Consider the following 144,179-nt stretch of genomic DNA (forward strand, 5'->3'; position numbering starts at 1 on the left):
AGGAGCTATTCATAATCCACCTTGTCACATTCAAGGCATTTAAGATTTTAAATGCCCAATATGTCACTACACAATTTAATAAACATACTACCCTGGCACACACATTTTGTGCAGATTGCTTTGATCCATTTGCCAATTATAATCTGAAAAGATAAAGTAGAAGACTTCAAAGGCACAACAAAACAATCTGAAGCACAGCATGAATTTTTTATAAATAAAGCTCCAAAATGTTTACCACTCCTTTACTAAGAAGTGTTTAGTGTGAGCTATAGAAACTACAATGCATTATTAATACAAATATTTCCAAAACATAAATTTTGATTTAAACATTTCTTGATTCATTCTTCACAAACTACTATGTCTTTGTTTTACAGAATTACAAAATAATTCATAATTTGTACTGCTTGATCACTTTACAGAGATACAAAACACAATCTCTGACCAAACCATGATTGAGAGATTGTTTTGTTTTTATTTTTACCATGAGCAATAATGAGTACCTYATTTCCAGTTTAGCATATGAATCTCTTAAAGCTTTTCAAAGGTAGTTTATGTTTTCTAAACTCATATAAATCTTTTCAGTTCTCAAGACAATTAACTGTGAATTGTTCCTTTTTGTAGATGATGGTTTCAGTCTAATTTTTGATACAGACAACACATTAAAGCCTAATTATCATAGCTATCTGAAACTGACTCTTGATCAGAGAGGGTTTATCAGTGTCCTATTTATTTTTAATAGCCAAAAAGGAAATTAAAGTGCACACCTCCAGAAACTAGTTACAGCAATTTATGGCACAATTACCATGTGTTCTGTGGCATTGCAAGATCTAATTACTTAATAGAATACAAAATCTGAAAAGCATTTAATTTATGGGAATGCAAGGCTCTTATCTGTATTTTGTGTCAGCAGATATGATATTCTGATCTGTAGCATATGCTGTAGTGCATGCAGTACTCAGGTACCATGATGTAGTCTCTTAGCAATACAAAACTACCAACAATTCAGTGCTTTTTGAACAACAATGCCAAAGCTGTGGAGACTTCAAGTAACCTCTCCGTCTCCTTGCTTAGTACCTGTCTCTCCCAAGCCCTCAGTAACGATGCCACAGGCTCGGTAATGCTGAGCACCCTAGCAGGCCTGTCTGCATGCACCTAGTTTGGCACAAGAGTAGATAAGAGCCTGCCATAAACTTCATCAGTGCAACCTTGGGTCTCTCCTCCCTGTTAGTGTTAACAGCTGAGGGGCCTGTGCCCTCCGTGTCCCACAAAACAGTACAGCGCCAAAAGGCCAGCAAACTGCTTAAACATCCAATCAGGTTTCTTTCTTGAAAATAAGGCCATTTTACCATATAGGAAATTCAAGATAGCAAATACAGAGTATACTGTAAACCATACTGGGATAAGATTACTTCAATATTTTTTCATACATTTCAAGACAGCGAGCACATAGTTAGATCTTTTAAGGGATCATTACACTGCTCTGTAGGATGCTGGCAGCAGAATACAAGTTAATACCCTGAGAAAAGCTTCTCAGGCTCTTTGTCTGCTCTGCATCCTAGCAGGAATCCAAGTTAGACCTTGTTCGTCTGCTCTAAGCTCAAGAAATTCTTGCTAGTTTTTTTTCTGTTGAATAACCACCCAAGGTCAGCCTAGAAGGAGCCCCTGAAAGGAGATGCCTCAAACTCTGGCTGGCTAGAAAATGGTTATCTTAACAGAAACTTTAGTAATGATAGAAGGAACAGCAATTCACCACATAATCCTCAATTCTGTCAAATACCTTCAGATCTGAGTCTACGGTTGTCACCTTTGCTCAGCATCTTCCAAAATCACATTCTAAAACTGAGGTTGCCTGCTAACTAAGAGAACTACTTTGTTTTAGAAAAACAAAACTTCACTAGGAAGTCAATAATGAAAGCTTCTGATTGCATTTGCAGGAAGGCAAGAGAAGGCCATATTTGGCAAAAATGAAATCTACTCATATACAGTGTTCTTTTGCTAATAGCTAGAGAAGCACTTATACATACATTGGTTTTAAAAAATAGTGGTTGATTAAAGCAGAAGATCTATTCATAATTATGATAGAAAAATACAGTTACTCAGGTAGAAAAATACAAAAACACACAACCCATTCACATTATCTACATTGATAATATACGGACATGTTTTATGCCTAAAGCAGTTAACATTACAACTGCATAACTGATTTTCCAAGTTGATTGTGTGCATATGTTTATAAATATCATACACATTGATAAAATAGATAAAAACCTGGTATTTCCAGGATGTAGGACTGCAAATCTTGTGCCTGAACATGGCCAGGCCTGTGACTGACCAATTGTTTTTGTACGCATCACATAGGCATGGCAAAAACACCTGCACATTCCACAGCTTGAAAATCCAGACCTACTGCTCTTAGGCTGACAAGATTTGCATTTTGGAACTTGCAGCCAGCAAAACAATACTATCATATCAGTGCTGAATCAGTATGAAACAAAATAACTTTTTTTTTTTTTTTTTTTTTTTTAAGTCCTTTGTCACTGTAGAATGTCTTTTTCATATCTTCTAATCCTTAAAATACTAGTATTTTCCATAGGCTGGACAAGTTAATCCTGCATGATTCTATCTGCATACTCCAAAGAGTTAAAGCTCCTCTGTTCTTCACATCAGAAGTAGCCCCTTAAATAGCAGGAAGGGTGCGTCTCTGTTGTGCTGTTAACTCAGGGTGCCACACATCAACAATGAATATCAGGCGATAATTTTCAGCATCCTGCCATACTTCATGTTCAAAAGAGTCATCAAAGATAAGGACTTTCCCTTCTTCCCAGGTTCTGCAACAGAAAAGAACATCCTTTAGAGTAATATTTGAAGTGCCATGGAGTGGGCACTTGTCTGGCTATGCATCAGCTCTGAAGATGTTCTTTTATATATGAGGATGATTTAATCAGTGTGTGTTGCACAGTCAGGATTTTAGTATCTAATAAGAACAAGAAATAAACTACAGAAAGATCAGTTTAATGGACCTTTATAYTACTGATGGATTATTTTCTCTCAGTCTGCATTATTATGCCCACATGTGCCCATATACATATTCAGACATTTGCAATATCTGTTATTTATATACTCTAAGGATTGGAGTCTAACAAGCAGAGAACATTCGTCAGGCTCATTGGAATAATACTGGTAGTAACCAACTCTTTTCCTTCTCTAATCAAATACRTATATAATGAGCAATGGAAACCGGGGGAATGAGACCAGCAATATGGTCTGAAAATTAATAATATTAAACCAATTTGCTTTTTCCAAAAATAAGAACAACAGAATTAGGCCCTGATCAYGCTTTACAATTTTAGGGAATGTGAACAGTCTTATCGCATAAATCTGGTCAAAGTACAGAGCCTAAAGATTTTTCTTCAGAGGAAGGTTGCAATGGCATACTGTACGCTGGGACAATTATACTGTTAAAGTTGAACTGAAAGAGTAAGTCCACATAACAACCCCCCTCTGCTTGTCAAGCACTGCTTAGGCAGAGTGGGCCACTGAACTGACGCAASTACTCTGCGTGAATGTTTGCGGCTTAAAGCATTGCTACACGGAAAGCCAAGTTTTGATGGTGGAACTTTTTCAAGATCTTTACTAAATACCTTTGTTGGGCACAAAAAGGGATATGCACAACTTATTCAAACTGGCTTGCTTCTGAGCAGCTCTGTTGTTTGGCAAATTGACAAAATGACCAGATTTAAAGGCAATGGCAAGACGCAATGTATAAGACAGGTATTAATTGTTGGAAGAATCTGTGTTCCTTTCAGTTATATGAAGTGTAGAATCACAGAGTAATTTAGGCTGGAAGAAACCTCAGGAGGTCATCTGGTCCAAACCTCTGCTCAAAGCAGGGCTTCGCAGTTGTGAAATTAGATCTGACTTCGAGGTTAGATCAGGTATTTCAGCTTCTTGTCAAGTTCTGAATATCTGCAAGGATGGAGATTCCACTATTTCTCCAGGAAACCTGTTCCAGTGTTTGACCAACCTCACTGTGAATTATTTTTCCTTATATGTAGATGGAATTTCCTTTGCTGCCACTTTTGTCCATTGCCTCTCAGCCTATGACTGCACATCTCCAAGAAAAGCCTGGCTCTGTCTTCTGCATAATTACCCATTATTAGTTGAAGACAACAATTAGACCCTGCCTCCTTTGTCCTTCTTTTCTTCAGAAACTCCTAACCAGCTTTCTCAGCCTTTCCTCATACATCACGTGCTCCAGGCCCCTAATCATCATTTTATTTTCAGTCCTCCACTAAAGACACTCCAGTTTATCAATCCCTTTCTCATACCAGAGAGCCCAAAACTGGACACAGAACTCCAGATGCAATGTTTTGAGTGCTGAAGAGACGGAAAAAATTGCTTCCCTCAGACTTCTTCCTGTGCGCTTGCTAATGCAGTCCAGTTTGTGTTTAGCCACAACAGCACACTACTAATTCGTGTTCAGCTATTTGTCCACCAGGACCCCTAGTCCTTTTCTGTAAAGCTGCTTTCTAGGCAGTCATCACCCAGCCGCTCCTGTGGCAAGGGCTTATTCATTCTGTTACAGGTGTAGAGCTTTGCATTTGCCTGTGCTGAACTTCATGAGGTTTCAGTCGGCCCATTTCTCCAGCCTGTTGAGATCTTGATTCATAATTTTGAAAGGAGTTTTAATGCCCGGTTAACTGCAGTCTTGATACTGCAAAAATCAATATATAATCAGTGACCATTAGTGATCAGGTCAGAACATTGTAAGAAGCCACTGCTTTAGCGATTGTTGCTGCCTTTGAGATGCTCAATCTCACCTACTGCAATTAGACACTGACACTGCAATTAGACACTGATTATGTGTTACATGGTTTGTCTATGGTAAAGTCAGGCAATGGAATGAGCAAAGCAAATTCCTTTTGCATTGCAGCAGGCTAGGAGTATGCATCTGATATTCATCCTGTCTCATCTGAAGGGGTAATAACTAACAGTCAACGAGATGTTATTTCCTAAAGCCACTCTACAATGATCACATAATAAAGTTTTTTAGCAGGATCCCTGAGGAAGCAAGGCAGTCCACGAGGATGGATCCCTTTAAAGGGAATTAGGAATTGCAAACAGTAGTGATGATAAAAAAAACAAAGATCTTACCATCATACAGGGACATATATTCCATTGAGCTCATCCMCATGAAAAGAAATTTTCTTATTTCAAAAAGAGGGTGAAAATGAGATTTGGACTTCTAAGTATTTTTGAATATTTAACTTTACAAAAGAAAAATATTAACCATCAAAATTTATGGAGTTGTGCTGTAGTGTTCTGAAGAGAAATGGAAACACAACCTTCAAAACATATTTTAGGCAAGAATAGACAAACCAACAAGCATAATGTAGTGAAAAAGTCACAGTGGCTGGCAGGTGGATGTCAGCCTTAAACACACACATGATAAGCCGTTAGCAGGTTTTACATATGATCATGTATTTTTTCTGCTACCATCTCAGCTATGTGATAAACAAAGAAAAGTTTTAAGTTATACAGACTTAAGTTCCTACCACTGCACTAAAGTTACATTGTTATTATTCAAGTCGAAAGGAGTCAACCATTTACAATGGTATAATGTGGTAAAGAATTGAGCTAACTTTGTTTTTTATTAAATCAAGTCTGAAAAGCCCTGCACTAAACATCCTGAAAGTGTAGCTCAGTTAAGGACAATAAATCCTCAAATCATCCAGATGAAGTAGCTTTGGAGGTTAAAATAGGGATCTATCATTTGCATCATAATGGGATGGGCTATTTTGCACAATAAAGAAAAAGTCATAAAGTTGACAGAACTATTAGCTCCTTTTGGATCGATTACAAAACCCACCATTAGAATGCAAATAAATATTTTCCAGACACCTTCATTGTTTGAAAAATACTTCACAGTGGGACCACAGGGATAATATTATTCTGGTACGGTGCTCAGCCACTTTGAGAAAGAGCTCTGTATCATCTGCGTGGCTTTCATGTAACCTGTTACAGGTGAGATTTTAGACCAACTTCCATGTATAACTCTATGCTTGCATTTCAAAACAGGATTATCATGTCTGACAGAGATGTTCGATTTTGATAACCAGATATTATTTACCTATCATTTTTGTGCATTGTACACTACAGTTTACAGAACTGGGAGTTCATAATGGCCCAAACACCTAATCATACTGTAGCTGTGCTGAATAACAGTGTGGGGTACAAACTCATACCAGCTGCAAAAAGACTCTTCTGCAAGTAAACAAGTAAAATACAGTACTAAACAGGCAAGCTGCCTGCCTATCAGAGGATGAGCTGCATAGTAAAATTGCCCCTCTAAACACCCACACTGAGTGCACAGAGGCAACTTAGCACAATATTCTCATTGCTTCCATTCTTTATCTTGCACATGCAGCAGCAGGAGGACAGGAAGCCACAAAAGGATGGAGTCAAAGCTCTGACCACCAATACATTCTCCTTAAAATCTGAGCCAGCTCTCATATTTAAAACCACTAACGTACTAACGGTCTGAACCATCAGGAGAGAAACTGAAAATGTTCAAGATATGATTTCTTCCTAGCATCATTGCTTTCCACAGTAACTCACCCGCCTTCTCTTTCATGGGGGAGGGGATATAAAAAATCCTTTCATTTTCATTCATAGACATACTTTGAATGCTCTCAAGGAAAGTCCTGTCTTTGATTCTGAATGTATAGCTCTTGCCAAAGTCAACTGAAATTAACACATGCCAGCACAGGCCAAAGTMARMYYYWSAWTSWRRRKYTKACATTTCAAACGAGTGAGTTTGATGCATACAGAATGAGCCAGATTCAGCAGCCTAGGGACTGAAGTGCTCTGTCTGCATACCAGCAGCAACAGACATTACTCCACTCTGCCCTGCCACATCCCTGCTGTTAAGGGACTGTTGGTACCAAGGGAGGGATAGTTCATTTTCCACACCACCATCCCTTCTGTTCAGACTAAAACAAATAAGGGTGTCAACCATAATAATGGATGGTGAGTTGTGAGCACCTGCTCCCTTGGAAGGGGAGCAAAACCACCACTTTGTTCACACAGGTCACCAAACAGCCATCTGATGGTAATGCTTTTCAGCCTCTGCTGACCTGAATTCACAATAATGACCCAAAGGGGAAAGACACCGCATCTCACTATTAGTCCTCTAAGCCCTTTAGCTACTCCTCCTTCCACTCAAATGTCCATCTTTAACTTATTTTGGATATTGGGTTGGAATGCTGTAAGCAAACATGTTCATCACTACTTAGACAGTAATGCAGACTAAGTAAGACTGCRACAGATCATTAAATGAGCTGTATGTTGGCAGGAGTCCTAACACCTCTGTAGTGACAACATCTTGGTTATTAATAGTTGCATACTTCTCTCCTCAAAAATTCTAAAAATTTCCAGTTGCAGTTGTTTTCAAATGTTCTGAAAAAAATCTTTTCTATCTATTGCAGTCATGACTGCCATTTTGTTTCYCAATATCAAATATATCTGTACAATAGTACCATGAAAAGAATCCAAATTTAAATTTTGTTGTGCTCAGATGCATACAGGCAGGACACAGGATCTCCCAAAAAAGTACATATAGATATTAAACAGCATTATAACTCCACATAAGTTTCAGAAAATGAAGTCTGTAAGCAAGTAATACAGATAATACTATATTTTTCTGGCTGTATTAAATAATACCATGTAAACACCTATCATATTCTAAAGTTTGGGATTTTCTTATATTTCCCAAGAGARCATATTCCCTGACTGTAAATGTCTAGGTTATTGCATTTTGTTTTGCTTTTTGCACTGAGCAAACAGAGACAAAATAGGTTTTCAAATCAGCATAATTTTTCCCTAAGGGGTAAGAATTCTCACTCAAAATGTGCTTTAAGGAAACTGGCTACCAGTGTAACTCATTGGGCTGAAACCATCATAGCTGTAAATCAGCTTCAACTAGAATATATTTAACTGAATTATACCAAATAACATCATCTAGGAACCAAGCCTCTGTGGAAAGGTGATATTCTGCTGTCACAGTGGTGCAAATATAGGCATAGCTTAGTGTCAACTTCTGCCGGATAAGCAAAAAATTTYAAGCCAAAAAATAAAAACAGATAAAGGAAGTTAGTGAGTATATTAGACYGACATTGTAAAAGTAAACACAGAAACTTCATGGACAAAAAACAATGTTATTTCCAAGCCATAGCAAAGAAGAGCAGTTTTGTCTCCAAAGATCACTTTGACTTTGTTTGAAACTAACATTTATATATTTGTTCCAAGAGTTAGGGTGCAAATTGCTTGTTTAATGAAACATGTTATATTGGTATATGCATTCCAACCTATTGTCAGGCTTGGAAAAGATGGTGGCCGTGGGGAAACAAACAAAAAAACCACCTACCTGTTCTCTTGGGCACACCGAATTCTGCAACCTTCTTTAGGTATCACCAAGCCCAAATGCATCCTTAGTCTACAATTGGTGGGTCCTGTGTGAGGCCAGACATGAGTCCCTGGATGCATGACAGAATACTTGATCTGCAAAAAGAAACAGAGGCCTTCAATAAGGTTACTTTCACCAGCCTTCTGCTAAGAACCCAGAACTTCACCTCTCATCCATGATGAGACCAAGAGACTCAACATCACTTTGTGTTAGGGTCTCAGCAACAACTGAGATTTCTCATATTCCAAAGGCATTCAACACTACAAAAAATGTGTTGTTTGTTGTGTGCGCGTGTGTGTGTGTGTGTGTGTGTGTGTGTGAGAGAGAGAGCAAGGGAGGGAGGGAGAGAGAGGGAGGGAGGGAGAGAGAGAAAATACACTTTTCATTTTATTTAAAACCATCAGGACTAATTTCAATCTGCAAACAATTAGCTCCTAACTACAAGCAGAAAAATATGTTCTTTCATGTCAAAAGATGCTCTTGTTCTTTAAAGAGATGGACCATGGCTAAATTCAGCCCAAGTCCTATGTTAGCCAAAATGACTGTCAGGCAGCCTCTCTCAGAAGACAATGGGGATGTGAAGGTTGCAGGCAGCCTTGGCTGCAGCAATCATGATATGGTGAAGTTCCTTCACAGCCCCGGACTTCAGAAGAACAGACTTGGCCTACTCAGGGATCTGTCTGGAAAAATCCAACTGAACGGTGCTGAAGAAAGGAGGGGTCTCGGAGAGCTGGTTGATTTTTAAGTATCAGCTCCTCTGAGCTCAAGGATGGTCCATCCCAACAAGCAGGAAATCAAGCAAAGGTGGCAGGAGGCCTGCATGGATGAACAAAGAGCTCTGGACTACATTCAGACATAGAAAGGAAGCATAAAAGAGATAGAAGCAGGGATGGATGACCCAGGAGGAATATAGAGACTCTGTCTAAGCATGCAGAAGATGGGGCTAGGAAAGCTAAAGTCCATCTGGAGYTGAATCTGGTGTGGGATTGAATGCCAACAAGAAGGGCTTCTAGAGGTATACCAGCAGAAAAGGGAAGGCTAGGGAAAACATGGGCCTGCTGCTAAATGAGACAGGGAAGCTGGTGACAAAAGACATGGAGAAGGCTGAAGTACTCGATGCTTTTTTCACTTCAATCTTTACTGGCAAGGCTGACCCTCAGCAATCCCAGGCCTCTGAGACTAGAGGGAAAATCTGGAGCAAGGAAAATTTACTATCAGTAAAGGAGGATCAGGTTAGGGAACATTTAAACAAACTGGACATAAAYAAGTCCATGGGACCWGATGGGGCACATCCRCTGATCGAGCTGGCCAATGCCATTGAGATGCCGCTCTCAATAATCATTGAAAGGTCATGGCAACTGRGGAAGGTTCCTGAGGACTAAAAGCAATAAGGCACATGTCATTCCTATCTTCAAGGAGAAGGATACAGGTAATCAGAGGCCAGTCAGCCTCACCTTGATCCCTGCAAAGGTGATGGAGCAAACCATCCTGGAAACCATTTCCAAACACACGAAGGACAAGAAGGTCATTGAGAATAGTCAGCACAGATTTATGAAGGTGAAATCATGCTTAACCAGCCTTCTGCAATGAGATGACTGGCTTGGTGGGTGAGGGTAGAACAGTGGATTTGTCTGTCTTGCCTTTAGTAGGGCTTTCAACACTGTCTTCCATAACATCCTTGCTGACAAACAGATGAAGTACGGACTAAAGTCCTCAGTGAGGTGGACTGAAAACTGGCTGAACTGCCAGGCTCCAAGGATTGTGATCAGTAGGACAAAGTCCAGTTGGAGGCCAGTCACTAGTGGTGCACCCCAGGGCTTTATACTGAGGCCAATACTGTTTAACCTCTTCATTAATGACCTGGATGATGGGACTGACTGCACCTTCAGCAAGTTTTCAGGTGGTAGAAAACTGGGAGGAGTGACTGATTTACCAGATGATTGTGCTGCCATTCAGAGGCACCTCAAGAGGTTTGAGAAATTGGCAGAGAGGAACCTCATGACATTCAGCAAAAGGAAATGTTAGATCCTGCAGCCAGGGAGGAACAACCCCATGCACCAGTACAAGCTGGAGGCTGACCAGCTACAAAGCAGCTTGCCTGAAAAAGACCTGGTGTGCTCTTGCAGCAAAGAGGGCCAACAGCATCCTGGGCTGGTTTTAGGAAGAGTRTCAAAACCAAATTTAGGAAGGTCATCCTCCCCTGCTACTCAGCCCTGGTGAGACCACATCTGGAATGTGTCCAGTTCTGGGCTCCTCAGTACAAGAGAGACATGGACATACTGGAGTGAGTCCACCTAAGGGCCACAAAGACGATTCATGTCCTGGAGCATCTGTCATACAAAGAGAGGCTGAGAGGGCTGGGACTGTTCAGCCTTGAGAAGAAAAGGCTTGGGGGGATTTTATAAACATGTATAAATGCCTGATAGGGGTGAGTAAAGAAGACAGCCAGATTCTTCCAAGTGGTAACCAGTGAAAGGACAAGAGGTAATAGGCACAAGCTGAATTACAAGAAATTCCACTTAAATGTAAGAAAAAAATGTTTTTACTGTGAGGGTGGTCAAACACTGCAACAGGTGCCTGGAAAGGTTATGGAGTGTCCATCCTTGGAGACGGTCAAAACCTGTCTGGACACGGTGCTGGGCAACCTGCTTTAATTGAGCCTGCTCTGAGCAGGGGGTTGGACTAAGTGATGTACAGAGGTCCTTCCTAACCCCAACTATTCTGTGATTCAATGACAACCCAATGAACAGAAAGTGTGAGTATCATAYTGCAGTAGTGAGAAGCATCCACAACCTCCTATCAACTGAGAAATCTGCACAGCCAGTTGGGACAACTTCAATAAATCTTGTGGTATAAGGTGTTACTTGTTCTCCAACTACAGCAAAGTCAGCAGAAGAGAATATCTGTCTAATGCCTTAGTCATTTCCACCATCTGAGGTTTTAGTTTATCAGCAATTTCTTAGGACAGCAAGTGATCAGCTACAGTGGCCAAGGTGAACACAAATGTTCCATTCCRCTGTCTGTGCTACAGTGAGATGTGTTAGCTTGACTCCCCTGCCAGACCCTAACACAACTCAAATAACTGCTAGTGCTGGCTATGCCAGAAAGTTACTAATATCCCAGATAAATAATTTATAATGGCAACATATCAGTATTCTGGAATGATTGATGTCATCTATGTTATTTGTCTGCATAGATCAGTCTAGACATATCTGTGAATTCTATGTATGTTCTGTACTCAAGAACTATATATAATATATAAATATTTCTGAASTATAGCCAAGTCATGTTATGGCTGTAAAGTGAAACGCTGAAGAGTTAAGAAATGCCCAGAATTAAAACCAACTGTGCTATGTTCAGTTTGTTACTGTTTTTAAGAAGTATGATACCATCTGTAATAATATGATCACTTGCTATTGTTCTGTACAGTCTCTCAGCTGCACTGAGTAGGTAGTTAATTAATCAATATTTCTTTCCATCTTTGTCAATATGCAAGGTGCCAAAAGTTACTTAATATAAATCATCCAAACAGTGCCTCTACCACAGAACTCTTAATTTCCTTTTTTTYCCCCCCATTTTCCTTTCCTGTTTTTCTTCTGTTGCCTCCAAGTGCTTCAGTAAATGAATGATTTTTTTTCCTTTGCAACATTTTCTGGAGGTTAGGTGATATTTTAATTTATTTTATCTCTAAGAATCTGAGGCATGGCTAGTATAAAGCCAAAATTGTCCTAGACATCCCCTAATGCTAGATGTAAAACTTAAGACTTCTAGGCTATCACTTTTCAAACTATTTAATATTTTATAGTTCAAAATACATCTCTCCTGGACTACAGTTGTAGCTGTGAATACACAGTACTTYTGCAAACTGTGTCCCAGTGATAACATACGAGGTGACAAAAAATGATGACCAAAACAGTAGCTGACAAATCAAATTGACTTTCTGRGATAGATCCATTTTTGCCCATGGATGCCATACACAGCAGTACTCTTGGGGTCAGCTACATTGACTGTGATACCCTCTCTCATCAGTTACTATTTACTATAAACAGTTTTTACAACAATCAATGAAATAATAGTTCATACATTCCCAGAACACTAGCCATCAGCTTCTGCACATCAAAAGACAAAAGTCTGATGGAAAAGATGAACACTTACACACAAGGCTCTGAATTAGGATTATACTAGCATTAAGTTGTGTTTTCCAACTTTTGCATTCTTAATTTTGTAAACTGAAAGTTATTTTAACCTATTCATTAAGGATATAATATAATAATTTATTTGAAAAAAATAATGAACAATAAAAAATTCTGTYCTACAAATTCACATGATATCCACATTGGGCCATCCAGCAGGGTTTGTACATTTGATCCACAGCATATAACTCGACTGCATGATTGAACAAGGTTAATTTGTAGCAGAGCAGTTAGTATAGATCAGGCACTTAAATTTTATTGGCACCCAAGGTCACAGCTCATGGATTTGAAGTTTTCTTCCTTTACCTTGAGAAAGKAAGCATGAGACTGCTGTCTGGCTTCTACGAGGTATTTCTGTCTCATGCAGCCCATCTGGAGTAAATGTGTGAAGTTCATCTGGGTGAGAATTTGGCTCACTGAATTAATTTTGTCAAAGTTAGGGTCAGATACAAGGAATCATAGAAATATTCAGGTTCGAAAAGATCTAGTCTGACCCTCTGCTCAAAGGAGGGTCAGTTATGAGGTCAGCCCAGGTTGCTTATGGCTGTAGTTTAGTAAGTTATTTCTTGTCAGTTCACCCATGGCAGCTAACCATTTACATGCTCTGGGCTCATAGCGAATGCAAGATAAAATGGCTCAACTAAAAATTCCATAGAAAGGCTTCAGCTAGCATGTTTTACCACATATTTGCTGAGGGCTAAAACTGGGCATATTTTTATTGCGTGTCTGAGGCATCCTTAAATATACCAGGGTAATGCATCCCTCTTCACACATTCCTCAACGTTACCTGCTCCCAGCATTAGGAAATTGCAAAAAAATGAAGAAGTTTGCTAAATACCTGCCCTCTTCTGCAACCAGTAGCTTCCGGGAATCTTTCCAGTAAAGCACATGTTTTTGGAGCACCTTTACAAGCATTCTCATTTTTTCTTCCTAGTGAAAATAATTGCTAGAGCATTGGTAAGTGCAATAAATGAACATTCCTATGTTTTCTACATTTTAGAATAGTAACAAAGCTGTCAAAGAGCTAATACAAAAAGACAGGTAAATATTATTATTCCCATTTTACAGATCATGAAACAGAATTACTGATACTTTGTAATATCAGAGCATCCTGCAATATCTTTGCTTTTAAATTATTTGTGGAGAAGAGCACACTTCCTATCATTTTCAAATATGATTCTCAAAGAATGATCATTAATCAGGCTGTATAGGAAAAAGATCAAAAATGCCACCAATAGCTTATGATTTCAACATCAGATTATACTTTGCTTATATTTTAGCTTTCAGTACTCTTTAATATGCAAAGTCCTATAACAAGTTATGGACATTCCAGTAATTGGGACTCCCACTTTACAGCTCAGGGACAGAGCAGCAGGCTTATTAAAGCTCTCATTCTTTTGTTCATATAATTTCTGAATGATAGTGACTCACCTAGCTGGCAACCCAATATTAAGGACACRTCTTCTCCCACTCTCCTGTCTTCCCTCAGGCTGATCTGTGCTATGCATTACCATGTACAATTTTGGCAAGCTTGCCAAGAGATGAATATGGTCTCAAGGGATTCTTAGAAGTGTTTGGGGGCAACATGGTTTAGAATAAAGAATTCATGTTCACTGTTGCTGGGGTCCCAGACACTATTTTAATAGCTCCCTTCTTTCACAGACTTAAATGACAGATTCAGTGATTAAAAAAATGATTCTGGAAAAACTGTGTTGCTATTCCTTATTACATRATATTAATCTGAGAGAGTGAAGTAGGGGAAGAAGAAGAATTACAAAACGTCTTACCTTGCTGCCATAAGGTAAACTGACTCCAGTCTCCCTTTTCTCGTAGATTCTCATCTTCAGGCAAGAAGAGGCTTCTTTTTTTATCCATCACAGCAAGCCCCTCATCCCGAATGAGCTTCCAGTTTTTTTCTAAGGACTGTTATGAGAGCCATATTACTGCAGTGAGAACTCGCTGTGTTTGGGTTTAGTGCCTTTTTATTTTAACCTGCCATTTTTAACTTTCTAATTTAAAAGCACTAACAGAGAGTTCATCATCATTATCAAGTTTCCTTATATTCAATTTCCTTCTGACATTTGAAGGCTGTAAAAACCACCTTCGCATCATTCTTCAGATTCAATTACATTTGTATCATAAAATTTCAATAATTCCCAACCTCTCTGCAGACTAAGCCTCACTTTAATTTGCTTTTTGATTAGCCTAAGGGCTGATTAACAGATCATTTTATATTGCAAGCTAACAAGAGTATTGATCTTCTCAAACATAACACACTATTACCTGGAAGCACTCCTGAGAAAAGAAATCCACTAGCATAACCTGAAACTCAAAGTGTTGACCGAATGTCACAGTTGAAAGAGGACAAATGTAAACACACCACTATAGTTGACAGTTATGATTTAAACCTTCAAAAAGGTTTGCAAAGATTCACCTGCACATTCTAATCCTATTGAAAAACATCAATTATGACTTGAAGTTCCAGGTGAAGATTTATGGGTACATCGATTAAAAACGTGTAAGCCACTTTGCGCTTCATGCATACCAAAATMACAAGACTGTAGATGTAAAAATTCTGCTCTTCTCTGCTGCCTTAGAACAGGAAAAAATTTGTAAGTTTTGTAAAGAATTTGGTATATTAGAAAACCTTATATTCTAGCAATAATAAGTCATTTTAATGGTACAGTAATAATAAATGAAACAACCCACAGAGTAACAATGGGACTCAGTAATAATGAAGTGACTTCCCTTTCCCAGCTGCTTACTTTATTCACTAAACTTTATTTTGGATGAATAGTTTGCATTTTCCTTTGTGCTCATGAAGAAAGCACTTCTGTAAGGCATTCTCAATCCATTTCATATAGAAAATAGGCTAAGGTGTGTGTCCACACTGCCTCTTTGCATGATGTGTAAAGCTGAATGAAACTCAAAAGCCGATGTTATACTGTCAGATTAGAAGATATAATTGCCCCTTTTTAGCCTTAAAAATCCATATGGTTATTAGCCTTCCCCATTTCAATTAAACAGCTGCATTGTCTACTTGATTTTTTTCAATTAAAAGACAACAGGAAGTAGATCCTACAAAAAAGGTTTTACCTTGATATACCATAAAAGGCTTAGAAAGCAAAGTTACTAATACAACATGCTTTCTATAATAAAATGGCTAACTCCCACCAGAACATTTTTAGGCAGGCTGTGGTTTATGAAAATTAGAATTAAACTTCCAGTATTACAGTACTTTTTTCTTCTTCCTAGTGGGTAACATTATCTCTCATCAATCAGYATAAGGGAAAGAACACTTATAATTATCATTTTTCCTGACGTGTTCATTCCATTCTCTCCCTCTGTTGGGTTTCCATGACACTCCTTTAACAGTGAACATTAGGTAGAAAAGTTTTCAACAATATCTGTGGAAAACTGACTTTTCTAAATCGCAGGAAAAAAAAACAGACTGAAAATTCCTGTGTAATCATAGATAAATATTTCACCTGTGCTGATACTGGTTTAGTGCTACCATATCAACAAATGAAAATACCAGCTTGAGTACCTGATTTTGCACTGGCTGGGGAAGAGAAAGAAATGAATAACTTACATTTATGCAGACCTCAATTTAAAGTGATACAGATCAAAAAACCATAAAACTGTGAAAGATATAAGAAGTACCTCATCATTATTTCCTCAAACTCCTCCCTCTCACTTGCCTGAAAAAGGTAAGAAGGAGCATTTGCCCACACAGACTGTGAGTGCTCTGACAAGCACATACATGAAGAGCACAGAGTTGCAGGTAACAGCTTCTTTGTCACCTTTAATACTTCAGAAGTGACACAGGCTGAAAGTCGACCTGTGAAGTTGCATGTTTCTCCTTTCCTTTTAAGGAAAGGCTCTTTCAAGGCTCTTTCCCCACCACGTTGGAGTCAAAGCGATTTGAATATCATTGATTTTGACCTAACTCCTCAACGGTTTTAGATATAATTGCCAGTGAAATCAATAGTGCCTCCGTACTCTCGAGAATTCGAACCCTGTCCTTAAAATAAACAGTAATGCTTTACTGCAAGTAATATGCAACTCTCCCTAAGTACAAAGGAAGTGGAGAGTTACAGGAGTTCAAACACAGCACAGCCTTGATCTCCCTGATTTTACAGACTCTTATGTATATATTGGATATTAAGAATGCATAACACCATTAAAATATAATGGGCTTACGGCTCTTGGTGGGCTTAAGGCTCTTGAGCCAAAAACTACAGAAAAAAGTTAAATATGATCATGCTCCATAATATGTGGAGATTCAAGCCTCAGGTTAAGAACAGTGAATTCATATTATATTTGGTGTAATATTCTGATTTCAAGTGAAGAATCTGGTGGYGAATGAATGGCATTTGGAGCACATGTATTTATTTCCTACCAGCTGATTCCCATAACCTGCCATATGGCTTTTTAATACAGTTTCTAATGATAATGGAAGTTTACAGTTCCTTTACATCTGGCAATACTATAGATTTTATTGGCAAAGATATTACTATATTTAAATAGGGATTTTTTAATATTGATTTAGTTTTATGTGTGACTGTATTGTATTAAAAATCCTTAGTCTATGATGTCAAACCCTTTTCAGGGAAAGGTGATAAATAGTGCAGGCATATATTAATAGGCTACTGCACCTCATGTGAGGCATGACTGCTGACCACACATGCATTTTAATCAATTGGATTATAAAGTAAATCATGGTGAAGGCTTGACCCCACTTCACTGCCACTGAAACAGAGTAGGAAAGCCTTCATGCTCTGTTACAATGTCTCAGCTGGGGAACAGTAACCTCCAGGTGAGAGGCAGTATTTTAAACTGTTCAAAATAGATTCCTCGCCTTCATTCAGTCAATCACAGTGTTTATACATCTGCAAGATGACAACAATGCATGCTTAATATCTTTGCTCTTTTCAACACAAGGCTCCCCCTAAAGCATTCACGTACACTTTAAGACATTTCAATTACACACACATTTCAATTTAATTTCTCCATTAAATTTGAATGTTTAGCATTTTTTAGCTAAACCATTGAGCCCTAGCTGTCACTCTACAGCAAACCTTATGGATGTGTGTGCTTGCCAGTACTTTCATTTTCTTTCTATGATTTTCTTGCTGTGCTTGAGACTTTTAATTAATGAAATCTAAGTCATCAGAGAAAACTGACAATGCAAGACCTACTTTAATCAAGCAACTATTCACTGTAGTACATTGTTGGCAAAGCATCATCTGGATCCTTTCCAAAAGTTGAAGATGCAACATGCAGAAAGGGCACAGTTACCTAGGTCACCATGTATGTATTCATTTCAGACTGGTGAAAATTTTCTAGGATCCAATAATATTGTACTTTTTTTTTTTTTTTACTGGGCACTAGAACAGAAAAATAATACTGTACTGAGGTTCTACAAAAGATAGCAGAGATGATGCAATGAATCAGTAAGATTGGCAGAGGAAAACTAATTGCACCAAGGGAAGAGGATAGGTGTTCAAAGATAAGAGTAGCTGAGCTCAAAGAAGAAAGATTTTCTATCTAGAAAAAGCAAGTCACTGTTCAAATTCACATCTCCATCTCCAAAACCATGAAAACACATGACCCTTTATAACAAAATTAAGTTAGGTCTGTGCTATAACATGTCACTGTTTAGAATATGGCTGACCACAGCTGTGTTAGGGAACACAGTGAACAAAAATGTAGTGGTCAGAGTATGTCAGGGAATCTGGATTTAGCATTGTTTTAGTTAGCCATGAATAAATCCTCAGTAAGCATTGTTAAGCTACCAAGATACTGAAAATAATTTGTTCATATTTAACAATAAGTGGTGAACACAGAGAGAGAGGGTCAAAGCCTCCACTTCTTCATTCTTCACACAGCCATTTCAATGTCAAATTCTATCATTTGGATTTGGTAGCATTTCCCACACATTCTGTACAGATGTTAGATGTATATAATGAGATAAAGCAGTAAAAAATAACTGCTGATTGATTTTTGCTCTGTGGAATGGAGAAATAACCTTTAACTAAAATATGTACAGAAGCCAGAATATTACAGAAATTAATAAAACAGATGTTTTSAATGGCTTTGTTGCCACTCTCTGGAGAATGCTACCTCAAATTTTGCTTGCAGCATACTACATTATTAGAATCAAGCTTTATTTTTTTCAAAGATTCAAATACTGTTTTGAATCATGGAGGAAACACAGCAATACAAATATTCTTCTTCTGATGCATTTAACTTATATTTTGGATTTATACTTTCAACTGTGAAGGTTAATCTGAAGATTGTAAAACTTAATGGCTCCAAATTATGACACATACATAAATAAATCAGCAGCCTCGATATGGCCCAGGCTCAGGGACATAGCCTATTACCAATAAAACAGCTAAAAACTAAAACACCACAACATCTCTCAGCACAGTGGAGGAAAGAAGCTTAGAAGTACTGTGCAGCAGTTTCAGTTTTATTTTCCAAGTCCTTATCTTGGTATATTCAATAACAAACATTAAAGAAATAGTTACTTTATATGGAAGAGTGATAAGACTATAAATGCATAGTAAAGACAGCTTGAACGTAAGGCAGAGGCAGGTACACATTCTGCCCAGAGAATGGGAGTAGGAAGCATCAACCAAGCATGAGGACAGCCTGGAAGAGGTATGATCGGATTCAAAGATGCAGTTGGACTCTGGAGCTCCGAGGGCAAATTTCTGTCCTTGAAGCTCTTCTGAAAGGCTCTTCTAGGAGCCATAAAGGATGTTGATCCAAACAAAGGCCTCCATACGTGGTCTGACCCAACTGAAAAAATTTCCTCAAGGTGGAGCCTTGGCCATTTTATAACAGGAAATCTAATTTTTTCAGCATTCAAACCTGGCTGTTCCCTGACAACAAGGATGAAGTTACCTTCTGTGACTAAGGGATTTGAATGGTTTACATGTAAGGGCTCTAAATGGGCTCACTACCCATAGCTCTGAAATGTCACTACCACGATACATATTCTCTCCTTTTTGTGGGCAAAAGTACAAAAAGAAGTTATTGGTCTCTCCTTTATGGCARGCAGTATCTACTCTTACACATACCTCAAGAATGCTTCCAATACATGTACATCTCAATTTTTCTCAAATGCTAGCCCATGAAGTTAATTGTTTTCTTCTATGACTCAGATTACAATGGAGAATCACCCTTTAATCTAAATTTCCTACCTTTATTCCTGCTGTCATCAAAACCATAAAAAGAACTAATCTTCCTTTTTAAAATTTAATTTCTTTTTTTTAAAAAAATCAATCTTTCATGGTAGGTTATAACATATGTAACCATGTACAGTAAAACAACCACTCTRAAGAAACATGTCTCTTGTCGGTGTTTTTAATTATTTGCACAGAAGAATTCTTCTAAACCACATATCAATAATCAAAATTTACACAAAAAAGGTACTTCTCTCACTTTTTATTAAGGAATTAGTAAAGATCTGCTTAGGGATTTCTGGCTTTTTAAAATAAAAAAAAGTTTTGCACAATTTTGGAACATAAATTATTACTATAAATAATAAGCAATTATATATCTTGCACTGGATAAAAAAAAAAAAAAAACTTTGAAGAACTACAATGTTGTTCTCTTTTGCTCAATTTGTCACTGAGAGTCTAAACCTAAATCTCTTATGCAATGAAAAGCTCCCAAAGAAGTCACTGAGTATTATACAAGGGATGAAGGAGACATCCTTTCCTGACTAACTAAAAATTCACAATGGGTGTCCCAGCCATCACAAGGGTTTTGCTGTCATTTTGTATTTGAGACACTACAGTTGTTTAACCATGTAAATTTTGTATTTACATGCCCCCATCCTCAATTTTTAAAACATCCTGAGTTCATCTTACTTATCTTACTTAAGTTACTTTACTTAAATGTTATGCTCAGTCTAGGTTCAGTGTCTTGTACTCTCTTACCATGATTCATACCTTAAAGAGATTTCTTAGCATTTTCTCTGCTTGAGATCTTAGATTATAGTTGTCATTAAAAAAACAAAACAAAACAAAACAAAAACAAAGTAAAATGAAACAAGCTCCTCACCTTCACCAGTTCTGTATAACCAGTTTCCCTTGCTGTCCACCAAGGTTGAGCTTTCAGTCCCTTGACGTTGTAGAGGGAACGCTGCCACACAGATGCGAAATGACCTCTCTGATATCCAAGTTCATACCATTTGTATGCCTAAAAGATTGCAGTTGTTACCAACCAAACTCATATCAGTCAAACTTCAGTAGAAAAAAAAGTAGCTTACACTCCTTTGGTAAATGAACAGGCCCTTTGGATGCAGAGATATTCTCCTAATACAGTGTAATAATAAACTCCTTAAGAAAAGAGRAAAAAACAACAAACAACCATAAAATAGATTAGACAAAGTCAGCCAAGACTTTCCAATCCCACATCAACAAAATAGGATAATTCCCTCAGAGTCATTCACATCAAAAACTGCTCCGTAATCTAGGCTCTATCCTAGGACCTGGGAGATTCAATTCTGTGCAATCTTGGTCAGACTTATTTTCTTTATGCTTCAATTCTATATGTATGAAAGAAAGATGACTGCCTTCTGCTGCCAAAAGAAATGCTGAGATGATGAAAACACAGTACTGACTTTGTGGTCTCAATTGTTGCATTATTACCTCAAATATTTTTTTTTCACATCAAAACTGAGYTGATGTTACCAAATTTTCTTGTCCCTCCCTTTTATTTAACGTGATGAGAGAAGCCTAATGAGATTGCAGGCACTGGTCAGACCTCTGCTTSTTTCTCTTCCCTTTCCACAACATGCTTGACCATTGTATGCCAGCAGCAAAAGGAGGTTCTGCGAAGGAAGAAAATGGGAAGCYTGGAAAGAAGAGGCTCAGCAGGGGTAACAGCCTAATGATCCATAAAAAGAGAGAGCTACATACAGCTGCCGCTTGCCTGTTCAGTGTTGCTGTTACAGCTGCAATATTTTAGACACCACCAAAAAAAAAAAAAAAAAGAGAGACTTTGAAATGGAAGCATTATAACATATGTTTCTCAAAATGTAAGTTGTAATAGCAGTGGGTTACCAGTAGATTGTTCATGCTCATTGCCTGGGTTCATTTGCAATACGTCGGGAGTTAGCCCAAATGATAAGGTGAATGAATTCTTTCAGCCACCATCTGATGAGTATGAATATTGCTGCTCTTTAGGATCCATCAGCAACAGTTACGAGGTATAATATTGTTAATCCTTATTTATTAAAAGAATTGTACCGAAGTTGTATGAGGTTGCCTTGGACAGCATGAGGTAGGGATACGTTTCCTGGCACATCCTTTCCAGCCCTGAATTTATATTAGAAACCTCTCCTTTCACAAGGAGATCTTGGCAATGGAAAGACTAAATAATGACCASTGTACTATCCAAGACAGCTACAACAATATATATTCTTTTCAAGAAATAAATTGTCTGATGGTTTATATATTCCATGTGAACAGCACTTTGTTTAATCTATAATGCCTTTCACTGTTTTTCTTTTTTTTCAGCAGTTTGGCATTTTATTGAATTATTGTTGGAAAGGGCATATTCAACACTATTTCCCTACAATGTACCAAGACCACATTTTTAATTCCTAATTTAGCTCTAATAGATGAATATCTACCTTCAATGAACAGTGATAGCAATTTCACATATTCCTTAAATATTGATCTGTCTCCTTGATTAAATCTTGAAGTTCAGCAAGTCAAGCAAGGTCAGTAAGAAAAATTTAGCTTAACAGTGGACTTTCTACAGATAAATTTAACAGTCTCTTCTATCCCAACAAGTTCACTTGTCATTGATTAAAGCTTTTTTTCTACGGAAGATTTGACCATTAACTCCATAAACATTAACACACAATTATCCTGGGGATTTGGGATGGTGTACGTTAATTATGTCTGTGTGGTATCTTTAGTCACACATTGTAATGGGATGCTSTAGGCTTAGTCATTCAACCCAGGGAAGTGTAAAGGGATTTTCTTTTCCATTTTCTGCTGCTAGACAGACTTAGACAGACAGAATGTGTGTGTGTTTGTCTGCACATGTGTGTGTATAAGTGTAAAATGAAGCCAACTAATTCTCACTTCTAAATAAATGCAAAAAAAAAAAAATTACAGTAGGGCTAATTTACACATTTAAGTTTGGATTTACTAAATTAACAGATTAGAAACTCTTATGGCTTCCAGGGGCATATGTTTGTGTTTGTTGGGTATGCAACAAGTCTGTTGTACAAACTTCTGCTTTTCTGATCTGTTTGCTAATTTAATGCATGAATAAGTACAGTAACCCAGGCCACACATTCAGTTTTCTCATGGTCTTCTTGTACAACATACTCATTGGTGCTGCAAAGTCACTTTGGGAAAGAAGTGAGGTTTACAAAACAGTGTTATACTAGAGCTATAAGAGAACTTTCATATAAAGTCATATTTATATCACTGTATGTTTGCTTTGGTGGGAAATATCTTTATAGAAGGTGGCAGGAGTGGGAAATAGGTTCTAAAAAAGACCTTCAAAGAATTTTTGAATTTTCTTGGTCTGTTAGTTCATACTGCCCGATGTAARCTTAATAAGTTTTGGTAGTTCCATGGTAGAACAAAGGGTGTTAAGAGACTGCATCATCATGCAAATGGCAGATTTTTTGCTGGTGGTGTCCCTTACTTTGAGCTGTATGCACATTTTCAACATTAACATTTCATCATTAACATTTCAACATTCAACATTTTCAACATTTTCAAATTTTAAGTCCATGCTTAAAAGTTTTGCTGGATTATGCAGTCCCTCAGAGGTTTAAACTTTAAAGGATGTGTTAAACATGTACCTCTTTGTCTCCTATCCTCTGCAAGGCATCACCCAGATGAAAATAAAAGCGTCCATCGTTTGTGCCAGGGTCACCAGACTCTAGTCCTTCCTAAAGAAAGGATAAGAGGAAATTTGGTATAACTTTTAAAAAGAGTTCATTTGATGCTGTAAATAAGCTGCCAATTCTATGTAAGAGACAAGCCATGAAACTGGCTATGAAATATAACTACCATGGTAACCTGGAACTTAGGTTGAATGGATATAATACTTCAGTCAAAAAGTCCTGGAGAAATGTTATCTTTTTTCAAATCACATGGCCTCTCACTGCCAAACAGGTATGTAGGCAGAGATGGACACCTCAAACCCACACCACCCCAAATTCTCCCGTATATGCAGGCATTTTAGAAAGCTGGATATTGTAAATTAAGGTTTCRTTTTACAGTATTTCTTCCCAAACACTCAGAAGTATACACGTGCCCTATTTGGATCTTTCAAGAAMTGTAAGTTTGCAGCATACTGCTAACCTCAAAACAATAAGAAACTCAAAGATGTCTACTTACGGTTATTCCATTAACCACTAATAAAAGAAATACTTGATGTTTAGGAGCTGAAGAATCTCAATGTACAAACTTGTTCCAGTTCACTGGCGGTGCTATAGCAATATAATTCCAATATAATTACACAGAATCACACAGAATCACAGAATGGCTGAGGTTGGAAGGGACCTCTGGAGACCATCTAGTMCAACCCCCCTGCTCAAGCAGGGTCACCTAGAGCACGTTGCACGGGATCGCGTCCAGGCGTGTTTTGAATATCTCCAGAGAAGAAGACTCCACAACCTCTCTGGGCAACCTGTTCCAGGGCTCTGTCACCCTAACAGTGAAGAAGTTTTTTCTCATGTTCAGATGGAACTGTCTGTGTTTCAGTTTGTGCCCGTTGCCTTGCATCCTGTCGCTGAGCACCACATTCCAGTATGTAGCTTAAATTGTGATTTGTAATTAGTATGCATCTAGCTTGAGACATGTTACCATAATTTTACACATTCTGATACTACTTTTCTACTAGTAAAATATATACTTTAAGTGAGAACAATACCTTTAGATAGGGAATGCTTTCTGCTATCTTGTTTTCAGCCTTCAAAATGAAGCCATAATGTACTTTGGCAAAGCCATCGTTGGGAGCCAGGCTTAGAACCTGTATGAGAGCAAACGAATTACATATTAATGATGGATCTACTTTCAAAAAGTGACTGTTCATGGAGAATTAACAAACCTGTGTACATCTTTATTATTTAGTGATTCAATGAAATTTTCTCGTATCACTAATTCTCAGATAAATACTTGGCTTGGCTGCACTTTCTTTTCCCCATTTGCTTTTGTCCCTCTCCAGAACCAACCATTACAGGCCAAACTTTAAAGTTTCAAAAATAAAATTAACTCAGCTGGAATCTGCCAGTTGCCTTACTTTCTTCTTGTCCCTCTTTTTCCACCTTCTCTCTTGTGTTACAGTATGCTCCACTGAGGAAGTGGAGCACTTATTAACACTTCAGTTACATATTCTAGGCTTGACTAATTTGAAAGAAAGAAATGGCTCTCTGAACAAGTCTACGGCATAGTCATGGGAATTGTAGTGTAGAAGCATACCTGCAATAGTTTTAAATTAGATAGGTTTATACTAGTGGAAGACTAGTCTTGGCAACAGAGAACAGACCATGCTGAGAAGCACTGTGACTACAGTTTAGAAACACGCTGGAAAAAAAACTTGCAGCATCACATGACAGGACTGCACAAAACCTGGGAACAGGATGGGCATATCTCATGGTTTTCAGCACAACAGTAAACTGGAGCACTCTCTAGAAGAACTTAGCTTTTTCTTGGCCAAGAAAGTGTATCAGATGGTAATGCAAGGACTAATGGGGTACCTCAAGCAATTTAGTGTGCTTTCACACTAGAAGGGGACGGATAAATTGTTTGTATATTTGTGTACTACACTTTTTGATAGGCCAAGACCTACTGTACTAAACTAAGCTAAAAAATGTTGTATTCTGAACAAGATTTAGAAGTAGTGCCTGAGTTATAACATAACATAGTTAATTTTTCAAGAAAGGAAAACCCATAGGCAAAAGAGAAGTCAAATCTTACTTAGGCACAGATGGATACTTCCAGGAGGCTCTGCTAGGCAATGATATGTGGACAGCTGTAGGAGCGGATCACTATATGGGGGAGCATTTCAGGTGAAGGTAGTGTGAAGCTAGTTGGCCTGAGTTCTGAAACATGTACCCCCAACATTACTGGGATAATTTAAGTGTATTTGGTCTGCTTCAATCAAGGGAAAAAATAGAGAGTGTCTTGATCTACTAGAAATCTGCAATTTCTATGATTCAATATCATTTATAGCACTATGCGATATCAATTACACAACCAAGCTAATCTGTTGTTACATGTCCTCTCTCTTTAAAATAAGGGGAGACAGATGATCAGGAGAGATCCTCAGCTTGTGAAGATCAGCACAGGTGCCTGGGAGTCACTGGAATTACAGAGACTGATACCGGCAGCAAATACAAGACAGTGAGCAATTTTTTTTTYCCAAATACATTTCTGACATTACTAAATCTATGCCATGCATAAAATGCCCAAATACATTATAGCATTTTGCCTCTACCTTCTCCAGTCACTTTCTAACCTAGTTCTTCAAAGTAATTATGAGCAAAACCATAACAAGTCCTCTGGGCCAATTTTTCTTCTGTCTCAAACCTTACATACAAATTACACACAAAATCAGTGCAATATGAGTGTAATGCTACAAGTTAAAAATAGCAGCATTTCACTTCTTTTCGCAGGTAGAAGCTCCTATGAAAGAACAATGAAGTTTAGAATCTATCTGAAGTCTATAAAATGCCACATCATTAGCAAAAAGTGAACTTGGCAATTCATAGTAACAATGTACTTGACCACTAATACAAGAAAATATGGCACCAACTTCTTTATACTTTTATATACTATTTGGCTAGAGCATTCGATGTATAATTGGCATTCTATATATAATAATTTTATTCAAAGATTCTGTACCTGCAGGGTCAAATAAAATGATTGACAGAAATATTTATTGGCCATATAATTTTGTTACAGTTCCTTTAACTATAGGACAAAGCTATCTGATTAATTAAGACAGAATAGAATTTCCCATATCACAGTTCATTTAAACTATGCCGACTTGCATTAAGGCATGATCTTACATTCAGAACCCCTAAAGAGAAGTGAAGAGATACAATCAGTAGAAATTACACTGGAAGTATTTAATGTAAATTGTATTACTCTGTTGCTGTTGCTGCATGCAATATTAATTATGTTTAGAAATAAGTTTTACTAAACTGCTCATAGCCCATTATATATTAATCATGAATATAGAAATTAACCTCTGGGGCTATCTATGGCTAATTAGCCAGGGCAGAGTACTATGTCAAGGCAGCTATTTTGCTTCTGGTACCTGAGATAGTTCAACCAGGGCTGGCTTATGTGTGTCTGTACAATGCTGCATTAAGCCATACAGAGAGAAAGGCAGGTAGAAAAGTGCTTTAAGATCACTTATTCTCCAAATGAAGATCTCTTCCACAGTATTTTATCATAACATGTAGATCTTTGAAAATAAAAATAGCTATAGTTCCACTAGGGCTACTTTTAACACTATGTTTCTCTGTTTCTAAGTAAAATATTCAAAAGAAAGAACTTTAATAGCAGGCAAAATTGAAATCCTCTCAAATAGACATGGTTCAGCAGAGAGTCTGGTAAATACATATTAGAAAATAAACTATATTTTGTATCAGATTAAACTAACCACTACAGCTGTAGATATGAAATTCTCTTGATCTGAAGTTCAGTGTTCAGACATCATTTCTGTAGCTAAAAGAAAGAACGTATCACATTAAAGACTTTTGAAATAAAAATTTCTTCATAACAGCTTATCAGTTGCTGAGAGAAAAAAAATTGCAGGAAAATCCTTTTAGAACAATTTTAGTTGGTTTCCAGTATTTAAATCTGGTTATACAAAAGATGAGACAAGAATTGAATGGAAAATAAGTATATCGACTATAAAGTGGAAAGCAAAAAGTCTCCATTCACTAGGACCCACATTTATATTATATTGTTTTATTTATTTATTTCTCTACCTTGTGGACAAATTAGACAATCATGGAGAAAAGAAGGGGATTGGGGGGGGGGGAAAACAAGAAGCTGACTCTTTAGTTGAACAAGGGTATGCTCTCTTGAGAATGAGTCCTGRGTTCTGCTCTCTCTTCCTATATGTTCATATTTTTTACACTAAAGAACACCTGAATAAAGTGTCTGACTATCCTTACAGTTTGAACCAGAACCCAGGACTCATAAATACTGAGTGGATGGAGGCAGGTACTGTTCAGCACTGAAGTTAGGCTCGTTTGTGCTGTCTCATGTTTCCTATCATATGACTGATTTATCCTGAACAACCAAGGAGTCCATCACACTACGTAAGCTTCTTCAGTTTTCCTGAAGTCATGGGAAGAGGAAGGGGTCTCCTGGAGTCCCCAGAAGCACTCTTCAGTTTCCTCCCTCTCTTTATTGACTATGCATAGAGCCTGAGCACCTATGGTAGGAGCTCCAAGTCACATGCCAATCATTTTCTAATTATGCACTGCAACAGCTGAGTGAGGCACTCAGCRCAGACCAGATGGCCCCTAAGAGATGTGTCCAGAATCATATGAGAAATCTTCAGTAGAATCACGAACAAAAGCAGGTGCATGAGTTCCTGCCTGTTTCTCTGTCTATATTTCTTTTCTTAAAAATCTTTATGTAAATTTGTCCTGAGTTACAACAAAGGAAAAATCATATTAATGTGTTAGAATTTAGCCTGAAGAATAGTTAGAATATGAGACAAAAACTGCATTATTTCTAAAAAGAATAAATCTAGCTCTTTAAAAAGATATTTATTTGTTGCTCTTTTATAAGGACAGAACATCACTATTATCTATACTATTTCATTCATTATTGACGTTCAAAATGGAGTAATTATATTGGATGAAGTCTGCAGAAGTATGGAAAACAACATATTAAAAACAAACCAATATTTATTAGGCATATCTGTTCTTAATCAGAACAGAATACTCTTTCTGTAGTATATGAAACTCAATATCAAAATATTGCAATATATATAATATATATTATTATGTTTATTATATATAATTCAATAGCAAACTCATTACTTTCTTCATATAAGAAGGCCTGTGACTATCAATTTTCAGAAATTCTAACATCTATGTTGTTTGCAGAAAAATCCAGAAAATTTGCAAAGGAAAATCTTGCTCAAGAAAAGTATGGTTTTTTGTTTTTCAAAGTTCCTTGCAGTTGGAGAAGCAGGTTTGGTTAATATATCCAACCTTTAGAAGCTGACATTTCCACTCCTCAGAGAAATTTCGACAGGCCAGAAAAGTTACTGAGCAAAAATGTTTTACGGACGGACCTAAAACGTAGACAAAGTACAAAAGTAAACGCTTTTCTGGCAACATTTGTGATGGCCAGAGGAGATGCAGAAAAAAGGGTATTATCTGGGTTTGGCTCCTGCTTCCAACTTGTGGCTGAACGTCCTGTCCCTTTGTGAAATCACCCGAGATGCAAATCCCTTTCAAATCTGAGATGTATGGGACTGACAACTGGGCCTTTATTTAGTCTCAGGAGTTGGCACTAATCATGCTGGCTCACGCTCAATCTACAATAGCCAGTCAATTGCTGAACTAATCCTGCACTAAACAAGCACTGGAACAAGTGTGCCAACTTCTTCAGAAGATCATCTCTGACTAGGTTCTGACAGCTCTTGCTCTACTAGTAATGTGAAGCTCCACAAACATGAGAGCGTTCTCAGATRATAACAGGGTTTCTCCGTCACAGGAGCAGTGTGACCTTTTCTGGCAGTAGAACTTYCTCCAGGCTGCTAACCATAGTGTAAGATGACAATTCCAATGAACTTTCTACAGCATAAGCAAGCATCATGAAAGAAAAATAGAGTTTAGGCTGCCTACAAAAGTTCTGAAAAAGCCAAAGCATAAATATCCATGTGGGTGCTGAACTACTTWATCACCTGTTTAAAGTGGCTGTTCCTGTAAATAAACAGTTTTACTTCTGCTTTCCATGTCTTGCAGATAAAGTGTTGTCTTTTACACTGGGAATTAAGTCTATTTCTGTTGTCAATATATTTCAAAGCTGGCTACCAGAAGTCTTAATAAGCCAATTGTTACTAAGTATGCATTTCTCTTTCTATGAGGAAAATGTTTAATATGGATGGTATCAGGAAATCTGAATTAAGAGATAATTAAGAACTGTGCATAAGGAAAAAAATGTTATCCATATTAATCCATCAAAACCAGACATGTGACTTGCTTAACAACTAAGAAGTTAAATAGGCAATCCTTAGAATGAACATATGAAAGTAAAGCATTTTTTCCTCAGCTGGAATGGAAGCTTACCTCTTCATATACTTTCTTGGCATTGCTGTTATCTCCTGTCAAGAGGTAACCGACTCCAAGGTCATTCTTGAAAGAAGTGTCACTGGGAAACAGATGAACTAATTTCTGTAGAGTAACTAGAGAACCTCTCATGCGACCTAATTTCATTGAACAAAACTCAGTTAAAACTATGGATATGAATAACAATAATAACTCACATAATGTGCTTATCTAGTACACAGTCTAAGAAAATACAAATTACAACCAGATATTTCACTTTCACTATTGATCACTGTTCATGCAGAACCTGAGAAGAGATTTATGCAAATAGGAGAATATTCAACTGCTTAATTGTCACATGGGGTGCAGTCTTACAAGGAATACTTCAGGAAATCACTAAGAATGCATATCATGCAGTGTTATGGGAGCCTCTAGTGGAAAACTGTTCACAGTGTAGCAGTAACAACAAATTTTTTAAACTTTGGTTGTTCTTTCATTTGTAGATGTCAAATTGCTCAACAAAATCAGGTTAACATTTTAAAATAAAGTTAGTTCTCAATTAATTGAAGTTATTAAGCACATTGTTACAGTTAAGCAATAGTTCCACTGAAAATAATCATGCTTTATATATTAAAATTATGTACGAGATTCATTGGCTTCCTAGACAAGGTCTTGCTGAAGCATAGTAAGATCAAAACAAGCTGATCTTAAAATCCAATTCATGGGATTAGAACTCTTTTCTCCACCTAATTTAGCTGTGTTTCATATAATAATCACATTTCTTGTACATCTCAGAATTGAGACCTAAATTTTCAGATGCTTCCATTACTTTTTAGTACTTGCTTTTAGGGTTCCATCTTCAAGTTTCCAGTCCTTGAAAAAGAACTCAAACCTAGCTCTCCTTAATTTGGCGCTTCTTGGCAGTTTTGGAACTTTTTTTATTGAGATTGGAACAGATCAACTTTATGATCATAAGGACTAAGCCTTCCTATTGTTGTTTAAAGAAGACAGTAGTATAAATTAAATATATGAGAATATGATCAGCTTAGGAAAAACATGAAATTCACTTATCAGTATAGCAGGCAAATTCGTAAAAAGCAATAGAGAGATACAGGAAAAAGTTGTGTAAAGGGCCACTATATCAGTGCCTTAAAAGACTGTTAAAAATCATTCCCTAAAGTAATGAATACAAGTCTGCATTGAGCCACTGATGTTAAGTGAACGTCTGTTTTTTTTTTTTTTTTTTTTTTTTTTTTTAAGAAATCTATTGGCTGGTTATTTGACTATTTACATTTTACTTTTTTAAAAAATGGGATCAAGAACATCAGCTGAGGGGTTGCACAATGCTTTGTAATTAATGGTCTAATAGCTATCTTAGGCTTAGGTCTAATGGCTATCAAAGCTGTTGCTACTGGTAACTCAGTCTGAGAAGAGTATTGAATAAATTCACTTAATTAAACAAATAACATTGACAGAAACTTAGGAATAATAACAAACAGGTGATTTCTTCTTGACAAAGGTATACTTCAAAATTACAATTTAATAACAGTATGTTAACAGCTTTCACATAGATTTTATAAAACTGCACAAATGCATTTATTATACATTTACGCATTATATATACATGTGCATTAAGTTATACTCAATATTATCTATACATCTTCTTTTCAAAAATAAAGCCTTCCAAAATATCAGCAGAAGGAAAACCTTGCAATTTAAAACATTAACCCCTGAGTTCAATTCCGTTCTTCTCTGTTTTATATAAGACCCTGCGTATGCCATTAATATCCCCATAACTCTCCTCCAGTTAAAAAAAAGAAGAAAAAAAAAGAACATTTTCCTCTTTCTCTGTCAATTAACTTTTTTTGAGCATCTTCAACCATAGCTACTCATAGCACCTAGTGCATAATTGTCTGCAGGCACTGTTGTCATTCAGACAATTGTAAATATTAGTTCAACAGTAATATTTTTTAAAAAATTTTAAGATTTTTTGTATGTATTCAAGAAATTGGAAACATATGTCCTACTGAAAATTCAAGGTGCTTTTAAGTTGTTAGTGATATTTTAAAGTCTTGTTCACACATCTTTCATAATTTTTAACCCAAGCTCAAGTCTTACCAAGAAACTGCTGCCTGTCTGCTTCTCGTTTCAAGCTCAGTTTCATCAGATCTGAAGGGACATTTGGCAGACCAGCCACCTCATCATAGGTGTTGATGGCTTGTTGCAACATCTCATTACTTCGCATTTTCTCAGCTAAGTCATCTTCAGACTAGATAGAATCATAAAACTATTATTAGAACACATAATAACCCACTGTTTTTAAATAATTTTACTTTCTCTAATGGAAAACTTTGTAACTGTTAGGTCATGGGACTATTTTAAAATTATCGTTAATCTCTATAATTTTGGCATAACAAGGGAAGTTTAATTGGTTGTGCTTTGTGATAAGGCGGTTATACTGCTAATTCTTGTTTTCTGCAAGCTGTTTGAAAGCATAAATAKGAGAAAATTTGTACCTAAAACATACACCATCATCAGCAGTACATACACTAACAAATATTTTGGGGTAATATTTGTAGAAGTCAGAATTTCTGCTTTTAAAATTAAATGAAGAAATCTCCTCTAATAATATGGAAAAAAATGTAATTTGCTATGTATGGATTATTTGTATACCAAGCGTTATGCTGACAGTACTATGTAAATTGAAACATACCAACAATTTTTTTTCTGATATTCAGACACAATTTTGCACAAACGCTTTCCTGAAAAAAATTGGGAATTGGCTTTACTTTTACATATATAATGCTTCAAGAACTTCAATTTGTTCATCAAATTCAGGAGCAGACCAAATAACATATAACATCTCTGCTGTGAAATTACAGCTTCAGTGAGGCCAAGTAGAAACTACTACAGATTTCACCTGTGGTATGRCATTTTGATAATGTTTCCACTGCTGGCGTTAAAAAAAAAAAAAAAGACTATGTCATATGTTGATTTTTTAAAGCATTATTTTATATGATTTATATTCTGACATATATACAAATACATTTTTGTATGTTTCTTGCATTCTTCCTAAATACTTCTATTTTTACTGGCTCATTCCTTCYTGAGCCAATTAGCAGAGCAAAGTGTAGATGCATCACAAACATCTCATCAGTAGAAATACAACTGGTCAATCTAAATTCATTGTTTTATCATTTATATATACATTAATTGAAAAAATTTCAGTTGTATTAGCAGTATATGTTGTAGTCAGCAGTTAACATCTGGAAACTCTTTGCACTTCTTTCCTTTTTTTTTTTTTTTTTTCTTCCAGGCTTCTCCATGTTCAATGATGTGTTCTGCTGTTTTGAAATTGAATATGGAAAATATTTAATAATATGTTTACTCAGCCATGACTGGCTGAGATCAACTCCAAGCCAAGGGTTGATATGTTGGTTTAAGAGATAAATTCAGAAATCAATTTTAAGAGGTTATTTATTTTTCTGATTTATATTTACCAGTAAATTTGCTTTTCCCTTTTTGAGGAAGTTTCAGCGTAGAGGATAGTAAAATATATATAAGRAAGAAACAAAAAATATCAGAATAAGATCTGCTTAATTTCACTAATATAGATGCTACAAATCATATAGTATCTATAAGGAGGTCTAAGATCTCTCTATCTACTGTTCTTCTCATTCTTAAAGATGTTAACTATTTCTGTAGAATATTTTTGAAACCTAAGCATAGCTGCAGAAATCAAAACATGAATTTCTGAAAAGATCTCTTGCAGAATTTTGGAGAAAACAGTTGCCTTTTAAAGTTATTTAAAGATCAAGAAAATTAATCCTCACATCTTATTGGAAGTAGACTCTTCAAAATTAACATGTAATGTTGGTTTGTGCTTCATAGAGAAGGGGAGGGTACAGTCTTGTGGTGAAATCATGGGTTTTAGCCTTACCCCTGTGCAGTTTTATTGTTAGTTAGTGATGAGAATGCACTTTGTTGGTATAAATACTTCTTTAAAAGTAACAGTGTCTTACAATGCAAATCTTGAAAGTAATCCATCTGTCAGTGAATTTCCCATTCCTTTCAAACAGCTTCATCTAAGCCACACTTGATTCAATAAAAGTGCCATCAGTCATGTTAATGTGATTGTTCAGTAAAAAGTGTTACACATTAACCGGAGTGTACAAAGAACACTGAAAATGGAAATGAATTCATAGTTGTTTTTATATATTTCCAGGAAGTGTATGCTAATTATGACTCCAGATSTTGGTCTGTAGCTCCTTTAAGCATTGCTGAAGTGGTATATAGTGACTACAAATTATTGCAAAGCGGCAAATAAGTTGTGTCACTGGGAAGAATTCTGAATGAGAAAAAGCATCATAGCTAGCTTCAGTTATTTGCCTTCCTTCCTGAAAGCAGTGAGCTAATAAGGAGACAGGAAGAGTATTCTCTTATACATAACCATGGACTCATAAAAGAGGTAAGTATTAAGAGCATAATTTAACAGAAAACTGTATCCATCATATATACAAAGTTAGGTGGTCTGCTAGTGTAAAAGGGTAAAGACTTCAGCAGACTACCCCTCACATATAACATCAAAGGATCGATCTACTGTGTATCAGGTGCTTTTGTGATAAGTTTTCGGATAACCATTGCTGTGATTTTAGCATGACTGTCATCAGCCAAGTGAAAACTGGTTGTGACTCCAATCCAAATGCCTCATTAATTGTATCACAACGCAATTCCCCTTCACTGTGAGGATTTCACTTTGTTCATCTTGATTAACATAAGTTCAAATGGGCTTTTATTACAAATAGGTGAGTGGGATAATCCTACTATTTATAAAAAATACCAGGATTATCTTCTTCCAAGACATCCCAAGATGGCACAAATTATTATGAATGCAGAGTTTATTTTCCAAAGCTTTCTTTTGCTGGAGGGGAATACCTGAAACAGAAAAGCTTACTCCACAAGCAAAAGAACTAATTAAGCCTTCTTGCCTACAAATTTGTGTTCTTTACTCTTTAACAGTCTCCCTATAAAAACTGAAAATCTCCTTCCCTTCCTGTATCCCTTTTGATATTCTTCACTAAACAAAAAGCAGCAGTTAGCCCAGAGCAGACTGACATGTATTGATTTGCCAGATGCAGCAAACAGCATGCGACGACTAAGTTCTGCCTGTCAATCCTGCAGTGGGACGTTAGTTGAAGTTTCTCTCTTCCCATTCGCCTGGCAGTTTTCATCAAAACTATAGGAACTATACATCTTTTTGTGTTATTTACCCTTCATCCCTCTAGACTAAAGCTAGACAAAAAGCATTCTAAGTACCTGAGGAAGTAAGGACGGCAGAAACGGATACAATTTGACAGATAACATAAACCATTTTTCCTTAGAAAATGTCTGTAAAATTATAAATGAAGTCTGACTGTGTCTAGAATTCCATTGTTAAAACATGTTTATTTAATCTTATTTTATTTAATCTTATTTTATTTATTTTATTTTAAAATTTATGACACTTTTTTCAGTACCTGTGCTTTTCCATATCTTGCTCGTGGACTCTGTGGATATTGATTCACTAATGCTTCAAAGGCCCTTAGAGCCTCTTCAACTTTTCCCTGGAAGACAGAGATTTTATTTGCATGAAAACGGCATAATATCAGATTATTTACCCCAAATTAAAAACAAAACAAAAATATAAAAAGTCCAGATTGTAAATCAACAGGTTTCACTCACATTTTTGTTGGGTTTTGCTGCTTCCTTGTGAGAAATTCATTGTGATTAGTTATAAAACAATATTATTCACTTTCTGTGGTAAAACTAATAGCTTTGTTTTTATTTTACTCACTTTTCCTTTGTTGACTGAAAAAAAATGCTGAGATGACTATCACTTTACTATACCAAAATGTACAGTAAAGATTACACAGATAATCCAAATTGAAATGTAACATACAGAATAAGAAGAAAGCTCTATACATAACTAGAAATTTCCTCTCTGCACATGACCAGCTGTATTGTAACTGTGGCTCTTTGAGGGAAAGTAGTACTGAACATTCTGTAAGTATATAAATGCTTCCTCTGAATTTTTAGAATAATTATATCCCTCAGACCTTCACATGTACTCTGCATCTCTTCCCTGTCCCATATGAAGTCAGAAAGTAACTGGTATTCTCATGATTGATGCTGACTAGCAAGTAAGGATGGAAGTTGAAAAGAACCAGCTGCACTGTTAAGCAGGAAATAAGCACTGCTCTGCAAAACTTGGCATCGGATCCTGCAGCCACATCCAACACTTACAGCTGTATAAATATGAGTCAGTTATTATACACAACTGTCTTGCTATCTTCAGATAAATATTACATGCATCTGGTTTGCTGCTAAATTTATCCTACTTCCTACTAGAGAAGCATGATTATTTGCAGTTCACCAAGAGACACAGGCAGGAAATCAGTCAGTCAGCTGGTGCTATAGGCTCATCAGAACTTTCTGTTATGTCTCAGTCTGATCAGCCAATTGTTCAAGCAGCAATAAGGATCAAAATGCATTTTATTTTTGTATTCTACCATGTAAACAAGGCTTCTAGAGAAAAGCAGCATCAGAGACAGTTTGAGACTAGTCTATAGTAGGTCTTCAGCCCCTTCATAGACCTATAGAAACTCTGAGGCTGCATGGGTGGCAATATAAACCTAAACATGCACAGTCAAAATCTTTTAAAAATGAAAAAACATCCTACACCTRCAGAGATTAAAATGGTTTTTATTGCACTGTACTGTAAGTGGCATATTCAGCCATCTCAAATCTAGAGCAGAATGAAGACTTGCAGTTCTTCTCTGTGTGCTAGGACAGTCTGTGAGGCATATCAGTGTTTTGCAAGATTTACACCCAAAAGGCTTAGGGTCTTTCATTTCAAGTAGTTTTGCTTCATTATGTAATGTGACATTTGGTAAAGGGACACAGTTGACAAGGTCTATTTTTCTGAAAATTTCAAATAAAAAGAATAAAATTGGAAGCTATCACAGAAGACCTCTGAGGATGTTTTTTTTTTTTTTCCAGATTCAAACTATTACATTCAAAATTACCAAGAAGGATTGACTGATTGATGGTAAGGTCCTGTTGCCCTCGGTGAAAAGCATTAATGTCTGTTTCACCCTCTAAGCAGTTGCAAGGGAGCAGAAATACTCTTCAGACGCATGCAGAATTCCAGCAGAAACATCTCTTCAGCTAATGCTCATGAAGCACATGAACACTTACAGAGAGATCCATATTAACACACTTGTATAATCTAAATTCTTTTATATAAGTTGGCTTCAGTTCTCAAATGGACAAGAGCTCTTTTGGGTGAACTGCACATCATGGTTGATATGACGGATCTAAACCTATTCCACGTAATTGATTTAACCACTTTTTTGATTATCTGAATACCAGTTTCTCTAACACAAAGACCAAGAGTTGAAGAGTTACAGTTATTCTGTTGGTTAGCACATAGTGATTAAGTAGCATAAAAATACTTAGAAAAAAAGAAGTACACTTCTCCCCTGCAGTTTCAAATTAAAAATTCAGCAGTTAAGGTACATACTTTCAAGGTTAAAGGTGAACAAACAGACATGAATGAACGTACATTCAAGATTTAAAAAAAATTAAAGATAAACTACCAGACAGAAATGAAAATTGAAGTACAAATGTGCCCTGGATATTTAATTTAAAAAAGTTAACTTCAGAAAAGGAAATCACAGCATAGTTCTCCCTTTTTCCAAGTTAATTTTTATATATATTCATTTGTGGCTACAACTTACAATTCTGAATGAAACATTCAAAACTTACTTTTTTACGTAATTTTTCTGCAGCATCTAGTTCAGCTTTAATGGTCTTATCAAACTTGTTTAAGAGCTTTGGCTTCTTCTTCTTTTTAGCTAGAAGAGATTTAAACACACACAGTTGACTACATTTTTCATATTTCACAGCAATTGTTAGAAGTAGATTTTAACTAGAGACCAGTACTGTACTGGTAAAGTGCATGATTTTCCAATAAGGTAGTTTCAAAATACACTGGAAAGAAATTGATTTCTTAGCTATTTATTACAGTCAMAAAATCCTATGGGAAAAGCAATCTTCAGTCATTCAAATTGAATAACTTTGCAGTGGAGTTTTTGATCAAGTGTTTTTCATCTTACATATTCAAAGTTTTTTTTTTTTTTTCCCAACTGTCAAGGGAGTCTAAATGATTCATTAGACAGGGAGAAACTATGTTATTTTTCCACATTTATATGAGTATTGTGAACAATCTCATTACCAGGAAGTGTTAATTATTTCTAAAGCTGTGTGCAGACACATGAATACCTATTTGTCTAAAAAAATAAATAAATAAAAAAAATTAATGATTCATAGAATCATAGAATTATTCAGGGTGAAAGGGACCTCAGAAAGTTATCTAAACCAACTTCCTGCTCCAAGCAGGTTCAACACTGAATTTTCTGCTCAAGATCCCTTTAAGCGATCAAGCTTCTGTAGCTTAAGCAAGTTACCACACATTAGCAGAGCCATAGCAGTATGTAGCAAACCAATTTCAAATTAAATTGTGTAAAGCAAATTGTGTTTGAAGCAAATTGAATTGTGTCAACTTAAACAGCTATTTACTTTATAGAAGTCACTCAAACAATCTCTATTTGGTTGCATTAAGTATATTACTTGCAAGAAATAGGGACATGCACTTATAAAGAATATAACAGCAGAAGACTTTTTTCTCTACATGGGTAGTAGGTAAACTTTGCTTTYGCACTTCATTTAAAATATGCATTTTATCCCTGATACAAATAACTACTGGTTATGTATATTTGTAATTAGAAGCATATATTTTGTTTAAATTAGTTATTGTGTTTTTTTCCTCCTCTCTTGACAATAAGTCAGTAATAGAATAAAAAGAAGCAAAACTATTATTTTCTATGTAAGAGTTTAAACACAAAAAGCCATGATTGGTATGTGTAAAGCTAAACTCAAACACCATTCTTTTTCCTTTACTTCAAGGAAATAATGAGACCTAATGCATACAGCTTAATACCACAATATTGCTACAATGCTGTAGTAAGTATGTTGGATATCCTTTACAKGGAATTGTAATTAGTCATATTTTAYTGTCATGTCCAAAACTGAACTCAGACAATTTGCATACACCTTGCATTTCCTTTATAAACTATTCTGCAGCTTTGGTAGGCACAATCAAAAAGATGATGTTGCTTTTTGGGGGAGGAGGATAGAATTTTAAGCAGTGATTGAAGCAATTTCAATAAATCTCATTTACTTATTCACAAAGGTCTTAAGCAGCTTTAAATATAAAAATGTCTTAAGATCTATAAAGGAAAGGTACTAAAGAAGCACTACATTATTATTACACTCCTATTGATCCTCTTTATAATAGAAATGACTGTAAAATTTGAAGACATTAACTACCAAGAAGGTAAGAAGGGAAAAATTATATGAAAGACTTGCAAGGGTTTACTCCTTTTTCAGTATAAACTATCAAATAGGATGGAGAACATAGAAGGAATCTCAATGCATTAATATGTTTTTGCTCTCCTAAACACTTCAGGGTTTCACTGTAACCTATGACTTGAAATGAATGCAATTATGATGGAATCAGATGGATCAGAGAGATGCTTTGCACTATTTTTTTTTGCAAACAAAACTTCTGTTTTCCAGGAACTTCCAGAACGAACCTTCCAAATGCACAACGAAATGAAATCTATTAAAACACTATGTTAGTGAAAACAGAGTGCTTTGAATAAAATGAAATATTCTTTAGTATAGCACAATTAGCTGAGATAATACAGATGATTTTCACGTCTTTTGTTCCTTGCCCATAGAAAATATAGTTGAACTTCATTTATTTCAGTCTGTGGCTGATTACCTTGCTATGTCTTATATATTAACCACTTGATAAGTGATGAAAGTAAGTGATGGATTTATTGCATTTTCATGCAGTTTAGAAAAATAAAAATAAAGGATCGCAACATGGGTTTTGTTTCAAACATTCACGTGCTCATATCCAGCAGAACTCACAGAACTAGCATCATTATAAGAGCAAGGATCCCTCTATCCTAGGACCTTGCATCTAGAAATGACTAACAGGTAAGGTTGGAAGTTTCTGAAAAAATGCAGTTTAATCAGAAAAGGCCAATTATATGCAAAAACATTCCAACCCAGTTTCAAGAAACCATTGCTAATTCTGATGCCTGACTTTCTCAAAATCAGTTGCAGATGAATCTGGGGTYATTAGTCCCAGGGGCTGATAAAGGGCAAATAAAGCAAGTCTGCATAAGAACTTTCCATATTGGCTGAGCTCACAGCTCCTAAGTAAAAGTGCCATTTGTTGTTAGCAGGGAAACTCTGAAGCATGTCAGTCCCACTGAGTCCCTAGATATGGTCTAGGAAGCTTCCAGCTGGACACCATACTCTCAAACATTGGGTTTGCTTCTGCTGTCTGAGGCTGTACATGCAAGAAATGATGTAGAACAACACAAAGTCAATTCTCAGTTCCTGTGCCAWGAATCAAAATCTTTTTCTAACACCATTCAGTTACACAGAAACTGTGCATTTACTAAGAGAGGATAGGTAATTGCCAGCTTTCTAACTTTCAGGGTTCACAGAAAGACATACAGTCATTTGGTCCTTCTCCAACTTGTTAAGCATGGCAACAGTGATGTTCCTTTGAGGYGATGGAAAGACAAGCTTTCCCACCCACTGAGAAACTCTCACTGCCTGTAAGAGAGTGTTTTTCACAATGCYTTTGAGTTTACAAGGAGATGAGACAGAAACAGCTCAGAAGAGAGAGTGAATGAAAATCTCAGAAGCCTTTGGCACAAAAMTCTAAGACTTCTTTCCCCTGCCTCTGACTCTGATGACGTGTTGGAAGAGCCTTTTTGACACCCTCCATTAAAAAAAAAAAAGTATTATCTTTCCATTTTCAGTACAACTATATATCAGCTCTAGACCAGCAGGAGATCAATATGCAGAGCTGAAAAAGAACTGTTAACATAAATATTATTCAGCTGCTAGGCACCAATATAACACAGTAAACATTATATAATGAGCAATTATTTTCATTTGCCCATTTTACTCCTATGCTAAAGGATTCATTTGGGAGCTTTCAGTATAACCAGCAAGCATTTCTGTATATTAAATAGATAGCCTGCTATCCCTGCAGGGGTATTTTAATAAATTATACATTGCCTCCTTCTAGTGTAATAATCCTTTAGCAGATGTGACCCAATATATTAAATTGGACGTTACAAAGAAGTTAAATGATCTGGTTTCAGAGGAAAAAAACATGTAATTTTTCTCCAATGACTTATGGATTTCAACATGTATCTGAGGAAATGCATGGTCACACAACTGTTTGGGAGATTTATAGTTATCTGGTTGAGCATTAAAATGGTAATAATTCTTTTATATATCATACTATGGTCTTGCAAGAATAATACTGAGAATTTTCAATAGCGATCTCTCAGATGTAAGAACAGGCTTGTTACCCTCTATCATAGGATTGCTGAAGACTGAATAGATGACCTAAAAGATTTCCTCAGAGAAAAGAGTTTCCACTGTTAAATCAACAAGCTAGGAAGAAGTCTCATAGAAAATCATATGCCAGCTCTTTTTGTTGAAGAATAAACTTTGGCCAGTGATGACAAGCAATCCCATGTTTCCCTTCTGTACTACRATATGGAAAAAAACAATGAGAAGGAAAATATTTTAGAAGTGGCAAGRTACTTAAGGTGCCATAAACGAAATAGTCTGCAATGTGATCAAACAAATGATAATGAAATAGGTRTTTTATATACCTATTTTGGCATATGAAAACTAAGACACCTAGCATATTTTGTGCTTTTTATGATGAAAGGAACCTTATCACCACCAAAGGCAGTGATAGACTTTTCCTATAAAGCACAGAGAAACACCACTTGAAAAATGATGAACACACTGCTAGATACTCAAGATCAAAAAAGCATCATGTGAGAAATAAGTAACCAATTRATTAAAGGTTGATGGAATTTCTCACTACTGAAGAATTTTTTAAAAATATTTTTGTCTTGAATTGTCTGTGGAGTCAACACTTTACATCTGTACAAGCAAGAATGAATGGGAAAAAGGTAATAGCAAAGGGTTTGCCTCACTGGAAGAGAGGTACATACAATTATGTAAAAAGTAGCTATAGAGATGGAAAGAATAAATTCTTTATATCACCACATTTAGGTCAAGGAATGAAAGCTTAAAATTGGTACAAGAGAAAATTTGGCTTGAACATCTGGAAACAGTATCTATGGGCACTGTAGAACAGATTGCTGAGGGTAGTTGTGGAATTCTTATTACCAGAAAATTTTAAGAACATGTTGTAAAAGGATCTGGCAGGAATGACATATATAGTTGATAAGATTTTTGGCCAGCAAAATAGACTAAATAAACTTTCAGGGTCCCACACAGTCCTGTTTTCTACAATTCCTGTAATACATTTATACACCTCAATGCACTTTGGTACCAAAGTTATAATTACACAGGCAAGTTCCATTCTCTCATTTCTTAATAAAAGGAAATTTCTCCAGGAAGCTCCCTGTACCAGTCATCAATGTGACTGAGATTCTTCATAGCTCTATGCCAACAAAAGAATACTGAAGTTCAAAAATATAAATGGATCAATAGCAGATTCCCTGACTTCTCTAGCTATCATTAAACACATATGCTTTTATGTTCTGCAGCTTCTAATGAACCCTTAAAATTCTGTTCCTTTGTATCCTTCTCCTGAGATCATCTTCTCCTAGGCAGTTCCCAACCTTGATGCCCTACTCTAGCTCTTCCCTTTTTTTCCTACACTTACTCACAATCTGTTCCTTGGTCCAGCTCTTTCTATTTACCCCCTAACTTGTTCTTAGCTACCTGTCTTCTTCCACACACTTGTTGTTCATGCACTTTTTCATGGGTATTTTCTCCTGAATTCTTTTGCCTCCAAATCCTGTTACTGACCATCTACCCTATTGCTATTCTCCGACTCTGGTGCATACTTTGGAAAATGATTAGGGCTATAAGCAGCCATAATAGCGACCTAAGGAAAGATGAATGCAAGTGACAAAGCCTCTCTCCTGTCACATAATATTGCATATGCCTGTGCCTCACACAAAATGGTGCTAATAGAACAGCAGTAGCCCTTTGCAAGAAAGACTTCACGTTTGTACATATAATGCAGCAGAGTTATTTATCTGCAAACTACCACTGCCTGAGTTAGAAGCAATACAACTGCTTACTTAGTTCAGCAGCAGTACTTGATAGTGTTAAAAGTTCATATACTCATAACTTGAGAATTTCACCAGTGCAGTGACAGCTTCAGATGAAGGCACCTAAGTTTAGGTGTCTCTGTGAAGGCATTGAAGCCCTGCTATAATCACTGGAAATCAGCTGATGAATATCAATTCACACATRCACATGTTGACTAATATTTTTTGTCTGTAAAGGCTAAATTCTCCTGTGGAGGGAAAAACATACACTGATTCTACAATATTTTTTTCTTTTTTCATTTAAACACTAGGAAAAGCAAAGAAATGAGTGAAAAATATACCTTGTGAGGCTGCTGAATCTTTTCCTTCAAACCTTGCAAAATACATCTTTTAGAAAGGCATTTCCAAAATTAGTTGTCCTAATGGAAAATTTCACCTCAATGGTTTAAGTCCAGAAAAGTTGTGATTAAAAACTGTGCCTTAGGACAGAAAGCAATCTCAATTACAGGTGCTATTATTAGTTTTCTACGTTAAAAACAAAACCAAAAGCCCAATAGCATTAAAAAAAAAAAAAATCAAGAATGAGTTCTGCAGATATTCATCTAAGCAGATCAGCTTTTTTTTCCTCTTAAGAGGAGTTCAAATACATAATCTATCAGGCAAATTATTTAGCAACTCTGATGTTGATTTTTTTTTCCACATACTTAAAATGGAAGTGTGATTTCTTCAAACTTCAAAACTTTTAATCCAAAGTTTGCCTAAAAAAATAACACAGTCAAAGAACGAATCTTTCCTAGTATTTCTAGACAAATGTCCTCAAATGATCAAATGTCTGCATGGTCCTGTATAACTGAGTGGAACAAAAGGGTTAAGATTGGTTTAAAATGCCAAGTAATTCAATTATGTTAGTGTAGTAAATGCATCCAAAGCAATATAAGTACGTGAAATAACAATGAAAATCATATGAAAAAAAGAGCAATGAGTAGTATATAGCAAAATTGACTACATCKGACCTTAAGTTTAAAGCAATACGGAACAAACTGGTATAAAGATTATATAAGAAATAACTAACAATAATTGTTAAACAGATTAAATTAATCCTTCTCTCTATCCTCCACAGGGAAAAAAGTCAGGTCCCCATTTTGACATAAATTCACACATTTTCATGTGAGTCACAAAACAGTCAGGCTAAGGAAAAACTCATTTTCCTGACAGAGAGTGCATCTGAGGTTAGAGAAGACCTGGCAATGACATGGCAGTTAGAGATCGGTCTGGCCTCTCAAAAGAATTAATGCTTTATTAGCCAGAATTGGACAAAATATCACATACTATCCTTGAGAAATCTCAACTGGGACCAACTCAGGCAGTATTCCACACATTCTTGCTGCTCTTTTCTCCTCTTCCTCCATCTTTTGCTCTCAGTACTAATTATTCCCTTTTCTATGCCCTCTGCTCCCTTTCTTACGTTCAGAGCCCTGGAAAAGGGGTGGAGGGGCTGGGCTGGCTTACTTGCTGCACTGAAGCCTAGCACCTAGGACGTACCATGCGCACCAATAGTGAGGACATCCTGGTTGGTGTAACGCAGAGCACTGGGAGGAAGGATGATTTCCATTTAGGCTAAACTGTCTTGCTTTAACATTTGGAGACTGATGCTCTGCAGTTCCTAGTTAATGGAGAGGGACAGCAGTCCCCTTTATGAGTAAGAGTACCTATGTTATGCTGTTGGTGTGAATATTTCTCCTAAAACATCCGTCCTAATAAGAATCCTCAGAAATGCTGAGAYGGTAATGTCACAGTCTCTCTGAGGATGTGGAGGATAGAAAGACTTTACATCCTATCTAACAAAGCATCTCATAAGTGAGTTTCAGTTGCTGTCATTGGAGGGGTTTTGTTGCCGCTTCTTTTCTTTTTTTTCTTTTTTTTTTTTTGTCCTTCTATTTTGGCACTGATCCTTGCCATTGTAATGTCACAGGATATTCCCTATTGCTTTCCCCGTCTTGCATTTGGCACTACTGGCATGGAAAACAGAAGGCAGCTTTGTGAAGACCATGTGATACCTTGAATCCTTAAGCCTTCTGAAGGTATTTAACTAAAACCCTAAATATTTTAGTTAAATACCTTCAGAAGGTTTAAAGATTCAAGACAAGCATGGTAAAGCATGGTCTTCACGTACACGTTGAGAGTGCACTGTCCTTGTTTTGTTTTGAAAATTACACCAGAACAATCCTGTAGCAGGATTGTATGTTGTGCTTAGTGTAATTAGATAAGTGTTTTAAATGAAAGTTATAACCTCTGCATTTAACTATATAATGATCTCTCCTTATTTCCCTTATTTCTAAACCTAATCTGAAATAAAAAGATTAGCTTCAGATCATATCCTAGTAGGTAGTATTCTACATCCATCTATGCTAGGCAACACTAAGCAAAACAGTTACCTCACCTGCTTCATAACTCCTTAAACTTATTGGACTTTATATTTTTTGACTGTAATATCTATATGTAAAAAAAAGGAAAAAACAAGTAACTGCAACTAGACAACTTAAAGCCCGCAACACTACAATAATTAAAAGATCTTTCTATACTGTACTAATAGAACAGGCAAAACCTCTGTAATCAACTTATCTGGGGAAGCAATCAGACAATAAAAACTGAGGCATTTTAGGGACTAATAAAGCTGTTGAAATTAATGACTATAATAAATCTTTAGCAGCAGTTACTCAAGAAACAATTTCCATTGTAGTAAAACTGTTCTACAGGGTTTTCCTTTTGAAATTACTTTTTGTTGATTAGATGTCGTTCATAAGAAACAATTACAGAACGATAATTTTATTTTTGGCGTGTATTTCCATCATTCATCTCTCTTTTTCTCCATAATGAGTTCTGGCTTCATTCAAAAGCTAGAATTAGGCAACACTTAGATAAAACCAGAGATGAATTTCCTTATTGATTTTCTGTACAAAAGTACATACTAATATTCTAGAGTTGAATGCATTCAGCTCAGCACAGTGTTATGCAACATTTTTGGACTTTGAGAACTGCAGTGTTTTTATGAAGTACAACATTGATCATTCTGTCCACGGCTCATATTTGATGCAGGCTTTAATTAAATATCTAAATAAGTAAATCAATAGAGTGTGTACACTCTTAAAAGTAGAGTTTGTATGGCTGGAGCTCAGTTCACCTACCTGAGGTGACCATACTGGAGGTGAGCTAAGTGTGTAAGCTCATTCTACAGCCAATGCAGCTAGTCAAGGTTTTTAATGGAGTTTAGGGTATGATTCATCTCACCCTACAGCAAAGACCTACATTTAGCCAGAGGAATAGCACTTTAAACTCCACAGATTATATTGATTAGATCTTCACCAGTATCAGTGGAATCCTACATATCTTGTTCAAATGCAGACATGTAGAGTTAAGGGAGCTGCATGTCAACCCTGGTAGCAGAACGACACTTGCAGGGCCACTTGTGGAATGAAATTGTCTTATGCCTGGCTTATATATACCTCTGTCCCTGATGCAGYGCAGTTAAGTGCTTCAACCAGATGGCATTCATTTTCACTTTAATGTTTTATGAGTTTTGAAAAGTAAAAATTACTTTTGCAATTACCTGTGCTAATGTTCAGTGTGTGAAAGAAACACTTCAATTGCAGAAAATGTTTTTTCCAGGTTTTATATCCTTTCTTCAGCAGTGTCAATGAATATTCAATACATGACAATATAAGCCAAAGCAGAAAACTGAAGCTTCCTACTTAAATTTAATTTTCACTAGCCTATGTGATCAAAAAACAACTAAGTACACCTCATATGGAATGAGGCCTTATGGATGTTGTATAAATGCCCTGAATTGTACTACCAGTGAAATAATTTAAAGAACTGATACATCCAAAATATCCAGCCACTTCAACTACTTGATGGGGTATTAAGTCTGATCACCTTCTTGTGATAAGGCAGTCAATCCTTCTCAATTACATAGAACAGAGAAAATGTGAAGTATTAGTACACTATGCACTATTTTAATTTTGTGTTTGTTTCTTCAGAGGAGTATCCATGAAGTTAATACAGAAATTAGAGGGCAAAGTAGATTATAAAACACCACTGATATTCTGTTGGAAGATAGCCTAGAACAAAATTACCTATTTCATCTTCTAAGATAGCAATAAAGAATTCCTCATTCTGAGTAATGGATTTTTCTTCCTAGACAGAGACAGACACTCACCACTCACCCCCAAAAAATCAGGTCCCTCACAACATGCATTTTTGCCTCAGAGAATGTCTAAATTAACTTTCTCTATATCCCACATATACTGCTGCAACTCAATAGCTTTTTAGGTGTGTGAGGTTACTTCACTCAGAAATATACTTGGGTGGATAGATAATAGAAAGGAAAGTCATAATGAAGTAATAGCAAAATGATCTCTGGTCATTGTCTGTCCTGAAGGGCATCAAGTGAGAAAGATCCTTAAAGATTGCTACCTGTTTCAAGTTGTCATGACTCTGTAAAGGAACCCTACAATTTCTGTAGCTTAACAACTTCTGCAACTATGTTTAAATGGAAGCAAATGTGGCTTCATCTCATACCGACTCATATAACTCATATATCTATTTAAAACAAAAACAAAGCAGAAAGAAGTCTAGAAAGCCCCAGGAATTTAACAAGTCCATAGTGGAAGGGAGTTACGCATGCTAACAGTGAACAAAGGGTTTAACATATCAAGGACTAAGTGAGCAGGCAAACTTAAGGAGCTATAAAGACTGAACAAGTGACAGCTGATATGAGCAGAAACAACTTGCTAGAGTGGCTATTATCTCSCACTAATGTATTAGTGAAAATCCCAAAACAAAAGCCAACAAGAAATAAGTGAGCAATCTATTCATATACCTCATTTTTTTTTACATCTGCTTGTGTTTTTCAAAGAGAGAGACCTGGAATGAGGGTGAAGAAATTGAAGTACACAATATGCACAGGCTCTAAATATAAATTTTAAACAAAAATGATGATTAATCAGAAACATTGTTGGGAAGACAGTAGAGACTGAAAAAAGCGGTGAATGATAAAACCTTTTTAATTACTCAATACCTTTGCATCCTGTCAAAACACCAGTTGCAAGGKTTTGCCAGGAACACTTATTTTTTCCACATCTTCTATATCAATCAACATGAAAATCAATATAGCACTTCATGGAACATAAATCCTCTTATAATAAAAATTCAATGTCATTAAGCCCCTTGAAAGCCCAGCTTGATATATTCTGAAATAGATTTATATTCTAGAAGCTGTTATTGTGGAAGTTATCATTTGATGTTCATTTCTTTCTGAATATGGGTGGTGCAAAATTCAGTCAAAGTTTCAGTGAGACTTCTAATAAATTTGATGAAGTATTATTAAAAATTATTAAAAATTACTGAAAATTATAGAATTTTTAAGACATTATGCTAACAAAGTACAATGAAGACTGCAGCAGTGAAAACTGTTAATGTTGTAAGATCCACTCTTAAAGCAGTAAATATTTTTTGTCATAGAAGGCCTTTTAGGCTTTACATGTCCACATGTTTAAAAGCAATAATTACATTAGCCATATTTAATACTTAGATTTTAATATTTAATACTTAAATAAAAGGGTTTGAAAGCCCTATAAACTTACATTTAAAATGCAAATATACAAAACCAAAACCAGTAAGGTGTATCAAAAGATCATAAAATATATCATTGCCAAGTATTCAGACATAAAAAAACAAAAATAACAGCTGCACAGAAGAATGAATAGGGTGTTCCTAAAGAAGTCAAAGGAGCAGCAGCCAGCAATTGGATTACTGACTGCTTTTTTCACCATCTAGAAGTAGTGAAGGAGCTTTCTTTGGTAGGTACTATTCTGTAGGCCATGCCTGAGCAAAGAGGATGCAGACACAGGCCCGAGGCTTTTGTGTAATATCAGGTGTAATCATACAGTTAGGGACAGACACAAACCTGATCTAGGTGACAGGGATTGCGCAAACTTCACGCAGTGATAGGGAATGCAGACGGCCAACATCAATGTGAGTGTAGGAAGGAGAGACTTGCAGCCCTCTTAGCACCGTTCACTTTTCCACCAAATCTGCCTCTGTGTATTTTTATCCTAATCTAAACTAGAGAGAAACTCTTACAGGGCAAATACTGAGTTGAAGCAGACTGATTTTAGTGCCATCTGGTGTCTTTCTAAAGTACCTAACAGTTTTCCCAGATAATATGTTCTGCTGTGTGCAAGGATGGATATACCTCCACCACAGCTGCATCTGCTTAGAGCTACAAACCAATTCAAGGTCTGAAATCAAAAAAATTAAGGTCATGTGAGAATACACCTAAACTATTAAGCACTGTCATCCATAGGTGGCTTCTATTTCCCTCAGACAACTTTCATTAAGGTGGGCAGCATGCTGCACAAACCCAGCTCTTGTGCCTGCAAGCTGAGCACAGCACRTAGTACCAAACTGGGCTTTTGGGCCCTGGCAGCTCAGGCTGCCTCTCATCTAAAGATCTCTGAACTGTGTGGTGATATTTCGATTTCTGTAACATTAAACTAGGAGTAGAATACTGACAAATCTACCTGCAGAAAACATGCCAATCTGACTTCTACTACTGATGCAACATCGGGGCTCATTCTTTAAAACAAGAACTATGCCTCTGGTATGCCAGTTGCCATATAAACATTGAGTAAAGAGATGTTCCCTTGAATTGCTTTCAAGATTTCCTCAAATGCTTCTAAAGTGTGGCATAAAAGGCTATACCATACCTTTACAAATAGTCTCATTCAACCAAAGTATAAAAATATAAAAACTTAAATTCTGCTTGGGAGACTCCAGTAAGTAATCTTATGCAGATATTCATGAAGTATTTCTGAAAGCAAGAAGGGTTAACACCAAAAAAAGGCAGCATTAACTGCTTGGGAATATACTATCACAAAAGTTGCCCTGCAAGGCTCTGCTGCTAAACTTCTTTATACATACAAAAAAGATGTAGGCTGAAACAGAAATTTTCAACAGCAGCCTTTTGAAGGTCCCCCTCCCTGTCAGAAGGCACTACTGATACTGAATTATTGCAATCTGTGACCATCTAAAAAGGGAAATTCAATACTGTCAGCTTTTGAACTTACTACATGTTTATTTACTTACRAAAACAGAGGCACACTGTATGGTTGTTCAAATCCAGTTTATCTAGGCAAAATACCCAGGAACTAAGTATTAATACTATTTAATCTAATTTAAATCAGTTCTCCCAGAAAGCATACTTTTGAATTTCTGCAAAATAGAATGCTATTTTTTTAAATAAAATACTTACCTTTTTCTTTTATTTCTTGTTCTGTTTCTTTTTCACCTTTCCCTAGAATATTAAAAATATAATTTCAATGAAATAAATTTATGTTAATAGGTTATCATCAAGAATTAAAATAAAAGCAGAATCGTAAAACTTTTTCTAAAATAAATGAAGTTGCATTATAAATAAAATTACAGCTTACCCTAAAATGTGATTGGGTGTGATCGGGTAACTATGATTTTATTTTTTAAAGTAACCATAATTTACTGTCTGAAACGTGTGACATTTTCAAGTCTCATTTTCAGAAGTGACTTGGACACTTGGAAGCATTTGTCTTACTGTAACTTTTAAAATAATTTAACCTGCATGTTTTGTAAGTATCTGAACGTTAACTAAGCAATACTGTGGCAAAAGACATACTACGCACTGTAGCAAAATCACGTATGTGTATATTGTGAAGACAGTACCTACAGAGATAGGCTTGCTCTCTCCTGTTTTTCTCCTCTCTTAGCACTTCTCGAGGCTGCCCCATTCTAACATTTCAAGCATCTTGCCTCATCATTCTAACATTGTCATTCTGTTCCTAATTTCTTCCCCCAAAACTTCCAATATTTTTTTCCAATAAACTTCTTAGAGAATATTAAAAGAAGGATCAGTTGGCTTAAAAAAAAAAAAAAAGTATTTCTCTACTAACTCTTCCAAAACATAAAAGATAATCCCTCTCAAGGGCTTTGTTTCTTTTAATTTAGAGATATTTATATACAGGAGAAAGAAAAAAAATTCTTTATTTCTAAGTTAATCAGAGACATCTTTTCAAGATACTCAGTCTTCATTTAAAAAAAAAAAAGCTCTTCAGAAGCATTATCTTGGGAATGAAATACATCACATAAAAATGCTGAAAAAAATCTTATTTTCCATTGAGAAACAGGGTTATGCACACATATAAAATCAAACAATTTCATATTCTAATTYTGCCCTTTATTACAAGCTGACAGCTGCACTCCTGAACACGCAGATAATACATCTCCAATTTTTACATTCAACTCAAGGCACAGTGAATATTAACTAGATTATGATAAGGTAAAATCAAATAAATATGGTGACAGTGAAAGTCATTCACCTCTTCAATTACATCATAAACTCCTGACATTGTCAATTAAATTGTAAGTCAGAAATGAAAAAGATCTACAGAATAAGTTACTATATCAGCCCATTAGTACAAGTGTTGTTCAGTACTTGCTGAAATACTGTTTGTTTGCTTGTTTGTTTTTGCACATACAACACAATAAATAAATGATTAAGCCCATCTGTCAGTGCATCCACAGAAATATTGTATTTTTAAAAGAGCAAACACACAACTCCAGATGAGACATAGAAAGGTTTATATAATCATTTTTCTATTTTTTTATTTATATTATATTATTGTTTATATTATATACTATTTTATAGTATAAAATTCACCCTATCATCCCAACTCAAAGCACACAAACAAATCATTGCAGGATAATAAACCATGATACAGCACACTACTTCACCACCCATTTCTCCTGTATCTTTTCCCTTATCTCCAAAACTGATGTTCTCACCTGACACCTTCTGTCTAGTTCCTTCTAGGTCACTCAGTGATCCTCTTCTGCCCCTTTTTTGACATTCACGATATTTATACCAGTACTGCTGCATCACAGGAAGAACAAGTTCTGGTCTCATTGCTCTAATACCTGTTCCTGTCTCCCATTTCCTGTCCAGCTTCCCATTTCTATATTACTGAGGCTTGTACAGTATTTTACCTACAGCTGTCTGTACCTACTTCTGCTCTAGGCTCCATTTCTTCAAATTCTCCTAGACTTTTTTCCAATCTGTATTTTGACAAATTAGCTGCCACTGACTTCACCAAAGCCTCTCCAATGACCTTTATTCAAAATTCACCTTCTTGGTAGGTGCTTTTGAAAGTTATCAAAACTTGATCTTTAGTTAGCTCTGGAGATCTTTTTTCTTTAGGCTCTCACCATTCATACCTAAGAAGTCTCTCCAGCATCATATTCAGTATATATTGCTTTGTTCTCTCAAACTGATCTCCAGCTAACCTTGATAGTGCAAATGAGAGTACTTCTGAGAAAGATTGAAAAATATGATCTGTCTCAAAGGCAGAGATATAAGATGATAAATCTTCCTGAGACTGTTCTGTCACCAACTTAAAGCAATCACAGCCCAAACTAAACATTTTTTTTAGCCCTTCTTTCCATTCCCATTCTTTCCTCAATTTCTCCATTTTCTTCAGAAACTTAAACTAGTATCAAAATTATGGATAAAACTACTCTAACAAGTCTCTCTAGACTTGCTTTGCTATCACTGTGCAATGTATGGACCAGGTGCTGCTAAAAAGAATAGATTTCTAGCACAAATAATAAAACTATTTTTCATGTTAAAATAAGCCTAAATTTTTGTTAGTGAAATATTCTGCATGAGAATTAATGACTCAAGACACATATAAAAGGTATTTCATACCTTGTAGATTTTACACGTAATCCAATCAATATAATAAATGTACAATACAATTTTTATTATTCACATGTATATAACTTTTTAAGCACATACAAATTGCATGACATCTCATTTATTAAATACATGATATTTTCCAATGTCTTATTCTTTTTCTTTACTTCTTGGAAACAATTATGTCATGACATGACACTTTCAATTGCTGAGAATGTGAAAAAGTTCCTAAAAATTGTAGTAAATTTTCAATGTTAAAATAATACTGTGTATCCTACTTTCATTTAAATTTTGATTTCCCTCATTGGTATTTTTCCTAACATTTCCAGAAAAGCAACCAAATCCAAAATCTCATAGATTCACTGAGACATAGCAAGAAGCAATGTAGCAATGTGAAAATACGAAGATTTGTTTTTACATTTTACAAAGTATTTGTTTTTTGGACTTTTTTAATTACAGTTTTTATTCAGCTATTTCCACATTAGAATACAGAGCGGTTTGAAAACTGAAATGGTCAAGGATATTTTTTTGTTTTGAAACACCTAATTGCACAGACACAACACGCTGCTTAGACTTCTAATTTAGACTATGGACCATAAAGTAGACTGTTTCTTTATRAAAGGTAGAGATCATATTTCCCCTACACATTTGCCTTTGTTAATGAGCGAAATCTCATCCATTCTAAGTTAAAAATAGACACTACAAATCTGGGGCAAAAATCAGGCCAGACTAGTTGCAGAATAGCTAATATTTCAAATGGAAAACCATAACACAATTATAGAAGACAATGACCTTAGAGTAGTGCCCATCTCCTTCACATAGTACCACACAGAAATATGAATCACTTCTGCTTGCTAGATTTCTTCCTCCTTGTATACTGCATTTTCAAATATATTTTAAAAAATTCTAATGCTTAGTTTGAAAAATAGTAACATTAATTAGYAGCTGAGGTAAATATTTATCTCCATAGTTATGATATACTGTACTTGGGAAAAAAATGACACTAGAAAGACAAAGATATTCTTCTGTGTTTTATTGCAGCCAAACATTAAAACAGATGAAATATACATTTTTTTTTTTTAATATATATAGTCCTCTTGACCTTGCCCAGGTTGGCGTATTCTTGTAAACATGAAGCACATAAAACCACATACCCAATAACAAAGTGTTTAAAATTTGATCACAGCATAATAAACTCTCACAGTCCCATAATCCTACAAATAGGCTGCCACTATTATATAAAAAGTCCTCCATTCACCAGTCTAAAATTTTCCCAAGCTTCCTCAGAAAATATGGCTTTGTAGAAATTATTGCTCTGCAATTCACAATCACAGGTAATTTTACTCTAGTAAGAAAACATCTTGTCCCAAACCACATCACAGTCTAAGAGTATTATTGCTTTCCTGAAAAGTCCAAAGAAATAACTCTGGGACATCTTCTATGTTTGTTATTCACTTGTAACACTCACTTATGTGGAGTCTTACTGAAATCCCCGCCCAAAAAATAAGCATATACGATGTTCCTTTCGCTACAGATGTAAGCATCTAAAAACTTAACTTCAAAAAATGTTACAGAATTTTTATTTTTTAAATCTCCCTGTCAACTGAAAGGCAACCACTGTTAGGGTTACAACATTGATTCTTCTTTTTAAAATTTAGCTTACTTACTTTCTCCTAATCTCCCATATCAGACTTGGTAATTTCTTAAAATCACAGCAATTATTCCTGAGCCAAAAAGGAACACATGCAAAATGCCAAAGAATGAAATGTGTCTTTATAATTGTGGAACAGCAGCATGCAATAGGTAAACACCTGTTATATTAAAATTCTAAATCACTCAAAGTCTAAATTTCAGAAATGTACCATTTATAAGAGCATTAACAATCGTAGGTCTTAAATTTTGATATCCTATTTTCCTAAGGTTAAAGTTCCAAAGCTGATTTTTTTTTAAATTTATTTACAAGTCCAGTATTTATGCAAATTTGACTTTGTCAATAGTCCACTGAATCCAGCTTCCTGAATCCAGCTGTGGTACCATTATATTTGTGGGCAAAATAGAAGTATTTTACTAAACTCAACTTGATTCTAGCTATTCAGCTATGTTTCAATCTACACTGCCTCCTGTCAGACCATTATGTAGTTTCTAGACTTCTTTTTGCTTTAAAATCAAATATGCATAAATAAAAAGCTGTAATTCACACATAGAAGGTTTCTGAAAAAAGTAATTTAGTAATCTGCCATTTTACTGCTATGAATTAAACATACACATTTTGTAAATTSTTAGACTATTTTTAAATGGCCTGAAATTGATGTAGTGTAACTGTTGACATAACATCAGTGCAAGAGATATAAGTCAAAACTTCACAGCTCAGTGTGTGTCTGATTAGTGTTTCCAATAAAGTTCATTGAGGCTGTATGCTATATCAGCAGTTATAAAACATGTAAAAATTCATAATATTATGCGCTTCATTTGACCAAACTGCTCTGTACATACTGTATGAATCCACAACAAAAGATATATATTAAAATCTGAAAAAATGTACTTGCTGCTACATTATAAATAGAATATTAACAAATTGCTTGAACAGCACATATAAAATGCAGATCAAACTCACAGCCCCGTCATAAACACAGGAGAAAAATAAAACTAACGAATTCACTGAACTTGACAAAAAAAAAAAATCAGACAGGAATGTAAATTAAACATCCAAATGTTAAAAAAAAGTACTAAAATGACAGTTGGCTATAACCCATTTACAATATCTTAGTGTTCACTGCCCAAACCCTGAACTGCTCAGTAATTACATCGTGAGGTCTATTACAACCATCTGCTCCCCTTTTGTAGCGTATGGTTAGGGCTGGTCCTCCTGATGTAGGGACTTTTCTTTTGAAGCTTTAAGTATCTGAAAAAATAAGGGGAAATCTATATTAAAGGACCAACCAAMACACTTACTTGAAAAAAAAAMCAAAAACTTAAATGTGGAAAAAATGCAACTTTGTATCAGGTTAGTTAATTTGAGAAAGCTGTCATTTCTAGGAGCTATCATACTGAATGAATATACACAAAGTTGCTGTAGAAGGTGAGAAATAGGAACCTTTAAATATTTATCTAAACAGTAATTTTTTCTGAGCATATGGCACTTCATTTAATTTGTAAAGGAAATCTGGGTCATGTCACAAATACATGAATATAATTGCCTTTTTTTTTTTTTTTTTTTTTTTTAAGTCAAAGACAGGAAAATGGAAAAGGGGAACCAGGGAATGAAGAAGGGTCAAAGTTGGGAAGTGGAACTTCTCTACACATATGGGATTTCAGCAGCTGGTAAAATGAATGTGGGGTTGTAAAAATGTCAAGAATGCAAGAGGAAAGGGGAAAAAAATATTTTAAGTATGAAAATACAGAAGAAGGATCCAAATTTAATTATAGAAAGCAAAGGTATCTCAAAAAAATCAAACACGTCTCCCCTCAGATATGTCTCCAACAAGTACTATACTATCAAAACAACTGCAAATTGTATGTCAATGTAAAATAGGCCAGAAATCCTAAGTGAGTAACTTTTCAAGTCGGCCTATTATACCACTCAAGTGCAATGGTTTACAAAAATGTAGACCATAATTGCAGCTAAACTACCCTACTGGTGGTAAGTTATATTGGTTATAATCTTAAAAGTAAATYTGGGAAATTGAAAAGCAAAACATATGGATGCTTAAAGATGCAGTTGATTAGTATTAAATTTTCTTGTAATATGCTCTTAAATCACCAAGAAACTTTTGACTCACACTCCAAAATATTCACATCCCATACCAAACCTCTTTTCGCTGGACACGCAAAAAAGTTCCTCACAACTACATTCTTCCCCAGAACTATCTCCTTCTTTCTTGCCAAAACAAATAAGTTCCTATGTTTCAGACAAAAATCAGACAACCTGATACAAATAGGTGCCACCATAATTCAAATGCAGTTGCATCACTTTATAGTACCTGAGAATAAGGAGTCTGTAGCGACATTTCTCACTATTTTTGTAACTACCTGAATCTAAGTTTATTTCACAAATAGGTAACCCTTTCATATAGTTATAGAAAGTGCATACATGCATATAGGTGTTCTTCATTCAGAAGACAGTTCTTAACTGTCTCTAGTATAATGAACTTAGTATATTATTGCTGAATTAACAGGGAATACTTGCTTTGCAAACTTGAAATGAAGTTGCATGAACAAAGAGAAATAAAATTCTGACAACAAACCATATGAACCCTTTCATCGAAACAAAACAAAAAAACACCTTTGACTCCCTGGTAAATATGAATTTCATACTCTAAAAGGGAAAATGGCATAAGGAAATGTTTCCTTTGAACTTAAATTCTCATATTGTAAAAGGGGAAGAAAGTATATTCAATAGTAGTGGAACTTGCAGCTTACTTATGTCTCCTCCTTCTTCTCTTAATTTTCAGGAATGCCACATAATTTCAATTATACTTCATGTGCAGATAATAAGCTGTAAAAAGTGTTACATGACTGGTTGATGATTCTTCTGCCTTCAAAGTGGTTCTTACATAACTACACAAAATACTCAAGATTTTCTTTTTTTCAAAAGAGAATGTTTACTCCTTCCACTGCTATTATTAGTTTTTTCCACAAGAGGTACCAGAATAGAGATAACAGTCCCTTGAAAGCTAAATTCATGGTTTAAGAAGTCTGTTGCACTCGTTTTGAAAACAACTAAAGGGGGGGAAAAAAAAAAAAAAAAAAAAACCTTTCCCAAGGATCAGAAGTACCTACTATTTCAGCACTTGGAAATTTTACAATGATGAGAAATTTGTGTGTGCATATTAGCTAAGACTTACTTAGAAGGCCTAGATTCTAGTTCACTCTTTTTTGTTTTAATTTATTTTCTAGATATCAGCTAATGCAAGTCATTAATTATCTATAACATGACAATTGGGTATTATGTTCCCTGCATTCTATGTTTGCTAATAATGCCAAGAAAAATTAAATTTCCTCATATTTTGAACAGGAGGCTGCAAAATGCAACCTGAAGTAAAATGAAAGTTAAATTATGATAGTTCCAGCAATAATAAAAATCTTCCCTATTCTCAAAACCAGCCTTTTCAGAAAAGCAAAATTTGATGCTCATTAATCAAGGACACTGGCAGAGACTATATCAGAACTTAAAACAGAATTTATCTAGACATTTTACTTTGAGTGCTAAAAGCAACCTGCAAGTCATTTTTAATATTAACGATGTTCAAAAACAGTAAGGAAGGACTCTTTGAATCACCATACAAGAAAAGGACAACTCGAAGGACAATTCCAAAAGGACAACAATGGACAATTAGATTCAATTCCACCATCATATTCAAAAGTCCTCCTGCAACTAAAAGAAGCTATAAATATGGAATATTTGAAAAACCATCCACTACTGTGCAATACATGYAAGATTTCTTTTTCATGGAAGTGGGAAATGTATTTATTGCTACAAGATTGAGTCATAAATTACAGCASAAAAAGCTACACCAATATGATCCATACAGACAACAGTCAAAGATTTTGAACTGATACTTGGATTTTGAATTTAGTTTTAAAATAGTACATGCAAGTCAAGATCACCTCAATACCCTCATACCAATATAGCTGATACTGTGCAAGTAGAATTATCTACTTTTGAGCTTTTGCAATAGTCCCACCAGGGAATATTTCCTTATTTTAACTTTAAGCAGTAAGTTGAAACATTTTTTCTGAGAAAAAAAACATATATCTTTTCTTGTTCTACAGTTGCAACTTAAAATACAACAAACCAATTTACTCCTGTCTTCACTAAATTTTTTGCCTATGCTGTCGAAGGTATCTACTGCTTGTTCTGATGCTGTTTATAAGCTTTGGATAAAAAAGTTTCATACTCATTATGAAACAAAATGTTTTTTAGATGAAGCATCTATTAATGATCATTTACTGCTTTAAACATTTCAATACCATGTGACAGTTGTGCTAAACATTATTTTAAAGACCGCACAGACATAATGTGTTAATACAAGCATTTCAAATCATCTCAGCTAAGGTTCAGCATGTAAATTAATACACTAAATAAACTATGCCTCCAGTCTGTATTGGAGAATCATATAGGCCTCCTATTTTTGTCACTTCTCTCTACCGACACATCCAAGAAGTTTCCTTCCCCACAAGCAAAAAAAACAAAACAAAAACAAACAAACAAACAAAAWACCTCACAGAAYACATACCCTGGGCACCACAGCACTTAATGGGTCCTGCGTATCGCAAGGACTAGCCAATGCAGAAAGACACTCAAAAACTCCTTTGCTAAACAGCTACATTATAACTGACTCAAGCTAATGAGAACAAAACAGAAACAAAATTGCATGAACTCTCAGGGCTCCTGGATTACAACTTTTGTGAGTCCACTGTTAAGAGATACAGTTCAATATTTCACTCGGCACAACTATGTTGTTACAAAGAAAACACTAGCAACTTGTAAAACTTAACTCTGAAAATCAGATCAGATGCAACAATATGCACCCGGTTCAAACCTAGAAACTATTTCTCCTTTCACAGGCACAGGTTCATTAGGTAGCTACTCTAAAGATGATTTTGGTAAATACTATCTTCACTATTCTCTCAGACACCTGATGGAAGAACTGGAAGTGCTCTGGTCCTTAAAATCAGTTGCGYCAACAAAAATATGTGACAACATGAGAAAAAAAGTTCTGGTTCCAGATTAGTGGCTACAGAATGTGCTGCGGTTGGACTCCAGTAAAATTGACTGATATACAGAGAAGTGACATTAATATCACCACCCACAATCACTCAGCCTAGAAAGGAGGTAGGCACATATTTTGAGATCTAAAGTTTATTTTCCCCTTCACAGCAAAAAATACCCAACTCTCTCTCTGCAATCATTTAAAATGAATTTTTAAAGTAAAAGTAGTCACCGTTTTATTTGGAACTGCTTCCATATAACTCAATAACTATCAGTAGCATTTATCCAGTCCAAGATAAATATTATTGCTTCAAAAATAGAAATCATCTTGAATTTACAGTAACCTTATCCCTTCACTCCGCATCACCAAGTAATTCCTTTGCAAATTTTCCATCTAGCTATAATTTGATTTTGGGGGTGGGGGAGAGATTAACTTCCCCACTAGATTATCATTTGAATAATCCTCAACTTGAACAGGTATTTCTGTAAATCAAAAGTGCACAATCATTTCAAAGTGAATAGTTCTTAAAATGTTTACAAAAGGTTTTATTTTTCTTTATGTTCAAAACAACGACTTAGCAAGACTGGTCACTAATTTTACTTTTGCAGAAGTGAGATGTAAATTATCTCATCTAAATTTTTACAAGGAAAAGGTTAATATTAAAGTAGGCCAAAAAATAATTTGCAGGACTACAAATTGTTTCAAAATGAAATTTTAAAAATCTGAATTGTACCAGCACAAATCTCATCTCCCACAGTTTCATATGCCACTGAGTATGGACTTAAAAAAAAACATACACATTTATCATGTTTGTATCTGTAGCTGTGAAATATTTTGACTTCAAAATTCAGTTCTTTTTAATCCAGGATGTATGTTTAAGTTAGTCACCAGCAAAACTCTCAAAGTAAAGAATACATGTGATTTCCAATAACTACTGTGATTTAAATGCCTCTCCCCCCACCCTCAATAAAAAGACTGTGAGATTTTGCTCACACTCTTATGGACTACTGGCAAAGAAGGATATTGCTATCAAAACCTGCAAAATATTATACCTAATGTGATGGATGGTCCAGACTCTGCACAGGTATACCAGTTAAGGGAGGTTTCTTCTCATTCTCATCACTGCTAATTAACAGACAGGTGGTTGCACACTGTCTTATGTTGCACATCCAATTTAATACGAAAGATCAGTTTGCCATTTATTTTTCTCCTATCTGCTTATGATGAAGTACTTGGTTATTATTGTTTTTCATTTTAATAATATCCAATCTCTGAGAGCACAATAAACTTGAAATCAGGATTGCTCTGATATCAGTTAACTACAAAAGAAGAAAGTCTGCCCAGTATTCTCTTACAGCTTCTCATGGGAGGCCAGATACATTCCAGATAGATGACTACAACACAGACATCAGATGCTAAACCCACGAAGATTACAGCCACGTTTTCTGATACCTAGTTTCAGAGTTCAGTTCTCAGTACTGATCTGAATACCTACGCTCCCTATGCATGCATGGAGGGAGTCAGGCACAACAGGAAAGAATTCGTAATAGCCAGGATGGTAAGTGTAGGCAATATGAAAACCTGAAGAAAAGGAAACTCATTTTCTGGCTCAGGAAGTCCATAAGCACACCACACAAAGCTGGTGGACACTCTACTTATCTTAGTTCTTAGATACAGTCTTTTTCTTGAGTATGTGTTACGGGCTGGCTGGTGGCAGATGGAGCGTAGTAAGGAAAAATTCATCTTCACATGACCTAATACGGCCATTTTTCTTGCTATAAGTTTTTCTGAACTGGGAGCACTCTCAACTTCCAACACTGAGTAGTGCTATGCAAACTATTAAAATAATATCATTAAAAATACAACATGTTAGCTTCCAACAAACACATCATTATGTTTGTCCTTAAAATAAAAAAGCTGCAGAAACAGAAAAAGAAGTTATGAATGTATTTTCATTATAGCACAAAATTCTATTCTACATTATTTATCATTCCCAAATTTTTATTATATATAAAGTAGTAAATTCATGCAAATGGTACTATACAAACCTGATTCCTCAGATTCAGGGACCACTTTATCTTCAGTATGTTTACTTTCTACTGTTACAAAGAAAATTAATGATGAAAGTTACACACAGTACCATCACAATTTAGTTTTTCTCTCTTCCCTGCCCCCCATCAAATCAATATCAAACAACAAGGAAGAGTTAAATGGCAGAACAAGCAGCCAGGTCAATTTAACAGCAGAAAAAGGTACCAAACAGATTTAAAGTCCAAAAGGTTAGCCCTTCTGAATTATTGACTTTAATTCCTATTACTCCTGAAGTGATTTTGGTTATACTTGTTATTTCTGTGAAACACCAGTGATCACCTCCCCCATTACTTACATTAGAACATATTTTCCAAATGGAAAAACTAAATGAAATAGCATCAAATTCTACCATCGCTGTTCAGACAAAACTCCTGCGTAGATCACTTTGCTCYATCTGACTGAACTGAAGTCATGTTTGAAAAAATCTTCACTGCCGCTTTGACCTCTTTGGAGCACAGCTTTGAATTACATTTGACCCAGTACTGATCTGAAATTCCCTGGCACCAGTGCAACAAATACAAAAATTTACAACTTAGCCTTTTTGAGTAGTAATCTTGGAAATTAACACACTCCACCCCTCGAAGTAAAGCTGGAAGTACTTCATATAGCATATTTCTATGCATTTTTGACACATATGGAATTATATTAACAAATAGGAGAGGAAGAAAAATATTTTCTTTGGTGAACTATAAAAAAATCATACCTGATAGCTTTTTACCAATTTCCAAATCTTCAATAACTTCATCTATAAAAGAAAGTATAAAAAGAAAAAGCATATAATTATCACTTTTTACATGACTCTTTAAAATGCATATATTTCCCTTAAACACTTTAAGATCTCTATTACAAAATACATACCYGGCTCTGTGACCTCATTTATCTCCTCGGGAATGTCCTCAACAGCTAAGGAAACATGTAATTCATAGCAAAGGTGAAACTGAGCTCTAAACTGATAGAACTTACATACAACACAAAAGAACAAAGCTGACACACAGACATGTTTAACTGTTGTGAACAGTGAATCGTTATAAACAAACCTGAACTTTGATGAATTTGGCGGGGGGGGGGGGGCTTAAAAATTTTCTTGCCTTTTTCACTATGGAACTGTTATATTCAGTACCTTTTAAACAAATGCCTTTTTTGCATCAATTCTCAGTAACTTTAAAACTGATTTTTATTTAAAAAAAATCCTTAATCCTTTTGGGAATGGTCACTGCTCTCACTTTCATCTTTTGCAGCATCAGCTGCATCTGATAGATGTATTAAAAAACAAACAAAAAACCCATAAGCTCTTACCTTAAAAGACCTTTACCTCAAGGGGATGTCAAGCAAGATAAGAACAGTGCAAACTTAAAGATTTTTTTAGTAATTGAAAAGTTAGTTTTTTATGATGCATTTGCCTTTAAAAAGCTTACTCATACTGATTGGGTTTACTAACATGTTTCCTATTACTCCTGTTACCATTGTTCCAGGACCGTCTACTCTGCTATCCCAGAAAGAAATTGGAACAGAATTCAAGCGAAAAGCATGGTTTGCAAAGAAAGACAAAAAGTAATGATAGGAGTAGAGGAGGACTGATGACATTGTGGAACATTATGAAAAGCTTTTATCCTTGTGATGCAAAGCAATATAAAAAATAAATAGTTAAAAAGAAAAAAGTTAGCGCCCCAAAAGTAATGTATCTCCTGATTCCATTTTCCCAGTCTCTGACTCCACATAGTCTAAGGATGTGAACAGATAATCTTTCAATTAATTGCAAGGGGTAGTATTATAAAAATCTATCTATATATATATACATCTTATTGCAGCACTCAATTATGATCACACATGAAACCCTGCTTGTCAAAGTCCATAAACTACTGACAAAATAGACTAATTCATTGTCATTGTGCCATGGCCAGAACAGACCGCAGAACATGAAATGCTGTTGGAACTGATTGTACAGTGAATTGATGCAAATTCCTTTAGGAACCTCTATGATCATCTTGCATCAAAAGCATGTATAGATTCTTCTGGAGGCAGGGTCTGTGAAGGGGTCCTCTGTTCATCTCACCACTACATATGAAGGAGTTGCACTTCTCCTTGATCTCTGGGTGTGAGAAGCAGAAGTGATTCCTGACTAGGAACTGATGGTAAAATAAGATTCTCCTGGAAAGGAGGATTAGCCATAAGCTCAGGAAAAAGGCTAGGTCTCTCTAGCTTTTACATCCCATTTATGCTTACACATTTTTTCCAAGGGCTTCACAGCTGAGGCAAATAAGCAGGGTAAGGGGAGAGAGAGATGGGCTAAGGGTTGAATGTACCTTTGGCCACTAAAACTCCTTCAATGGGATCTGGACTTCTGTCCCAAAGGTTAAAGTCAGGATTTCCTTCTTAGTGACAAAGAAGTAACTTAAACTTTTTTTTTTTTGAAGTTAAGAATCACTGTACTTTGCTCAGTAGACAGAAGGACAGCCTGTAAACAAGAGTGTTTTGGAGATATGCTTAACTACTCTATAGCAAGGTAGTCTCCAGGAGGATTTCACAGAAGGAATCATAACGACATGCCATTGTTTCAGGACTCTGTGGCCACTAGTTTTTTTTTTTTTTTTTTTTTTTTTTTTTTTTTTTTTTTTGGTCTTAGTAATCATTAGTAAATCATTAACTAAATCAAACTAAATCAGAATAGTCTCCAAAGCCCTAGATAGTTATAGACAAGATGAGCACAGTAAAAGGCAGCACTTAGCTACACAGATACAATGAACTACAGCTGACTTAGCTAGAATTTAATAGGAGAAAGGGCATGCAAAGTCCTCAACATTTTTATATCACATATAAAGCATGACAAAGAGGACCAGTATGGGAATATAACCTATAGGAATACTCTACACTTGTTCCAGTGCTAAATTCTGATTCATTCCTCACAAGCACATTCCCATAGGGGGTTTGAACATCAAAAATCCCTCAGAGAACTTACAAAGTAATATGAAAGCCCAGAAAATTATAAGACAAAGCAATTTCACTTTCATATTAAAGACTTTCATAATAATATGATGAAAAAAGGGTTATAATACTGTCATTTCACTAAAGATAACAGTTTCTATACCATGTTCTTCATTATAATCCTCATGCACTCTGTCCTCTGTTAAAAAGCATRTATCAATATAAAAATTCATGAAATTTTAAAGACAATAATATACACAAATGATAGTGTCAAGTTTATTCAAGACAAGAAAAACTATTCAAATACATTGTATTTTACATTGTATTAAAACTCAATATTATTAAGAATTCAACTTATGTTGATTTTTTTATTTTATTTTTATTTTTTTTAAGATTTTTGGGGAAAAAAGCTGAAACATTTTCCAGCATCACAAGACAGACTTAAAAATAAGGTTCAGCAACATCAGCAGGCTTTTCTCACAAAATTCATTAAATGATCTACAAATGACCTACATTTCATAATGGAAATGCTCATAAGTCATTTCAATATACAGCAAGATTTTACAGGATAATTTGAAATGCTTTGTTTTTGGGAGGGTTGAGTTTCTTTTGTTTATTTTGAAAGACATTACTTATTCCCTAACAGTGATACACACTAACTTCAATGTTTTGGGCAAATTCTAAATGTATTTTATCTACAGAAACATTTCTATGCAATTTAAAATATACTTGGCTCATATTATAGAAAAGTAGTATGCATGTAGGTCTTTGCATTTTTGAGAATGTAAACRAAAATGTGCATGGAATGATTTACTAAGAGATTGATACTATTTATAGGATCCAATTTTTTTTTTTTTGGCTTGGTTTGGGGAAAAAAGGTCAGTGCAAGTTCCTTTCATAAGAAAAAAATAAGGTTTTAGATTGTACCTGTACGATGTTCAATAGCATCTTCTAGCATTAGCTCAGTGTCACGTTAAATTAAAATATTTAATATTTTATGTTCTAAACAAATTGTTACGCAATAGCTAAAAAGCATAAGAGAAGTTAAAATGTCACATACTACTTAGCTCATGAATAACACAGAACTAAACATACTTGAATTAATACCACAATGTTTTATATGAAAGTGACAACTGTATTGTAAACACACCCAGAAGTCACACAATATAAGTTTATATGTATTTATAGAAGGCTTAAAATTGAGAATATAAGTAGGACTTGACCCCATTGATTAGACTGGAGAACTATTCACAGAAGAAAATAAAGCCCATGTAAATTCTTGTGGATTGGATTCATGGAGTGTTACGTTCACAACTGTAATGGTAATATAGCTGCAAAACCAGTACTGCAAAAATCAGAGTTTTTTGAAACTATCTGAAAAACTATTTGAAAATAAAGTACGACTGCACAGTGAATACAACACATGACTTTGAAGCACTTTACAAAAAAGGCATAAGTGATTATGTTGCAATTTGAAGTTACGAAAATTTACAAACCTGGAGCTTCTGGCTCACTTACTGYGTTTTCCACACCCATATCATATTCATATGAAACTGTAAATTAAAAATGAAAAAAAAAATACATCTTTAACATTCTATTATTTTAATTTCCATCTACAATTTGTTTTTTCAACAGCTAAAAGTAGCTCTACAGTATAGATCTAGTTGAAAATTGACCAATTAACACCTTACAAACAGACTTCTGCAACTGGACACATGTCATTCCAATGGAAATTTTTGGACCATCCGCTCTTCCAGTCTTCTGATATGCCCTCATTATGAAAACTAGACCCATAAAAGCCATGAGTTGCTAGGAAGATTTTTGAATGGCTCTCCTAATATGAATTAAAAATATAATCTTCCATTATCTTCAAAATTCTAAAGTAGCTTCTTTATTAATGTGCAGAAAAAATCACTAGTGCTTATCTACAGAGGACAGCCACTGCCTATGGTAGCCAGAAAACAGACCTTGAAAAATATGTACATTCACTTATGGTATCACAGAAATAGAACAATTTACTTCTTTTCATAGATTAGCTAAAAATTTAGATTCTTTTCCTCTGTGCCTGCAATTCTTTGAGATGCTGTAACTACACTCAATAGGATGCACCAGACTTAACACATGGCACTGAAGGTAAAGTAACTACTCTTTTTTCTTTTGAAGTGTAGCAGCAAGGATTCCAAATTGGTAGCTGGAAAGCAGCAGTTTCTCACAAAGGTGGAAATAAGCAGTTTTAGCTGTATCAAACAGAAACAAAATTATTGTTCTGTCATATTTGGCATTAAGCAATGCTGCAAAATCCAGAACTAACATTTAGCCAAAGACAATAAGCCTAGTCCAAACTGAAATCAATATTTGATGTAAATGGAAGAGGCTTGCRTGTACAATAGACAATTACTAACATCCAGAAGAAAATACTTTTCAGACAACAGAAAAACTGTAATATCCACTTAAAGTTCCTAAATAAATCTCTCTCTTTTTATATGTTAGGTATGATAACAAAACTGCAGGAAGAGGGACTAATGAAACCAAAGTAAGAAAATTCCTATATGGCATCAAGTGCAGCATGAAGAAGCCTAGATGTTTATTGGATTAGTCCAAGTAAAATTTCAAAAAGCATTAAGATCAATTAGGATGTACAGAAGCCAGTGCAAGGACAGTTCATTAGGAAGCATTTGGTGCTGATTGATTCTCTGATAGTATAATTGGCCATAAAGAAATGAGCAGTCCTGATGGAAAGGTAAGCTTTCAGAAGATGACAGCAAGGTTTCAAGTAAGAAGACAAATCTCTGACTGATGACAAGAACAATGCCCAGAAGAATTTTAGCATTGTAGAAAAAAAAAAAAAGACAGACTAATATGGGCAATAAACCTCATTCCCACATTCTTAGATACAGCCACAGATCTGTTTATCTGGGTCCTAAACATACATCTACAACAGCCAGAAACACAGAAAAAAGTATAAATGAAGTTCTTGCATTACTGAAAACAAAGTTTTCTTACCTATCACTCCATCCCTTATAGTAGCATTTGCAATAGCAAATATGATACACTCCTTTCAGTCAGAGTAAAAACATCCAAGATAATCAAAAAGAACAGTTTGGGGGGGGGGGGGAATATTTCGGAATCATGTATTACTAAACCAGCTGAACAGTTTCTCTTTTCCTCTCTCATATCATTTGCTACATAAAGGCATAAAACCAGTATTACAGAGTTTGGAAAAAACAGAATTATACCTGGAACTTCATATGTTTCAGGCTCCATTGCTCCAAGACCATCTGCTAAAATATCAGTGTCTGAGAGACAAAGATATAYTTACACATTTTAAAAATTTAAATCAATATATAATGCTGCATACTGTATAACAAAATGTTATGGAAGGATAGAGTCAAATTTCTAAGCAGGCATTCTACGCAAATTTCTTTTAATATCAGAAAGATATTTTATAGGTTGAAAGAAAAAAATACATATGTAAAGCTGAGTATGTAYATGCGTGTATAAATACACACATATGCTGTATATACATTTGCTCAAATAAAGACAGCTTTCCCCACAAAATGTTCTGTTCTAATTCAAGCACAATGTTTTAAAATCCACCTGCATGAAACTCTAAGTGTAAAGAAAATAAAATATATTCACTTTTGCCTTCTTAATAATCATGCTAAAGATTAAACAAAGAAAAACAGAATTTGAATGTCTCATCTATTCCTCTACTTTAACTTGCACCATGGACAAAAGSAAGAGATGCAAAAACAAGCAGCTATAATAAATTCAGACTGAAAACAACTACTTCAGTCATGAAATAAGAATGTCATTTTACTTCCAGAAATCAGAACTTTTAGATGACACCCATTGCATGAGTTTAACAAAAAGATGTCTTAAGGTATACAAAATTTTCAGTACTTCAGATAAAAGCATCTTCTCAGAAATACTCTTCCCTAACTTAGTTTTAGACCAGTTAATTCTGCTTTAATATTTTAATTACAAACAAGTTTGTTTCACCCTATCAACGCTTCAGGGCAGCAGGATATAGCTGTTACGTTCTCAGTGGGACTTATAATTCATATATAGCATTCTCTTACAGAGCCACATTAGAAGGAAAGTAGAGCATGAATAGGACTGTCTAGAAAAGGCTTTTGCAAATATACTTTTAAAATTTAGTTTTATAAACTAGCAAGCCTGGAAGCAGACTCCTTACCTTTCTGAATTGAGTCTGGCAACTCATATGCTTCTGGCATTTCATTCTCTAATTCTCCATGTAAGTCATCTGCTGTAGGAGTTCCAAAAGCTTCTTCAGGTATTTCTTCCTTCACTTGCCACTGGTCATTTATGCTTTCATCTACATCTTCATGTCTCTCTCCTAATTAATAATACAGAATGTTAAAGAATACCAACTCTTCGGTAAATTTTATTACCGGTGAATATTGAGCTTTCAGCACACCTTTAATATTTTTCAGCTACTCCTTGAAGGGGACGGGGGCAGACAAATCAATTGCCCCTTACAGTAGTATAATCCCAAAATATTTGCACTGACTCACCAGTGTCAGAATCATTCATGGGGAAAAACACAGTAAAAACATCTCCATTTAACTATACTTGCACTATATACAGTATTTTGAGGAAGATCTTGTCAACTGAGTGATTTGAGCTACTGCTGCCCAACATCTCTTGAATAATAGGCTACAGTAGTAGAATTTGCTGACTAAACTTCTAAAATTTTCTTGGGAATTACAAATCTGTTTATTAGGACTTTCTGTGCAGGCAAAAGTACTTTGAGTGCATACTAAAATAAGAATTGAAGATTTGTCTAGCCTTGGACAGTATTTATAAATTCTTCAGTGATTTCTAAGTATTAATGCATACCAGACTGGGAATGGAGAGCTTCATGAAGAACAGACTGAATTTCCTCTTCCAATTCTACTTCAGCATTCTTGTGCTCTGAAAGGATTACAAGTTGCAGCAGAGATAAGTGCAAAAGACAAAGCCTATACATTAGCTCATGGCTTGCAGCTTTTCGTAGTCTCATTCCATAAGGTTCTGTACAGATTTATTTCATGAATCTCTGCAACCCATGCAACTACAAAAACATTTTGGTTTTGTTTACTCTCCAATTCTGAAAGTATTGCATCTATTTCTAATAAAACTCCTAAAGATGAATTGAAAGAATTTACTTGCAGCTACTTACAGTGGGTGTTCTGCATGTATCTTTTTCTCAGTGGCAATAACATCATTATTTCAGATAACTATTCCTATCAAGAATTCTCTCCTGAGTAATCTTTTAACTAACACTTTCATCCATCACATTCCTACAATTTAGGCAGCAGCACTAGCATGCTATAGCTTGACAACAAAAGGTCAGTTTCATAAGTGGAGGGTTGGTTATTTTATAAGTAGGGAGAATAGATACTAGTATTCCAATAGCAAGGACTTCTCCAGGCAATTCATAGCAGAAGAAATTCCAGACTGATTTCAGGGCCAAGCAAACACCAAACACACAAACCCAGAACATAACAGGAATYGGTAAAGAAGCACTGCCTTCATATAAATGTCCTAAAATTAACATCAAGAAATTCAATGGTATGTGAAAACAATCACAATTTTATTCTCAAATAAAGGTCTGTAATGGCACCAGTTACGTAAACACATAAAAATGACACCTTAAATGGAATATATTTTATAAACGATAATGAAAGGAAATTCAAGTCTTTTAAAAACAGATTCTATATTCCAGTTTATTAACCATGTGCTCAACTTTTGTGGGTTATCATGTTTAGGTTCATATAAACATCTAGTAGGATGCACTTCTTCCAAGAACTGGAAAAAAATACAGTCTCTGAATAACACCAAATGCCTATCACATACCTGAAAGCTGACAYGTAAAATTATCTTTACTGGAACTCCTCTTGAACCTAATAAATTTTACTTTTTTTTTTCTTTTATGTTTAAGTGATTTTTCACCACTAGGCACCAAATTTACTGTATTTATGATGTACTACTTGTTTTAGTAGAAAAATGAACATTTGAATAAGCTTACCAAGTGATTCTACTTTCTATTTTTAGTTTAAAACTACTGAAATGCAAAAGTGCTTGAATTAAACAATAACAAGACACTTTTCTATTGTTGCTAAATCACTTCAGAAAATGAGAACAGTGCTATTACTAAAATTACAAAATTTGTCATATCAATTTTGTTGTGGTTAATATTTATTTGGGGATGAGAATGACTGTTATACAACTGCTTCTGTGTTTTTCATCTGCTTAGGTTGAGACAACTGATTCGATTTTACGAACAGGCACAAAAATTAAAATAAAAAAAATATAAATGGTAGTATGTTTTTTTCCCTTTTCCACAAGCAGGTGAATGATTTTATGAATTTTGATTTTTTTTTTAATGTGGAAAAGCTGCTGTCATTCTGATTGGTTGATAGTGTTGCATATATATTACAGCCACAACTGTACACCAGCATAAAATTATCTGATGTGATATTGCTCCACTGGTATTCATGAGAGCTCAGATGAGTGCCTTCTAAACACATAACCTATAAACTTTCAGTGGTTGGTGATTTACATAAAGTTACTAGCAGTGACTCCAGTTAAATAAACTATAGTAGATAAACACCACATAAAAGCGATAGCATGAAAGATTTATATTTCTACCCAAAGGAAAAACACCATACTGAGGAACCATAACTACAGTTCAAATGAAACAGTGTGTTTTTTGTTTCATCTGTGGTTTACTAGACGTCTTACCTGATTCGACAAACTGCTCAGCAGGCTGAAYGGTCTCCTCAGATTCTGGTGATGTTGGCTGTGCTGGGACAGATCTTTCTTTAAGGCCTGCATTTTTCAGTTATAAAGTTAATATATAATTGAATCAAAACAAAAAAAACTAAAGTTAAGAAAGAGACAATCTTGTTCCAATTATTTCAATAACAAAGGAAAAATTAATTGACATTAAACACTTCAAAAGGTATCCAAAAGGTATTCAAAAGGTATATTCAAAAGATATATAAATGATTACTACAGGGCCATACTGATATAATGTACTCAAAGACTAAAGTATATTCAGACAGTATACAGATATATGTTTTGAAGACCTAAAAAAATATAATGAGAAAAACTAGATGGAATTTTAAGCAGCCGTGTCTAGTTCAAAGTAACTAAACAAATCACAATGCTATTCTCATGGTCTGCTCAGTATTTATAAGAAAAATATGCTGCAGTTTTCTTTTCTTTCTTTCTTTTTTTTTTTAACTGTTCTTCTCTTTGGGGAAAACAGTGTTTCATATGATCATTTTTATATTTTATATATGTTTTTATGAATAACTGCCTTGAACTTTACAATGTACTGCTCATTATGATAGAGATTATCAGACCTTCCAAGATTTAACATAGGAATTTGTAAAGAAATCTTTAGATCTAACTTTGTCTTCAATATCAAGTAATCTCAGTCTTGCATTTCTTTTAACTCCTGAGTTAGTACAGAAAAAAGTATGACTGATGGAATTCTGCCACCAAGATGCTTACTATTTATACCACTAAGTCTTTCTGGATCAAAACATGATGAAAAGCAAGCAAGTAGTAATAATGATCAACATCAAGGTAAGAGATAAAGGTAATTTACATCTTACTTGGATAAATATCTGTCCAAGATTAAGCTGGTCATTAATTCTCATTTTCTGTCCTAGTTTCAGAAACCACAGTGAAAAGCTTGAGAGATTATGCCACAGCCTAAGACATCACATCCTCAAGAAGAATTTATTGATGTTAGCCTAATCCTCCTTTCAGTTATCCTTTAAGAAGGCTTCAATCAAGATTCTGACTGGATATAAAAAAATCCTTTTTCCCTGTGAGCACATTCAGTCAGTGGAACAGGCTGCCCATAGAGGTTGCGCAGTCTCCATCCTTGGAGGTTTTCAAGATCAGACTAGATAAAGCCCAGAGTACCCTGGTCTTATCTCAGTTGACTCTGCTTTGAGCAGGATGTTGGACTACAGACCTCTTGAAGTCACTTCCAAACTGAATTCTCCTGTGATCCTTTGTTGGTTTTCCTAGATTCGATCTTAAATATGAGTTGTGAGGTCAATTAAGTTAAAGATGCTTTCTTAAATAAAAAAACAGCATCTCTCCTCAGGAGGAGAAAAAAAAAAACCCACCACAGAACTGGTTTCTCAGAGTAGTATGCAAAGAAATGAATTGAATTGTAATAATAATTAAAGAAGAACAAGCTACACTATAATGAGTACTCTGCTGCTGCCAAGACTTATAAAAGGAACTGTAAGTGAAACAGCATAAGTATTGTATTTCAAGGCACTAAAGTTTTAAAAAAATTATTATTAAGTCTCTGCTGGAGTCAGATATATCTCAGTACAAATATGATTGGTGTGCCTCAAAACAACTTTGTGTAAACTACAGAGATTTTATTATTTTATGAACTGTGAAAAGCACATATATTTATTCCACTATCCTATATATGTAACATGAACAGGAGAAAAATGAATTAATTCTAATTTTACTTTTTGTATTATCTAAACTACATTAAGTATTTTTAAAAAGTATCATAGCTAAGAGCCCACTACTATAGAGGCAAGATCAGATCCTAGAGAAAAAAGCCTAATTTACACCTTTCTTCTTTGCCAATTTTCTCCTGTCTCATTAAAAAAATATATATATTCAAAAATATTATTGGGTAACACTTACATTCACCTTTTGCTGCAGTAATATTAATGACTAAAAGAGTGAAAAGTTACTTCATTCTATAATCAGCTTTAAATACAGAATGGGGAGGGGGGGAAGCTAATTACTTATTAGCCACAATCTCAGAATTTAGAATCTGGAAGAGTAGAAACAGCCACACTACTTTCACACATACAATCCACTCTCTTATAATATACACATCCTTTAAAGAAGTACTGAGCCTATAACCTCTGATAACCCACACCTCCATTTTAAGACATCCATTTTCTCTGCTTCATGAACAATAAATGCATTCAAAGCATTTCAAAAGATATTCAGTCCTTCACAACAAGCAAGCACTTACAGTGCATAAAAGGAAAGAAGTGACTAGCAAATGTTTTGTTTATCTTGCACACTTCTCACTTTTGCTTTGATGCTTTATAGACCAGCTATCAAATGGGTGTTTCTCACTGTCCCCTATTTGAACCTGTTCAGTATGCAGTATGCTATATCATATATTTTTTGCAAGATACTTTTTCATCTGATATGAAAATAAAGTTACACTCAGTTTTTACTTTTGGTGCATTTTTTGAGTTTAAGTGGTAACTTGCCATGTTAAACTGAATGACAATAATATTTCACAGAGATACGTAACAGCACAACAAACCTCCGGGGCAAAAATCTCATTTTATTATGTGCGTATTTGTATAGCCTACAGTGCTGCTCAAAAGAAATGTTCTTTGAAAAAGGAACTATTTTAGAACCAGACAGACTTTGAGTCATATACAAGAATATATAGCAAGTAGAAATTCATTCCAAATTTCACTCCCCAGACAATTACAATTTCTGCTGCACTAGAGGAGAAAACAAAAAGTGACATACACTATCTCCCTCTGCCACCAGCCCTGAGATATGTGATTTTAGCGTTCCTCTATCAAATGTGTAACTTAACACCAAACAGAGCGAAGACAAATAAATATATCTTTATCATCATTGAAACTTAAAAAATAAAACTCATTACACAAGTGCATTTATCAAATATGATTCCTGAAGATAACAAATTTTTACACTTTTTTTTTTAAACAAAAGGCGCCTTCAACAGTATAATTTTTGTAAAACGCATCTTTCCCCCTTCTTCCCACATATATAAATATTTGAAAAGTAGCTCAATACATCAACTCTTTCAATTATCAGAGCGAGAATCTTAAGGTATTGTACTACTTGCCACTACTTTTATTTAATCTATTTTTAAAAAGTTTCCTCTCAAAGAATCATATTGTATCTTACCCTACTACCACATCTTTTAACCCTAGGGACCAAAGCATCTTAGAGAGACATGTATGTRCTCTATCAACACACAGGCATTGCCAACAGTTTTATACAGAAAATTGAAGCAGGCCCAAGAACAGAACATAGGAATCAACCTTCAGGATTTTATCTTACTGCCACCYGCGTGCATACACTCAAGCTCTACTTCACTCTTTTGTTTTATTTTCTTTAAAAAAATACTGCAATATTACAGTAAAAAAATCTTCAACTGTCATCACAAATTTTGTTCTGAATCTTTTGTAATTTTATTGGGTAATTAATGTTTCAACAAAATAAGCAACACTATTTGTCTAGTAAAATTAGAAAATATTCCTTTCCTCAATAAACAAGAAAGCAAGTATAGATTCAATAACATATTGAAGGATAAATCCTTCCAAAGAAATGTTTTGTAACCTCCTATTTATTCTAATTAGACTGCTGGATAAATCACTCCTCACTGCTAAAAATATAGAAGATATAACAGCAAATTAACATAGGAGCTTGCTTACAGAAATGTCAGGTACTTAAAAAGTGCTGTTTGAAGAAAATAATCTTAATAGCTGTAAAACAGAAGCTGTTCTCTAATCAAGTTCAACTAGAATACAGTAACGAAAGAACACCACTCTTCTTTAAATAGGAATGAAAACAAACAATATTCATCAACGGTGCAAAGGTCTAATTTTCATAAGTATTTATTGGAAGCTTCCGGTGGAAGACTGCTACTAGAGGAAAAGCAATTCTGAAAATCTGACCCTGATTTTGAACGGTTGAATAATTTGGAAAATCCGGCCACAGTAAACTGAAGAGTTAACGAAGTAAGTTCAGACCAAAAGATAACAAAGAAAAAAAAGGCAGAATATACTGTCACAGGATCCATACAAACTGTGTAGTAGCACTTTGGCTGAGTATAYGCTGAAGTCACACAACTAAATGCAACACTACACAGATGCTCAAACCAACTTTAAAATAGTTTTATCAGTCTACCTAGGGCAACAAAGTTTACCGGAGAATAATTTACACTTCCTTACTATCATCCTATGACAACATGTTCCATTAATACTCTTGTTTTTGGCAAAAAAACAAAAAACAAAACAAAAAAAACCCAAACTCATGGATTTTTACTGCATGTGTCCAGATAATCCTCATTTGCTTTTAAAGTTATACTTGATACACAACATTACACTTTCATCTCCACACCAAGAAAATAGTATTTTCATACAAAGCAAACAAAGAAAGGAAATTTTTCAGATTTACATTAAGAGTATGCTTAAAAGTAACCGGCATTAATTTGATATTCTGTTTTCAATACACATAAAGTTAGCCAAGATACATTAACATAYGTACATATTTGACTTTCACAGCAGACATTTTGCTTTCTGTTTACAATGTCAGTACATGTGTAGCAGTTTTCAAAAAGTGATTAGTGATTATATAAAACCTTTGTTCACACTTATCATTTCTACAGAACATGATCTTCTTATTGCCATATTTACCATATTCCTATAAATATGCTCATCCTTCAGGTCTGTTCCTACTTAGCACAACTGGAACACTGTTTATTTCTTTTCTTTCTTGTCTTCCTTTGCTGAGCTTTCAGAAATTTTGGATGGGTTTTTAGCCATTTTTTTTGTTTCTTTGTCTTTTCCCACCTGAATAATACCATCCTTTTCACTGGCTGATTTTTTTGTCGTATCCTTGGATTTTACATTTTTGTCTAGGCCTTTTTCCTTTCCTTTGTCTCTTTTAACCTTGTCAGAATCTTTCTTTAATTTATCCATCTCAACAGTTCTCTTGTCCTTTCGAACAGCAGCATCTTTTCCTTTCCTGGCTTTCTTTTTTTCTTCCTCATCTTTGATTTCATCCTTCTTGGATTCCTGCTTCTCCTTTACTTTCTTGACTGGTTCTTTAATTGCTTCTTTTACTTTTTAGTTTTTCATTTAAAAAAGGGGGAAATGTTCAATAAGAGAACCATTTTTAGATCAGAGAATATATTTTATGAGCAACTATCTACAAGCTTTGATCATCTTCTTGCTTAATGTTTGTTAAATACCAGTTTAAACGTGTTTATTTAACTACTTAAGCTTTAAGCAATTTAAACAAATCAGCTTTGACTTTTAGCAATATCTCACACCATGCAGCCAGCCATCCAATAACCTTAGCTTACTGTAACTGCATCTGAATAAAGCATTAAACTACTAAAAAACATGCCTCTATTATCTTATTGTTAACTTACTTCTACAGAATGCTAACAACACTTTTGTCTATGAGCATGAAAATCACAACATGTTTTGAATCTTTGATAATGGTGTGACCACTGTAGGGTCTAGAAACATCAAAAACATATCCAAAAGAAAATTTTTTCACAATTTTTTCAACTTACTAGAACAACAAATGAAAGTGTTATAATAACATAAACCTACACTACAATATTTTACAGACATTGTTATCTCAGCTCAGGCCAAAGGTTGAAATGGAGTTTATATACATATTTTACAAAAATAAAAAAATGCCAGTACAAAATACTTAAGAAGAAAGAAATAACAATATCCTGGTGAATTAAATCAACTGCAAAAAAGTTATTGTTTAATTTGGTTTAATCATATTCCATGAAATCAAAGTAACAATGATAAATCAATTACTATATCTTTGCTTTTCAATATATGGTGCTATTAATATATATATWTTTTTACCTAGGTATTGCATCTCTTGTACTTATTTTCTCTATTTAAGTTATATTATTCATTTGGCTGTGATGCAGTATCTAGGTAATATACCAACAGAACAAGTCAGAACARCATTCTTGAAATTTAAAAGTTCAGTTATTCACTTCCACTTTGCTCAGTGTTGAAAAATACCATCACAGTACCAGCAATATTCCCCAGAATAAGCAATTTTTTACTTTTAATAAAGTTTAGAAAACTTTCCATTAATTCTCTGCAGGCCATATTTGTATTTACTTTCAAGAAAGGTAATACATCCACATTATTTAGAAAAATCAATAAAGATCTGAAATATAAAATACAACAGGTATTTGTATTCAGACAAATAAAAAATTTATTTATTTATTTATTTATTTTTTTTTTACACAAAGCATTTGGAAATATATCACAGCAGTTCTTCATTCGCATATCAAACATCTTTGAAAAATAAACCAAAGCACAGGAATGAATTGTTAAATGACATATTTTTTAAATTCTTGGAAACACACAATTTTGATCAAGTCATACCAAGCACAATGCAGAACAAAAGCTAAAAATTTCAAACTGCATGCAAAGATGCTAAGAAAAATTCAGATGAATGTGAGAGCTTTCCCCAGCAGATGTATTTTTTCTCTAATGTGAGTTTGTATTATAAACAAAAAAAGTATTTTTCACATACTGCTAGAAAAATAAAACAAAAACACAGAATAGTCTTAGTGTGTTTAATCCAATGAATAGACTGTATTCTTTACATAGTAATATGCTGTGTTTAGGTAACTGAACACATCTTAAAAGTCAAGAAGTACCAGAAGTAGTGTTCATCTGGGAGTATGATGCTTTGCTTGGGCTAATTAGTTTCTTAGTCTGTTTGTYGCACTAAACACATTTAGACTATTATGTGTTGTTTTTGTAGCCATTTAATTACAAATTGGATTAATTTCTTATATTATTATAAATTTATATACATGTAGAAATATATATAAATGTAACATATATGTCTTATAATAATTTTATATTTAAATGTAATTATAACCACTATTCCTGCTGATTTCTTTGGTAGGCATTGTGCCAGTTCTCTCTCAAATACATCAACTTATACAATTTTATGTATATTTATTAAACATTAATTCAAATAAGAGATCTTCAGGTATATACAATAAATTGGTCTCAAGCTATCTTGCTTTAAGCTTGGAAAAATTAAGATGATCACTGCAATCAATTCCGCAAATAATATTAAGTGGGAAGAGTTCCCGAACTTTATCTAAATTTCTCCTCCCATAAGAAAGAAATGGATGAAACTATTTAAGTGCAGACTTAAGCAGAAATTAAGGTACTCAAGTCCAATTACAAGACAATAATAGTATTATGAATTCATGAAAGATAAGTAAAAGAGGATTTGGCAGAAGAGCAAATCCTGTGTATACACCAGGGTTTTTTGTTTTTGTTTTTGTTTTTGTTTTTTTACACACAGAATAAGAAGTAAACATTAAATGCTTATAAGCCAAAAGACAACTGTTGTAAAAATGTTTGCACAAATGAAAAAAGAAACTCTAGTTAGGAAAGCACTCACGTTGTGATTAAATTATAACCAGTAACAAAAAAACACTGAACATTGGAGTGGATAATAGTTTGCTGCACTGTCAGACAATAATTAGCCAACATAGCTAATATTAGTAAACATTATTATAACCTGCAATCTCTATTTGCAACACGCATGCATTTCAGACATATCTGCTAAGGTTCACTGACAAAAAGAATATTAAAATACCTTTAACTTTAGTTTTTTTCTTGGCTACCCCTCCTGGCTCCTCACCTGATATGTTGTAAAATGGAAATAGGTTATGAATATACCTGTGATGTTCAACAAACACAATATAACACTTTCAGATCTGTCATTTAAAAAAATTATCTTTATATAGCACAATGCATTGCTATGGAGAGATACCAAAAGTTTGCTCATTAAGAATGAAGTACCTCCAGTACCAAAACCAAGCAGGTATTAAGATGCAAGGCTAATCAACGCAAGCAAAGCACCACACTTGTTTGCACACTACTTGAGGTGCTTAYGAAACTTTTTAGAGCTAGCTTAGTTCTCTCCTCACAGCATGGTGCCATGCAATTATAACCACTATCCCAGCTGATTTCTTTGGTAGGTATTGCATCAGTTCTCTCTCAAATCCATCAACTTACATTTCTATATAATTTTATATATACTTAATAAAAATATTAACTTAAGAGATCTTCAAGTGCCTATACACTGTAGATAGTATAAAGTGATTTTTTTCTTACAATGAATTACAATCTATATTTTATAAAACTGATTAGAATAAAATTCACAATTAAGAAGGAAACCTCAGAATGTATAGAGCAGAGGAGGGGAGAGTATTTCCTTTAGGCCACAACACTAAATATGTATTTAGTTTTACTTTATTTTAATTTCTAGTTCTAGCAGTTTGAATACTATATCCAATGAAAACATGTGTTTTGTCATAGGCATTTCTCATATCCCAAAAAGCAGCTGCAATTTCATTTCAATCAAAATACTTACTGTTTTACTTAAGATTTTTATTTAAAATAAGCCTTACTCTCCAGACAACGTCAGGTGCTGCAAGATGCTGATTGCCCTCTTTCCCCTTTTAGCTAACAGAAATTGAGGTCACTCAGCATCTTGTGGAACAGGAGGCATGAATTAGGCAAAAGCCTTCCCCGAAATATAAATGATAATTAGCCTCATCCTTCTAATACCATAAAGAGACTGGATTATCATTATCACCCTACTATAATTTTTAAGACCTAAATCCTCTAGACACAGCTACCTTAGCCACAAAAATCATGTGGCTTGCTACAGGAAAACTGAGCAAAAAAGTTAAGACAAGCTATGCTAAATATACTAATTCATATATCATTCTGGTAAACAAATGGAGATATTCACATGTTCCAACGTTAGGCTTCTGATCCAGACATACCAGGCTTCTACATCAGACATCTGTATCTCAAGTTTAAATTCCCAGACAACAATGCATAACTACCTGGGCTGTGTCAATACACATCAACGTTTATGCTTTAAAAACTGACATTAACAAATCATATCTTTAATTTTATCTGTTAAAAATGTCACTGTAATCAAGCTACATTTACTTTCTATCTCACATGTTTTCAAACTATGAGCACTGACATTATTGTCAAAATTTCTCTAAAATGTGTTGGCCAGGTTAAAAAAAAGAAAATTAAATTAATTTCCTTACAAACTCTTTCTGGGATATGAAAGTCTTGTTGAGCTCTTGCTGCACAGATTATCATAACTGATGAAATACAGAGTTTCTAACTCGACCAAAAACATTAGTTTTTCAACCTTATTACTTCTAGGCAATAAGTGTGTGCAACTATGATTAAACCATCTCTTCATACAAAAGGAAGAAGAGAATCCAACTTTATGTCATACTACATCATCAATGCAGGAACAAACAGTAAAATTCAGGGGGTTAATCTGGCTAAGCCATATTTAAATTTGTTCCCAGCTCCCTCCTTTTTCACAGTAAAATAAAGCATTACCGAATATTTTAAAATAAGCTCTAAAGACCATGTCTTGACTGGGAAAACAAAAATTTTTACAGAATTTTGCACACAAAAATTACCATACAGATATTTAAAGTAATGTTTAAATAAAAATATATCAACTATATTGAAAGGCAGATTACAAAATACCTTGATCATAGATTACTGATGTTTCACTTGTTAATAAACATTCAGACAAGCTGTAATTAATTTCAATCTACTTTTTATACAATGAAAAGCGTTAAGACTCTCAGCAACATATCAATGCTTATCTATATTTTAACATAAAATGAACAGATCCATTTACTGGTAAAGTGTGCAGAATAATATATTTCAAAATCTTAATTATGTAATAATCACAAGACTATCAACCATAATATCTGTCTGGACTTGATCCCTAAAATGACTACAATATAGGAAAATCTCATCTGTGAATCCCAACCAGCCTGAAGCAAGAGGTAGGTGCAAAAACACTTAGCTTTTCCAAAATAACAACATTCTGGGTTATGCTATCTATGAGAGTGTGGCACCTTGGTAAACTCACTGACAAAAATCTAGGCTCTTAGAGCCCTTTGGGCATATAAGCCAATGCGTGGAATTTTATGAAYCACACAGCTGAACTCATAGACCCTCATTCTGAGTTACAATTCAAGTACCTTACGACTTTTTTGATCCAGTTTTAAGTTCCTACTTTTTCTACTTTTCTACTTTTCCAAAGATCTATTTTAAAAAGTTATACAAAAATGACCATATTCATATCAAAGTGGTTATCTTTACATAATGCTTAATGGTAGAAAACTTAGGAAATCTCTTGACTTAACTTATGCTTTGAAACTTAAAATATTGCAAAGCACTCTAATTATGCAACAAAATCCAGTTGTTTCCTCCATTTTCCCGTCATAAAAATCTTCAAGAACAACGTTCACAAAAAGAACCCCTAAGTGAGATCACAGCTTTAAAATTTCAGCATCAAAACAAGAATATATGAATACTAGTTTTTAATCAGAAAAATAACCACTGCAAAACAAAAAGAATAGATAGCACAAGGCACTTACAATCTTTTTAAAGACACTATTTCAAAGATGTTGACAGTTTATATTCACATATTTTTTATACTGAGAAACCTGAAGTTGTTTCTTGCTTACTCAAGTTTTATATTCTTCATTTAGTAATATGGAACACTTTTTTTCTTTACTACCTTTGCTACTCAAAGCTAGTAAAAGGCTTTGACACAAGAACAAATTTCTTTTTATCAGTTTCACCACAACATCTACCTGCCTAAACCCTTTTAACTTGCAACATCATGCAGTAAATTTAAGTTAATTTAAGGTGGCTTATCCACCTACATGTGAAAAGGAATAGGCTACTTCACATTTACCGTAGAAAAAGCATATGGTCAAAGTTAGCACAAAGCAGCTGACAGAGAGCAGCATGCTACCCTTCAGCAGTTTGTTTATCATAGTCTGAAAAACAGAACAGAAAGTGTCAAGCTTTATACTTAGGGCTTKTGTTCAGACTGCTGTCATTACTCACAAGATCCCATCAAATGTGAGAACAGAGCAAAGATTTTCATGATATTYCACCAGTGAGCTTTTCCCAGGCTATTAATCTTTACTTTATGTACACAAAATCTCCCTCATCACACAGAAAAATAACAAAAGATGTTAAAATCAAGGAATGAAGAAATCAAATATAAATCTGTAAGCAGAAGCTGGTGTCAACCTGCTTTCCCTCTCCTCCCCCCCTTTTTTTCCTTCTCCAGAAGAACTGCAAGACAGAAAAAGCTGGGATTCTTTGTGTATGCACCTGCACATAATTATTACTATTGCTTTGCATTTATAATATACTACGTTGGTTATACAAGGTCTGCTAAACAAAATAACTTGCTCACAGAAGGCTAGGAGCTACTTACCTTAAACTGAATTCTTTCTACCTGTTACCTGTATACAGATTGCCAGGCATACCAAGCCTGTAATCCTCCCAAATGCAAGATAGCTTTGTAATTCACACAGCTAGCATAAAAAATTGCAAGAAACACTCTTGATCCATTCTCAGTAATTTGCTTTAAAGTATCTTGCTTATTTAACTGCATAACTTTAGAAGAAAAATTTGAATTGGAGACACAGGATCAGCTGAGAGAAAGAATTTTTTTAAAGGATGGGCTACTTATTTTTTAAACCAAGGCCTTTGAATTAAGCTAAATTGAACCACTTGCTTCAAATTTTATGAAAGACAGAAATATTTGSTGAGAATTTATGCTGACAGAAAGGAGATTCTTTTTTCAGTTAACTTCTGAATAGCGGGGAGGAACTTTACAGTTGGTTTGAGGGTTTTTTTTTCCATTTTTTTTAAAAGATGGCAGAAAGCATTTTCATTTTTGAAGTTGTCACAGACATATGTTGCATCTTGTACAAGAAGACATAAGAATCTAATAAGCAAGTCTTTTGTCTTGGTTAGGCTCATCTTGAAGATGTCATYCTAACCAACCATAAGAAAGACAGTAATTAATGGATTTCATGCTGCCGTGACATCATTATCACAGCTGCTTAACTGATGGTAATTGAATGGGGAAAATAGTATACGTATGTCCAAAATGACTGAACCATATGCACCAATTTTCCCCTGTCCTTGAATACTAATTAAATCATGCTTAAAATACAGTTTTGATTTTCCTATCTGACCATTAACTCTCATGAACTGAAATGAAAATTCTTCTAACACTTCAATGCATTCTTCCTCTACCCCTCCATCCAACAGTAACCTACATGAATAATTGTTATAAAAACTTAATTTCTTCTAAGGTCAGTCACTGGAGACTAACTAATAATACAGAATTAATATAAAATGAAACCTACAGATGACAACACTCACTGACTTTGAAACGAATTTCAAGAGTGAGAGATTGAACAAACTCTCAAAAAGCAAGAGCTTTTTGAGAAAAAAGTGCTTGCAAAAAGTACTTGCAATAATAATTTCAAGAGATATGCAAACACTTTTCTCTTTATTCTATTCAATTCTAAGTTGTTTTATATGTTATGAGTATTGTACTTTTTTCATGTAAAAACCCTCTTACTATCAAATTAAATATTGTTGAAGGTGGTCACAGAAATCTGGGGTTCAAACCTTCCATAAGTTCTCATCCATTTCAGATCTATGTATATAAAAGTTTTTGTCCTACAAGTTGCTTACATTAGTATCACAACAAAGCAAGCAAAAGCTTATGCTACAAAGGTTAATGCAGTATTTGTTTTGAAGGCTGTTGACTTCTGCTCAAGACTGGTAGTTAAAATATCAAACATTTACCAACACTGGAAAAGGGCAGAGCAAAGCATCCCACACACTTCTAAAAACACTGGCCACACTGGAAGACTACAACGTTTTTTAAAAGCCACAGACATTTACTTCTGCAGCTCTGTAAAATTTAATTTAAAAGATCTGTAAGGAATATGAAGGTAACTAATGAGCTAATAAGAGCTCTGTGTTCAATTTCATATAAATTATTAAATTTTCATTATTAGCTACAACRACTAGTAAGGTCCTATCATTTAAAATGAAGTTTTCCTCATTAAAATCATTTAACGTTTGTTACTAGTTTTCTACTACTTTAAGTTCTCATACCAAAAATTATAGATAGAAAGCAGCAGCTTTGCCTTTTAAAATTATTTTAATTCTTATCAACTTTGAAGTTGTTTGGACATCTGTAAAAACATTAGTTTATTCAGTGTATTTTATATCACTGATAGAAGTCACAATCAGGTTAAAACTTTAGATTTCAATTCCGTCAGCTAATTTCAAATACATTTTATGGGGACTTGGAAAGAACAATTGCGATACACTTCATTTCTTTGCTTATTTGCAAAATATACTTAGCTTAACCTTTTTGCTGTTAAATTGCTTTTTTGGAAAACTTCCATGCTGATATAACTGAAGACTCATCTGAGTCTTATTACTACCCTTATTAGCCAAGTCCTTCCTGCCATCTTAACAATTAACATAATTAAAAACATCTAAAATCAAACTGTTTTGCTGTAAACTTTGGAAGAGCTGTCAAACTCCTCACCATTGATGGGGATTTAACTGTTAAYAGGAAAAATAATAGGCAAGAGCAAACACTTCTGAAAAAAAAATACATTCTGAAGAAGGGGGGAAAGGAGGGGAAGGGAGAACAGAAAACAAAGAAAAAAAGAAAACAGAAAACAGAAAGAAAAGAAGAAAACAGAAAGAAGGAAATCCTTGCTTATTTCCTAGGTCTCAAATACTTTGCAAGTTTCCTCCACTTGCTAAGAAACAAAAAACTTCTCAGTTATATTCCACAAACCTACTAGCACATATTCTTTACAATATATGTATTTTTTTTATCTTATGCCTCATATCTCCCAGACTAAGAAACATGCAAGTTATGTGTTATTAACTTTGTCATATCATAATTGTCAAATAATTGAAAGAAAACGTGACTGATGTTCCTGTGGCTCAGATGTAAATCTTAAGAAGCCGCATTTCTGCTACGCATATAACTTAACAGTTTTTTTTTTTTTTTTTTTTTTTTAAGATTGGGTAGGAACGTCTTGTATTTGAATTAATTTTTTTTGAACTTGCATGTTAAATTGCTTTAAAATTGCCATGCCAAAGCAAGTAAAAAAAATATTTAAATTAAAACAGGTTAAAATTTCAGCCTGCATCCAATAGCATTAAGACTTGAGTATAAGCCTTACATGGGAAACAGATAYAAACCTAAGCAAAATTAGCAGGCATCATTATAAATGATTTTGTATAATTTTAAATAATAAACTGTTTGAGTACAGTATTCATGTATTAAAATGATAGCTCAGAGCTTTTGGGACTCAAAACAAATTGAAGAACACAATTATAAACTACCCTTTCTATGCCAGTAACTTTATGATAGCAGACAAAATACACCAAAATATTTTTGGAACAGCTGTTCCAAAACAGTTTTACAGAAAAAGGATTAAACCTTGCAAAACTGCATTAAGTTTTTGAATTTAGCAAGAAATAGACAACATTAAATTCTAATTTCTAATTAATCTTTAATATTCAGCATTACATAAGAAATACATAATCACAGCTTCTCACTTTCATAAAAGGCCCATCTTAAAAATTGAAACAAAATCAGAACAGCCCTTGTGGTGTGATTTTTATATAAAAAGATATGACTGAAAACTTATTTTGAAAACAGACAAATCAGTGGGAATAAACCATATAATGACATACTATCTTCTGAATACAACAAATCTTGGCTAACTTAAAAACAATTTTTTTTGTAAAATTTTCAAGCACTTTTCAATGAAGTGCTTTTATTTGAACTGGTAAAAAGCATCTATCTGAGAAATCAGTGAATCACAAAATAAGTTATTTATTAAAATTATATATCATAGGAGAATTATTGTTATCATGTCTATAATTAAGGATTAACATATAAATATATATTTACATAATGCAGTCATGCCAGAATACTTTACAATCAAGGCGGTTACAAAATGCTTCAGTTAATGTTTGCTAGAAAGACAAATGTTACATTGTTAACAGTAGAGGTTATTACACTTAGTTTTGTAAGTTTTGTGCACAAAATGCACAAATTGAAGCAAAAACATACATAAACCAACTACACAACTGCAGATACACTTTTTATTCTACATATTTACACAACTGTGTAGTATTTGTCTTCCTGTCATGAAAATGGAAGAGTCACTGAAGGCTTTCAACTAGTGAAACTACATTAAATGGCTGATTTTACTTCAATGTTTAAAGCATCCATTTAGGAGTTTCCCTTCAACGCCATAAATTCCTGTCATATTAAGAGTGATGACTTCATGGACATTTTTGAAAGCCAATCAAATTAGTCTCTCAGTCATTGGTTCTGTAAATCCAAAATAACACAAGTCTTTTTTCCCTGAACCCCTTCATTCTGTGACGTACCATCAACGTCATCTGCAGCTTCGCTCTCTTCTTCTTCTAGTATTTCAAAAGGAGTCAATACATCATAGAGAAATGAGAGAAAGCCATAAAACCAATCAGAGCTTTCCTCTGCTAAAATATTAAGGACTTCCTCAAGGGAATCAATATTTTCATTACTGCCATCTTTGGTCAGGCCTACACAAGAATAGAGGAAAGAGAAAGAGAAAAAAAAGGACAGCAGTTAGGTGGAAAGAGAAAACTGTAAAAGGAGGATCTGTGAAAGATATCTCATGTCACAGACAGCAGTCTTTACAGGAGAGCTAATTAAGGAATAGAAAGATGTTAAAAAAAGTTTCATTCTGCAAAGTACAGCCTATAATCTGGACAATAAACATGCACAATATTTTGCTGGTATTTTAAAAAAGGCAGCTTTGGTTTCTCTTTTATTCTTTCTAATCCTAAAACAATTTCATTTATATTGTTACCTTCTTGTGGCATTTACTGATTAAAAACTGTGTTTTAAAGTAAGACTTAGAAATCCTCCACTACTTAAAATTATCCAATTTGACTCTTTTTTTTAAAACATCATGTTCAAATTTGACAGCTTGTAATTAACAGCTGAGAATAACATTTAAAAGGAAACAGTTTTTAAACAAAACATGGCACGGACACACTATTAATGGTAACATATCTTTTATCATGCAGAATTTTGATTTTGCTTAGAAGTGAGGACTCCGCTGTGTTTTTTTGGTTGGGGTTTGCTTGCTTGTTTGTTTTTTTGAACATGCTTACCAGTCATCRTTTCTATGATATATATTCTACAAGATGCACTTGATGCTCAGGAGTTAATTCCAAAGTTGAGGATATAGAGAATAATAGGTAAAAATCAATAAGTATCCAATATAAAGAGAGATGAGAATTTATTTTTATTATCCTTATGTATGGTTACATAGAAAATCTTAAACAGGGATAGCCAAAGTAGAGAAGGCCAGAACAGTGAAGAAAGAGCTTATCGTATCCAAACTCTGAGATCAGGACTTAGTATCTGGGCTAAGAGAAACACTGATCTCACTGTTGTCTAAAATACAAACAAGCCATTGTTAATGATCTCTCTTATCTTTTTCGGTAGTAAAATCCACAATTTTACAGTTATTACTAAATAACTAACATTTCAACTTTTCCATTCTGCACAAAGATATATATATCTATAACAGAATGATCAAGCAATGACAAACAAGCTTTAAAGAGGAAGAGGGAGGAATTTCCCCCACTTCTAACCAGAACAAATCTGTGTTTATATTGGAAGAAGAAGTAGAAAAGTGGGCTAAGGGTGAAGACAGGTTGTTGAGACAAAAATCAAGTGAACGTGTTGCACATGCAGACTACAAAACAATATTAGGTGCAGGTTAATGACACATTCTAGATCAGAGTCTATGGCAGAGACACTTAACACATTTCAACACATTTTYCTTACAGCACATAGTGAAAGCATCAGTGATAATTCTGAGGAAACTTCCAAGTCCATGATGTTCCACATCCTTGCACCTGGATGTCCAGAACCTCTACTCGAGTGACCAGCCATTCTCTTTAATTTTTCACTGGATAGCCCAAAGGTTTAAAACTGACAGACTGAATCCAGGAGGCAATCAAGGTATTTTAAATATCCCTCTCCAACTTCTTCCATGGCTTAGTTCTATAAAAATTAAATTTTATAGACTTAACTTTTTGCAGGGTCGTGAATCATCATTCTAATTGCTTTACAAACTTTGGACCAAATAAGACAGAAACCAAAATAAGTATGTTTACTGAAGAATGAAATCTGAATTTAAGAATGAAAACCTGAATCCAAGAGAAAGCTCTGAATCTAAGAGAAAGCTCAAAGARTTATAAACACAGAATTATAAATATTTGTATAATTCTCCTCTATCTGAACTTGGCTTTAAAAAGAGAATGTATCTCCTTTAGACAGTATTTCTGTAAACGTGAAGAAGCACATAGAGGCTCCTATCCCCATACTAACTCAAGAATCGGACTCTTGGGCAATTATTTCTATAAAATGCAACATGGAGTATAACAGCATACTTTCTTTGCAAAGGTTAGGACACCAAAGAGAACTGTAGAAACTGGAAGATATGTCTTACAGTCTTTATCAAAAAAAAAAAAAAAAAAAGGCAACAACAAACTTTCCTAACAATTCTTTACAAAAACTATCTAAGATGAATCTAACACATTTTAAATCTAAGAGTAAAAGAAGTTTTAGCCTTAGCAACAGAAAGGTAAAATAACACATACTGTTTTATAAATTCATCTGACCTTTTTTAGAAAGAGCTAAAATAAAAATAATAATAAAAAAAACAGGAATAAAGCACAAATAAACACTCAACATTTTTTGTCTTCAATCAAGACAGCAAACTTCTGTCAGATAGGCTAGGCACTGTCCACATTCTTCATCACCATCATCCAGAAGAACTGCTTTTCAAAGTCAAACTCATGTACTGGTAAGTGTACACAAGCACAGTAAGAAGTACCTAAAATTATCTGGTGACAAAAATGCAACTGCCTCAGCAGGTAGCCATGTTATGCCAAATCAGTGACTTAAAGGAAATATCTGCATTATTTCTAGAGAAGTCTAAAAATTGCCACTTGTCTCAAACACGGATCTAAAGAGCCACAATCTTTATCTACACAGGTGTTACTGCAACCATGGTGGGGTGGGGGTGATCTTATAACTAATTAAAAAAAGAAAAAAGCCTTTCTTCTTCTGCAAACACCTCTTAAGAGAATGAGCTTATGTGAGCCTTTAATAYTTGAAAATGCTACAGTAGAATACAAAAAAAAAGGAAAATAAATATCATAAACAGCTGAATTGTGTATAATCATTTTTTAATTACTATAGCACCACAGATTTTCTGAATGAGCAACCTTTATATGATTGTTTGCAAACATCTTTTTCTGTTAYAGCTGAGCTGGAAAGAAAAAAATTGTTGGTTTAGAGAGTTAGGATTCTACTGTTTACTTCCTTTTGAGAGCTCACTAAATATATCTTTTTTATTATTATTTTTATTAGAAAAGAACAGAACATAAAAATGGCTCCATGAATTCTATTGCTTACTCTATAAGTGTGCTTTGAAATCCTACTAAAGCCACTGCTTTTCTGTCCTTAGCTAAAGGAGTACAGATGTTTGACACTCCCACTGTCTGGAGAACTTAACTTTTTTGAAGTCTGAAAGACAGCCTCATCTTTCCTAGTTAAGAGAATAATTTCTTTCAAAGAACAATCAAAATAAGGTGGAAAGAAAGTGGGAAAGAGAACAACCGATAACAGAAGCCTTTGGAGGAGCAGATTAAGATGCCTCTGTTCCAATCACCAAAAAGAGTTCAGTAAACAGAAAGAACAAGCAAGGAATAAAAACTGGCACAAGAAGAGCTCTTAGTAACTGTCTTCGATCAACTGGAATGAGAATGTCAATTAGGCAGCTGGAGTAATAAATGAAAGAAACAAGAAGCAAATGCAAAAGCTTCCTTCTGTTAAAGGGGAGCAGGAGTGTAGAAAAAGAAAAGCAGAATGAGAAGAAGCCTAAATTTTCTACCACTGATAATTTTGTTCAAAAGATAATTTGTCAATTGTCACCCGTGAAGAAGAAAATCTGTGAGACAACTCTATACCAGCTTCAATATATTTTTACCATGACACCTGTAGGTATTGCTGACATAAGGACAGTATATGCACTTCCATAATGAATAATTAAAAAAGGATATAAAACTAATTCAACAAGTGTTCAGGCTTGCCTGGCTAGCTGGGCTTTTCTTTTTTCTTCCCCTCTCTTGCATTCTTTTGATGGAGTGTGGAAGAGGGAGGAGTTCTTCATATCTGCTTATTTCAAAATTACACAAATGCCTAAAGAGAACTTAAACATCAAACCTCCCCTGATTTCAGCATATAAAAAGAACAGACCCCATAATATCTGATACAATCAATCAATCAATAAATAAAATTTAAATCCTTCTATTCTAAGTTATTAGCTACTATACCATCTTTTGAAATAAAATATAAATTCATGTTAGTAGAAGCATTTCTCACAATGAACTTCAGAATACATTTATTATTAAAATACGAATCAAATATTTAAATTCTTAGTGAAAACTAAAGCTTATGGAAGTGGACATTAAACCACTGTAGATGCCAGAGATTTTAATGTACATTGGTTTAATAATAGTAAAGAAGGGAAAAGAATGAAGCATATAACCTACTAACATTAACACCAAACAGTAATCTCTCTTTTTTAAGCCAATCTTAAATTAGCAGAGAAACCACTTGTTGTTATGGTAGTCTCATTCAGAGAAAAATCCCAGAAAGTAACAAGTCTTCAAACATAGCATACATAACAAAAATTCCACAAATAAAAAATATAAAGGAGCCATGCATTCAATCATTTAGAAAGTTATCCTCATGCAGTTGAATATAGGCTYACTACAATACATGTTTTTCTTTATTAACTTCAAAGACTTAATTTTGGAATACAACTCCCTCAAGAGAGAATCTAGTCTTTTAATTTCTGTATACATGAAATAATTTTACTGTGCATAAATAATATTGCCGTATAAATTCATTTTTAAATAGAAACCAGCACAATAAATTGCTGTGAACTTCAACTAAATGGATTATAGACTCGTTACTAGAAAAAAAATGTGAATATTAAAATACAATTTATCAATGTCCAGTAACTTTCTTAAATTGACCATTTCCCTTATACTGCAGAAAATATTCTTGAATTTGAATGAGAAAAAAAAAGACACATTTCTAAGCAATTTTTCAAAAATAAAAAAMAACTTTTGATCTGCGACCTTTTAAGATCACGTTTGAAGTATCAGGCTTGAATACATGATAAGACAAGCTTATAATAGAAACACTGTCATGTACTGGCAGAATCGCCCGCTATATCATGTTCCATAAAACAGAGATATAACAAAGCAGCAGCATGTTTCTGGCTACCAGCTCGGCAGTCTGAATGAGACTAATATAAACCACAAGAGAGAATGATATCCACTTTCCATATACTACACAATTATTTGGGAGAAATAAACTGAAAGATTAGGATTATAACTAGACAAAATATTATCTTATTCAAGATTTATCATTTGTGCCCAATTTGTAGCTCTGAAGTGCTTCAGAGCACTGGAGATTCTTTGGAGGGCCTCTCACATTCACATCACTGGAAACTGGTTGAGTAAGTTTGACTGCAAGGGGTTTTGCTAACCAGGAAGGGACTAAATAAACGACCCCCCCCCCCCAAAAAAAAAAAGACTTGCTCATTTCTGCAAATATAAATGGGGAAAAATAAACTGACATTAAACTGGTTTTTAAGGAGTACAAGTCTCAAATAGCTTGTAATAATGTCCTAATTACTGTGGATAACTTCTACCAGTTTGAGACATTCCACTCTGCCCTCAGCTCAAGCTATTTACTATGTTGGGAGTTTTTGTTGGTTTTGTTTTTACTTACTAGGTTTGTGTGCTCAGAATAGGTTTACATTTGAAAAGATCAGTTAAAGGAAAATAAACTTTCTAACATCAGTTAGGCAACAAGTATCTCTCCACAGCTTGATCGCTTCATCATGAACTCGATGGTAGTGCTTAACYGTTAGAGGATGTAGGTAGAAGGGCACCGTTATGAAGTATGCCTACTGTTTAGATTTCTGTCGGAAGAATCCTAGCGAGCAGAAAGACATTTCTCTAATAATACAAAGAACAATATGCCTAAGACCAGCTTTTCAATGTCAAAGAAGAAAAATCCATGTTATGTAGGATTTCTGAAGGGCAGAGAAATTGAACAAACTTGTAGAGAATTCAGAATAGAGGGAAAAAACAGTTAAAAAATGTTAGATAAATACAGTTACATAAGAAGAAACACCTGTTAGAACACATGTTAAAATGGGCCTGGCTTAACATGTTTACATGAACAATATTTCAACTCTTGAAGCATCTTAAGCCCTTACTCTGATCAATTTATTAAAAATCACAATGATCTTGCAATAGTTGATACAGTAACATCAATCACCAAACTTCAAGATCATCCAGCAAGTACTAAATAATTTCCACTTACATTGGCATATTAAGGAAAAAAAGAGTTCCTACAACTTGCATTAAAAAAAAATTGATTTAAATTAATCAATTAAAAAAAAATTGTTATAACATTAAATAAAAACCAAAAATGAACTATTACAACTAAATTATACAGATTATTCCACCTGTGTTTGTACTTGCCTAGCAAAACTTTAGCATCTTCTACATCAAAATCTCCATCTCCATCAGCATCATAAATACCAAGCTTGCCTAAAAACGCAGAGACAGGAGGAGGAGAGAATTAGGAATTCAAAATTTCAAAACTTGATTGCAACACAGTGTTTTCAATATGCAGTCATTGACTATCAATGATAGGCTGCTTCCATACTTTTTTTGATGATTTAGCCCTGCTTGCTTAACCACCTGCTTAAATTTCCTGGAAAAAATTAGAAATATTTTAAGTTCCTTTCTGCACTTCCTAGACTTTATACTGAATACAGGTTAATATTTTTCAGCACATTTCTTTTCGTGCTTGCAGATTGTAAAACAAATATATAATTCAATGATGCACTTTATCTGAATGTGCTTTGCTCAGAATAAAATTTAACTTTACAAGGAACATTCAACAAGTTCAAGCAGGGAAAAAATAATTAAAAGAAGAATCAATCAAATAATCATCATTTGTTTGCAGTTTATATGCTGCTTGACATTCTACACTCTCAGAAAAAAGATAGCTATATTGTTTTAGTTTCGGTGCTATGTTAATAGAACAGAAGCAACCTACTTCTTGGACAAAGAAATAATATTCCTAATTTTGTCAGCGACTATATGACATTTAATGCAGCCAAAAAAGTTATTCCTTTAAACTAGTCCCTTTAAAGTATAATCAAAAAAAGATTTTTATAAGTGACTGAGGCATCATATGTCTCGTTTTTCTTCTGTTTTTGAAACTGTAGCTCTACCAGCCTTGGATATAAGCAAAAGGAGAACCCAGTTTCTCTTCAAAAAGAAATTTTACCATAGAATTGTGGTATTGAGCATTAGGTGTATCTTGGGATCAGCAAGTGAGTAGCGATCTAATTAGTGTTGATAAAATTCAAGCTTAACTATTAATAGGACTGTAACTCCACATRCTGCCTGTGGAAGGACTCTGTAGGACCTTCCAGTTTGTCAGTTAATTATTAAATTTCTCACCATCTTTAAATGGAGGCAGAACATGACTTCTATTAAAATATATGAAAAATAATTCTTAATATGGTACTTATAGAATTTAGAAATCAGTTTTGTGGGAAAAAAAAAATCAGACTTGGGTCTAGAATGGACAAAAATAAGGTCATCACCATCGTAATGAAGCAATCAATCAGAAAGGACCTTTATTGGTTCACGGTTAAACACTATAGACARAATAAATGCAATACACTAGGAATAAGAATTGTATCAAGAACAGGAAGAACAACTAGAAAGAAAAGAAATGGCTGAGTTTTTCATGTCATTGTAGAAGAACAGTAACTTTTCTTTCTTTTCAAATTAAAAATATGAAAAATAAAACAAAGTTTCTAGCCAAGGGACAGTAAAGCAAGTTTATTTCTCTAGTATCCTACCTTGTAGTACCTCTGATAAGTTATAACGGAAATCCTTTGCTTTGGCTGCATGCATGGTAAAAATATAGAAACCRTTATTCACATCACTAGACCCAAATAAGTTTCCAACTAGAAACTTTTCTTAAAATTAGTACAGATCAAAAATCATGTACCAACAGACCTGTAAAACTGTAAAGCTTGTAAAACCAGCAGTTGTAAAACTGCATGTTGAAGCCTGCAAGATCAGAGATAACAGTTCTATCTACGGACATACATCTTCATATTTGAGACATGAAACCTACTGTCATTTTTGCCCTTGGATACTAACAATAGTATCTTAATACAGTCATGTCATGATATAACAGTCAGTGTTATATGTTATATTCAGCTGAAAAATGAGGTCATTCTACTGCTGATTCACAAGAAGATGCCTGACYAGTCATCCTTAACATAGTAAACACTGTCCATCAAAGGGACAGTAACATTAGCCACCCAATTTTAACCCACTGAAGCAAGCTTCTCAGAGCTTAAACTGAAACAAAGCATCTGTACTAAAAATTTCAAATGAACTACTGCATACATTTTACAAACAGATGAAAAATCTATCCTTGAATATTTCTTAATTGTTTAGTAAATGCAGTATTTCAATAGAGTGGGTTTTCCACTTTTATTAGAATTCCATTTTAACATCAGCTTAGAGTCCAGCATTAAAATGCACCTTTTGAAGCACATTGCCTATTCTTATTCTTATCTTGTAGGTCATCTCCAAACATGGCAGTAGTCAATTTACCTAGACAGTTATGTGCTGCTCTGCAGCATCTAAACTAAAGTTTGATATTTTTGTTTGTTTTCTGAAACGTAAAAAGGCCTCCATTTAATGCATATCACTCAAATTATTGGAAGGATCTTAGTATATTTTATTAAGATATAAAATTCTTACCTAGAACTTCTTCATAATCTATAAGTTCAAACCAAACAACTGCTACTGATGTCCAAACTCCCAGTAAAGCAATTACCATAAACCAGGTGAAAAATGAGCTTCCAGAGAGGCCTTCTTTCTTTCCATTCTTGCTTCCTCCATGCTTAGTCTCTGCCAAAATAAGATTCACAAATACAGAAAATGGATTTGAATAAGAAGTTATAAAACTGTTAAGATTGAGCATATAATTAGAATTTGGTCTTTGAGTAATTTTTTTACATCACCTCTGCTACTTGCTTTTTATATCACTGTAAATTACAGTGGAGAGCTCAATGACTATTTAAGTAGTAAAAGTCCCTATAATCAACTAAACACCAAAAAAATTTTTAATTTGTTTTAATTACTTAWTTGGAAATCCCTCCTTCTTCCCTATTACCATATATTTATACAAAGTTTAACACTTCTGACATATTTTGCATTTGTGTGAACACTTCTCAGACTGCCACCAGAGGGCAATACAACCAGCACAGTTTTGAAGAAAAGCATTTCTTCACAAGCAATGAAGAGTTCCAAAGCCAGTTATTGCAGCGAGTTAGCTCATGAAATCCACATGAAAATTCCAATAGCCTAAAAAGACTCTAAAATCTAAACCATATTAAGGGTAAGACCCCAAATTCAGACACTCTACCAAATAAAAGTATCTTCTCTGGTGTTTCGAATCAAGCAAAGAGATCCACTACATGCTGAGTACTTTTAGACTTTTGGTCCTTGACTTGGAATGAACAGATTAAAGGATGCTATAGATACTGAATGCAAACCACAACTTCATTTACAACAGCATGTGTGGAAAGTGAGTATATATAAATATATAGTGGTTATAAACAAAACACTGGGGGAAGAAAAAGGCCTCAACCTAGCATGTGGGTTGGGGGTTTCAGATCTGTGCCACCACTAGAGGAGGTGTAAATTGCTTGATATAGTTTAGAATCATTTTAAGTAAAGAGGGATACAACTAGTAAATGTATATCCAAAAAAGAAATCTATGGCCTTTCTCAGTCTGCTCTGCTGCCTCCTGATACCTACCACTGCAAGGCAGGCACTTGGCCACATTTCAGGTCTACCAGCCTATTCTACTTCGTTCCTTCTAAGCATTGGCCTTTGCCAACCAGCCACATTCAGTCCTACTGCTAGGACAAACTGGGTCCAGCAATCCATTTCTAAGTTGCAAACAAACTGCAAAAAATAACCATACTGATTTACTTACTCTCCAAAGAAAGCAAAAGAAATCCCCCTGACCTATGCCATTTTGACCACAGGGGAAATTTTGTTTTTCACTCTGCAAATGATGATGATCAGATATTCAGTTATAAGTAGAAAAACAAATGCTCTCAAATAAACATGACTAGAAGTGGGAAATGTTAAAAGAAGTTGAGCATGAGGAACAAAATAGAAATTCCAGTATTAAGTAGAAAGATAGAAGACCATGATGACACGTCTCAAGCCCAGAGAAACAAATATTTGAGTAGTATCTATCAACACCTTTAAAACAATCTATAATTCATCCAAAGCTCAAAATTCACTATTACTCTTAATGTTTTACAGATATTTTCTTAAACCTTCAGAAGACCACCTAAACCTCCCAAAATTAAAACAATGCAATTAGAAGCAACTAATAACTATTCTGATCTCAATCACATGCATACACTTCAAAATCACTGCAGAGTAAAAATACATTTACATATGGTTACTATAGTAATTATGAATAATTATCTAACACATCTTGTTTGAGTGTTGCCTCATTTCCTCAAAGGGGCCAGAAAACAGTTGAAAACCAATAATTCAAGCTAGCTATTGGAGTAAATAATGGAGGCTATTTTCTTATCTATGTTAAAATATTTGAGAAAAATCTAATTGTCATATTTTGACACAATAAGAGAGTTGATTTTACCATACTAATCGCAGATAATAATGTTTGATATATTTATCAACACTGATCATAGAAAAAAAAAATTCCCTGAACRCCTAAGAATCAACACGATTGTACTTTAGAATAAAATGGAGTAACTTTAAAAGAAGAGTTGTATAGAGACTGATGACTTAATTTGCCTATTTCTGTAATACAAATTATAGAGAAGGGCTTTCAGACTCTGCTTTTCAACAGGACTGCAGCTGTTCTGAACTAACCTTTTAGTATATTCATTGTGCTATATACTGAGTTCAGACTGAAAAAAAAAAAAAAAAGGCTCAGCTCAGCCCTTATCAGCCCTTACTGGTATAATATATTAATGAAAACACATTCTTCATTAAGATTACTCATGACTAAGATCGAATATCAAATATTTAGTTTCTTTTCTCTTTTAAACACAATGTTTCCTTGGTACAGACCTTCCAACAACATTTAAAGAGAAACCAAGACACCTTAAGCTTTCATCAGTATATACATATCACTACTGCACAATACCCTAGTTATATGTTTGTGCGAAGTTATGATGAGATGTGGGAAAGATGTGCAAGTAACTTGAAAATATGGGCAAAGGCAAGCAGTGTGTGATAACACCTTCAGAAATATGATCGACTGTATATAAAAAGTGTTTAAAACACTACTGAATTGAAAAATTTAATATTCAGAAATAAATAACTATGCTATATAACAGCAGAACTTCACTACATCTGTGTTCCAGTGCAGTCTATAGTCAATGAAAACTTTACACATATACATAATATTTAATAAGAAACTTTTAGGCTAAATATTCTAGGATACAACTTTGTTTTAGAGCAAACTATACATTAAAAGAGGCAAACAGAAAAGAGAATCTTATTGGATTTCATACATCTTCATTTACTTTACTGTTGTTGCTTTACTGCTATTTGTCTCTGGAGAAAAGGCTTTACACAGCAGAACAACAGAACAGGAAAATGAAAAAAAATACAATTATTTAAGTAATCAAGCATAACTGCTCCATATTTTTTCCAATCTAGAAGACTACTTCAGGCAATTCCTTCAAAAGCAGATTCTACTATAAAAATATCCTTCATGGCAGTTGCAAAGTTACATGTTTATGCTGTGGCTTCCTAGATTACAGGAAAATTTGTTTCAAAATTCTTGAAAAATTCTACTACGAATTTAACCACAGCAGCTTTATCAGGTAACACTTCAGTATAAACAGAAGTTATGTAACACAGACTTCATCTATGATCTGAAAAGACAACCCTACACGCAGAGTCAGGACAAAAAACTGCAAGCCGTTATGGAATATTGACTCTGGATTTGAACTCATTCCAGATAATTAATTCTAAATTCAAGTCCTTTCTCTGCACATACTGCCAGCTATGTCAAAAGTAGGTCACTTTCCATATCTGGTAAGCCTTTGCTTACACCACCAGATGTCTTTATGCAGACATCATAAAGTCTTAAATTGTGCTGGATTCCTCAATGGCAATTTTTTTTTACTATTTTTTTTTTTAAGTCCTATACCTCACCCTCCCCCAAATTAAGAGTCATGCACAGATAAAAATGTATGAAAAAGTTTTTCCATTTACTTTAGTTTACCTTAAAAATTCTCAGTAATTTGGTATACTTCAAAAATAACTTTAAGTCAGATATTTGCATGCAAAATAAAAATGTCTCTTATTTTAATGTGTGCTACTCAGGCAAAGACTAAGTTGCAGTTCACCACCTGCCATAAACCCATGAAATACCACTACTTCAGAAATCATTTAATCAAGAAAACAGAGGCAGCCTGTGACGCAGACTAAAACAGTTAACTAGCTAGAAAACAACAACATACCACAGTAAGCTAGTTGTTTTGCCAATTACAAAGACAGACATAGCCAATATATACAACTATGCACCTTTCATTTGTTCACCAAAAGGTTAGAATTATACCTGTGTCGTCAGCCATAACATTAATGCTTGATTTCCATAGGTAAAATAAGTGTACTGGTATCCAAAAATCAATGTCAAAGGTGGAATAAGAAATGTTTTATCTTCACTCTAGTCTTGTGACAGGAGCAAAAAAGTTTCCTAAAGCTAGCTCAGTTGGAACCTGAAACTGGACCCAACTGAAAACTCTCCTCCAAATCTATTTTTAGAGCAGTCATTCTCATGAGCCAGATGCTTTTCAGAACACATATGGCAAACCAGTGACGCTCACTTTCACTCACTCCTCTTACCAGAGCATGCTGGATAGCGGACTCTTTCTCTTCCCCTTCATCCTTAAGCATCAAACACAGCAGCAAAATGAAACTGAACAATCGTAGTGCAGTATTTTTGCAGCAATATCTGCCTCAGTGCCCAAGTTCTAAAACCCAAACAGCCTGAGCTGTGCTGACACTAAACCCGTCAGCATAAACTGAATCACGAGTCCGGACACAAAGCTTGTCTGACTGCATTTGTTAAGTTGGCCCTTACCCAAGAAACTTTCTCCATGTTGGCACTCCCCTACCAGGCTTCCCTAGTATGCTGTACAGACCGCYTGTTCGAAATTTGTTAACTACATTAGCCATAAAAGACAGCTAATGTCAAGGAATGTAGTTCTGAGTCTTCTAAGAGTTACTTGAAATCAATGACATGCACTCTTACCACAGAATTTTCAGCTCAGAACCATTCCCCTAGTATACCTCAAGTTTGCCCCAGCAGACCCAAAGGGGAGCTACTGACAATTTTGCCACAGCAAACCAGAATATAGCCTGCTTCCCAATAGTGCTGTATACTGCAAGCCATAAGGGTAGAACAAGCAAAAATTCTGTTTATTYGTTAAAAGGAGCAGTGAGTTTTATTTTGCTTTGTTTCCTCCCTTCCCAAAAATGGTTTTAACACTAACTCATATCACCCCTGCTTTAAATTCTGACAATATGCATGCTACCTTTATCATTTAAAGCTAAAACAAATGATTAATGATCAACCTACCCTCCTTTTCTTAAGGGACAGAAAAGGAGGAAAAAAAMCCTGCAATAATACACTATTCAACATTTTTACATCTTACATTTTGGCAAACTTTTTTTCCCACTGCCTTTCAATCAAAAGCCAACTCCTTTTTTTTTTTTTTTCCTTTAAAAACATGAACTCATTAACAGTAGTCCTGATGAAAGCTTTAGTACCTACYACTCAACCCTTCCCCCACAAACACACACCCTTTTTTAAATAACATAGCTGTCAGGTAGATGGAGAAAACAGCAACACGTTACAGCTACTTTGAAAAATAACATAGACCTCATAGTTTTAAGAGCTAAGAACTATTCCCAAAATACAATTCCCAATAGCTCAGGGAAGAATAAAAGTCAGAAATMATCCCCAAAAGAGTTTAAGACTTGTCTAATAGATGTAAAGAAACTAAGGGTAATTGATTCTATAATCAGTGAATCTTTTAACTATTCTTTAAAGCCACTTGAATACATGGAACAGAACAGATGTTTTAAGAAAGGGTTTGTAACTAGCATGTTTCAGCAACGTAYATAAGGCACAACTGATTTATAATAAAATAGAAGGAAAATTTGAAAAATGGAGAAAAGTCACCTAATACATGGAAAAAGCAACAGCTGGTAAAGAGGAACCACTTAAAGTGCAATAACATGTAGTCTGTTGCATATGAAACCAATATTGTTTTGACAGATATAATATTAGGCAATTTGTTGCAACTTCATTTTGGCCACATCTACATTTGCAGATACTGCATCTTAATACAAGTGGATTCATAGAGCAAACAACCGATGCTGAGAACCTATTTCTGGGGGTTTACTTCAAACTAACTTTAATCTGGCTGAATGTCCATAAACAGCTGAAGCATATCTTTCCACTTCATTTCATTTCATTCAAAAATAACTCAATATATTCCGAGCCCACTCCACAATGAACAAAAGCAGAGTTAGCGGAGACAGTCAAGAAATTCATTTCAAATGTGCACTCCTGATCTGAACACACTAACCCACATACATAGACCTTTAACCAAGTACCCACAGCTTTAGCTTGTGCCATTTAGAGTGAACTGATTACAAGAACATGTATTTCCAAGAAGTTTTGTGAAAGATGCAAGTTTAAATTGGATAGATATGTATTTAAAATAAAATTCAAGATTGGGATTGTCTAACAGAACAGATGTCTCACGAGGTCTTCTATAGTGTTCAAATGCTTTGACTACTGATTTGTTTGTTGGTTCTTCTTCATATAACTTCAACTCAAATGCTCCAATGACACTCAAAATTAGTATTATTCACATTACTTGTGTAGATGTTTTGAGTTTGAAAATTATTTTCAAGTTGATTTTGCTATAAAAACAAATGCCAYGCTACTTAATTTTATTTCAGAAAAGCATAATTGAGAGTTAAGATTTCAAAAAACAGCAGTAGTCAATTCTACCCATATATCACTAGTAAAGTACAAGCAAAGAAACTCAGACAAAAAGACATCAGCTATGAACACAAAAATAAAGACAGGCTTCAAAGCACCAAGCTAAGATCTTCTAATGTACATAATTATTTCTCAGAAAGGTAGATTAGGACATGATATGGAAGCAGTTATGGATTATCACATGAAGAAAAGGCTGCATACCAGCATGGAGTTACCAGAAATTAGAAAAACACAGTAAAAAGAAAAATAACAGAGCACTAATCTAAGTAGAAAAATATCTAAAAATAGCACTTCAGGAGTAAAAACCATACAGCAGCTAGCTGATAGGGAAATTATAGAATAAGTTTGTTTTAAAAGCAAAATTCAGAACTATAAAAAACAGATATGGGAAAGATATTAAAAGAACTAAAATAAGTTTCAATAAAACTGTCCTACCATGAATAATGCTGAATTAGTAGCAATGGAAAGGTAGAAAACATTCTCTCTTGTGTGAGCATGGCCTAACACTGCTTGGCATTTGTGTCAAATGATCCTTTTAAATATTATGAACAGATAAAAACAACGGTAGCAAACAACTTCCAGTAATAAAATTGCAGCCAAGTATATTGCTCATTTTTTTTCATGAGGGTTTTTTAGGGGGAGGTCAGTAAGAAATATTTTGAGTGAAATATCTACTAAAGGGATGTTGAGAACAGTCTCTGTTGAGACTGTTCTCTGTCTCTGCAGAGACTCTGTCTCTATTTTCCCCTGTCCTATTAAAAGGAGAGCTATTTTTTCCCTTAGTAACCCAGCCTTGCTGTTGTTTTTAATCTCATGATTGGAGAAGGCCTCTGAAACATGACAAAAYGATACTCCTTCCTATTGTGAGAAAAGCTATATATATAAAAAAAAAAATAGATACACATACTTTTTTGTAAATATTTTTATCTTAAAGCTCAGACTCATAAAGCAATCTTTTGGACTGCTCCACTCAGAGAACTCCACACAGAACGCTGATTGGAAGTGCTACACTGAGGTAAAACAGACTTTCATCTTTAATTTTCACTCAGTGCACCAAAGGTGAAATCATACACTTTTAATGGTAAAATCTGAGTTTTTATGTGCTTTTATAAAATGTACTTCAGCAAGCTGGGGAAGGGTTGGTGTTTTGTCTCTGGTTACATTACAAATAGAAGGAAGATATTTACTAAAATGCTGATGGTATCACTGAGAAAATATACCAATCTTAAATTTCCACAAATATCCGTACAGTTCAGTTTTAATATGTTGAAAGTTGTACAAAAAATGACAACAAGGTCTTTACAGATAAGCTCTAAMATTTACGATAAAAGTTTATATTTAATAAATGAAATACAAATTCTTTGTGATACAAGATTTATTCTTCTTCATGGTAACTAAGAAATCTTCCTCAGCATTGCAACCTTAAAAAGAAATTAGAAAAAAAAGAAGTTGTGTTTTGCAGGTTTCTCATTTAAAAAAAAAAAATCTAGTCTATATGGTTACAAAGATATCTGTGCAAATTATCCAAGGACTTTAATAAGCTAAATTAAAAATCAGTTAGGAACAGAGAAATGCATTGAAAAGAAAGAGGTATGGTTCAGAGAAAACACAGAGACCGAGACCTAAAGCTGAAATAACAAACACTTCTCTTCATGTGAAAGGGAAAATTTCAGGCAGGTAACTATAACATCCAGTCACCTCCAGGATCAGATAGCACTGGATGCATGTTTGGGATGCTAAACGTACACACTTTCACCTCTTTTTGCACATGAGTACCCTACTCCTGTAAAAGTTTAAAATCACATTCATTTATTATTTTGCAGGCTTTATTTCTGCCCTGTATACAAGTGCAGGAGTAGATACAGCTGAAGAGAGACAGGGCATCAAGACTAGGATAAACTGGAAGGATAGAAGAAGACAGAGAGACATGAAACACCAGTTACGGATAAACAGTGGGCATTATTTAGTCTGTAATAGCAACTATACAATCAAGCTCAAAATGGACAATGTGGTTTGCAAACACCCAAAAGGAGATACTTTGACTGAACAGCTGAGAGTCTAGTTAGAAGCAGAAATTAAACTTTTTTTATGTTACATTAGTATAAAAAGGTGCAGGTACAACAGAACAAAGGAAGAGCCTAATGATCAAAAGTTTAAACAGGATTCAAAGAGAGATGGACAATCCTTTTAAAAACTCAGTCCATTTCTGAATACAAGCCATTACAGCTAAAAGTACTTTTAAGTCTATAGTACTTTTCTGGCTCACAAGAAGTATCACAATATTTAGAATAGTCATTTAGTTGCAAACTAAGATGATTTATTCTCAAGAAATGGTAATTACTTTTTCTTCAGAAAAATTTCAAATACAAAACAAGACTACGATTATCTTCTGGTTGACTGAAGTCAAGCCTCATTCCTAGCTTTTTTTAATTATTATTTATTTATATTTATCCTAACTATAGACAGTAAGCAAATCCTGATTGTTTTCCATTTAAGTGATTTCTTCTAAAATACACACTCAAAAAATCAGAAAATTCACTCAGAAAGAAATCTACTAATAAGAGGAACATCATGAGAAAGATTAGCTTTTTTTTTTTGCTTTTTTAATAACAGAAGACTTTTGTCAAGAGGCAAGCAGTCATTAAAGACAAAAAGTAACTTAGTGGGGAATTATATCATATGATGTTGTAGTTTTGTAAGGCTTGAAGAGACTTTATTTAAATTTTGCACAACAGTGAATTCTACTTGCAGTACTAGCTCCGTACTTTTCAGCGAGGTTTGGAGATACCAGTTGCCTGCCATCATAAGAGCTGCCGCTGTTAACATTTTCCTTTAGGGTTTGATTTATCCAACCATAACTGCTCAAGTCAGAGGAGGCAAAAATGAGTGCAGAGATATATGTTAATAAGAAAAAAAGACTGATTCTGCATCTACTTCATTTCTAAAGGTGCTGGAAAGATTAACACTTTTAAAGGCCAGACAAATTTTGTCCAAGCCATGTGACATTTCTTTTTCTTTTTGGTATTCAGACAACCAACTTTTTTTGGAACAGTTCTTCAGTCAAGATATAGTGTAAGGAAAAATACATACACATGCACACACACTTTAAGTGACCAACAATGACACTGCTTACCACTTGAAAGATTTTATAGCAGCTATCAACAAGGAATCATTTAAAGGAATATTAAATGCATCCATCACCTACCATGTGAGTAATTTGGATTACTTATTCTTTTAAACCTTTTGTTCACAATTATGACAAGTTATAGATATTACAGTAACAGACTTAGAAAGTTAACACTTCAGGAAAAAACTGTACTGTAAAGACAGAACAAAAATATTTTGTGTTATCTCTTTACGTAACCTAGACAGATTTGAATGAAAAAGTAAACCTTCCTACATGCTATGGTATTTTCCATAGAGACATCAGTGATATTCTCAAGTTTTGTTTTTATCCATATACACACACGTATCCCTAATATAAATAATGTCCAAAACTGAAGTTAGAACTTTGCTCTTCTAATCCTGCTGGATTCAGGCTTAGTTTTCAGACCCCTTCCTACTCTCTCCCCCTCTTTCCAGTCCCGCCACTCCCCCCATTCTAACTTTTAGATCATAAAGGTCAAGCCAAAAAATTGAAGGTTAAGGCTACAAGCTTAAGAAGAAATTTTAGCTAGTCTCTTGATACAAGGTCAACATATCTGACCTTTATTTATACGACTGATAAGGAGATAAAATTAAGTCATCTTCAAAATTAAAAACAGATTTAAAGATTTTTAATGTCTGCTATTTTGCCTATTCAGCTCTCTTCCGCAGAAAAACTAAAAATAATAAAATTTAAAATTACACAGTCTACCTATCTTGTATTTAAATGATTGAATGTGGCCAATATTCCCACATAATTATTATGTTAATTAAATATCTGGTTGTATTGAGACCATAGCAGAGTGCAGGAAAGGTAATGTGTAGAGGAAATAAAAGAAATATTTAAGCATAGAATATGCAAACCCTGCTGGTGGTGACCTTTAAAAAAAGTTTCAACTATATAAAGTTTGAAATTCTCAATTTTGCATATAGCATGCTGGCATTAATTTTAGGGTATTTTTTCCTTGTTCCATTTTCCTATTCTGTAATGTGGGTCACGTCAATACATTTCAACAGCAAGTCCCAATTAAGCCACAGAGGAAAGAAACCAGGTGATGTAGTTTCACTTCTTTCAATTTTTCCCGTGGTTTGAAGGCATTTCAGATATAACCAAATGAAACTCTAGTTGACAAACAAGTACATACAGCTCTGCTATTCATTGATTTCCGCTCACAGAAAAATATAGAACATCTTAGAATTCTTTTTTAATGGCTAAAACTTGTCAAGTTTTAATTCGGACACTAAATCAATTTAATTAGTTTCTTGGAGGTGCTATGCATCCGCAGTTCCTACAGAGTTCAAAAGAACTTGTAGGTGTCTCTCACAGTTAATCATCATGTAGTTTTGGATCTATATATAGTTTTTAAAATATGTTGTTAGAAGATCTCAATTGCAAAAGTATCACTTTTTTTCACAACTCACTTGTTCCAAAAAAAGGATACTGTTTCCTCCAAWTACTATGGACAGAAGTACTTCCACAGTTACAAACTCCTGCCTAAAACATTTTTTATAATATTAAAAAAAAAAAAATTAACTACTAAACCCAGGATGAACTGATGTATGGTACATTAGTAATTAACTGTTGATTATCAGTTAACTAGAAYCTCAGCAAATAAATTTTGTTAAACACGAAAACTGCTGTTCAATAGTTAAAAAAAACCCTAGCTATAAATTGTTTTATAAAAAAGCCATCAAACAACTTTGAAGCATTTGTTACACTGGGTAAGTACATTCATGGTAACAGTGCAACTGCATGTCAAGGAAAGACAAAGATTTGTTTCACTGAAAAAGTTTTAGCAAAACTGAATCACACACACGCTACAGTCTGCTTAAACTTAATATATACATATCCACATACTTCATTTCCAGTGTTTTTTAAAGAAGTTTAATAGAGTTATGATTTTTCACTTCAAAGCACATCCCAAAAAACTTTTCCATGCAAACAGCTATAGCCCATAGGATGCACTTAGGAAAAAGATTGCTGCAGGCTATCACACAGGTTACCAGTTTGCCATCTTCATCAGGAAACAACCACTTGGGGTGAATCAGAACTTCACTGCACAAGTTCTCTACAATGAAGAATTAACATAAAAATTAGCACAGAAACAGTTTTTACATGTTTCAAAGTGATTCAGAAATGTTCAGCTGAAAACTATTTTTTTTCTTTTCATACAGATGACCGATAAAGGTATCAGTTCAAAGAAACGGCAATATTGAAATCTCACTCCTTTATGCACTTTGTAATTAGGAATATCCTTAACACATATGCCTTTTAGTGCTAATAATTTTGTTGTCTTTACTGCAGCACTTAAATATCCAGCAATCACTTTAGCAGATCCAACCAAACTCTTYACCTTTCACGTTCATGCCACTGCTCCACAATGACATAATTGAACATAAAACTGCAGATTCAATTTCGCCCTCTCCCGGTGCCCAGCCATTCATTATCACCTCTCCCCTTCTGCCCAAACTACTTTTCATAAAGATTTGCACTGAACCAGACTGGGGAAAGATGGAAAGTCAACTTGCAGCTTGATCAGTTTCCTTATTTGGTTCATCAAGCACCTTTGAAGCTGGTAGTGCAAGCACAAAGAAGGGGAATTGAAAAGAGGAAGACTGCAGAGCCACCTCACACTAGACTGAGCTGAATGTGTAACTATAGCACTCAGATCTCAAGAGATTCAACTCCATCATCCCAATATGATACACATATGATATCTGAGCTGAGTCTAGCTACCAGCCCCAACAGGGAATTTATTCTGAACTTTTAAAAACTAAAATCTGAAAGTTGTCAATGTGCTTCACCCTGATTAGACATCCAYTGCCTTACTAAGGGCAAAATGAACAGAAAACTTATACACAGGCAGTCTTTGCTGATTTTCATAGCTACAATATCAACAAGATTTCAGAAGTTACACAGATGCATATTCCACATTCATGAGCAGATTTTAATTTCACTGTAAAATTAAATCCATTTTTGCCAGGAGAGGGTAGATGAAAAAAAAATACTCTGCAGTTTTTTTGCTGTACACAAGTAAATCTGCACAACTACTCTGGAARTTCAAAGTGCAACCCACATATTTTAATTAAAGTATTACGCATATGACTGTAAAACAWGCAGGTTCTAAACAAGAAGTCCAAGATGGTACACACTACAATGCAGAAAACACTAGTAATCTGTATTCTAGATAGTATAACTCAGATTAACAACCATCTGCTTTCCCATGACTCCTTTTCTACTAGGGATGGCTTTTTGCAAACAAGCTTGTGGTTTTGACTTGCTTTGTCCTGGTACACTTAGGAATCAATCCTGAAGACTAAAAGCAATACCTTCTTGAGAGAAAGAGAATGAGAGAAATCCAAATATCAGACACTATGAAAGAGCATGTCATAAGAGCATATGCTGTGTTCAAATCGATTCTTTTTCCTTGCAGAGTTCTTACTGGCCCTGGAAGTCAGTTACTGCACCATTCAGCAGCTAATAGCATACAGAAAATTTCATACAGATAGACCTAAAAGTTGTCTTTTCAGCATTTAGTGGTCATTTAATTCAAGTTCCAGACAAATGAATGAAGAGGTATATCAAGGACTCACTATTCCAATGAAAATCGGCTTCTCCATGCAGAGGCCTTATATGAAAAAGCAATAATCAAAATAGAATTTCTTGGGAATACCTAACTGTTTTGCAATCTTAAGAATGTTATTAACATCACTTTCATTTAATCCAAGATAAGAAAATTGATCTGTATGAAAAGAATAACTGTCTCAAGTTCTGTAAAGGACTTTTAAAAAGAAGAAAAAAAATAGAGGGAACAGCAAAGTGGTCAGTCATTTCACTGATTGCACTGTTGCAATACACCATGTAAATTACAAATCTCCACAGAAGGGGTACTGTTAACTAAAAAAGAATTAATATCAGCACAAAACTGCCTTTGGAAAAGGAGATCAAGTCAACTTAAATGCATAAAAAAATTAAAGAAGTTAAAGATCAGGAAATGATTGAAAAGGGGTTAGATTAAGGGACCTTAGAAAGTCTAAAGGATGAGTTAAACAAGTTAAATGTTTGGCAATACATGCTTTTTGGAGACATAAGGAAATTACATGGTTAAAATAGGAAAAAGTGAAATCAGATGTGTTCTGGGATCTTGCAAAAAAAAAAAAGAATTGGGTATGTCAGTGATTGAGATTATCTTCTATTATGGAGATTAAGGAAAAATTATCCAAGCAACAGTGGAATCATTTGACTTCAACTGTGTAATGCACAGCTTCAGAAGTAACAGAGGTAGGTAAAATAATTTTATACAAAATACACTTGTCTGTAAATATGTTTTCACTCTACTAGCTAGAAGAATTTAAGCAGTTTGGACTGGTAATGTCTTGTGTCAGAAATGAGGTTTCATACAATGCCTAGAATAGTGGAGAACCCTCCATTCAAGTGCATCATTAGAACTACTAAGAAAATAGACAGCAAGTATTGCACAATTATACAATCACTGATAATTATGTTTGTTTGACTTTAAGTCCTCACTTGTGTAGTATAAAATGAATGATACTCACAGAGAAGCATGAAGATAGATGCCTAACCATTAGCACTCTTACTGCTGCAAGCTATCATGTCTTATAAACTCATTTATATTTTTTAATCCATCTGTATTTTATAAGCAGTTAGGCTGCTGACCCTCACTCTTAATGGAAAGCTTCCTCAGAGCCATCTGTGAATCCTCCAAACATTTCCAAATTTCCTGCCTCATGGAAGTTATTCATGACCAGCTTATACACATTTGTTCCTATACCAAAACTGTCCTTCATCTCATGAAGTTCTAAGTAATAGCCAATGCAAGTATCCAATGCTTCATTTAGCTCTGAAGATCATTTTCCTCCTTTTGAGAAGCCACARTTTTTACAATGGGTTCTGTAGGCTAGGGACAGGAAGCCAGACTTTCCGGTAAAGATACTAATGAACACATGCTTTCCTGCTCTAAGTACTCCAAAACCGTCAAATTTTGACCTGTTTTTTGCTTCTGTACTCCAGATTAAATCACTGGCACATACATACAATTTTGTAAATGCCACTTTCAAAGAAACTTCCACTACTAGCAGTACAAAGCTCAAATGCAAAAAGAAATTTTTGTACTAGGACTGTCTTATATTAGGACAGTTTTTAGTATATGACTTTTTAAAGTAAGAGGTAAGCTTCTCTTTCTAAAGGATGTTCAATTCCACTTCTGTCATTTCAATGAACCTAAAAACAGTTATATAAACACTACAATTAGAACTAGTTCAGATTTATTCTATGTGGATACCTAAAAACAGATTACTAAATTCAGATTCAGGCAATTCCTTAGGTGCTGAGATTTTCAGATGCACTGTCATCTTCACTGGTTTCACAGTCATGAGCAATGCTTTGGCAAGAACCCAAGTCCTCTCCAATGAACTGTTGTAAAAGTGAATACTACGACACTATCAGGAACTGCCTCAAACTTGAGGTTTGCATGCTTCACAATCTTAATTACTAGACGTCTCAAATGTCCTCATTTCATGTTCACATCTCTCAACTGTGGAATGCTTATTGGCTGCTGTGAAGACTCTCTGCTACTCTAGCTGTTCTTTATTCACACAGGAATCATCATCCATTACCTCTTTCTGCAGCTGCATGGTATTCTTAAGCAACTATGAAAATAACATCAGTTTCATGTCATAATTTCTACAGCTATCCAGGGATTTTAACTGGGGGCAGCTGAAACTAACAAAACATTGGTCTTAATTTACTAGGTTACATCTTGGGATTGTGCCCAACACTTAGACTCACACTGCTTTATACCTCTATATATAAGAATAAATAATGCGCCCCCTGTGCAACTACACAAACCAGGTATCTTAATACAAAGAGATAAGATTTTGCTCATGCTGAATATAAAAAGCTACATAATGCTTTTATACTTAGTCAGAGACTTAGATTCCTGACAAATTTATTTTTCAAAAGGTGACCAACCTTTGAAGTGATACTTAAGATATTATTAACAGTATAAAGTTTGAATCATCTGCAGCATTCAAAATTGTACAAGRGATGCATATTCTTAATACATTCTTATTGGAAATCTGTATTTGGCATGCTGCTTAATACTGGATGATGATCATTTGCCTCATGACTATCAAAGAATACCCTCAATCCAGGAAAAAGTGTAATATCGACTCTACAGCATATGCCAAAAAGGATTTTATTAAAAAAAAAAAAAAAATCTCTGAACCACTGTAATATCATCTCTGAACTCTTTCATGCTTAAGTGATATTTGAAATCTTTTTCTCTCAATTCATCATGTGACTGGTAAATTAGTCCTATATGGTTCATCCTTTCATTAGCATTGTCATCCATGTTATTGCTATATTGAAAGAGCAACAACAGATACTACTTCAGTGTCATCATAACTTGTCATCACTGGGGCTCTGTGCAAGTCAAGCTCAAAACCAAATAAGTTATAATGAGCAAGCATTCTAACCTTTGTTAAGATTATTTCCTTCAATTACTGTAGTATACATGATTACACAATGATTTCCATAACCATATATTTTCCTCTCATTAAAGTATAATCTGCTATTCTTAAAAAAAATTAGTACCTATAAAGCTTTCCATATCTAAATTATCAACACATACTAGTTTATTAATAGTCATATTTGCCAAGCTGTTCTTTATTCGGGGGGGGGGGGGCGATAACCATCACAAAATCCCTTCTCTTTGCATTTTTCCAAGATTACTCCTATATGCCTCTGCACTTAAGTGAACCATCAAGTTAGATACTATATCTATGACAGATCCAATAAACTCAGACCATAATATGTTCCAGCATCTGAGTTTAAACACATAAATAACAACTGCTTCAGTAGCATCGGAGATACTGGGCATCGAGATTCTACTCCAGGCCTCTGAAAGAAAACATCAGAGTGCACTTCCCTGCAGACCCGAGATCCCTGCAGCTGTGAGACACTCTCGGGGWGACGACCCTGCCCGTGACTCATCCTGACCGTTCTGGGGGGAGTTTTCGAGTGGTGCGCCTCCATCCCCTCGGCCAGACCAAGCAAGTTTCTGCTCCACTTCAATTCCCGAGAAGGGGGACGGCCGAAACCCGAGCAGCAGATCTAAACCATCTGTTCCCGCTTCGCGCTGCCTCCAGGAGCTGACACGCAGCGCACAGCAAAGGCCGAGGGTGCGCGGGGCCGGCGGAGCCCCCCGGCCCGGCCCGGCCCGGCCCCTCCTCCTCCTCCCGGGCGGCCGCCCCCTCGCAGGCCCGACCGAGCAGCCGCGGCCCGCAGCATCCCGCGGGCGGAGGGCAAGGGCGGGGGAGGCTCCGCCGCTTGGCGAGGGCAAGCGAAGGCGCGTAGGGGCGGCATCGGCTCCGCTCCCGCTCCCCTACGGCTCCCCCGCCCCGGCRCGCTGCCGCCGCCGCCGCCGGCAGCTCCTCGGCCCGGCGCCACCCCTCCCCGCGGCGCTGCCCTGCTTAGCGGCGGGAACCCCCTCCCCTCCCGTCCCGGCTTGGGAAGCTCCCCGCGAGGCTACGGCCCCCTTTGCCTTCCCCAGGGCGCCGCTCACCTCTCTTGGAGCCGGGGCTGGGGTTGCCACCGCCGCCTTTGGAGCCCTTGCGCGAGGCCATGGCACCTACTGTCAGGTAGCGAGAGGCGGCGGTTGCGCGCGCGCGGCGGTGGCAGCGGCCGGGGCGGGGCAAGGATGAGTCAGTAACCGCCGCCACCGCTACCTGCGCGCTGCGTGCGGGAGAGCCCTGCGGTCGCCGCCAGCGCCCGCCCCGCCCCGTCCTCCCGCCCTCCGCCGGCGCCCTGCGGACGCCCGCGGGCGCCACCCAATCGCGGAGCGCCCGCGCGAAGGAGGCGGGGCGCTGCTCGCCCCCGATTGGCGGCGGCGGGGACGGCGCTCGGCGCCGGGTGCGCGTGTCCGCCACGCTCCCCTCGCCGGCGGCTTGGAACGTGGCAACATGGAAGCGAGCGGGGGCCTCTCGCGAGCGTTCGACCGCGCGGCCGGACCGCGCCGCGCCGTGCCGCGGCGGCGCGCSCTCCGCGGTGGGGGAGGGGCCAGCCCGTGCCGCCGGGGGGCCGCCGCCGCGCGCTCCTTCGGCGCTGCCGCCCTCCGCAGCGACCTCGCTCCCCGCGCCGGGGGGACCCGTGCTGCCCCGCTGCCTTTCAGAAGGGGCTTGCGCCCCCGTGTGCCCCCCCAGCAAACACACACGCTCCGGGGGGCCCAGACGGGCGGGCGGCGGCGCGTGGCCGTTAGTCCTCGCCACGCGTGGGCTCGCGGGCGGCCGTTACAGGCGTGCCGCTGCGGCCGCGGTGCCCTTTGGCCCTGAGGGAAGGTGCCGAGGCGGCAGGCTTTCTCGCTGCTCGGCTATCTGGTATCTGGTAGCCTCTGAGGCGGTGGCCGGGCGGCCTCCCCCGCCGGGGTGGCTCGCAGCCCCTCTCCGCGGGGCGGCAGAGCCTTGGCACCGGCTTCGCGGTGCCGGGAATAGCAGACTTGCAAGAAACAAGGCTGGCTAAATGGAGGTCTATTACTTCAGTATTTGAGACTCTGCTTAAAACGTCTTGTCCTGTTTCTTAAACTGTCTTCCACTTTGTTCAAATGTTAATAATTCATCTATGCCCAGTTTATGCGAAATAGCTTGTTAACTCCTTCAAATGGCATTTTTTCARCCAACATGGTAAAACAGTTTAAAGTAGGTTACATTAACAGATAAATTCTCAAAAAAGCTTTTCAAATCTAAAAATATTTTAAATAAACTGTGACAAAATCAGTGTTGTGTGGGTTTTTTTTTTTTTAAACAGAAATTCTGGATTCTTCTTGTTACTCAATGATCTGGGATGCAACTTGCTTAGATAACAGTGTGGCATAACAGCAAAATACTTTTTAAACAATGACAACAACTAAAAAGTCCACTTTTGAGTCCAGAACATAACTACAGTGTTTCAGATAAAAATAAACAATGGTGAAAATTAGAGCTTTTGAAAACCCTCTACCAAAACCTTATTTTCATGCTGTGTTTAAGGACATCATATCTTTGAGTCCTTTTGTATAGCAAGGCAAAAACTGGCCAACAAGTTCCAAAGTTGTTAGGGAGAAGCAGACATGCTCATAAACATATAAAATTTGTTACAGAAATGCTGATAGGATGAATTTGAGCATAGGATGCATTTGAGCAGATTGGGAGGTACAATTTAAGAAACATAGTGTTTTAAGAATGCAATTCAAAATAGTCTGTAATTCAGATCATTTGTAGCTGGATTTATTGAAAATATATAATTAATAGAAAATAAATGCCTGTGTGGCCATTTTTTGTGAGTACTTCATACAAGTAAGATGACAATGTTTTGTGGTTAATGAGGGATACAGTTTCCTGAAGCTATACTATGAGAATGGGCTGTTTAATAAGAAAAGGGACATTAATAGCRTTTAAGCAACTGAGTGAAGAGTGACACTTAGAAAAAGAAGGCTATGTTAATGATTTACTGTATACCAAACTTGTGACTGTAAACAGACTGTAAAATTGCTAGTTCTCTTTTCACTGGCACTCAGCTGCCAGCATTTCATATTTGGTGTATTCTATGCCTTCTTGTACACTTTTCTGTCAAAGTAGATGCTCTTGAAAGAGTAGAGCATGCACACAGATACAAGTGCTTATAACAATATTGAAGTGCTTATAACAATATTGAATGTTTATCTCTGCTCATGTACTCAAAACCTGATCATCAGATATGGTTTTGGAATAAACAGGCTTTCAGATCAAGTTAACAGAAAGTTTTAGGCCTGGTTTATCTACAGGGATTATCTGAAGACAATTCAGGTACAGGCTATGTGACCCATTTTGTGCCATTGAAGTACCTTGGGACAGCTGGGTGTGTCTTATTCTTGGGAATGCTTGATTCAGTTAAATTGGCTGGGCTGCTGTTGAGATAGCTAGATGCAACTTAATAGTGTAACATGTAGCAAATAATCTGATGATCCCTTCTGATCTGAAATTTAATGAAAATTAAAGACAATATTAAAAATGTCATTTTGAAAAGAATGGAGAGAAAAGAGAACAACGTGGGTAGGTGTGTATGTATGGGAAAGCTTGTTTCTTTTTTTAATCAGCTGAATTCTTTTACTGCTAAACATTTGCTACATTGTAACCATGTGCAGTAAACCACAAGAAGATAAATATCATTGTGTTTGTTTATTGGAGGAAAAGGAACAAAGCAGGAAAAGGAATGTAACAATAAGGAACAAGCAAAGTTTGCAGAGCAAAGGTAAAGCAGATAGCAAAAGAAAAAAAAAACTAGAAAGAATAAGTTACATAATAATGGCAAGGGGTATGAGACAGCCCACTGCAGTCAGTTGGAACCTTTCCACTTACTTGGATCAGGCTCATTTAAAACAAAAGATTAAAAAGTTCTCCCTGTCAGCCAGAACCCCATTTTCCYCTACACCAGAATATCCTAATTGCTAGTTGACACTACAGATAAATGTAATTTAAATCATACTGCATTAAATGAATCATCTATTAGAAGACTGTCACCAAATAATGAGCCTTGCTTGGAAAATAGATGCTTTGTTTTTACTGCACAATATTTTTTCCATAAATACTTCTGCATTACTGCAGTTGCAGCTGTTTGGCTGGCCTGATTCATTCAATAGCACAGTGACTCTGCTGTCTGACAGAAAGAATCACATCCAAGGTGATAAACAGAAGCAGCATTGAAATAATTACACAAGAGGAGGATTCTAGCTGTAGTCTCTTGATTTCTAAAGCAAGCATAAATATATGACCTGCCTGGAGCTGGATGAAAAGATGCTGAATATAAGAGGGAATGTTAATATGGAGAGAGAGAGAGAAAAAAGTGACACCTCTTTAAAGCAACTATGAATTTACCCCTGTTTTCCACTTCTTATATGGCAGTTGAATAAGCTTTTTTTTTTTTTTTTTTTTGCCTTTGCTAAATTCAGTGCTATGATTTTATGATTTTGTGTTGTGTGTTCTATTGATGGATTTATTTTCATTCATGATTTTTATCTGAATTTGTCATAAAGCCTTCTGTTATACTTCCACTAGGCCATAACATGTCTTCTGTGAAGAAGGTGTAAACAAGTCTAATCAAAGGCTTAGGAGCTAATCCTTATTCTGTTGGTGTTCCTGAGCTATTTTATTCAGATATTTATCATTCCAACTGAATTACAGTTGTCCATTAGATTATGCACATTTCTTATGAATAAATAAGTTTCAATTGATCATTAAGGGAAAGTCAATCCTCAAATTAGAAGGGAAAGGTGATTTTATGACTTAATGCATTGCAATGAAAAGAGGTTGAGAATCTCCAGGATATGTTAAAAATTAATGTGTTAAAGATTGTCTGATAGTCTAAGATTTTCAATAGAAAACTTTGGCATTTACAATTTTAAGGTTTTTGAGCATCCAGATGATACTTCTTCCAGAATGTTTATCCAGGAGGCAAGTGAACTAAGCACCTTGTTAACCAATTGAAAAATGTGTTGTCACAAGCAGACTTTATRTTAAAAATATGTCTTGGGTTTGGAACTTAGGACAGAGAGGATTGTGCAGATGATGGTGTTCTCTGCATTACCAAGTTGAGACTTGAACCGCTGAGCGGCTTTCTGGWTTCTGATGGTGGACTACTGAGAATCAACATCCAGACAACTGTGTTTGACTACCAGAATTCACTAACTGCTTACGGAAAACCAGAGTTAGATATTTTGGGAAGACAGAGGAAGAGCAAGAAGGTAAAGAGTATCTCAGTTCCCCAAACCTAAATGACTGTTTTAAAGTTAACTGTATTAAGTGATTCCATTTAAAGCTAGTTTTATTTGATGATGCTAGTTGGTAGAAAATGGATACAAAAACCTGCARGCAAAGGAAGTTATATTTCAAGTCAGTTACTCTCAAGGAAGAATTCTCTCTCACTTATGGGTTTGGGGKTTTTTTTGCTTGTTTGTTTGTTTTACAATATTTTCAAAGTAGTAAACACCTGTTCTTAGATTTGTACACTGTTATATAATCTTAGAACATTTTCTAAATAGTTGATGATAGTAACAAATAGAAAGTGGCCATCTGTTGGAGAAGAATTGAGAAGGATATACTTATCTGGAATGTAAGGGTAAAAAAAGAACTTGAGCCAGGTGAAGCAATTCTAGTTCAGGCAAAGGTAAAGTTGAAGGAAATTTGATTTAAAATTGGTAAGGTAAAACATAGGCTCTCTCTTATAAAGTCTAGGTCAAAAGCCTATCCTCGCTCTCAGCTGATTTGTCTTGCCCTCTCAGATGAGTAAATTGATTAGACTTTGACCTTTGAGCCAGTAGGATGGCCTAGTAGTTTAGAATTTGTTATGGCATTGCTTGGCTTCAGAGTGTCTTACTGCAGGTTTTGCCAGGCATGATTCAGTTCAGCTAAATTGATCCCTGTGAGCATAATTACAGCTGAGAATGTAGCAAACTTCTCTGAGCAAGATTTTGCATCTGGTGATTGGATTTTGCATAAACTGTGAAGATTATCTGGGATTTAAGTGAGGCCTTCTGTCATGTCACTATGCACCAGCACAGGGACATATGGATTTATCTCCTATAGCACAAGAGACTCAACCAAGCAGGGCAAAAGTTTCTTTGTGCACTTACCACAGTTACTTATAATGTGTATTCTTGCAAGGACAATTAGAAGCTAGCCTTGAAAGACCTTTAAACTAGAAGTAGTACCTTTTAGATGGATTGTGCTCAACTGATGAAGTTAAAATAGTGCAAAATACAGGTTGGCTACAGATAAAGACTAAGACAAACCAGGTTCAGTATTTCMACAATCCTGGACAAAATCCTAATTAGAATGGCAGTAAGGTAATGAGGCATAGTCAGCTATTTCCAGCTCTTGCTATAGAACCTAGTAATGAAATCAGCAAGAAAAACAAGTAGAGGAAGGTACTTTACCACCAGTGTACTGTCTACTCTTGTCCCAAAGCTTAACATTTTAGTAGTATGGGGGAAAACATTTAAATGTATAACTGCATTTGGTAAAATTGCTGTACAGACTGCAGCAAGAGCAGTTGTATTAAATGGGTTATCTGAACTGAAAGAACYGGTGATCAGAAGCTATGAGACCTCTAGAGAAGTCCAAAACCAAMCAAMCAAACAAAAAAACCCTCAAACCCAAGCCTGTATTGATCATAAATTATGATGTCCTAAAGCTCAGAGGATGTGCAGATATGAACAAAAATAGTGATGACTTAATAGGTTGTCCTGCTGGATCGTCCTTTACTGGAAGTGACTTAGCAGGTTTTCAGAATGAACCTGGAGTATTCTTATCAAATCAGCTTAGCCAGCATCCATAGCTACCTACCCCAATACCACATGTGAACTAGCCTTGCTTTACATTCACTCTTTCTAATATGATTCTGTTCTGAATATGTCAGATTAGAAAAGAGAGCAAATTGTCCCAGGAGCAGCAGAATATATAATGCCTAATTTCCTAGAGATTTGTTTCTTTTGTCTCCCAAACCCCTCTTCCACCTCTGCTACAATAGCCTCCTATCTTCCTCTGAATACTGTAGTATACCTGTGGGAAGAGATAACCTGTACAGTCCAATTAGTGCAAAACTGTAAGGTTGGTGTGTTCTGGCAGGACTGGCCAGCACATGCTTGCTGATTAGTCAGCCTGTTGGCAAACAAAAGAACTGAGTCCTCTCTAATGATCTTTGTATCTTCAGTTATAAATAAATAGCTCAACTAACGTGAAAAACACTGCAGCCTTCAGAAGCTTTCACGTACTCCATGATTTCAGAAATAAAGTAGAGAAATTTCACTTAACTGTGTTTAAGATAATTTAAAAACTGAAAGCATGTACAGAAAATAGCTAAACAATAGCTAGTATTGTTAACAAGCTATAAATACTACAGTTTTCCCTGTAGGAGTTCTTTTCAGTATAGAGAACTTGCTCATGTATCCCTAACAGCCAGTTTCAGGCTGTCTGTCTACAGCCAGAGCAAGGCATCAAATAGGATGAGTAGGATTCTCATCAGAATTACACATTTTATGACACCAGAACTGATCAGATGACAAAATCACTCATGCTCGTGTCTTTGCAAGTTGTTCTGGGGGCATGTTCTACAATACTAACTCACACACCTCCAGAGACATTTTCCCAACATCTGGAGTCTATTTCTGCCAGTGCCAAGAGGAAACATGAAAAAGAAAGATGAAGACCTCTAAGCAYGAAAACATATTCTTGGATACACCAGATGACACTAGCCTTTCCTCCCCAGTTCTTCATTTCACAGGTGAGAGAATATCACTTAATCTTACTGTTTTCATTACTTAAAACTTTATTTCTATTTTCTCTAAGCCTGTTTCATTTTTCATTGATATACATAGCAGTTGAAGAAAATAATCATAGGATCTTGTCACAGTTACTGCCCTATATTCATTAGGCAAGTGAATTTCAGAGTAGAATTATTTGTGATGCTTCACCCATTAGTCTCTCTGGAGCTTCATGTTACAAGTAGGACATGGACTGATTTGAGYGGAGTTGGCCTAAAATTCTCTGTGTGCCTCCTTTGAGATCTGGTTGTAGGTAATGAATGCTTTCCAGGTGTTTTCTGTCTGGTTAGTTTTTTTTTTGTGTAAAAAATATCATAGTAAATAGTACATTTGAATACTTCTTTTTTTAAGTTATGGATTTCTAAAATGTTCTGTAGTAAGCATTTTCCAGAAGCCATATGCCTTCCTTAGCTCTACTTCAATTTCCCACAAGTATGTCTTTCCCTCCTACTAGAGCAGAACACTTTCGAGACTGGTTCATTTTACTGCATGTTTAAATCACCCTTAGGGTTTATGATGATGATGATGATGATGTGTAATTCATTGTAATAGTCTCAGAAATTTTGATCAAAAAAAATACTGAATGGATAAGATTTATACCTGGTTGTATTTATCAACAAGTAATGCCTGATTTCTTGCCAAACTTTTCAAACTGATAGAGCAATTGACTCATTTATTTCAAGTAGTTAGGCAAGCTAACTCTTGTTTAGGTGGAGACAAACTCATATAAACAGTTGACTTTACTGAAGTTTCAGTGTAATAACATATGGACCTACTGTATTGTAATCTTGCTCCCTCAGTGAGGGGGCAGGAGTACATGTTTGGCAATCAGAATAATAAAATCTGTGAAACAGGATTGTGTGATATCTCTTGTTGGGCGTGACACAGCAAAAGCAAGTGGAGCTGATAGCTTTTTTACCCCAGAAATACAGATGCTTTATTTATCTGTTGTTCTTTGTAATAAYGTTCCCAGAGAGGGCATGTATTGCCCCTGTGAAAATCTGAAAACAAACTGGATGTTTTTTGCAAAATGCATCCAATTAATATTTGGTGTGATGAAGTATATTGGTATGAGARGTATTACAAGGGTATGTATTAGGAGGTCTGAGCTGGGAAGGAGGAAAGGTGAAGTCCAAAACACAACAGAGGTGGGCAATGGGAGCCAGAGATGTTTGATTTGAATGGAATGAAATCAGGAAGCCAGAGTATGTATGTTTGATAAGAGCCTGTTTGCAAAARGTCTGGAGCACTGAGTTGCCAGCTGTTGGGTCCATCTGGCAGATATAAGTAAGTAACCTCCTGTAGGAAGCAGGTAGTAGTAATTCACCTTACAATTTGGGTATCCTGTAGGTGTGGTGGTCTTGATAGTGTTTCCTGTAARTTATAAGGAGAGACTTTGCTTTGCAGTGAAAGTGTGCCATCATCTTCAATGAAAAGTTTTCTGCTTTGTGGATAAATAAGATCATTTGTATTGAAGGTTTTTCATTCACTATTAATAATTCATGTGACTGTGAACTTCAGCAGTGCTCCTTTTCTATCATAYTAGTCAAGCTGGTCAAGTTTAAAACTAAGTCCTGAAAGACTGAAATTTAAAACAGCAAGTTAAAAAAAAAAAAGAGAGAAAGAGAGAGAGAGAGAGAGACTTCAGTCATAATCTGCTAACACTACTCATGCTAAAGTTAGTTCATAATCAAAGACCTTCAGATTCCCTCCCCTTGCTTTGTGTGGAATGGAGGCAGGCTGCCCAGTTATGATACTACACAGTTAAGAATAGAAGAATGGTATTCTGAGCACAAGAGGGCCCTAGCTCCACAAACTGACATATGCCTATCATCTGTCTGATATCTGGCTTTCCATATCAAGATTGCTTCTCATCAGTGAAGATGTTAACTTTCTTTTCCTATATGTTAAAACTTAAAATAAGCAGCAGTGTGCTTTCTTCCGTATTCTCCTTCCTTCTTCACGTTCCACCTTAAAAATCTCTGTTTGCCTGAAAAAAACTGAAGCCATGGTTAGAGGACTGACACAGTGCAATTAATAAAATTGATACTGTTTCCTTATACTCCTGTGATGGTCTGTATGTGGTCCCCTGTGTAGTCTTACTGTTTGTTCCTTTGGGCTGGAGACCATCTTTTTCTGTGACTGTGTACAGTTCCTGTTTTTCTTAGCTGCTACAGCAACACAGTAAAAGGTAAATGTGAATGGAATAATGCCAGGGACTCTGTCAAAATCTGGCCTCTGTTGTTGATTTTCTTCTTTACACATGAGATTCATAAGTGTAGTTCCTATAGTGACTCTAAGATTGCGCAGAAATGATATGTACAACTGGATCATATTGACTGTTATAACTTTCTTCATTTCAGTAAACTTTACTCATTTACATCTGTAAAGTGTCTGTTTTTCACCCTTCAGATTCTGTTAGTTAATTTGGAATGTACTCTCCTGTGGAGTCTAAGAGAAAACTATCATTAAAGCTTCCATTAGGGTAAAGACATACAATCCTTATGCTCTTTCCTCAGAGTTCTTATTGTGCATTTATTTAATGCAAACTCTGGTGTTTGTTCGTGGTAAAATTTCCTATGACTTCAGTTTGCGAAGTCATGCTTTATAATTCTGATTTTTTCAGATCATTACTTTCTTTGTGGTGTTTTACAAAATGTGCCTTTATATATTGCCAATAGTTGGAGGGTGATTTTGTGAAGATCCAATTACACTGCGCTGTGAGACTGTTAAATGCAGATGTACAGAAAAGATGGTAATATGAACCAACAGCACCTATCACAACATATTAACTGAACTAGCCAAGTGTTAAACCTGATGCTGAAAAGAAGATATCTTATTTCAAGAACCTGTTTGCTTTACTCATGACTGGGTAATAAAATGGCATGAATGTTAATTTAGAAAAACAGCCTGTGAACCTTAAATACTGTACATGCTGGTACAATTGGAACAAAATATTTTATTAATGTAATGGTATTTGGACTTTGGGATGGAGCAGAGGAGGGTGGGGATGCAGGGAAAGAATAGGCAAAGAAAGGCAAAAAATAGGGAATTAGAGAGTTTTATTTTATGTGCTTATGTGGATGAACATGATCCAAATAAAATTTTATTTGCTCAAAATTAAATCAAACCCCAAGATATGTTACTAAACAGTTTTAATTGTTATTAGTTACATTTACAAAATCTAAGAGTGACTTGGAATGTGGGCATCATGTGGAAGACACCAGAAAACACAGYAGGAAATATTTCCAAACTCCAAGAACTTAGTCTGTGTAGGGAGAACAGATGATAACGAAGAAAAGAGATAAATCATACCCACACCCAAGATTAATGTGATATCAGCAAATGTGTGCACTACAGGATATTGGGGAGAATTGGTTGTTGTTTGAAAGGAGAAAAATTGATACATTAAAGGGAGTACGGGGACCACTGAAAGAAATGGCTTCTGAYAAGCCTATATGCAGTGAGGATGAGGAGAAAGTTAGATTGATGGCACTTTGCTTAGTTAATCCCGGAGTATTAATAGGCAGTTAATGTTCTGTTAGGCAAATAGGCCCATCAATTCTGTCAGTGACCTGCGTAGCAAACTGACCTGTTTGCTATGACAAAATGGTAAGACRGGTGTTTTTATGCCTATTCAAAAAGGTCTATGGTAGTTCTCATCATATTTACAGCTCACAAATTAGGGCAACCTGCAGGTGGTAGAGAACCCCAGAAACAGAGTGGAGTCCATGTTTTGAATCCCTATTTATGTACGGCTTCAACCTGCAATATCCAATTATAGAAGAGTTGAGGCTGTTTCTCTTCATAGTAGGCTGCCATTTCCATTTGGATTAACTAAGAACAAAAGAAAAGGGCAGAGCAGCATGGAGGTAATGCTGTGATGGGAATGGGCCAAGAGATCCCACAGAGGAGGATGTGGGGTCTCACTCTCTTTGAAGGCAGATAAATCTTTGAAGTTTTTTTCTAAGACAAGGCGAGTGATGTTTGCATCTCCATCTGGAGGACCATTCCTGTTAAACTGCAGCCAAGGCGCCAGTCTTGTCCCATGGGGAGAAACTGCCCAGAGGTCAAACCAAACTAAAAAACCCCCTCCTTTCCCTGTCTACTGTGTCTTCTTTCAGTGAGTCTGTCCACTTTTAGCTTTRTTTTATCCCAGGATCCTGTGGTGAAGCAGAGGTGTCTTAAAGCACAGTAAACCTCACCTTCAGGGATCAAACACTTAATGATTCCCAGCATTTTGAAAGTGAATCTTTTCTGCTGCCACCTCCACATCTTCCCTCACTCCAGCACACTCCAGGCTCCTGCTTCAGTCTTTCACTACTTTCTTGTCTGAGTTTTATAAAGTCYTTGTTATTACAAGATGTAGCTGCTCTTCTGCTAAATAGGCAAACAGAAGGTGGCAGACACAGTTTAAATGAATCAGCTTATTTGACAGTTAACCTGTCTGGCTGATACCTGTCTGAGCCAAGTTAATTGTTAAAGAAACTGATATATTTAAACTGTATCAACCATCTTTTGTTTGCCTGCTTAATGGACGAGAGCTTGCCTTTGTAGAACCCCTGTATTGCTACTGGTAAGTGATGCATTTCCAAGTAAGTGATTAACTTTTAGCCCTGTTATAAGAGTAACAATATACCTGTTGGGAGGACTCTGTGATAGTGCCTTGTCCTTTCTCCTGCTTACTCTAATTTTAATGTTTCCCTCTTTGTAAGAATCTTCCTTTTCCACTACCAAAATTGATATATCTATTAGTGCTGGTCATTTATCTCTTCCCAAAACAGGGCTTGTGTTTGTTTATTTCACTGAGGGAAATGCTAACACATACCACCGGAGGAGGAACTTGATTTAAAGCATTACTGGAATAAAAAGAGAAAGYGACAGGTAAGGTCCATTAGGATCTTTGGATTTTTTTTTTTCTTTCATTCTGAGATCAGTAAAATGTCTGAATGTTCAAGTCTGACTGCAAGGCTTGACTTTCTCTCTTGCCTCTCTTCCCCCAAGACTGAGAGAAGCTGGGTTTTTAATAGGGGTTGACAGTGGTGGTACGGAAGCTATGGGGCGTAGGAGGGACTGTTTAATTCATGTTGTCAGTGAGTTATCCGATTTGGTCTAAGGAGGGTTTATTATCTTGTTTATATATTAKGGATGTTTTTTAAAAGATTATTAATGGTGCCTACAGCACTGACGGGTGGTCTTTAAATCATGCTATCTAGTAGATAAAATCCAATTAAATTACGTAACAAATATATACATAGCAAATTATAATTGAGAAACTTTTTTATATATTTGACTAACTTTATGATGCTAAACTTATTTGCATGACTGTAAAGCTATGCATTTTTATTTTGTATAATGTGCTCATTTATAGTGTGTGTGGTAGACCATGAAAATAAATTGGAAGCAAAAAATATAAAGTAAAGACCTTAAAATGTATTTGTATATGTAAGTATAGAGTAAGAGTGTTTTATTTTCTCAAGGACACCAAATAAGTATATGATAGTAATAAAATAACGGAATAGGATTTGACATACAGAATCATATCTATTGTGTACCTAATCTAGAAGTGCCAATAAACTTCTACTCAAGGAAAAGTTTAAAGAGCAAATATCAAGATCTGCGATACACAGAGCCAGTTGATCAGGGCTACACATGTGAGGAACATTCCTTTCTAATCTTTGTAGGTGATCAGTTTATGCCCTGACATGGGACCCTGCAGTGCTCATATTACCTTACGCTGGCTCAGCAATGAATGTTCTTGAGTGGCTGTCTAATCATCCAGCCCATTTAAAAAATCTTGCAATCGTATGYGGTTTAAATTCATGTTGTAGGGAATGTAAAGTTATTATTATAAAATAAATCCGTCCATGGTAAATTGGATGGCCTTTAGTTTGAGATGTGATTCATTACTTTTCTRTTTCCACAAAATAGAAGAAAGCTTTCATTAGGAACTTCAGAATTTTCTGGAAACTTGTAACTTTTTTTCCACCCCCAGCTAAAGAATTTGAATGTTCATTATTCTTTATGAAAGGAAAATCTTGGTATTCCACTGGCTTTATTTTTGGTCTTTGTTCCTTTCAAATATTTGCTTATATTAAGCTGAAATAACCAGAAGAACACTAAATGTTTCAATAACCTTGTATATTAATATGTTTAGTCCTTCTAGACAGAAACATCAGAGCTGGAAGAGAGGACTGGGTATTTGGCACCAAAGGCAAAAAGAAGACACCTACTGCGTCTAACTTAATTTACACAAATTATTGTGTTATTTATTCCTAGTTCCACACAGTACCGTTGTTTTTATTTTTATTTTTCCTTGCTCTTGATGATCTTTCTAGGTTAATATTTTGTACTAATGAGAGGTAATTGTTTGCTATGTTTAAGGGCTAGAGAGTCACCATGACTTAGTAGGGAGGGAATTCTGAATTAAGAATTGTGTTTAAGTTCAACAGGGTGACCTCCAAAGGTCACAGAATCACAGAATGGTTGAGGTTGGAAGGGACCTCTGGAGATCAACTAGTCCAACCCCCCTGCTCAAGCAGGGTCACCTAGAACAGGTTGCCCACAACCATGTACAGACAACCTCTGAATATCTCCAGAGAAGGAGACTCCACAACCTCTCTGGGCAACCTGTTCCAGTGATCAGTCACCCTCACAGTAAAGAAATTTTTCCTATATTCAGATGGAGCTTTCCTGTGTTTCAGTCCTATCGCTGGGCACCACTGAAAAGAGTCTGGCCCCATCCTCTTGACACCCTTCCTTCAGATACTTATACACATTGATAAGATCGCTCCTCAGTCTTCTCCTCTCCCGGCTGAACAGGCCCAGCTCTCTCAACCTTTCCTCATAAGAGAGATGCTCCAGTCCCCTAATCATCTTTGTAGCCTTTCGCTGGAGTCGCTCCAGTAGCTCCATATCTCTCTTGYGTCGGGGAGCCCAGAACTGGACACAGTACTGCAGATGTGGCCTCACCAGTGCTGAGTAGAGGGGGAGCATCACCTCCCTCGACCTGCTGGCAACACYCTTCCTGATGTACCCCAGGATACCATTGGCCTTCTTGGCCACAAGGGCACATTGCTGCCTCATGCTTAACTTGGTGTCCACCAGCACTCCCAGGTCCTTCTCCGCAGAGCTGCTTTCCAGCAGGTCAGACCCCAACCTGTACTGCTGCTGCATGGGGTTTTTCCTCCCTAGGTGCAAGACCTTGCACTTGCCTTTGTTGAACTTCATGAAGTTCCTCTCCGCCCACCTCTCCAGCCTGTCCAGGTCTCTCTGAATGSCAGCACAGCCCTCTGGTGTATTGGCCACTCCTCCCAGTTTTGTATCATCMGCAAACTTGCTGAGGGTGCACTCTGTCCCTTCATCCAGGTCATTGATGAAGAAGTTGAACAAGACTGGACCCAGCACTGACCCCTGGGGGACACCGCTAGCTACAGGCCTCCAACTCGACTCTGCACCGCTGATCACAACCCTCTGAGCTCTGCCATTYGGCCAGTTCTCAATCCACCTCACTGTCCACTCATCCAGCCCATACTTCCTGAGCTTGTCTATGAGGATGTTATGGGAGACAGTGTCAAAAGCCTTGCTGAAGTCAAGGTAGATAACAGCCACTGCTCTCCCCTCATCTACCCAGCCAGTCATTCCATCAKAGAAGGCTATCAGATTGGTTAGGCATGATTTCCCCTTGGTGAAGCCATGCTGACTACTCCTGATCACCTTCTTATCCTTCATGTGCTTGGAGATGGCCTCCAGGATGAGCTGCTCCATCACCTTTCCAGGGATGGAGGTGAGGCTGACTGGCCTGTAGTTCCCTGGGTCCTCCTTCTTGCCCTTTTTGAAGACTGGGGTGACACTGGCTTTCTTCCAGTCCTTAGGCACCTCTCCTGTTCTCCATGTCCTTTCAAAGATGATGGAGAGTGGCCCAGCAATGACATCAGCCAGCTCTCAGCATTCGTGGGTGCATCCCATCAGGGCCCATGGACTTGTGAATGTCAAGTTTGTTTAAGTGATCCCTGACCCAATCCTCCCTGACCAAGGGAAAATCTTCCTTTCTCCAGACTTTRTCCCTGGTCTCCGGGGTCTGGTGTTCCTGAGGGCCGATCTTAGCAGTAAAGACTGAGGCAAAGGAGCCATTCAGTATCTCTGCCTTTTCTGTATGATTTTTTGTCACCAGGGCCCTGCCCCATTCAGCAGTATTCCAACATACATTTTTCTATGATTTTGAGAAAAGAGTAAGGAATAATGTCCAAGAAACCATGGAARCCTCTCTGAATAAGTAAGAGCAATTGAGTGATAGCAGTCTTCTTGTTATGAATTCTTCATCTGCAGGATAGAGATGATGGTCCATGGACCTATAGGATCTGTGTTTGTCCATGGGTCTAAATGTGATTGGACTGGCATGGGGCCAAAGCAAACTAGTGGTAGCTATTGCAGCACTGAAGGGACTTTTATAGACAGGCCCAGGAAGGTGAATTGCAGTTGCCCAGTAATAATACAAAGCTGATTTGCAGGAAGGATAGTCTAAAGTGTAGCTGTGCTGCCATGCAAACRGAGTGATTTTTTTGACCCAGAGTGGCAATACAAAGCTGAACACTACAAACCAGATGCAATGGYAGAGCTTGTGTCACAGAAATTAGTCATGTCAGAGCACACTGGAGCAGGACTGTGTGATACATTTTTTGCTGGACTGGAGCAGATGTGCAAAAAGAGCCAACTTGAGCTAACAACTCAGTGGACCCCTGGGCGCAATTCTTTTGAATTGTAGCTCAGTAAACCAGGTAACATTAGGAATGGTGTTATGGCCATACTTCTGTTACACAGTCAAATTTGCTCCTTTTTTTGAGTGTATGGATTATAAATGCACACATTTAATAGAAATATGATTGTGTGTCTTTTTCTCTCCTCTTTTCCCTGAGTACTGCCAACTCTCAATTTTCTGAGGAATGGATAAGGCAGAAGTATGTTAGATGTGAATAATACATAAGCTAAACTAGCAAAATGTAATGCAAGATATGATTGGGAAAAGGAGGAAAGTTCATTGACATGGACTACATAGATTCTCCAGCTGATCTAAACTGGTATGTTTAAAAAGTGCTAAACAATGAAAATATGGTTATACTGCTTTTGGACTAAAGCTGGCTCACCTAAGACAGCTCAGATGACTGCATCCAGAACATGGTTAATCTACAACCTAGATAAAGTCACCATAGGCATTATTAACAGCTGACTATCAAGCAAATCCATGTTGCCAAAGATTCTCAGGGTTTATAAGTAAGGAAGAGGTGAACAGGGTGATATTTTAGTTTCTCTAATCCAGAAGCGCAATTCTGAATGGGGACTCCAGTCACTTTTCTTTTGGAAAAGGACTCCTAGCAGATTGTACCACATCCTTACTGTGCTAACACTTGTATTAACTATATTTATATTCTATATCTTTGAATGACATAAGTATCTTGTTTGCATTTTTAATTGCTATTGTGCTACTGATATAGAYGGAGGATTTTCTGAGAGAAGCTTTTAATCTGTATTGCATGTGGATTAAAGTAGTATTGTGATAACATTTATGATCTTTTGGGTGCAGAATTTCAGGGAGCTTCAGGCATATTCTGTGTTTCTTCCTCTTAAAGGTAGRGAGCAGATCACTGTGTAAGATGTGACACAGTAGTATTATAGGGAACATGCAATCCAAACAGCCAAGCAAGACAGTCTTCTCTTTCTTAAGTACTGTGTGACCATAGGACCTGTAAAAACAAAGAGTTGTTTCAGGGAGAGATTTATTGCAGCAGCATGGGGATTTGGGCAGCATTGGGGCTGCTCAGTGCTGTAAAAGCAGCCTATAGGCAATATTCAGAAGGCTGTCCTAAATGAGAACAGTTCTTAGCTGACTCAGTGTAACTAGGTACCAAATAGTGATCTATGGTTTTGTGTCAAAATAAAGCAGATACAGACTCAGATCACACAAATGTATGTGAAATGTCAGTGAAAGATACTCATCTCACAGAAGAWCAATACGATCATACCAGCAAATATCTCTGCACACTCAGCCATGGCATTTAAAATGTCTCATCTCTTCTGAGAACCTATACCAGTAATAGGTACTATTCTAGTCACATGTTTTGTATTGGCAGAAAGGTTTTAAGCTGGAGCCTTATACATACATATACAGGTATATATACATATAGGGGTAAAAGGTCAGATTCTTTTCTGAAGTATATCTATTGATGCTTAGCTCCTAATTATTTTGCACTTCCTCAGAATTTGACTGAGATCGGAGGGGACCTGTCCATACCAGGAAATGGCATAAAGTGCAGGGACACAGAGTCTGACCTAGGAGGTTCACAAGCACAATTCAGCATTTCAGAGACTTAGCARCTCAGTTTTGAAGATGGTGTACACATAAACAAGCTTTGCACAGTTCCCGAGCTAATAAGCTCTGATTCTCACTACTGCACAGTAGCTTGGGCACTGAACTGCGCTAATGCAGCTTTGTTGCTGTGTGGACTGGAGCTGGCTCATCRTTCTTAGATTTCTATGCAGCATGCTTGCCCCCCATCACTTTTAACACAGTCAGAGCAAGTTTAGGTCTGTCTGCACCCATCAGTGCAGCATGATTTAGGAGTTTGTTTTTGGTGTGCTTTGAATCAGCCCCAGATGAGGTTTGATTGTTCTGTTCTTTAGAACTCCCTTAGTAATTTTTGGACAATAACTGGGGTGTTCTTCAGGCTTGTGATTTACCAGTGTTTGATAAAGRATTAAATTGCTTTGTTCTTCAGCAATTTTGAGTTGAAGAGACCTTGATGGATTCTAAAACAGTGACAAAAGCTAGTTTAAACTAGTTAGTTTATTTTTTTCTTTCATCTCTGTTATCAGAYGTGTGAATGTATCATTTTCCATTGCTTTGGCATGCTATGTAAGAAATGTGCATTTGCACTACAACCTGCTTTTATGGGTAACTGGGTAAGTTCAATTTAATAAGAGAAATAAAATTTTTAAAATCAATGTTTATGTAATTCATCTGTAAAGAAATTGCCCTTTTGCTATAGAATAACATTAAAGGAGAAAAAATAAAATAATGGGATGAATAAACTATCATATACTGAACTTTTGTATTAAATATGCTTTTTCTTCTTTCTGGACATGGCTGTTAGCAACACTTTTCCAAGTAAAGGAAATTATGATGGAACAAATGACTGTTTAATAGATTGAATCCCATTTTCTTTTGGTCTAGATTTTGACAAAGGCTACTTTGGTAGGAATGGCTAAGTTATCTCCTCTCTATGATTCAGAGCCCCAGATACTCAGATACACAACTCCTGTTGCACACAGCTTGACCCAAAGCAGGGAGTCCTGAAGAGTTCTCTTGTGGCTACAAGGTGTTAAGCAGTGAGCTGGTAAGTTCAGGTTTCTGCTGAAGAATGATCCCAACAGTTCTCCAAAGAAGCATGGAAAATATTCTTGGACTTCTGGAGGTTAGAAAAAGGAGGAGCTTGGATTCATTTTGGTGATCTAACTGTGGTGATCTGGGTTGCTTATATYCAACTGACAGAAGGCAGAAATATTTATCTGAGATGATGATGACTGGAACTGCCTGTATCCACAGACTGGCAATGGAGAGAGCTCCTGTACAGGAGGGTAATTGTCAGTCTATGTGATTACTTCTGGTTCTAAAAGTTAGAAGATATCTTACATTTTCATTTGATCCTAAGATCAAATTAACTGCTGTTAACTCACCTCTTTTCCTAAAGCAATGTTTCTAGAATTGTTTCTGTTTTTGTAATGGCTGTCCTGGCCAATGCATTGGGATTTGAAGTAGGAACTTCTGAATGGAAAAGTGTGAACCAAGTAGCCCACTATACAGGAGACTGTTTCTAGTGCACAGACTGCATCCTAGAGCTCTGTCCTAGGGTGAAACTCTCCTTCATGTGACTTCTGATGCTAAGGTAGCAGTTCCCAAAACTAATAGCATGAGTTTTCAGTCTGAGCTTAGATATGGTCTAAGTAACTAAGAGCTGTAACAGATTGCATGTATTCTTCACATAGCAGGCACTGAGATCCATAAGTTGGGTTTGCATTCACAAAAGATGCATAATGCCTGTATTTTAAGAAATCCTAAAGCACATAATTAAGTATTCTTAACAAAACTGTTAATTTGATTAATTAAAGAGAGAAAATATTGCAATTTAGACTGCAAAGAAAAAGTGTAAATCAGCTTGAAGTCAGCAYGCTTCAGTATTTCTCAGGCTCTCACTTTATAGTTCTGCACTAAAAAAGCTATACATAATATAAAACAGTGTTTAATCTATTACTTTTTTTTCCTCAAGGAATTTTTAAAATCTCATCTGCTCTCAAGCATCTCACTGAGACCTAATTCACTACCCAGTGAATTAGTCTATCTTTTGATTTTACGGCAATGAGTAAGTCCTATTTCTTCTAGCTGAGTATATGTGTTTACATTTCAGGACACCTACATAGCAGTGCTTGCTACTTTAATAAGAGTAGGCTCCAAATGTTATTTACTTTAGATAAAGAAAAATATTTTGTTCAAAAATATTAATCAAGAGTGTATTTAATATACTAATATAAATGTCTTTAGAACTGGATAACATAAACTGGATAACCTCTACTGCTGACAAAATGTGGAGCTTTGGAGAAATACACAAAAAGATTATATTGCTATTGAACAGTCTCTGAAAACAAAAGGGAAATTAATTATTTGGTTTTTCAGACTCTATTTAGAGAAATGTCAAAACACCCTAATGCAATTTCTTTCCCTATACAGAGCTATTATTTGTAGCAAAGGCAGAATTATTTTTTGTTATTTTCAAAAATATATTAGAACTTATTATCCTATTTGCATCCTAATTATTAGGTATGCTATACATTTCCAACATTTCTGTTGTGTTAAGTTGTGTAGTTTATACCAGTTACTTGACTTGGAAGTTTTTGAAAGTAATTATAACCATGGAGTTTTTTGTAATGAGTATATTCTTTTGCCTCTAAGGAAGAGAAAAAAAATAATTCAATTTGAATAAGTTGTACATTTGCAACCACAATTTTATAAAACCACTCCTGCATTTCCCTTCCAAGCTCTTCCAGAGCAGGGGATAGAAAACTTCTTGAAGTTTCTCTGAAGAGGTTTTTACATAATAGTAATATTCAATTTGAGGTTGAGGAGAGGCCTGATTCTGTTTTCATCAGTTTAAGCTCCTGCTGAGCACAGCTGGGTTACAGGTTTGGTAGCTCCCAAAGTCTGACTCCAGCAGCAWAAGCTTGACACAGATCCTGCCCAGGTTCAGTGACTATGTGCAGGAAGGATCCTACCAGCTTAGGGAAGTAAGCAAACCTTACAACCAGGATTTGCTGATGTCTTGCTGTTGAAGTACAGAGACCATAACACAAAAAGACCTGCTGCTAAGGAAAGCATTAATCTCAGTGATCAGTTCTGACAGAAATCTCCAGGTCTTTCTGCCTTTGCCCCAGGCAAAGGCAAGGAAAAAGGGTGCTCCTATCTCCTGCTGAGTGATTCAGCTTTTTTCAGTATCTGCCCTCAGCCCTATGGTAGGCAGAGAGCTTCTTAATACTTGTTTTTGTAGTGGTGTTTGTCCCTTTCACAGTAGCATAAGGAAGGTGCCTCTTCTTCCATGACTTTTGTCAATCCTCGCTCTACGCATAAGTTTAAAATTGGCTAAGGCCCCATCAATAGGGGAAATTATTATGCAGTCATATAGCAAAATTAAAACTCAATAGTAATTCTGGATTAATACTACTGTTAGGGCTGTTTAATTCAGAATACAATTACATTTACCCATTCAGTGTAATTTACTTAAAAAGAGAGCATATGGAGCTATTCTAGCCTAGCYGTTRTGAAATGGCTTTTAACACAGCATCTGGTTTTGGTCAAGTCCAGAGGGACTGTGGCCATAGCAATGCTCTCATYTCCAGTCCTCTGTGAGGGGGTGCAGCTTTACCCTCATTGCACAATATTTTCTTTGGAAGTTCATAGCACTCAACTGACCTTGTCATTCGCTTGTGCCATTACTCTCCTATCCCTTCTCAAAAACAATGTCTTGTTCTACTATTGCCCATATATTTTGAGAAATATAATGTCCTCCATTGAATTTCTGATGGAAGTTGAAACTGTTAAAGCTTTTTGTTTCTTTCCTTTTTTTAATACTATGTATGTCATTATTGTCACACAYGAAGATAGCAATTTAGGAAATGACTTGTAGTAATTTTCAGGTATATTGTATTCTTCCTTGAGAAATAGAGATTTTGTAAGTAAGTCCCAGTCTATAAAGGACTAGAGCTAGTGAAATTCTCCTTATTGCTAGCACTCTGGGGGAAAGGATCTGGGGGTCCTGGGGAATTGCCCACAATAAGACAAACATTGTCAATCATTGGATATAGGAACTTGTTTGGGACRTTAAAACATCTCTGCTTTATTCTTACTCTTACATGGAGGTTCTCTCAGTATCATGTAAGGATAATTGCATGGTGTAGAAATATGATAACCTTAATAGACTGCTTGAAGACAACTATAATTAGGAGACCTGTTCATCTAGACATTTTTAAAAGACGGGCAAATAATACAATAATAACTATGTTGTAAACTAGGATGAGAGATAAACAGCTAAAACATTAATACAATTGAAATGTATTTAAAATAAATGAATATTAAAATTGAAAACATATGAACCATCTGATCTTTTTAAAATGTAGTATTTTGAAAATGTAATACTGTTTTTAATGTCATGTGCTTGACACATTATACAGTATTCCTCAGGAGTGAAATTCATAACCAGTCAAGCACATACCAAGGGAGATGTGTGAGAGACTATTTCAACACTATGCTATTTTTACAATATACTGTAAAGCTTCTTTACAAACACATATGTTTCACTGTACTCACATGAGGTTTACAAGTCTGATCCTGGGAGCACTCTGGACTTTGAGTGTCATATCCTATATTTGCAAATTTGGCCTTAGTCCACCGGTATCTTAGAAATTTAATCAGTTCACAGGTGTTAAATATCATCTCCCAGTTGTATTATATGTTCCTCTGGAAAGGAGCTTCTTAGGAAGATTATATCCAATGCACTGATAGGAGAACATCTCTCTAGTAAGAATAACCTAGGAATCCAACCCAACAAATCTTACAAGCATTCCTACTGACTGAAAGGATAAACATATACAAGGAAGAGTTTGTATTGATATCATATTTCTCTGTAAAAGGGTAAGGAGGAAAAGAAATGTATTCAGGCAATATACTTACTGCTCATTAGAGGTCAGTATTGAAGCATGACATAAAGAAAYAGTTGAACATTTCTTTAGAGAACTCAGTTCTCTTGTATTCAAAAGTGCTTCTGTTGTATTTGAGACAAAATTATATTGAAAACAAACCTAGTCTCCAAAAGTGGAATTTAAATACATTCTCTTAAAAGAGACTTACAGTTAAAATGCAGTGGGATATAGTTTCTGAACATTGTATTCAATACAAAAACCATTAATTCCTTGGTAATTATTTATTTTATGTTATAGAAGTAGTCATTGCTTGAATATAAGACAGATGATTTTGCAGGCAGTGTAAAACAATTAAGCAAAACCAACACATTTAAATTACAAATTAAAAGTGTAATAATTATCTCAGTATAMGCACAAACAGAGATAAACTGCATGAGAGGAAGTCACGCTACTGCCTTAAGGATGAGGCTTAAGGACCATCATCTTCAGTTCCGGCRGATCAGTGCTACAGCCAGAGGTATGGTAAATAAAATATTTTTTTAAGTTTTAGATTTTATGATCGCTGTTGTTTTTTACTGTAGATGCCAAAAGAACAGATACATGCAGTATGGAGCTAACWCTCTTGGTCATCAGTGTACCAAACTGCACATCAGATCTTCCTATTTCAGTATATATCATCAAGATCCATCTCCTTTAAGGCATATTATGGCCCCAGTCCAAACCTCACCAAAATCATTAAGACTTCACTGACTCTTACTAGCTTTTTATCAGGACCCTAAAATAATAGTCCCCAAGGGATGAACAGTTCATATGAGTGGAAATGTTGAAGCAGTTTAACAGTTTAAAAATAGTGCTTTTCAATGTTCTTGAATAATTTACATAATCTGAACAAATGAATTCCTCTGTAGACATCTAATTCTAAAGTGAAGAATCACTGCAGTTTTCATTTATGTCTTAGGAACAGAATTATTAACGTACTAAATCAAGTAAATTAGAYATCATGTAAAACTGGGTTATTTTTCAGGATTTAATAATGTAAAATCAATAGAAGCATTTACTATATTCAGGCACTTTCTGGACCTGGGCTGAAACAGTTTTTCAAAAARACGGTTTTTCAGCACACAGACTACTGTGAACTGCTGCCAAGAAGGCTCCTCCTAGGCAGGAAATGCTCTCACAGTCCTGAATCGTTTAGCATCCTCCCCACCTCACTTTGGGTTTTGTCTGAGGTTCTAACTGAACATTTCAGCCTTTCCATATAAGCGTAAAAGTCACATTCAGTTAGTAAAAACACATGCCTCTCTCTTATGAAGGTTCAGTACCTCATTTTATTTTTAAAAAGTTTCTATTAGTTTTGAAGGAAAGAAAGAAATGGTGCCCTTAARAATCCAAAAATCCAGTCCTTGTCTTCTCCACCCCATTCTATCAGCTTTACAAGGAGCTGGGCTCCATCCTATTGAAATTAAATAAATCCCTTTACTGGCTTTGGTGGAAATTAGAATAACCTCTAAAAATGGAGTATCCCTTAAAGCAGTATGAGGGATGTATACTCATCTCCACTGTCACGCTCATTGTCTGTCTGCCATCGTGTTACTCTCAAGAGCCAGTAAAATTATTAGAACACCTTACTGTTATTTTTATTTTAAGTATGGCTTATGTTAAATATGGTACATGAAGTACATAAAGAAATTAAGCATTGAGAATCAAATCTTGCTCTGACAGGCAGGATAGGGTTAACTGTGTGCTTATATTGAAGTACCAGAAAACCTATTAGCAAATTCTGTTTACCATTCTGACAGAAGATGGTTTTGTTTAGCAGTCTCAGGGACATCAATGTTTTTAAGGTGACAAGGTAAATGTAAATGAGGCAAGTCAATATGAATTGTATTCTTGAAAGAATCACAGGGAGTGTTTGGGTATATTAATATCCTAGAGTTGATCCTGTTCAGTGGAAGAAAARTAAGGTTGAAGATTTTATTGTGTAAGCATCCTGGCAGGTAGCTAGCTAAATAAAACAGAGAAAAATATCTGGGACTTGATCCAAAGTGTAGTTAGCTCTAGGCACTGCTTTTTAAAATGTCTAATACCTCTCGTAAACTGTGATAGTAAGTTAAACTACTGAAACAAAATCCTAGAAAAGATAGAACAGTCTGTAATTTTCACACACGTGAGTGGGCTGAGTTAGACTGTGAAGGGACCAGCACTCCAACCCAGCCTGTTGGCTGCTGTGGAAACTACAAACCGTTGTATCTTCCTTAGCAAATTGTGTCAACTTWGCTGTCTTGACTTAGGAATTGTGAAAAATCAGAATTGTGAACATTCAGAATTATGAAAACATCTAAAATCAATTTGWCAGATTTTCCCAAAATGCCTACACAGGTTTAAAACTCTCTTTTTAGTTGTTTAACGCATTAGAGTTTCATAAGATGCCTATTCCTTTCAAGTTTCCACACACACACTACTTCATCTTGTCCATCCCTTCTAGATGGAATGAACCAAAAATTACTTTTTGTCCTCACTAATGTATTCTGAATCCTCACATTTGTTTTCAGAGAGAAAAAGACCAGGCTGGTCTTTCATGCCAAAAGCTTGTGACTCTGTATTGTTGTACAAACAATGCTTTGTGTCTTACACATTGAATCATAGACAGTGCTTCTGAGCAGATGCATCTTCTGGGGCTTCCTCTCTCTGAATGCATCGTTTTGATGAGATGAAAGATCTACTCTTCTTTAGTAGAAATGAAGTATGAAATGGCAAAAAAGAGTGCTTTTGCTAGTAAGGTTTTTAACAGTGAAACAGGCTGTAGTGGCAAAGTAATTATTTTCACAGTACAACTATGTTTGCTTTGGGACTTATGCCAGCATAGCTGGCAGGAATTTAAGATGTCTGAAAACAGGCTTGCTTTTCTTAGACTGTGGCTGCAGAGCAGCTTTACCCAATCTAAATTATGGCTATAACGTTCACATCCTTCTTGCCATCCTGGATTTGCCCTCTCAGCCACTTTGCCTTCTTAGCACCAGATTCTACAGCCATATCCAGATCTGGGCCTGACAGTTCTCTTCCATCAACTTCAGCAAAGTTGTCTTGATTTGCAACAACTTCAAAGAAGATCTGGGTTAGGTCACAATGTCAAACAGTTGCACTGGTACTACACATGAAGGCTGAGTACATTAGCACAACAAATACATTACTTGAAAATTACTTCTTGAAAAACATTATCTTGAAAATTACAGGTATGTTCCCTGATCTGAAGATAATGAATGCCCTCTCATACTTTACCATCGGTGCTTAGTCTTGAATGATAAAAAAACTTTTGGCTAGTAGAAGCAAAAGGAATTCTTTCTGCTAACACTGAGCGAGTTACAAAGTGTTAGTCCAATCAGTTCAAACCTCAAAAGTACCATATGACAGACACAAAGTTAAAAGAAGTACTTTGCGCAAGATGGACATGAAAATTCTCATGTCCATGGAATGCAATTGGGAAACATTATCCAGCATGCTTAAATGTGCAAATAGGGTGCAGAAGGAGAAATAGTAAAGTTATTGCCAAGGGGGAGGAGGTCTGATTTTGCAAGCATTCCAAACACAGTTGGGAATTTTGCATGCAGAATGGTTGAAAGATTGGGACTGAAAGAAAATAAGCTGGAGAGGGGGCAGCAGCTGCTACTCTGAGGAGAAAATGGAAGAAGGACAAATGTCTTCAGTTTCCTGTGCATATAATACCAAGTTTTCTGTGCTTTTGTAGAATTTAATCTATTCTTAAAAGTCCTTTGGGCTGATTGCTCTGTTGTAGCTAATCAACATTCAGTTAAAAGCAATGAAATATCAGAGGTATTCAGAGTAGGGAAGCATACTTTGGTCACAAAACAAAGCAGAAGCTGGAAATGTTGTTTTACAATGTGATACACCAGCCAAATCCCTCTAAGTGGTTCCTTTCCTGATTCTGTTTTTAGTGTCATTAGTAGGAAAGCCTTGAGAGACACTCCTTCCTCCTCAACAGCATAACTACTGCTTATTGTTTCTTGCATCACTTTAATCTGAGCTAATGAATATTAGTTGCCCTTTTTGTTCCATTGGTCTCTACCAGTGGTGGTCAGTGGTCACTGTTGGCAACTTGGTGGCCTAAATAGAATGGGAAGATAGTCATAGGTGGTAGCATCTCCAATATCCCTGCCACATTTGCTTGTCAGTGAGTGAACTGAATAGGAAATGAGGGACAGATGCCTTTATCCAGCCAGGGATGCTCTTCTATCCCAAGCTGTCTTAGTATGTACAGCTCGATGGAGCAACTTGTTTTTATCATTCCCTAGAAGTCCTCTCTTGATGATCTCCCTCTGCTCTTCAGGCTGCTGTCTGGATAAGTGATGGAACATGTTCTTCAACTCCAAGTTATTTGCAAGGAAGTAGAGTGGGGTACGTGTGGAGAGATCAGTTTTTATGCAAATACATAAATGGGTTAGCAACACTATAAGTTAGAAATGATACACAAATATGATTAATAATTACAATAATGGGTTTCAGATGTAGGAAATAACTGTGTTCATGTGATTTTAGTGTAAGTACAGACTCCTCAGGAAAAACTTCTAGAATAAAATTGYTTAATTTTCTACTGTATGTAATGCAGTCATAATATATATTCTGAGGCAGGAGGAAAGAAACCCTACCCTTTTAGTTATTATGTCACTTTTTCTTCCCTCCTCTCATTCTCTCTTCCCTTCAGATGGATACAGGCACAGTTGTTAGACTTTGGTGGACTTTGCCTAACTAGGTCATTCCTGAACTGTATAATATGGTTGAAGTGCACTTAGATACTGAAAGGACTTAATTTGTACTCGTGAAAACAGCCTCCCCATCCATTTGGACACAAATGTTGTCATATAGGTATCTAAATACCCGATTGTCTAAATACCCAGTTTTGTGGGCAGAACCTTTATGCAGTACCTGAGGAGGAATAACCAGTCACGACCTTCTGATTCAAGGCTGCTTTAGTTATACATCGAACCTTTGCAGGTTAATTGAGCAAATATAGGGCCAGATTACCTGATTCATTAAATGTGATTTGCATAGCCAGCTAGATTTAAATTGTTTTGAATTAGCATTTGGAGTCCCCTTGTCCAGGGGAAGAGAACAGATAACAGCAGGCATAGCAGGGAAGGTGTTTCATTCTGTTCATCAGTCCCCTTGACTGGCTCCTTTTTTTTCATTAGTAAGTAGGAAAAAGAGCAGAAAGGCACAATGATGGTTTAATACAATTCTCCAGCCCTTTATCACGTCATGTTTCAATTGTACACACAAGTGGCTACAGTGTACTGTAAAGATTTCTGATATAGTTTTAATCTAGCTAACAAGGGCACTCCTTGCAATTAGCTGTGGCAGCATGGAGTCACATTCATTTAAATGGTCTATATCCACCCTCATTTTCTAGTTTGAAGCATGGGGAAAAAATTCTTCTACACTAGATTTCAACATTCAGCATTTACAATATTGTTTGCTCTTCTATCCTTGTTTCTCTTTAGCAAAGCAGCAGGGAACACATGACAGTCTGCCAGAAAATTTTAACTGTCTTTCAGGTACTGCAGGTTGCACTAAAAATCACTCTGACTTCACYGGCAAACTGTGTTAGACTCAGTGCAAGCATGCTGCTGTTCTTTCTATGAAATGTTCCAGTGATGGTCTAACACAGTAAGCATCTGACAGACCTAACTCTTCCTTGCCTTGTACTTTGCAAGCACGTTCATTTGTGCAAAATGATGTAAAACATGCCAGTGTGTTGAAAATCCTGGTGTGAAAACACTCTACACCTAYGACAGGTTAACTTTATCCTGAATGATTGCACAATATATGACCCAGGTGCAAAACAAACCTTATGCAGAAGAGGAAGAGAAGGAAACCAGAAAGTCCATATAGGTATTTCCTTATTTGCATTGTCATATAAATGTCTGTGATGAGATAAAACATCTGAATGAAAGACTGTTCAACTTTTTTTCTCTTTCCACATTCTTGCATGAATTTTTTTTTGTATTTTCAGCACCACATTCTGCATACCTTACAGGAAAACTGGAATCCTCAGTGGTTGAGGTTTTGGAAAACACTATAAGTTTATCAACTATTGTTTTGATTGCTAGTTATACTTCTAAAAACCTTTTGCCATCTCCATCTATGTTCAGGGAGGAAGAGAGTCAGGATTATAATACAACTGAATATATCCGGATAGATAAAATATTTATTACATGAACACTTTCATCTTGAAATAACTCTACTGAACACAAAGGGAACGTTTCCCTTGTATAGCAGCCAGACTGTATCAGGCTCATAGCACACTCAGTAAGAGCATATTGGGGAATAAGACATCTTTGCCAAATTATAGTAGAATTTGTTCCACTAATTATTTCAATAATTTCAAAAAAATCAGTATTTTTTGAAATATGCTTGATGTTTCACTTCCAAAGAGTGACAGTCTGGTCAAATGATACTGAGTTCACATCGTTACTTGTCAATTATCTTCACAGTAGCCCCTAAAAAGTTTTTCTTTAGGCATCTATTATGTAATCTGAAGCAGATTATTTACCTTAGTCATCAAGATTTACCTTAGGATCACCATCAGCATTTTATGGCATAATGATTGCTGAATGGTCAGACCCTAGATGTAGGCCAAATTTCATTGCTCTAAATCTCTGAAAAAAGTTCTGCTCCTGGAGTATTTATTGTGGGATTAGGGGACAAAGACTTTTTGAAAGTGAAATTTTGGGGTGTTGAGAACATACACATTAGCCAGAAATGCAGAGCAGTGAAAGGCAAGAGGTAGTTTTGGTTCAAAATCCTTTTTTTAGAAAACAAGCAGGACAATATTAAAAACAAAAGTCAGATGGTATGTCTTATAACAACACTGCATGCTTTCTTTTGCAACATTTACAATGGGTAATAATTGTGAAGGAGTTTTGGGCATAGCTATTTTTAGTTAACATGTTCATGAAAAAGCTTTTATGTTCAGATGGACTTTTGTGAATGAAGATTGCCATATCAGGCTTTTGTTTCAAGTGAATGCAACRTAAAGCATAAACCTTGAGAAGTTTATAACTGATTACTTGCATTCTAAACAGCCAAGGTGAGTGTACTTTCAAGTGTACTTTCATGTCCTAACACAAGCACAGTAATAATCGCCCCCCCTAGTTTCAGAATGGATCCTAATTCTTCCTTTGTTGTTTAATTCAAAGATTAATTCCAGAAAGATCAGAAAAGTGATTCTCAGCCATCTGACTGGTTTCTGCAAAGCCAAAGCAGCTGGAGCACTATTACCACATAATTCATCAAGAGTGCTCATTACCATTAGTCATACTAATGTCAGATCGCGCCATTAGCTTCAGTGAACTCTCTATAAGCATCCATTTAATTTTTCTTTCATGAGTGATTGTTTCTGTGAAGGCCAGGTGACTGGCTCTAGTCCTGACACAAGTCCAAGAGGGTTCTCCTTCCCCATTTATGATTGTTTTATAGTATTAGAAGACATTCAACATATTGTGATTAGTAGAAGAGACAGGTTTTACAAAAGTGGGGGAGAAAACTAGCATCTTCAATAATAGCTTGAAAATCGCAAGTAATCAACAAGAAATTACTGTGGGCTGTAGTGTGTGTATGTCCCATTTAGMAGCAGGCCCATATTATCCCTAGCATTACTTTTTCTGCTGATATACCTGTAGAAGCCCTTCTTGTTGGCATTCAATCCCTCACCAAATTCAACTCCAGATGGACTTTAGCTTTCCTAACCCTACCCCTGCATGCTCAAACACCATCTTTATATTCCTCCTGGGTCATYTGTCCCTGCTTCCACCTCTTGAATGCTTCCTTTTTGTGTCCAAGTTTAGTCAGGAGCTTCTTTTTCATCCATGCAGGCCTCCTGACACCTTTGCAGGATTCCCTGCTTGTTGAAATGGAGCATTCTAGAGCTGGGAGGAGGGACAAGATCCTTGAATATCTGAACAGGATTCTTTCAAGCAGATCCCTGAAGTCCAGTTCTCCTGAAGTCCAGGTTTGTGATCCTGTTATTTGCCCTTCTCCCTCTTCTCAAGATCCTGAACACCATCCTATGGTCACTGCAGTCAAGCTGCCCCTGACCAGTCCTTCCTTGTTTGTAAGTATGAGGTCCAGCAGAGCATCTCCCTTTGTCAGCTCCTTGATCACCTGTGTCAGCAAATTGTCATCAATGCACTCCAGAAAGTTTCTGGGTTKCTTGAGCCCTACTGTGTTATCCCTCCAGCAGATATTGGGGTGGTCAGAGTTCCCCATGAAGACCAGGGCCTGCAAACTTCTCCCAGTTATCTGAAAAAGGCCTAATCTACTACTTCCTGATCAGGCAGCCTATAGTAGACACCCACTACAACATAATCCATGTTGGTCTGCCCACCCATCCTTACTAACAAGCTCTCAGCCAGCTCCTCACCATTCCCAGGTTGAGCTCCTGGCATTCCAGCTGCTCTTTCACATAAAGGGCAACTCCCCCTCCTCACCTTTTCGCCTGTCCTTTCCAAAAAGCCAGGATCCACCCACCACAGCACTGCAGTCATGTGAGCTCTCCCACCATGACTCCATGATCCCAATGAGATTGTAGCCCTGCAACCATACACAGACTTTAATTCCTTCTGTTTGTTCCCCATGCTGCCTTAGYGTACAGGCCCTGGAGAGGTACTCAAGCATGCAGATTTCCCAGAAAGGATATGAGAGCTTCCCCCATAATACTGTCCCATAGGCACTTCCTTATTTACATGCATATGCTTTGGGTGGTTCCACTTCAGCCCTGTTTTGTTGATTACCGTGTCCCTTCTGTTTTTATCACCACAGACCCTTTGCTCATCAACTCTGTCTGCTACTTCCTCATTTTATTATTGGTGGTCAWCATGTCTCTCCCCCATTCTTCCTAGYTTAAAGCTCTACAGGTTGGCCAAACTATTGCCAAAGAAACTTCTGCCCCAATTAGTCAGGTGGACCCCATCTCTTCCAAGCAGTTGTTGATCCTTGAAGAGGGACCCATGGTCATAGAAATTAAAATCCCTTTGCCAGCGCTAGCTATGCAACCACTTGTTGACCCACAGGATCTGTCCAGTCCTCCTCAGGCCCTTCCCCCTCACTCAGTCTCCATGCCCTTGCCCATCATCTCTAGAGCCATATAGTCATTCTTGATATTTTCCATGTCTTCCCTGGCCCTATCATTAGTGCCCATACGGAAGAGCAGCAGGGGGTAATAATCCAAATGCTGGACAAGCCTCAGAAGATGGGCCTCCACAATATCCTGAATGCAAACCTCCARCAAGCAGCAAACCTCCCTAGATGACAGGTCAGGTCAGCAAATAGAAGTCTCCCACAGGGAGTCTCCCACTACTAACAATTACTGCTTCCTTCTGATGCTGCTTCATAACTCAGGCTCAGCCAGCACTGATGCTCCATTTGACAGTGCTCCCAGCTCCTCATTAACTAAGAGGGCAGTGAACCTATTCCATACTTGTAAGTCTTCAGGTAGATTAGGAACCTTCCACCTGGTGCCAAAAGTCACCAGCTTCCAGTCTTCACCATCACATGAGTTTCTACTTTCCAGCCTGCTATACATAGACTCTGCCCCTCTGCTACAGCTGGGGGTTCAGGTTCTTGAAGCTGCAAGATCTCAAAGAAGATCTAGTCAACTGCTTTCTC

General features: G+C 35.8%; 2 protein-coding genes across 2 annotated transcripts; both read right to left on the minus strand.

The window, feature by feature from the left end:
* Positions 1 to 1,164: 1,164 nt before the first annotated feature.
* LOC112978656 (aspartyl/asparaginyl beta-hydroxylase-like) lies at positions 1,165 to 66,480 on the minus strand. The gene is made up of 18 exons (XM_026092299.1): positions 66,396 to 66,480; positions 66,201 to 66,257; positions 64,836 to 64,903; positions 62,641 to 62,740; positions 62,486 to 62,527; positions 61,740 to 61,790; positions 50,510 to 50,551; positions 37,763 to 37,851; positions 35,473 to 35,559; positions 32,075 to 32,225; positions 29,978 to 30,114; positions 24,583 to 24,681; positions 23,507 to 23,596; positions 20,737 to 20,874; positions 14,445 to 14,580; positions 13,496 to 13,587; positions 8,426 to 8,559; positions 1,165 to 2,828 (listed from the first exon to the last, which is right to left on the minus strand). Exons 1-18 carry the CDS (start codon positions 66,478 to 66,480, stop codon positions 2,678 to 2,680), a joined length of 1,749 nt encoding a protein of 582 aa, XP_025948084.1. The 3' UTR covers positions 1,165 to 2,677.
* Positions 66,481 to 86,808: 20,328 nt separating this feature from the next.
* LOC112960455 (aspartyl/asparaginyl beta-hydroxylase-like) lies at positions 86,809 to 112,613 on the minus strand. The gene is made up of 5 exons (XM_026054710.1): positions 112,494 to 112,613; positions 95,439 to 95,588; positions 94,520 to 94,564; positions 93,120 to 93,188; positions 86,809 to 87,050 (listed from the first exon to the last, which is right to left on the minus strand). Exons 1-5 carry the CDS (start codon positions 112,552 to 112,554, stop codon positions 86,809 to 86,811), a joined length of 567 nt encoding a protein of 188 aa, XP_025910495.1. The 5' UTR covers positions 112,555 to 112,613.
* Positions 112,614 to 144,179: the final 31,566 nt, after the last annotated feature.

The sequence above is a fragment of the Apteryx rowi genome, unplaced genomic scaffold (assembly GCF_003343035.1).
Source record: "Apteryx rowi isolate R43461 unplaced genomic scaffold, aptRow1 scaffold_96, whole genome shotgun sequence".
NCBI classification, from domain to species: Eukaryota; Metazoa; Chordata; class Aves; order Apterygiformes; family Apterygidae; genus Apteryx; species Apteryx rowi.

Coding starts and splice junctions, on each gene's coding strand:
- LOC112960455 (XM_026054710.1), bottom strand. CDS start 112,554: ATGGCCTCGCGCAAGGGCTCCAAAGGCGGCGGTGGCAACCCCAGCCCC. Junction 93,189..94,519: donor CTTATCAGAGGTACTACAAG/GTAGGATACTAG, acceptor CTGCGTTTTTAG/GCAAGCTTGGTATTTATGAT. Junction 87,051..93,119: donor AGATGCTAAAGTTTTGCTAG/GCAAGTACAAAC, acceptor ATTCTTGTGTAG/GCCTGACCAAAGATGGCAGT.